Genomic DNA, 144,179 nt, shown 5'->3' with positions numbered 1-144,179 from the left:
GTAATGAGCCATTAATTGTTACAAGTGCTTTATACATGCAAAGGAAAAATAAAAATAAGCTGAAAGTATACAATTAACCCAAGCAACAAGGCTCCAGAATTTAGCTTTTAACTACTCTGCATTATTGGTCACCAGTGTCCCCGGCACATTTATTACTAAAGGGCAATTCTCCTTGACTCACTGGGTAACATTAAGACCAGAAACTAGTAACAGGACAGTAACCCTTCCTCTATCATTTTTAATGCACAGAGCACCAAGGGGTACACATTAAATCAGCCAGGCTACAAAATAAGTGCACCATTAAAAAAGGGCAAGCTTTAAACACATACACACACATGCACACATGTGAGCACAATGGTGGGGGGATACCAGGGAAAGGCAAGTATGCAAGGGGGAAAAAAAGAGGTTTGGGAAGGACAAACTTACTATACCCTTATACGGCATTAAGCAACACATTTATTAATACACATTTACAAATTGAGTTTCCAAAGAATCTTAAAAAGTTCTTGTAATTTTAAAGTTTTGTTCTGTTTTGGCTGATTTGGGGGTGGGAGTGGTGTGTGTTACAGAGAGACAAACCAGCCTGCCAACCAGCTTCTCTTTAGGAAGTCCTAACAACCTATGTCTCAGGGCTCTGTATACATTATAATTTCTAATACCAAATGCTATAAATAAATTATATCAAATAAACTGCAATTTCCTTTTTCAAGTTTGTGAACATTTATTACAACAATCTAAAAGTAACAAAAAATATAAAATTAACAAAGACTTATTCCATTTAAGAATTGTTGTTAGCATGCCTACAAAAAATGAAAAAGTTTGAGTAAAATTTAAAATAACTGATTGTCAGCAGCCATGGTAAAAGGCAGAAAGAATGTGTATTACATAGTTATAAGTTTTCCTACCCAAATTCACTCATCTACCTACCACTAAAATAAAGTCTGACATATTGCTTACTATTTTGTGAAAACTGAAATTTAAACACTTTTATTTTCAGAAAAACAATTGTTTCTTTTCTTTCCCTAGACCTCTTTACAAACTAACCAAAATTTACTAGTTCCACTGCCACTGAAGAACACACCATGTATCACAAAGCCCTAAACAGATTTTGATATGTGTGTGTGTGTGTATATGACTACAAAATGTTGATCAATCATCACTGAAAAAACCACATGATCATCTCAACTGATGCAGAAAAAGCGTAACAAAATTCAACACCCTTTCAATATAAAAACACTCAACAGACTAGTAATCTCAAGGGACCCCAAATAGCCAAAACAATCTTGAAAACAAAGAACAAAAGCAGAGAACTCACACTTCTGATTTCAAAACTTACTACAAAGCCACAATAATCAAAACAGTATGATATGTGCACATAGACTAATGGAATAAAATAGAGCTCAGAAATAAACCTTGGCATATATGGATAAATGATTTTTTTGTTTTTAATTTTTTTTCTTTGATTTTTAGAGAGGGAGAGAGAGATTTACAGAATCAGAACTGATGAGAAAGAACATCGACTGGCCGTCTCTTGCATGCCCCCCCCCCTGGGAATCGGGCCCACAAAACCTGGGCGTGTGCTCTGACCGGGCATCAAATCGGCAACTTCCTGGTGGATTGGTGTCCGATGCTCAACCACTGAGCCACACTGGCCAGGCTGGATAAATGATTTTTGACAAGGATTGTCAAGACCATTCAAGGAGGGGAAAAACATTCTTTTCAACAAATAGTGTTAGGAAAACTGGATATACATATGCAAAAGAATGAAGCTAGACTCTTACATAATATCATATATAAAAATGAATTCAAAATGGAGCAAGGACCTAAATATAATACCTACAAAAACAAAACTCTTAGGAAAGAACACAGGACACAAGCTTCACAACACTGGGTTTGGCAATGACACCAAAAGTACTGGTAACAGCCCTGGCCGGTTTGGCTCAGCGGTTAGAGCGTCGGCCTGCGGTACAGAGAGACCCGGGTTCGGTTCCCGCTGAGGGCATGTGCCTCGGTTGCAGTTTGTCCCCGGCCCTGGTTGGTCGTGCGGGTGGCAGCCACTCGATGTGTCCCTTCACGTTGATGTTTCTCTCTCTCTCCCTTCCTCTCTCTCCCTCCCACTCTATCTGTACAAAAAATGGAAAAATGTCCTCAGGTGAGGATAAAAAAAAAAAAAAAAAAAAAAAGTACTGGTAACAACAAAAAACAGACAAATTAAATTTCATCAAAATTTTGAGTATCAAAAAACTCTCTACCCACAGAGTAAAAAGGCAACCCACAGGATGGGAGAAAATATTTTCAAACCACATATCTAATGAAAGATTAAGATCCAGAATATATACAGAACTCATAAAAACAAACAAGAAATCCAATCTGATTAAAAATGGGCCAAGTACTTGAATAGACATTCCTCCAAAAAAGACGAATAACCAATAAGCGATGAAAAGATGCACATTACTAATCACTATGGAAATGCAAATCAAAACTACAATGAGATACAACCTCACACCCAGGAGGGTGGCTAAAACAAAACAAAAACAAAAACAGAAAAAACTGATGATGAGGATGAAAAAAAACTCTTGTGCACGGTTGGTAGGAATGTAAAACAGTACAATTGCTGTGGGAAACATTATTGAATTTCCTCAAAAAATTAAAAACAGAATTACTAAATGATCCAGCAATTCCACTTCTAGGTATATATCCCCCAAAATTGAAAGCAGGGTCTAGAAGAGGTATTTGTACATCCATGTTCATAAAAGAATTATTCACAACCACCACAATATGGGAGCAACCCAAGTGTCTATCAATGAATGAGTAGATAAGCAAAATATGGTATGTACATAAAATGAAATATTCTCAGCCTTAAAAAGGAAAGAAATTTGCAATATGCTAAAACATAAACCTTGAGGACATTACACTAAGTGAAATAAGCCAGTTACTACTTGATTCCACTTATATGAGGTACCCAACACTAGTCAAAATCATAAAGACAGAAAACATGATGATGGTTGTTAGGGGCTGGGAGGAGGGAAAATAGAAAGTTATTGTTTAATAGGTATTGAGTGTCAGTTCTACAAGATGAAAAGAGTTGTGGGGGTAGATGATGGTAATGACTGAACAAAAATGTGAATGTATTTAACACCACTGAACTATACACTTAAAAATGGTTACAATAGTAAATTTTATGTTAAGCATATTTTACCGCAATAAATTTTTTTTTAAACCTAGTGATTCTTAAAATGAGATTCTCAGATCATTAATATCAACAATTTTAATATCACCTGGTAATTTGTTACAGATGCAAATATTTAGACCAAACCCCAGATTTACAGAATCAGAAACTCTGGGCCCAGCAGCAGAGGATTTTTAAGAAGCCCTCCAGTTAGTTCCACTACACACTAGAATTTGGGAACTGATAAAAATATTGCAAAAAGACTCATTATAAAGCAAAATTAAAGGTAGTAGACATTTTTAACCCACTACGGCAAATACCATTGCATTAATCTCTTAGAATTTCTATGACTTAAAAAACTTTCTGGCCCGGCAGGTTTGGCTCGGTGGTTGAGCACTGACCCATACACCAGGAGGTCGCCGGTTTGATTCCCGGTCAGGGCATATGCCCAGTTTGTAGGCCAAAACCCCAGTGGGGGGGCATGCAGAAGAGCGGCCAATCGACGTTCTCTCTCAACAATATTTCTATCTCTCTCTCCTTCTCCCTTCCTCTCTAAAATCAATAAAGAAAAAAAATTTTTTTAAACTTTCTAGGCTTAGAAATTCATTACTCAAATTGTCCAATTTAGAGAGCCAAATTATCTTTTCATGAACTTACAGTGCCATCTACTGACACCTGCAAAAAGTGCAGCTACAGCCAGTTTTAAATAAGAGGGTGAAACTTTTTTTTTTTTTTTTTTTGGTACATGCCCCTAGCGAGAACCGAACCTGGGACTCTCTGGTCCGCAGGCCGAGGCTCCAACCACTGAGCCAAACCGGCCAGGGCAGGGTAAAACATATTTTTTTTTAATCCTCACCCGAGGTCATTTTTTGCATTTACCTTCAGATAGAGTGGAAGGGAGAGAGGGGGAAAGAGAGAGAAACATCGATGTGAGAAAGACACACTGACTGGTTGCCACCCACACAACCCCAACCAGGGCAGGGGACAAACTGTAACCAAGGTACATGACCTTAGCGGGAACCAAACCCAGACTCTCCAGTCGAAGGCCAATGCTCTAACCACTGAACAACCGGCCAGGGCAGGTGAAACATTTTTTAAGTCAGCTTCATAATAAAACAAAATACAACAAAGCATACTGAAGTTACACATAATTCCTCAACAAAGGAGTATAAACACTACTGAATAGATAAATCTTAAGTTTCAGAACTTCAAAACAAGATTTGACTACAGAAAAATTAAGATAATGGAAAGTACACATGAAATCTCCATAAATAAAAAAATTACAGAGAACACTGGCCTCCCTGGTTCATTAAGCATATTTCTTTTTAATTTTTTATCCTCACCCGAGGACATTTTTCCATATTTTGTTCACATAGAGTGGGAGGGAGAGAGAGAGAAACATCGACGTGAAAGGGACACATTGAGTGGTTGCCACCCACATGACCCAACCAGGGCCGGGGACAAACTGCAACCGAGATACGTGCCCTTAGCGGGAACCGAACCCAGGTCTCTCTGGACCGCAGCCCGACACTCTAACTGCTGAGCCAAACCAGCCAGGGTGAGCATATTTCTTGAATTTAAAAAATGTATAGCCCTGGCCGGTTTGGCTTAGCGGTGAGAGCATCGGCCCACGGACCAGAGAGTCCCGGTTTGGTTCCCGCTAAGGGCACATACCTTGGTTGCAGTTTGTCCCCAACCCCGGTTGGGGTCGTTTTGGTGACAATCACTCGAGGTGTCTCTCTCACATGGATGTTTCTCTCTCTCTCTTCCTCCCTCTCTCCCTCCTGCTCTATCTGAAGATGGATGCAAAAATATCCTCTGGTGAGGATAAAAAAAAAAAAAATGTATAATGCCCTGGCTGGTTTGGCTCAGCGGTTGAACGTCGGCCCACAGAAAGAAAGGTCATGGGTTTGATTCCCAGTCAAGGCCATGTCCCTGGGCTGCAGGTTCCATCCCGGCCCTGGTCAAGGTCGGGCGGGAGGCAACCCATCAATGTGTCTTTCTCACATCAATTTTTCTTTCTCTCCCCCTCCCTCCCTTCCAATCTAAAAAATAAAAAATAAATGAAAAAAATATCGAGTGAGGATTAACAACAAAAAATTTATATCATAGTCACTAACTCAGTAATTAAGTCAACAATTCAATTTTTCAAGTTTGGCTATGAAAGTCTAAGGAGTTTTTTTTTAATTGATTTTAGAGAGAGAGGAAGGGAGAGGAAGAGATAGAAATATCGATGAGAGAGAACATCAATCAGCTGCCTCCTGCATGCCCTCAACTGGGGATCGGGCCCACAACCTGGGTATGTGCCCTGACCAGGAATCAAATCAGCGACCTCTTGGTGCATGGGTTGACGCTCAACCACTGAGCCACACCGGCCGGGCAGTCTAAGGAGTTTTACTAATAAATAAGGACACATATTTTACTACAAGTTTAACTTAACCATTTACATCTCAATTAGAAAGCATATTCAACTCTTTATTATAAAGGTGAATATGTAATAGCTATTCTTGAAAATAATAGTTAGCCACTGCCTTTCAAAATCAAAGTTAGGTATCTAAGACTCCCCCCCCCCCGCCCCCCAAAAGCCTCAAATAGAACAGCTTAAATTATATGGCCAAAAGATTTGGAAGCAGTTCAAGTGCCCATAAGTAGAAGAGTGGATAAAAAAGCTGTAGTAGCCCAGCTGGTGTGGCTCAGCGGTTGACCACAGACCCATGCACCAAGAGGTCGCCAGTTTGATTCCTGGTCAGGGCACATGCTGAGGTTGTAGGCCAAATCACGGGTGGAGGGCATGCAAGAGGCAACCAATTGACGTTCTCTTTTTCTTTTCTTTTTTTTTTTTAGAGGAAGAGAAAGAGAGAAACATCGAAGTGAAAGGGACACATCAAGTGGCTGCCACCCACAAGACCCAACCAGGGCCGGGGACAAACTGCAACCAAGGTACATGCCCTTAGTGGGAACTGAACCTGGGTCTCACCGGACCACAGGCTGATACTCTAACCGCTGAGCCAAACCAGCCAGGGTTTGATGTTCTTTCATCGATGTTTCTCTCTCTCCCTCTCCCTTCCTCTCTCTTTCAAAACAATAAAGGAAAAAAAAAGCTGTGGTAGATTTACACAATGCAATACCACTTGGCCGTAAAAAGGGGGAGGGTCTTCTTACCTTTTGCAACAGCATGGATGGACCTGAAGAGTATTATGCTAAGTGAAAAAAGGCAGTCACAGAAAGACAAATACCATATGATTTCACTTATATGTGGAATCTAATGAACAAAATAAACTAACAAACCAAATAGAAACATGATTCATCTGTAAGAGGATAGGGGTGTTTGAGGGGCTGGGTGAAAAATGGTGAAGGGAATAAGAGAAGGAAAAAAAAAAACCTCACAGACATAGGCAATAATATGATGATTGCCAGACGGGGAGACAGAAGAAGGAAAAGGGGGGATAAATAGTGTTGGAAGGAGACTTGACTTGGGGTGGTAAATACACAATACAATATACAGATGATGTATTATACAACTGTACACCTAAAACGTATATAATTTGATTATTCAATGTTACCCCAATAAATTCAATAAAAAAGTTATATGGCCAAAATTTTCTATGAACTGAAAATATTTTAAGTTCAACTATCTTCTCTTGATTTAAATATTTTCTTCTGATAGTACATTTGATCAGGACTGAAGAAGCTTTATTTTTGCTAACAAAATCTAACCTGGCAAATATTGTTACTACCACAGATAATTTCCTAAACTATGGTCCTTAATCAGCTCCCCCCCCCCCCTTTATTGAGTTTTAGAGAGACAGGAAGGGAGAAGGAGAGAAAGACAGAAACATTGATGAGAGAGAACATCGACTGGCCGCCCCCTGCATGCCCCACACTGAGGATTGGGCCCGCAACCCTGGCATGTGCCCTGACCAGGAATTGAACCAGCAACCTCTCAGTGCATGGGTCAATACTCAACCACCAAGCCACACCAACCGGGCCTTATTCAGCTTTTTTAATGCACAAGTTAAAAGAAGTTTTTATTAACCTTAAAGACAAAGTCCCACGACACCATATATAATACACATTTTTTAAATCCAAATTAGAATACTGAACATAGGAAGTGTTATCAACACGGACAAAATTGCTGGATTAATTTCCAATAAATGTACAAGTAGCAGTGACAATTTTGGTTTCAAAGGACCTAGTTACAGAGATAACTTGTCCAAGAACTATAATACTAAAATAAAATAACTAATTTCTTGTAAAGATGAGGTATGAGGAGTTGGAATGGTGATACAATGACCAGTTCTTGAACATCGTCTCTGAATCATGTACCTTACAAACTTTATCATTTAATTAAAACACACATCACCCAGCCGGTGTGGCTCAGTGGTTGAGTGCGAACCCATGCACCAAGAGGTCGCCGGTTCGATTCCCAGCCAGGGCATATCCCCAGGTTGCGGACCAAATCTCCAGTGTGGGACATGCAGGAGGCGGTCAATCGATGTTCTCTCTCACTGATGTTTCTCTCTCTCTCTCTCTCTCTCTCCCCCCCCCCATCTCCCTCTAAAAAAAAAAAAAAAATCGATAAAGAAAAAAAATTTTTTTTAAACACACACCAACTCTTTAAGTACTATTTCCCCCAACTTCATGATTTGGAATCAGATTCAAGTAGTTGCTCATGCAAATAAGTGATGAAGTCAGGACTACAAGCCAGGCCAAATTCCAAAGCAATGCTCTTTATCAAAAGTAGTCCCAGTATTTCCCAAAGTGTGATGCATATGATGGAATATGCAATGATTATAGTTAATGCACCAACTTAAATTTTTTTAGGATTTTTATTTTATATATTTTATTTTTAAAGAATAAACTAGTGCAAACCCGTGGTTTTCCAAAAAAAGTAAGCAAATTTAGTGAAAAATCAACAATCTATAGGTGTTTCCCAACAACAGCCAAATAATTCCATATAAACATTCCAATGAAGTTTATGATGATTCTCTCTTTTTTCACTGAATAACAAGCCAAGTTTTTTATAATTCTTTGTGTCTACTGTCACCAGTTTCTAAAGGGCACACATATTTCCACACGTTCTTTAACAGAATGAAGATCCTGGAATCTTTCACGCAGGGGCAGATTTAACACAAAAAAGACTTCTGGGAAACAGCCTATCTTACCTTTCTGTGTGTAGATGGCCATATAGTACTGTTTGCTGAGACACCTGATGCTTCATCCATTCAGAGTCTCATCAAGTACTCAATTTCCATGTTGTTTTAAGTTACTCATTTCGGTATACCTGTGCACTGATGTCCAGCTTCACTGGAATCAAATGCACTTATAACACCACACCAAAAATTTTAATGAAGATTCATTGTCTTCACTCAAGAGTCTGATACAGTGAATGGATAAAGAAGAATATTAGGAAGCATTTTTTCTACTACAGGTAAAAATGGAAGTCTAAAATTAATTTGCACCTCTTCTTACAGTCATTTGATGTATTTTACAACACACACACACAATGTAGGCTTTAACCCTGGCAGATGAACTAAAATGAAATAAAAACTGATTTTATTCATTATCTTTCTGTGCAAATATACATCTTACCCTTAGAGAAAACCTATTTTTCTCATTCATTAAATCAGCAAAGGAAAAGACGGAAGTATAAAACACTACAGCATGACTTCCGGTCAAGATGGCAGCATAAACATGGTCTCGCCTCCTCACACAACCACATCAAATTTACAATTACAGAACAACCATCATTCAGAACCATCTGACATCGAGCTGAATGGAAGTCGTACAACTACGGAATTAAAGAAGCCACATCAAGACTGGTAGGAGGAGCGGAGGCATGTGTGGTGGATAAAAATCAGGACACCTCGGCTGGGAAGGTCCTCCCTGAGGAGTAAGGGGATCCCCGTCCCACACCAGGTGCCCAGCTCAGGGTTCCAGTGCCAGGAAGAGAAGTCCCCACAACTTCTGACTGTAAAACCAGCGGGAAATGAGGCTGAGGGAGGCTGAGGCTCAGGCTGCTGGAGCCCCAGGCAGCTTCTCTTAAAGGGCCCACGCACGGACTTACGCAGACTCACTCCTTCTGGGCTCCAGCACTGGCGAGGCAGCTTGAAAGGCACCAGAGACATACGGGGAAGAACTGAGCTGTTTGGCATTGGGGCGAGAGCTGGAGGGGGCAGCTTTCTCCTGGAAAGACCTGCTGGCAGAGGCCACAGTTCCTTTGGTGAGCCCTTCACCCATGGGGCAGGCAGACAACTGCCATATCTGGGACTCCAGCAACCTGGCTCACACTGTTTGCCCCACCCCAGTGATACCCTAAGGCCCCGACCCAACCAACTTTCCAGCCTACCCAAGCTGTTTCCAAAGGCTTTACCAGAGGATTGGCCAGTTTTGATCCTGCTTCATATTTTCCTAAAATCTCTCAAACAGGCAGGATCTGGTCTCAGTGAGCCCCATACCTCTCGTTAGGTGGCCCCAAAGCAGCCAGCCTTGGTTCACAACTTGGCTTTTCCTGGGCACCTCCAAGCCCAGCACAAGCAGCAACCATCTACACATCACTCTGAAGCTTATGCTGGGTGGCCCTGGACAGAACACAGGCAGAGGCTGACCTTGCCCCAGATCCAGCACACCCAGTGGCCAGCTTCAGACCACATCAAAGCACTACCACCCAACCACCTCCACAAGTGACACACTCAATGAGTGGACTCAGTGGGTACCAGAACCCTGCTGAAATAAGTCTTGCTCTGGGTGTTGGGCCCCTACACCACTGATCCTCCAAGGGAGTCAAAGGCCACTGGTCAGTGGGTATAGCCAGTCCTTATAGATGATTAGCCTCAGTAAATCCCTCCCATTGAGGTGCCAACAGCAATCAAGACTCAATTACAACAGAAGGGTGTACAGTCCACACAAGGGGTGTACCTTGAGGGCCATAAAAGGGAATGGAGTACTCATTCATGCTAATACATGGATGAAAATATTATGCCAAGTTAAAGAAACGTAAAGACAGATAAACCAAATTTATAGGCCTTGTTTGAATTCTGATTTGAAGAATTTGAAGGTACAAAGACACAAGATGCAATAGAAGCAATTTGAGACCTAATGGTTGTTTGACACTATTAAGGAAATACTGTTAATATATTTATCAGTAACAAGTGAATTTTTATTGTATTAAATAAAAAGTTCTAAATTTATCGAGAAAAAAAGAAAATAGTACGCTAAGTAAAAAAATGCTAAACTAAAAAAGGCCACCCCCTATGTTCATAGCAGCACTATTTACAACAGCCAAGATCTGGAAAACAACCCAAGTGTCCATCAGTAGAAGAGTGGATTAAAAAGCTGTGGTACATGTACACAATGGAATACTATGCAGCTGTAAGAAAGAAAGATCTCTTATCCTTTGAGATGGCATGGAAGGACCTGGAGAGTATTATGCTAAGCGAAACAAGCCAAGCAAAGAAAGACAAATATCCCATGATCTCACTTATTTGTGGAATATAATGAACTGAACAAAATTAACCCAGAAATATAGAGGTGGGGTACAGACTGACAAGCCTCAGAGGAGGGGGGTTTGTGGGGGAAGAGATAAACCACAGAACTTACATGCATGTATGCACGATCAATGAACATAGACAACAAAGCTGGGGATGGGGTGGGGAGAAAGGGCAGGAGGGTGTCAGTGGGGGAAAAACGAGAAACATCTGTAACAAAAACAAATTAATAAATAAAAAATTAAACAAAAATAAAAAAATTAAAAAAAAAAAACAAAAAAAGGCCACATATTGTATAATTCCATTTGTATAAAATGTAATAGGCAAATCCATAGATAGAAAGTAGACTAGTGGCTGACTAATGCTGAGGACACAGGGTTTCTTTTTGGAGTAATGAAAAATTTCTAAAATTATACTGTGATGACAATTGCAAACCTCTGAATAAACCAAAAATCAATTAACTATACACTTCAAATAGGTAAATGTTATGGTACATGAATTATATCTCAATAAAGCTATTAACAACAAAGAAGCTACTGGGGGCGAGCTACTGACATCTAGTTGGTAGATATCAAGGACACTTGGCAAAGTATCATATAATTAACAGGATAGTCCCCAATAACAAAGAATTACCTAGCCCAATATATATGAATAATGGAATTCTTTGTTGTGGGGGCTGTACTATGCATTGTAGAATGTTTAGAAGCATCCCTGGCCTCTACCTATGAGATCACTAGCACAACCCCAAAATAGTGACAAAAATGTGTGCATACAGTGCAAAATGTCCCCTGAGGGATAAAAATCCCCTCTCTCATCCCATCTTGAGAAGCAACTCTCCAGAAGAGGACTTTCCAAACTGTTTCTAAAACAGCAGATGACATTCCACAATAGAAATAAAGATCAGCAAAAGTAGTTTAACTCCTTTATGTTAAAAAAAAAAATCTCCATAGAAAAGCAAACACGAAAAAAAAAAAAAAAATGCAACAGTACCTAATGTTGGTAAGCGTACAGTGAGCCTTTCTATACACATTGCTAGTGGCAATACAAATTGCTGTTTACAACCTTACCTATTATTGACCTTATTTTCAATAGTTTATTATTCACAAATAATTATAAGTCAAAGCTAAATTTAAAGTGACACAGGTTTAACTAAAAACATTTTAACATTTCTCATAAAATATTTTCCGTATCCACTAGTCACTTCCAAAAACTGACTACAGAAAACTAAATTTTAGAACTTAATCATTAAGAAACAATGCTTGGAAATAGAATTACAACTTGTCTTCTATTAACTTTTAATTTTCCAATTATTTTTCTAATTTAAAACCATGTGCCTCTTTTCTAATTTTAAAAAACAGAAAAGTATTATTCTCTTTATTCAAAAACTAGCTAAATTTATTAAAATATGAGTAGCCTTATGAGTTAAAACTAATAGTACCAAATGGCATTTTACTGTTGCACTAACTCAATTATCCACGCTAACTTTAAAAGCATACATAACAAATTAGAAAGTCCTCATACTATAAAATAAATGATTAATCACAAAATAATTAAATATAGACTTCTGGCGACAATATGTTAAATTTATAGAAAAGTATACCCATTAAAAACAACAACAATCTTTAATCATTTCAATGCTTTTTATAAAGTCTTTGCTTTGTAAATTTCACAGATTGACATTCCCTTTAATAGTGCTTACAGTACATGCATTTATTTCAGTTCAAGTGAATAACATTATTAGAACAGAGAAAATGATTAAATCATAGCATATTATTTACATGGAAATCTTTCTAAAATAATTTAGTAAAAATACTACAGCAAAACTGAATGAAGACCAAATTTTACCTTTTCTGTATTGTAATATAAAGATTTCAAAGTAGTAAACAAGGGTGGGCAGCCTTTACTGAAGTTAACCCTCAGGAACTTATCCATTAGTTCTCTAAATTTTTCACCTAGAAACAAAAGTGTACTTTGTTATAGTATGATTAATGCAAACAATTCTCAAGATGGTTTTATAAATAAAAATCAATTCAGAAACAGTTATCCCCCTCTCCAATTTTTAAACCCCAAAATTCTGTCAGCATGATTTCTTATTTGTCATCACCAAAAAGCCTAACACAAAATATATCAGTTGGCAGCTATAGTTTTCCCTAGATTTAGGTTTAAAATGTCTTCAAGAACACTTCCAAAGATAGATAGATAAAATGACTGTGTTGTTTTGAGTAAATGTAACCTACTCTATCCATTCTAAATATAGTCCCCTTAGCAAATACCTGTCCTAATCTGACAACCAGCACAGTCCTACTGTCAGCAGACACTCATAAAGCACTCTGAAGACTATAAAATGGCTCTACTGTAACCAGTATTATATTCAAGTAGCAGCCAAAACATATTTTTGAAAACTAAAGCAGTATTTACAAATGTTTTCCAAATAAACCAGTGATCTGCTTCACCATTCATTCATTCCACAATCACCTACCAAGCACCTACTATATGTGCCAGGCACTGTTCCCAATATGGGGGATTAAAATTTAAAAATCATGGAACTTAACATTTCAGGGGTGAGAAAGACAACAAATAAAAGAACATACGTTAGATGTTAGACCGAGCACTGGAGCATTCTAACATTAGAATTAAAATAAATATCCTGCCCTGGCCGGTTTGGCTCAGCAGTTGAAGCGTTGGCCTGCAGACCAGAGAGTCCCCGGTTCAGTTCCCACAAGGGGCACATACCAAAATAAATAAATGAATGAATGAATGAATGAAGTCATTTGCAAAAATGGAGCTGTAGTGAAAGAAGAGATGCTGTCGATCTTTACCATCTAGACAGAGAAGACTATTTTAAATAAATAAATAAAGTAAAATAAATATCCTATTTGCAACATCAAGTATATAATTCTATTATTGTTAAACCTTACCAAAAAATTTTGGTATCACTTTTTGAAAGCAGAAAAGTAATTTAAAAACATTTTCCTATTAAATACAAAAGCTCTAACTCAGATATATAAACTTTTAGACAGTACGGATTAATATATAAAGACATGGATTTGTCCACCCATTTTAAAAAAAAAAAAAAAAAAAGAGCCCTGGCCGGTTTGGTTCAGCGGTTAGAGCGTCGGCCTGCGGGTCCAGAGAGACCCGGGTTCGGTTCCCGCTAAGGGCATGTACCTCGGTTGCAGTTTGTCCCCGGCCCTGGTTGGTTGTGCGGGTGGCAGCCACTCGATGTGTCCCTTCACATCGATGTTTCTCTCTCTCTCTGTTCCTCTCTCTCCCTCCCACTCTATCTGAACAAAAAAAATGGAAAAAAATGTCCTCGGGTGAGGATTAAAAAAAATAATAATAAAAAATAAAAAATTAAAAAAAAAAAAAAAAGATACATGTATGTCATGAAGGGTTCAACCCAAAGTAAGATTAAGGAATTGAACTCTTAATATGTTTCTTTTTGAATCACAACACTTTATAAAAAAAACTCAACCCAAAGTGGTTATTTCTATTTGTTATAACCAATTATGCTGAACAAAATATGTATAGTCAATATAATTAGACATCATAAAATTTAAAACAGAAATTTAAATTTTTCTGAGTGGAAAATTTATCAAATATAAAAAGATACAACATTTGTTAATTCAATTTACTATAATAACTGATTTCAGATTATCATTTATCTTTGATTAGAATATATACAAAGTACAGCCTTTTGAAAATCACAGATTAAAAAGATAACACAAGCTCTGGCCAGTTTTGCTCAGCGGTTAGAGCGTTGGCCTGTGGTCCAGAGAGATCAGGTTCAGTTCCCACAAAGGGCACATACCTCAGTTGCGGTTTGTCCCTGGCCCTGGTTGGGTCGTGCAGGAGGCAGCCACTCGATGTGTCCCTTTCACATCAATGTTTCTCTCTCCTTCTCTCTCTCTCCCTCCCACACTATCTGAACAAAAAATGAAAAAATGTCCTCAGATGAGGATAAAAAAAAGGTAACATAAATTTCTCTTTGGGCTAAATATACATCATTATTTCCTTCAAAATCAAAAGTAATTTCAGAGATCAAATCTTTCCAGCACTTCCTCTGATGTAAAGCAAAAGTTAACAACATTGTGGTAGACAGTGAGATGTTGCTGCTTACAGGAATGTAAAAACTTCCACTTATTTTGTATGACCTTGCACAAATGATTTGTCCACTAAAACCCTCACTTTCTCCACTGTAAGATGAGGCTAACACCACCACTAGCTTCAAGAGTACTCTTGTATGGCTCAAACAAGATGATAAGTATATAGCAGTAAGCAGTGTGTATGGCATACAGTAATCATTCAATAAATGTTGCTTATCATTATATGTCTTGATATCTGACAGCTATTGTATTTCTATGGTTAAGAATCTTCCTATTAGCTATCAACTACTTAAAAAACAAGCATTTTAAGAGGGAGGTGATAACATCAAAGGAGGAAGAAGGCAAGGGAAGCAGAGAAATTCGTAGATGATATGCTGCTGAGAAATGGGCCATGAGTCAAATGTAAAGAATATATAATATTTGGGATGCAATATATCATGCAATTAGATATAAAATGATCTAGGTGACGTAATTATAGGAACTCATTTAAAGGGAACTGCTTGCCCTGGCCAGTTTGGCTCAGTGGTTAGAGTGTCTGCCTGTGGACCAGAGAGTCCTGGGTTCGGTTCCCGCTAAGGGCACATACCTCGGCTGCAGTTTGTCCCTGGCCCTGGTTGGTCGTGCGGGTGGCAGCCACTCAATGTGTCCCTTTCACATCGATGTTTCTCTCTCTCTCTCTCTCTCTCTCTTCCTCCCACTCTATCTGAACAAAAAATAGAAAAATGTCCTCGGGTGAGGATAAAAAAAAAAAAATTTGATGTCCCCAAAACCACCGCTAAAATGATTAACATAAACATCAAGATCAAACTTTATCTGATTCATTGAAAATTTATTCTAAATAATGAAGCATGTCCTCACTACAAAACAGAAGTGATAATTACATGACCAGATGGAGGTGTTAGCTAACACTACAGTGGTACCACTGCAATATATAAATATATCAAATCAGTAATTTTACACCTTAAACTTCAACAATGTTATATATCAATTATATCTCTAAGTAAATAAATAAAGAGAGTAAAATTTGGTTAGCATTCTATGTTTAATGCTCTTATCTCCTTCCCTTTCTCTCCCCTTGGCCAGTGAAGACTAACAGAATATTATGAACTAAACTAATTATTTTGAAAAGTAGCTATATCCCTGGATTATTTTCAAAGAACTTAACATTTTAGGCTATTAGAGGATCACCCCAGGAATTCTGCTATGTTCACTACTCTGTAGGTATTAAGCCTTTATATTTAAAAACTGGAAAGCCTTTTTCAAAAGTTTCACCTTGCATTCTTAAGTCCCATCATGTTTTTTGGAAAAGCTCTTATTTGCTTTTGATAATGGTGAGATGCCTTTCTTATTACACATAAAATTCTTTCTAGAAAGGCAAAAAAAACTTAAGTATTCAGCTTTTGCACAGGTACAATTTAGTATTTGAACAATTTTATATATGCTCACCAGAGCTTCGTAAATACATGTATAACCTTACAGTGATGATGACCTTTGAAGCCCATGCCATCAGACCCCTCAACTGAGACCTATCTTGTAAAAATACCCTTTTAGCATTTCAAAAACAATGTCCCAGAGGATACAGGATGATTCCACTTTAACCTAAATAGCACTTCACGATCAACAATTCGTTCCAGCCTATCTTTCAATAAAAAACATTTCCTATCACGTACTGAGAGCTTTTAGAAAACTTTATTGACGATGAAAATAAATCTAGGCAGTATAAATTTGAAGCCCATGTTCCATTAAGGAATAATAGACCCATGAAATCTTGTTTGTAATCTTAAAATTATGTACGTTTTCTTTCTTTTCATAAGAGGCATGAGAATGCAACTGAAAGTTCCAAACTAAGAGAATATACCCACTTGCACTGTGAAACATAAGACCCACCCTGAAACTGATTTAAAAATAAGAAGAATGACGCCTTGGCCAGTTTGGCTCAGCGGGTAGAGCATCAGCCTGCGGTCCAGAGAGACCTGGGTTTGGTTCCTGCTAAGGGCACATATCTCGGTTGCAGTTTGTCCCCGGCCCTGGTTGGGTCATGCAGGTGGCAACCACTTGATGTGTACCTTTCACGTAGATGTTTCTCTCTCTCTCTCCCTCCCACTCTATCTGAACAAAAAATGGAAAATTGTCCTCAGGTGAGAATTTAAAAAAAAAAAATTAAAAATAAGAAGAACGAAAGCCCTGACCAATGTGGCTTGTTGGTTGGGCATCATCCTGTGCACCAAAAGGTTGCTGGTGAGACTCCTGGTCAGGGCATATGCCTGGGTTTCGGGCTTAATCCCTGGTAGGGGGCATGCAGGAGGCAGCCGATCAATTTCACTCACACATCAATGTTTCACTCTCTTTCTCTCTGAGAAACCAATAAAAATATAAAACAGAATTTTTAAAAAGCCAGACAAAACCAGCCACCTATGGTATAGTTTCATTTAAATGAAATGTTCAAAATAAGCAAATACATAAAGAAAGAAAATAGATCAGTGTTTGGCTGGTGCTGGGGGAGATTTGAGAGGGAGGGGGTTAAAGTACAGGGGTTGGGAGTTGGGGTGGGTGGGTAGGTGGGTGGTAGTGACTGTTAATAGGTACATATTTCTTTCTGACATGAAGAAAATTTTCTTGCCCTGGCCGGTCTGGCTCAGTGGATAGAGCATCAGCCGGCGGTCCAGAGAGACCCGGGTTCGGTTCCTGCTAAGGGCACGGACCTCGGTTGCATTTGTCCCCAGCCCTGGTTGGGTCACGCAGGTAGCAACCACTTGATGTGTCCCTTTCACATTGATGTTTCTCTCTCTCTCTCCCCCTCCCACTCTATCTGAACAAAATATGGAAAAATGTCCTCGGGTGAGGATTTAAAAAAAAAAGAAAATTTTCTTAAACCAGATAGTGACAATGGTTGCACAACTCCATGAATATACTAAAACAGAGTTGCACACTTTATTTATTTTTTTATCCTCACTCGAGGACATTTTTGCATTTATCTTCAGATAGAGTGGGAGGGAGAGAGAAAGAGAAAAATCCATGTGAGAGAGACACATCGAGTGGTTGACACCCACACGACCCCAACTGGAGCTGGGGACAAACTGCAACCAAGGTACATGCCCTTAATGGGAACTGAACCCGGGACTCTGGTCCACAGGCCCACACTCTAACCACTGACAAAACCGGCCAGGGCTAGAGTTGCACACTTTAAAAAGTGAATTTTAGCCCAGCCAGTGTGGCTCAGTGGATTGAGCGTCCTCCCGTGGACTGAGAGGTCCCAGTTTGATTCCCAGTCAGGGCACATGCCTGAATTGTGGGCTTGATTCCCAGTTGGGGGCGTGCAGGAGGAAGCCAATCGATGTTTCTCTCTCACATCAATGTTTCTATGTCTCTCCCCCTTCCTCTCTCTCTAAAAAATCAATAAAAAGATACTTAAAAAAATAAAATAAAAATAAAAAGTGAATTTTATGATATGTGAATTCTATTTCAAAAAGCTATTTGTTTTTTAAAGAAGATACAGAAATGTGAGCCCAAGCATCTTCCATAAAACACTTTCATTAGGAAAATGCTGCTCCCTGCATAGTATATCACATCTTGGAAATTCACTACCCATATATTAAAAGTTCTAAGAAGTCCTACACAAACCTGATTGCTGTGTTAACCCAGTTTTCCAAATTCACTTGACTGAAGTACGTCCTAGTACACCAGCACCCTCCCCACCAAGCCTTTTAATATAATCAACTTGGACTTAATGTTCAGAAAACAGAAAAATCTGCTCTCACTATTTCACAAACAGAGAACAAAAAAGAGGATCAGAAGAACATTATTTATCATCTGTGGAACTGAAATGTACTAATGGAAATGTTTTTAATAAATTCATATCTACTGGGGGGAGGGAAGAGATAAACCACAGAACTTATATGCATGTACACATAACCAATGGATATGGACGACGGGGGCGGGGGCGGGGGCGGGGGCGGGGGCAGGGGTGGGGGGAGGGTGTCAATGGGGTAAAAAAGGATAACTATCTGTAACAAAAATAAAATTAAAAAAAAATTCATATCTACTGTCTAAACCAATATATTCCTAAGAAGTATTTCATATATTTTGTAAGTCAGTAACTAAAATGCTTTTAAATTCCATGAATTTTTGGATAAAATTATCGCCCAATTATGTAAACAAATACTTCCACTGTAAAAGAGAATTCATTAGAAAATATATTTGTCCTTACCCCATGCCTAGAATATTTTTTAAAGTTATATTAGCTCCCTGGCCGGTTTGACTCAGCGGTTAGAGCTTCAGCCCCATAGACCAATGAGTTCGGGTTCAATTCCGGTCAAGGGCACATACCTCGTGAGGTTACAGTTATCCTAGGCCCTGGTCAGGATCGTGTGGGAAGAAACCAGTCGATGTGTCTCTTTGACATCTCTGTTTCTCTCTCTTTCCCTCCCTCCCACTCTATCTGAAGATAAATAGAAAAATATCCTCGGGTGAGGATTAAAAAAAAAAAGTTATATTAGCTTCCCAAGACCTGAGTTATAGCAAAAGACACACCAGAAATCCCAATAAATAATTCATAACCTATAACACTTCCAACTAAAACTAAAGATGACTTTAAAATAAGGCAAAATTTTATATAAAATCAACAAAGATATCAACTATCTGAAGAGTTAATATTCTTCTTACCTCCTACATAGCCCCAAAGTGAATGAGTTCAGCTGCATGCAACAACTTGAATCAAGGTTATTAATATACTATTGTTCAATAAACTCAAATCACAGAATACAAACGATAGCACTCTAATTTACAAAAAGTACAAAAGCAGGGGTTTTTTTGTTTTTGTTTCTGGGGATATAAAATATATGGGGCTCTATAAAAACAATGTAATGATAAAAAGCAACTTTCAGGAATGTGGTCAATTCTGATGAGAGAGGGCCTTTGATAGAAATGGTAATATTATTATCTTGAACACGGTGGGCACAAAGAGCTCACAACTCTTTCTTTGAATTTATATTCTAAAATGATCTAAAACTTCAAAATTTCTACCACTTAAATCATAAAATTTGTCATCAACCCCAGGGAATTTAATTAACATTCTAAAATGGCACTTAATTTTTAAAGTCACATTAAAATAATGTTATATAATTTATGATACATAAAACCAACATATAACTATATACTGAACACCTTTATTAACATATGCATAATAAATTCATAACAGACCACTCCCACCCCCAAGAATGGTATAGATGTAAAGTAAACCCTTTACCAGAAACACGTTTTTAAAATGTAAATGGTGCTGAGTAATTTCAACAGTTATTAGTGTTACAAAAGATATCCTAATATTACCTGGGACAAGATTCAAAGGTAATCTTCTAGGTGAAATTGCTCTGGGGTGCTGCTGGCTAATTTCTTCATAAATCTGAAGCCTCTCTTCTAAAGTGCCTATTATCAATAAATGTTTGTGAGACTCAAAGCATCAAAACTTTCATCTATGATAAAATACTAATAAACTTTTAAAATCATAAGAAAAATTGCATTAACAATATTAAATCTGCTCGTCAATTTTTGTAAGAATGACATTAAAAAGTCTGTGGCGGTGAAATAATATAATCAGTAAATAACCATTTTAAACCCAATCTCTGGAGAAATCCAAAAGTTCTTTTATTACAACAGACAATATATCCAACTCAAATCATATACACATATGATGCCAAGACTCATGATATATTGTCTTATATTACTTAGTGCACAACCCATGAAAAAGAAAATGTTCCTTTATAACAGCAATTTTCAACTGGTGTGAGGTAAGAATTTTTAAAACATGCAATACCTAACTACTTAGTCAGGGGCACTAATCTCTTTCCTCTTAAATTATCAAATAGAAAAATGACAACGGCCAACACAACAATAGTCGTCCAGTGTGAATGTATCAAAATTATACCCATTTTCTTTGGTCAGATTGGCAAAAAATATAATCTATACTTTGGTGCACTGCAGAATTTTAATAATTAGTTTATGTGTCATGAAATGAAAAAAAGTTGAAAATCGCTGCTCTATATATCCACAAAGAAATCTCTAATACCCACTGATTAGACTTAGAGAAGCAACAGTTTTAAGATCTTCAATGCAAATGTTTTATATGTAAAACAATGAACTAAATGTCTAAGGTAGCCTTGACACTTAAAATGTTCAATGAAATTCCATTGTAAAGAAACCCATTAGTACAGATTTAAAGTAGTAACCATCTCTCCCAAATACGATGATATAAAATACACTTCAACAGAAAGTGTATCTTCCCTCTCAAGACCAACCTAACTTTATACTACTACATAGAGCAGCAGTTCTCAACCTGTGGGTCGCCACCTCTTTGGGGGTCGAACAACCCTTTCACAGAGGTCACCTAAGACATAACAGTAGCAAAATTACAGATATGAAGTAGCAACAAAAATAATTTTATGGTTGGGGGTCACCACAACATGCGGAACTGTATTAAAGGGTCGGGCATTAGGAAGTTTGAGAACCATTGATATAGAGGCTATACATATAAACTATATATATATGATGTTCTGCAACAACAATTTGCAGATTATAATCTGGATCTGGTTCATTATTCTAAAACAATATCCTGTAGCCCAGCCATTGTGGCTCAGTGGATTGAGCATTGTCCCACGGACTGAATGAAAGGTCCTGGGTCGATTATTGGTCAGGGCACATGCCTGGGTTGCAGGCTCAATTCCCAGTAGGGGGCATGCAGGAGGCAGCCAATCACTGTTTTTCTCTCACATGATGTTTCTATTTCTCTCTTAAAAAAAAAACACATTTTTTAAAAAGTAATAAAAAATAAATAAAACAATATTCTGCATAATTTATAAAGATAGATTGCATGCATTATTTTACATAAGCAATTAGCCAACTTACAGACGTTTCAGGAAAAGCAAACCTGTTTTTAAACTGTAAGACTTAAGGAAATTTTCATTCAGACCACAGAAATACAATTATTTTAAGAATAACTCTTGGTGCTATCCTCGTATCTCCATAATAAATGTAGTATTCACTATCATGATTATAAACACTGTACTTGTTTGATTTTGTTTAAGACTCCTTCCTTCCCCCAATAATATGTTTTGGAGCTCCAATGTGGTTGGATTTTTAGAACTGGGATATGTGAAAAGTAATTTTCATGTTGTTAACGATTTGGAGATTTCATGAAATAATAAGCACCCTTCCACTAAAATTCACATGAAGGCTATTGCATTGGAGTTTTTGGTTTGTTTAAAAAGCAGTTCTCATAGTTAGGCCTAATGTTGGAAAATGACAAGTTGTAAGTATAAAAATTTTTTCTATTACTCTAGATATATCAAGTCTTATAAATGTAGTTATATTAAGACAAAACCAAACCATTTCAATGCCCTATTTCAAGTCACAAGTTGGAGCTCCAGAACTTACCATGGGGGAGAAAAGGTCCTAAGGAACCTAAAAAGATAAAGTAATGTAATTAGTTTTGTAATCAATACATTTTAGATTAAGTATGGGTCCTGACATATGGAATATATTATACTCATTTTACTAAAGCATGTAAATAATCTGTATTATTAACTACATGTCAGTAACTGGTACTTTAAATGAAAATATCATGGTTATCTCACATTTCCAACTTTCAGACATATGCTTTTGTCCTTTTAAAAAACACAAAAACAGACTGATCTAACCAACATTTACATTTTCATCATTTTCTTAAAAACATTTCAGAAAAATACTTTAGTAATTGTGACATTAAATATTAATTACAAACAGGAAGCCTGAATTAATTTATAAGTGATTAGGATACAACAAATAAACTTTCTTCATGGTTCATATTACTATAGATAAATATGGGTAGCTACCTATTTATCATACTTATTAAATTTTAAAATTCTGCTCTTTCAACACCCCTGAGCCAGTTTCATAACTATTTCAGCCATATATTTATCCATAAGTAACATGATTTTAGAAATATTAACTGCTAACATTTAATTATGAAAATATTGGGGAAAATTTGAATTACTACCCTCGATTTCTGAAAAGGGTGAAGGTTATAATACATAATTTCAAAAGGTGTAAAACAATTTACTCCACACAAATTAACCTAGTTTGAAATTGAGAACAATTTTTATGCCAACGTTATATATCACATACTCTCAGCAAAATTTCTTTGGCCCAATTCTTATTTAGAGGTTGAGGATAACAGATCTGTAATTCTTTAAAAATATTAAATAAGCCCTGGCCGGTTTGAATGAGCAGTTAGAGCATTGGCCCGCGGACCAGGGAGTCTTGGGTTCTATTCTGGTCAAGGGCACGTACCTTGGTTGCAGTTCAATCCCTGGCCCTAGTTGGGGTCATGAGGGAGGCAACCAATCGATGTGTCTCTCTCACATCAATTTTTCTCTCTCTCTTATCCCCTCCCTCCCACTCTATCTAAAAATCAATGGGAAAATATCCTTGGGTGAGGATTTTAAAAAATGTGTGTGTGTGTCATATATATATATAATTTTTATATATATATATAAAAATTATGACATTTCCCAGAAAGAGAACACTCGTTTTCTTTCCCATCTCTCTAGTCTAAATAGGTAACATTATAATGGGTCAAGGAACCTAAAATTATCTGTACACATTTATCACTTAAGTATAAATATTTTAATTCATTTTTACTCCAATGTTTAACTTATAATTTTCCTATATGGTAAAATGAATTCTAGTGCTAAAAATATGTCCTCAAATATGATTACAATTTTACATTTTATTATACTTCAAACACTAGTTAAAAGAAGGTAGAGGAGAAAAATCATTACATACTAAGTTGTAGAGCTTTTTCCAAGCCTTCATAATAACACCGATTTTCTGCATTCCGATCAATCAAGTTTTTGAATACTTCACTGGCTTCTTTTAATCTTCCCAATTTCAACAGCATTTCCCCTAAAATTAAGTTTAAAGTCACACTCATTTAACTTAAACATTTAATACGTTTTTGATCCCAGCGATTTCACTAAACATTATTAGTATAATAGACATTTATAAAAGATAGACCTGTAGATGCCACCCTTGGAGGCATATTGCAGTTTATATAACTAAACATCAATTAATTTACATCTTGCCTTCAGAAATGGACCTTCATTTACACATTCTACTACACGAACATTCATTTTTGGCTCCCTCCAACATTTCAAATATACATATAGAATATCAATTTGTTAGTAAAAATATTTGCATTATGCATATTTTTATATACCCTTTAAGATAACATAAGACGCCCTGGTCGGTTTGGCTCAGCAGTTAGAGCGTCAGCCCATGGACCAATGAGTCACAGGTTCAATTCCGGTCAAGGGCACATACCTTAGTTGCAATTTGTCCCTGGCCCTGATCAGGTCGTGCAAGAGGCAACCAGTCAATGTGGCTCTATTACATCGATGTTTCTCTCTGTCTCTCCCTCCCTCCCACACTTTCTGATAATAAGCAGAAAAATATCCTCAGGTGAAGAATAAAAAAAAAAAAGATAGTATAAGACTCCCTACACAGATTGGTAAATAATTCTAATGAAATATACCTACCTTCCTACTGTATGATTTAAATGTACTTTTCCTGATAAATTCATATATTAAACAATTCTCCATTCAATCCTCTTTATTTCCTTCCCAGGTCACTAAAATTGGAATTAACTCAGTAAAGAAAAAAAAACTCTAAACACCACTTCAAAGCACAAAACCACACAAATCATGTTTGCATGTGGGACACCTACAAGGTTTCATTTTTATGTGGTTTTTATGAAGACACACAAATTGAAAGTGTGCATGGGGAATGATGATCAAAATTTCTAATAGAAAGCACACCTAGACTATGATAAATGGGAGATTCTCAAAAAAAGAATATATCTCAACTTTTATCCCTAAGATTTCCCATTCTCCAAAGAATCTATTTCAAACAAATAATCCTCTGAAATGTCTTTAAGTCATACTATTTCAACTTTCATCATCTTGGAGGAGACAGCAAATAACAGTGGTTATATACTATTGTTTTACTATTTATATATTATATATTACATATTATTTAAGCTCTAGAGTAAAACTAACTAGATGTAATTACTAGTTTTACCATTTTCAGGTTTGTGAGCTTATACAAGTTACAAACTTCCAATATCTATTTCTCTACCTCTAAAATATCAACTACTTCAATCTACTTCTGTGATAATCAAGGAGATAATTTACTTAAGATGATTAGCACAATGCTTAAGCACAAAGTGAATACACACACACACACATTTGCTACTTAAAACTATAAACATGCCCCATTCCATCAGAATTAGCTCCCATCAGTCTAATTTTTACCCTGCTTACACTAAGATATAATAGACAACAGCCTATTCTTCAATTCCTAAATCGTTGTTATCTGCTATTACCATAAGATAAAGGTTATTACTAGAGGAATATACAGAACAAATAAGTACACTTGCATATTTACAATATAAAAATCTCTAATTTTAACTGCTTTTAAAAGTATCTTAATATGCTAATGGCTGCAAAAGACATATGTAAATGTATAAATACCAAAGTCTCTTGGCCTGCAAAGTTCACTGAAAAAATAAAAACACTATAATCTGTCTCGATAAACAATACAAAGTATTAGCTTTATATTCAAATTGATGGTCCCAAAATGACCCTCATTACCAATATATGTTGCAACTTGCAGAATTTTTAAACCAAAATTGACCATATTTATCATATCTACCTACTTTTTAATCACTGCATTCCCTATTGATGCTATCAAAGACAGAGAAACAGAAAAAGCAACCTGAAAGTTAAGATTTAACCAGAAATAACAGTAATACATCAGAACATAAAAATAATTGTGTTTTGTTTTTTGCTTGCACCAATTATAGGTAATAGAACAAGACAGAACCAAGAATATTATTTATTCACATTTTACTAATAGTATGAAAAACAGTGTTGTAGTCAAGATTGATATTAGTGCCCTGGCCAATATGGCTCAATTGGCTAGGTATCACTGTGTGCAGAGAAAGGTTGCCAGTTCGATTCCCTGTCAGGGCACATGCCTGAGTTTTGAACTCAATCCCCAGTAGGGGGTGTGCAGGAGGAAGCCGATCGATGTTTCACACTGACACTGATGTCTACCTCTCTCTCTCTCTCTTCCCTCCTCTTTCTCTAAAAATCAATAAAAACCTTTAAAAAATATATTGCTATTTGTACTGTTACAATATAAACTAATCAGTCAGTTGTAATACATTAACAAGTTAGAGTAGAGTATAGCAGTTAAATGTAAGGGCTCATGAAAAAATATGAAGGAAACTTAAATGCATATTATTAAGTGAAAAAAGTCAATCTCAAAAGGCTACAAACTGCATCATTCCAAATACATGACATTCTAGAAAAGGCACAACTATGCAGACAGTAAAAGGATCAGTGGTTGCCAGGGTTGGGGCAAGGAGAAACGAACAGGCAGAGCACAGAGGATTTTCAGGGCAGTGAAACTAGTACTCCGTATGATACTTTAATGGTAGATACATGTCATTAAAACCTGTCAAAACCAAGAGAGTGTATTAACACCAAGAGCTAACAGGAATGTAAACTATAGACCCTGGTTGGTAATGTGTTAATGTAAGTTCATTAATTATAATAAATATACCACTCTGGTGGGGGATACTGATCGTGGAGGACGCTATGCATGAGTAGGGAAATAGAGTATGTGTGAAATCTCTGTACCCTCAACTCGATTTTACTGTTAAATTAAAACTACTCTAAAAAATAAAATCTATTTTGCCCTGGCCAGTTTGGCTCAGTGGTTGGAGCATCGGCCTGCAGACCAGAGAGTCCCAGGTTCAGTTCCCGCTAGGGGCTGTACCAAAATAAAAAATCTATTTAAAAAAATTTTTTTAAATAAGGGCTGTGAAGTCAGAAAGATGTGTTTAGAAATTAACTCTACAACCTAAAAGGTGAGGTGACTTTGGGAAAGTACTTAATATCTCTAAGCCTTAGTTTCCTCAGCTATAAAATGGAGATAGTAAATAGTACCCATGTTAGAAGTGCTAAAAATTTAAGTGAAAAAAAGCAGTTTAAGCAATTATCAAACCCTGAAACACAGAAGAAAATAAATGTTAGCTATTATTTTTATTAAGCTTTAGAATCCTGCAACTATACTAACTTTAGTTTTAAATTAATTATTTTAGTTGGACATTCTATTTAATATAGTATTGCTTATGGAATGGGTAACTGACGAACAAAGCTTTGTTAAGAAAAAATATGCATGCTCTGGTCAGTTTTGCTTAGTGGTTAGAGCATCGGCCCTGGAACCAAAGAGTTGCAGGTTCAATCTGGGTCAAGGGCATATACCTTGGTTGCAGTTTGGTCACTGGCCCTGGTTGGGGTCATGCAGGAGGCAACCAATTAATTTCTCTCTCTCATATTGATGTTTTTCTCTCTCTCTCTCTTTCTCCACCTCCCCCCTCCCCTCCCACTATGTCTAAAGATAAATGGAAACATATCCTTGGGTGAGGATTTTTAAAAAGGAAGAAAAAATGTGCTTGACCCTTTGTTGATGAACACTTTTAACAAACTATCAGGACCCTGCCTTCATAATTAGACAATAATGAATCTTGACTTCTTGATGATCCCAGTATCATTTACTATTCCCATCATTTCACTACACACACACACACACATATGTAGACATATATAGATATATAGGTACATAGATATGGAGGGGTGAAATATAAAGGCAGCATAACATTCTGCTTAAGAAAAGGGAATCCAGAGTCAAAATTCTTGGCCTCAAATCCAGTACTACCCAGCTTATTTAGCTGTGTGACTTTGGATAAGTCATTTAACTTCTCTGTTCTGCAGTCCCCCAACTCTAAAGTGAATATAATTGCATCATAAGATTGTTATAAGGATTATATTAGTTAATAATGGTTTAACAGTGAGTGTTTAGAAGGTTACCTGATACATAATGTCTTATTTAAGTGTTAGGATAGAATAAAATATATACTGTTTATTCATTTCTTTAACTAAGGCCATGAAAAAGAAAAGGCAGGTAAACTAACCTTTAATTTCTTCCACCAAAAGTTTATCACATATTTGTTTCTCATATGTTTCTATATGTTCCAAAGATTCCTGAAACAGATCTGCTTCTCGCATCACTTGATTCTGGTATAATATCAGTTCACTGTATTCATAGTCTATTTTGTTGAGAGGAACCTAAAAAAAGGACCAAATTATCTTATTTATGTAAGTACATAAAAGAGTTTCAGATTTTTAATCTCACTGTTTTCTCACGAAAGTAATTCACACAGACTTAAAAAAGCAACCCAAAAAATTACAAACAGAAGAGTGATTTAACAGCAAAGATTAATACATTCTTTAAATTAATAAAGGTTGGGACTCTCGTATATAGCAAAGTGAACAGATCCTAAAGCCCCCAAAAAGTATACAAATGGTTAAAATTCTAAGGAATCTAGGTTTTAAAATACACTATAATACATCAAGAAGTTAGACAAGTTGACAGAAAACAAAATCAATATACAAAATCAATTATATTTCTATATACTAGCAACAAACAACCTGAAATTAAATTTAAATAACTTCATCCACAATAGCATCAAACAGGACAAGATACTTAAGAATGAAGAGAGGTCTTGGTTCGATTCCTGATCAAGGCACATGCCCAGGTTGCAGGCTCAATCCCCAGTAGGGGCCGTGCGGGAGGCAGCCAATCGATGTATCTTTCTCACATAGATGTTTCTATCTCTCTCCCTTCCTCTCTCTCTAAAAAAAGCAATAAATAAAAACATATTTTTTAAAATAGACATACGCTGAGAGAAATAACAGACCTAAACAAATGGGGAGATAGTACACTCTACAATCATGGATCAGAATACTCATGAATGTTTTGATGGCAATTTCTCCAAATTGATCTGTAAATTCAATGCAATTCCTATCAAACTCTTAGCAAGGCTTTTGCATACATTTATAAGCTAATCCTAAAATTCAAATGGAAATAAAAAGAACCCTTCATGGTCAACAGAATTTGAAAAAGAAGACAAAGTAGGAGGACATACATTTCAAATTTCAAACTAACTATAAAGCTATAGTAATCGCCCTGGCCGGTTTGGTTCAGCAGTTAGTGTCAGCCTGCAGACCAGAGAGACTGGGGTTCTGTTCTCGCTAAGGGCACATACCTTGGTTGCAGTTTGGCCCCGGCCCCGGTTGGGGTCTTGTGGGTGGCAACCAGTCGATGTGTCTCTCTCACATCGATGTTTTTCTCTCTCTTTCTCCCTCCCGCTCTACCTGAAGATAAGTGCAAAAATGTCCTCGGGTGAGGATAGAAAAAAACAAAAAACTAGCACTACATGTATCAACATAGACATACCTCTAGCAAAGTTGAATGAAAAAAATGCATATCATTCATATAGATTTCTTAAGTACACAAAATAATACTTTTATGGACTTATACATAATGTAAATGCACTGGAATGATTTATACCAATTTCAGAATAGTGGCTACCTCTAGGGAGGCACATGAGAGAACTTTATCTATTTCTGTAATTTTATTCCTTTAAAAAACAATAAAATCTGAAGCAATATGGCAAAATGTTAACATCTATTTCTTGTGTATATTTTTGTACTTTTCTATTTTCCATATATATTAAAATGTATTTATTAATGTTTCTATCAAATATAAAGCAACATATATTAGAGAAACATTTCCCACAGTCACAAAACTACTTTCATTTTTGTGCAGTCTTTTCTTGACCTTTTAAATATTATATGTACACAAATTACAGTGTACACAAATTTTTGTATTATTTGTTTTCCAGTAAGAATTCTGTTTTAGCCCTGGATAGGTAGCTCAGCTGATTAGAACATCATCCCAATATGCCAAAGTTGTGGGTTTGATTCCTGGTCAGGGCACATACAACAATCAAGCAAAAGCCCAGTCCCTGTGGCTCAGTGGTTGAGCATCAATCCATGCACCAGGACATCATCGGTTCGATTCCCGGTCAGGGCACATGCCCAGACTGGACCCAATCCCCAGTGGGGAGCATGCAGGAGGTGGCCAATCGATGTTCTCTCTCATCAATGTTTCTCTCTCTCTCCCCCCTCACTTCCTCTTTCTAAAAAATCAATAAAGAACAAAAAAAATTTTTTTTATAGAATCAAGCAATGAATGCATAAATAAGTTGAAAACAAATCAATGTTTCTCTCTCTCTTTCCTCTCTCTAAAAATCAATAAGTAGCCCTGGCCAGTTTGGCTCAGCAGTTAGAGCATCAGCCTGTGGTCCATAGAAACCCAGGTTTGGTTTCTGCTAAGGGCACGTACCTCAATTGCAGTATGTCCTCAGCCCCAGTTGGGGTTGTGTGGGTGGCAACCACTCAAGATGTCTCTCTCACATTGATGTTTCTCTCTCTTCCTCCATCTCTCCCTCTCGCTCTATTTGAAGATGAATGCAAAAGTGTCCTCGGGTGAGGATAAAAATTTTTTTAATTTTTAAAAAACTTAAAAAAATAAATAAATTTTTTAAAGAATTCTGGTTTAGCCTGGCTGGTATGGCTCAGTGGACAGAGCATCGTCCCATGGACTGAGGGGTCCTGGTTTGATTCCTGGTCAGGGCATATGCCCGGGTTGTGGGCTCAATCCCCAGTGGAGGGCATGCAGGAGGCAGCCAATAGATGTATCTCTCTCACGTCAATGTTTCTCTCTCTCTCTAAAACCAATAAAAACATATTTAAAAAAAAAAAAAAGAATTCTGGTTTATTTTTATTTTTCAACCACAGTTTACAATGAATATCCTTCCACACCAGTTTCAGATGTACAGCAAAGTGGCCAGAAAACTCATGTACTACAGAGTGTTCCCCCTTCACCGCCCTGCTGCCTCAAGCATCTACCTGGCCTCATACCCAGTTACCTCGACATCACTGACCATATTCTCCGGGGTGCAATCCGCATCTCTGTGACTACTACATAACTACCAACTTGTACTGCTTAGTCCCCTCACCTTTTTACCCAGCCCCCAATTCCCCTAACTTCTGACAGCTGTCAGTCTTTTCTCTGTATCTATAAATCTGTTTTTATTTTGTTTGTTTATTTGTTCATTAGATTCCACATATAAGTGATATCATATAGTGTTTGTCTGTCTCTGACTGGCATATTTCACTTAGCATAATATAGTAAAACCTCAATAAAATGGAGTAATTTGGGTGAAAGGGTGTCCTTTAAAGCCAAAAGTCTGTTCTATAGTAAAGTAGGTTTGCCGAATGTATATATAAAAAAAATTGACAAATTAGTTTACTTGTTTTTAATTATGTAGATATGTTTTTATAATCAAAAGTATGTACGGAAAGTTTAGTAACTGTGCATTCACCTGTCACCAACAGCAAACAAATGCACAGAGCTGGAGCATGGTTTAGCGTATGTTCGGAACATCAGCCAGCACGTATTAAAAAACTGCTGCAGGAAGTCACACCAGGTGACAACAGAACCAATTATGACTTGAGATGCAGTGTGACCACATGGTAATCATTCAGCAAACATGGTTTATGAGCTGTGACTCTTGGATTTATATACATAGACGACAGTTGTAGATACGTAATATTTATTTATGTTGGTGAAATTACTAGTGTTTTTTCCAACATATGGCCTATTCTCTAAAATTTGTTAAAAATAACAATGAATTAATGACAAAAAATAACCTATTATAAGCAAATCTTGGTTAAAAACATTTTAAAATTAACAGGGTATTAATTTTCATATATGACATACGGACCAGAAATGTTGTTCGGTAAATTGCAAGTCTGTTAAATTGAGGGCCTCAAAATCGAAGTTTACTATACCCTCTAGGTCCATCCATTCTATGGCAAAAATAAGATTTCCTTCTTTTTTTACAGATGAGTAGCATTCCATTATGTAAACGTACCGCTGCTTTCTCTTTTTTTAATATTTTTTTTACTGAATTTTTAGAGAGAGAGGAAGGGAGAGATAGAAACATCAATGTGAAAGACAAATATCAGATGAGCTGTCTCCTGCACATCCCCCACTGGGGATCAAGCCCGAAATCCAGACATGTGCCCTGATTGGGAATCAAACTGAGACCTCTCAGTCCATGAAACGACACTCAATCCACTGAGCCGCACTGGCTTGGCCATACCACTGCTTTTTTCTATCTACTCATCTACTGATGGGCATTTGTGTTGCTTCCAAATCTTGGCTATTGTAAATAATGCTGCAGTCTACATAGGGATATATATATACACACAAACACACACACACACACATATATATACATACATACACTCTTTCCAGTGGAAGAAAGAGAGGGAGAGGGAAAGAGAAATATCAATATGAGAGAGATACATCGATCAGTTGCCTCCCACAAAACCTCGACCAGGGCCAGGGATCAAACCTGCAACCCAGGTACATGCCCGACTGGGAATCAAACCTGTGACCCTTCGGCCCATGGGCCAACACTCTAACTACTGAACCAAACCAGCAAGGGCAGTGTTCAGGTTTCTTTTTTTTTTTTTAATCCTCACCAGAGGACATTTTTGCATTTATCCTCAGATAGAGTGGGAGGGAAAGAGGGAGGAAAAGAGAAACATTGATGTGAGAGAGACACAGCAACTGGCTGCCACCCACACAACCCCAACCGGGGCCGGGGACAAACTGCAACCAAGGTACAAGCCCTTAGCGGGAACCGAACCCGGGACTCTCTGGTCCAAAGGCCAAAGCTCTAACCGCTGAGCCAAATTGGCCAGGGCAAGTGTTCAGATTTCTTAAGTTACATTCCTAGAAGTGGAATCGCTAGGTCATAAGGCAATTCCATTTTTAATTTTTTGAGGAACCTCCAGTTTTCTATAGTGGTTGCACCAAGGAATTCTGTTTTAACTTGTCAAGTTTCAAGTTTTCCATAGGTCTCAGACTTTAATTCACATTTGGGGGTGAGGCCAATATAGAAGTCAACTATTTTGTGAAAGTAGGGGAAAAAATGTTAAAATGAACTTCTTACTTGCTGAGTTTGTCTAAATTCTTCCAATAGTTTCAGTGCCATGTCGTAATCTTTCAGCAAATGGTATGCAATAGCATATCCAATCCAGGAAGCACGCTGTGTTGGGCGCAACTGAAGAAGCTGATACCTTGTCTCCTTAAAAAAATAAATAAATTTGTCTTTTTAACTTTTTTTACTTTTTAACTTTCTGTATTTATATTTCATCAGTTTTCAAAAAATAATTCAATATCTTTAATTCCTCTCCAATGAATTCAATTAATGTAAGTTCCACAACAGAATAGAAAAACTTTTTGTGTGCCTTATGTGAATTACTTAAGTTGTAAAATACTTCATAATACTCACTGTAAGGCTGTCACCAAAATGTGGACCCTAGGGCCCATGCTTTAGGGCTGACTTATAAAATTACCTTTATATAATAGAATTTTTTGGTAATTATACACCTTAGAAGAGAGATTAAGATAGTTTTTTACTGAATTAAATACTGCTGTTTATGAAATTATTACATGCAATTACGATGAATTTACATTGTTATAGTAGGCCCCAGAGACAGAATGGACACAGCCAGGGGAAACTCTCAAACATTTGACAGGGCTTTTCAGCAGAAACACCACTGCTGCCCCTCTTAAGACAGGTCAGTATCTATGACATTAGGAAGAAAACACCAGAAATTCCACTATGTCTGCCCCAGAGAAATCAAGATATCTTCGTTAGCAGAAAATCCAGCCTCCCTACACAGACCTCACTTCTTTATTGCTCGTATTTGCCTCCAAGTTTTAGGCAAGTGCAACTGCTTAGAGGAGCAGGGTCTCATCAAAAACTGCAACAGAATTTTGAAAATGTAGTGTTTAGATTCCATGACTCTGTTATTGGAATAGGTGCCATTCTCACTATATGCCAAAGGAGTAAAATGATCAGATCTTTTTTATTTATTTATTTATTTATTTATTTAATTTGGCTTCAACAACAGACATTTATTTTCTTATAGTTCTGGAGTCTGAAAGTCCAAGACCAAGATGCTGGCAGAGTTGGTGTCCAGTGAAGGCCCTAATGAGGTCCTTCTTGGTGTCTGTGCTCTGAGGGTTGCTTCAGCCTCTCTGAGTTCTTGGATTGTTACAGTGGTGTCTCCTCTATAGATAGTTGCTATTTGGTCTTCTTGTGAGGAAAACTGTTTCTGGGCCTCAGTGTTCTCATCAGTCTCTATGTGGCTTCTTCTTTAATTTCATAGTTGTAGGACTTCCATTCAGCTCAATGTCAGGAGGTTCGGAATGATGGTTGTTCTGTAGTTTAGTGGTAATTTTGATGTGGTTGTGGGAAGAGGCAAGTACCGCATTTACCTACGCCGCCATCTTGACTGAAGTCAGATCTTCATTTTTTTAAAAATAGCATTGACAAAACAACTTAGTATCACTCCTCTATCTTCATGTGTAAGTGTGTTTCCTTTTAGGCATACAGATTAAGCTATTACCACTCTCATTCCTTATTTTCACTGTTGCTTTTGTCACTCCACTCCTTCCTTCATTAAAGTCTGGATCAGTTTTCTTCTTTCTGCCAAATCCTACCATTATCCTGGGCAGATGGAACACTGTAGATTACCCATCCAACAACCTTTCTTCTTAGATCTAAGATGTCCTCACCTTTAATGATATCCTCTAACCTCTCCTTCAGAGACCCACTCCCACAACCACATCCTAGACCAGCAATTTTCAACTGGTGTGCCAAAAGAATTTTTAAAACATGCAATACCTGGCTATTTAGTCAGGGCCACTGACCTCTTTTTCCTTTAGATTGCCAAATAAAGAAATGACAACAGCCAACCAGTGTCAATGCCCTGTCTTGAACTATAAATACAGAGGTCATATAACAGAGTTGTATCTTATTGGCCATGCCACATAATAAGGTCGCATCTGACTGGTTAACCCTTGGTACCAGAAATCCTTATATACAAGTATAGGCACCTGATTTTTTAAAAAGTCACTTTGGAGCAAAAAGGGTAGGTAATTACTTTTTTTTTGGTAAATCAATCAAAATTATATTTTTTTGTCAGATCAGCAAAAAGTATATTTTTGGTGTGCCACAGAATTTTAGTAATTAGTTTATGTGTGCCATGAGATGAAAAAAGTTGAATATCACAGTCCTAGACCTTATTTGCCACCCAGAAATCATAAATTCAAATATCTCTCTCTCGGGGGATGGGAGCAGGGTGGATGGGGTCAAAGGGAAAAAGAGGGGGGACATCTGTAATACTTTCAACAATAAAGATTAAGAGAAATAAAATATATCTCACTCTCTGGCCACAGCACCAATGCTGCAAATATTTTCACTTAGTAATATTGTTACCCTTGTTCTTAAGAGGACACCACCAGTACATCTACTTTCTTGGGTCCTTCACTTCTAACCATTAGCTCTTTTATCTTAATTTATTTCACTATCCCTCTCAGGAACCACTCTCATGCCAGTATTCTTAATATCTTTGCCTTATACCTAAATATAACTAAAACTCTCACCACACCCAGACTGCTAAGTACTGCTGAAGAAAAACCACACAACCTTGAAAAGTGTTTATTTTCAAGATCAGCAAAACTCTTGAAACTTCTGTAAAAATCTAGGAATAGGGTATAAGGACTTATATGGCAGAAGGGCAAAAGTAAAAAGTAAATGAAAGATTTATTTGAGAAGAACTGTTAATAATTGGTAGCCTCTTTCACATAAGAAAATAAGAGAATTACCCTTTGGATATAATGAATTTAGGATATATATGGAGATGCCCAGCAGAGCTGAAGATGCCAGTTTGAAGAGGTCTGGACTACAGAAAGACTGATGTATGGCAATCCTTCTCACATTATTTTATATTTACTAACCCATAATAAAGCTAATTAATCTCTACATTTAGATTTCAATTATAAACATTCTGTTTACCAAATATGTCAATGTCAAACCCACAAAGAATCTAGTACAGCATTTGTACACAAGAGATGGTATAATTTTTTTTAAAGCATTAAATAAATAAAGTTATCCTTTTTTGATGGTGAAGTATGCAGTTCTGCAACAATTATTGGGGGAAGGTCCCAAGTGACTTTTCCCTTCTACAGACTATAATGAACAATCAAATCTACATGACCTTGGCTTATGCTCATCTCATTCTGAAGTCATATGCTCTTAAATTATATCTGTTGTAAAAATGTGTACACTTAAGACTAAAGTACTTACTCGGTAACCTTCAAGATCTCTCATTTGGATCTGCAACAGAGAGAGATCCCTCAAAATTTGCAGATTATCTTTATCTAATTTGAGGGCATTTCGGTAACACTTAATAGCTTCATCATATTTCTTATCAGAACGCTGCAAGAGTCCATATACATGCCAACCTATTAAGTTAAGGAAATACAAACATTCACAGGTACTAGAAAAACTATGCTACACAGTTTATATCTAATATAAAGCTTACTTCAACAAAATGGTATTTTGTCTGAGATTTACTTCAGAATGATCTTGGGTCAGAGGGAAGGGGATAGTGAGCAAGTAGTTAAATTATTGAAGCAGGGTGCTAGGCATGTGAGAATTCATTATTCTATTCTCTTTTTCTGTGTACATGCTTGAAATGTTCCATTTTTAAAGTAACCTTAGAAATTCTTGGTAAAATTCTTCATGTTCCGTACATTCTAGTCCCTCACTCTTCTTCAGTTTCCTACCCCAGCACCTCAACATTCACTTACTGTACTGAAACAGAATACACAAAAAACTGCAATGATCTTTTAAAACAAATTTATATCCAATCAATTCTAAAACATGTAACCATCAGTTAATTCACCAATGATATTTAAAACCATAAAATTAAGTTTTTATTTATTATAAATTAAATTCTTAGCATATCTTGGAGCCAAAAGAATGATCATACTTACATGCCCTCTCTCTTCACTTGGGAGTAAGCACTGGGACAAGGAAATAAGTATTTAGTATTTTGAGAGAACCCTACTGATGTTCAGCCCTGGCCTGTTTTGCTCAACGGTTAGAGCATCAGCCCGCAGACCAATGAGTCGTGGGTTCAATTCCAATCAAGGGCACATACCTGGGTTGCAGTTCATCCCCAGACCTGGTCGGGGTCGTGCGGGAGGCAGCCAGTCTATGTGTCTCTTTCACATCAATGTTTCTCTCACTCTCACCCTCTCCCTCCCTCCCACTCTTTATGAGATAAATGGAAAAATATCCACGGGTGAGGATTTAAAAAAGACTACTGCCCAGCTGGTGTGGCTCACTGGTTAAGCATCGACCCATGCACCAAGAGGTTGCCGGTTCAATTCCCAATCAGGGCACGTGCCCAGGTTGTGGGCCCAATCCCCAGTGAGGGGCGTGCAGGAAGCAGGCCAATCGATGTTCTCTCTCATTGATGTTTCTCACTCTCTCTCTCCTTTCTTCTCTCTAAAATCAATAAAGGAGAAATTTTTTTTTAAAAAAGACTACTGATGTTCAATACTGGCCCATAGATAGATAAATTAAATGTAAACAAAATTAAGAAACAGGACAATACGTGAAAAGGTTGTAAATAAACATACAGATAAACAAAACAGAAATTAAATTTAATTTCAATGATCCAGCCTTAAAAAGAATTTTTTTTTTTTACACGCTGGATACTAGACATAGAAAAATACAATTATGGCCTGGGCAGTGTGGCTCAGTGGTTGAGTGTCAACCCATGCACCAAGAGGTCACTAGTTTGATTCCTGGTAGGAGCACATGCCCAGGTTATGGGCCCGATCCCCAGTGGGGGGCATGCAGGAGGCGGCCAGTCGATGTTCTCATCATTGATTCTATGTCTCTCTCCTTCTCCCTTCCTCTCTCTCTCTAAAATCAATTTAAAAAATAGTTAAAAAGAAAAATACCATTATGAGTATCAGTGAAAATAGCTACGTCCCTATGTGACTGAGATAAGCTGAAGAACCAATATATTATCATACTTAATACCAAATAAAATGTTTTAAAACAAATTTCTTCTGAATTTTTCTCCTAAAATTCTTAAACAAAAGTTTAAATAATACAATTTTACTCTGCAAGTTTACTATACAGGTAAGTTATTTGGAATGATGGAAAAGTATCACTTACTTTATGGATGTATAGGAAAACAGGTTTCAAGTCGCATATAATTACCAAAGTTACAATTCACTTACACTAAGCACAACTGAAATAAATACATACTGCATAGGGATTCTCTTCAAAATACTCCAAAACATAAAAAATGAGGCATAGGGAACAGATTAAATACTACAAAATGTTGATAATTACTGAAGTTGAGTAATCAGTACATAGAATTCATCAAATTCTCTTCTATATAGGTTTGAATTTGTTTACAGTAAAGTTCTTAACTAAATTAGAAAAAAACTAGTAAATGGACAATACATATATAAAATTAAATTAACCACTGCAAAAGGATACAGACATGACTCTTGACATCGTTACGAAGTCCTTTACGAACAAATTCATATGCTTCTTCTTTTTTTCCTAAACAGTTCAATGTTAAGCCTTTCATAGCCAAAGTCTCTGAAAAATATTTTTAACCTCTATTTACACATGAAAGATTCAAATTAGCACTATTTTAACATTTAAGACTTGCCATGTTTAAAAAAAAAAAAAGACTTGCCATGTTTATATCATTCATCTTTTTAATTCCATACTTAGGAGAACTTCTCTCCATTTTAAATATTTGCTTAAAGTTTAGCTCAGGTCCTTTTCTGAAATTTCTTAGGCAGGGAGAGTTGTTAAAATGCTTTCTGCTCCTTAGAAGACTCTCTAAGGGTGGATAAGATTATTCTACTGAGAGAAGGTAACACAGCAGGCACCTGAATCCTATTGAGTTAAATCTACTATGCCTTTCACCTGAGAGCAATTCTAATCAAGAATCAAATCTGATTTACACCCCATAAAGCAATCTACCTTAATAAAAAGAAAAAAATTCACCTTACTCAATACTGGAATGGATTGCATTTTTGGCAAGTTTATTCCAAATAATTCTAATTAGGTTAATTAATATTCTTTTGCATTTCAAAGATGCAACACTGGACTACAGGAGTGGCAACCCAAAAATATGGTTAAGGTAGTTAATGAAAGATGCTTTAGAGTGAAATAACTCTCTGAATAATCCACAAAAAAATAATCTAAAGGGAATTAGACAAGAACAATTATTTTCAAATTGATCTCTGTGGATTCTGGTTTTCAGAACACAGTAATAGAACAGTTTAAGCCCCTATAACCAAACATCTTTTTTCTATTTATACATAAAGAACTTCCGCCCTGGCCGGTTTGGCTCAGCAGTTAAGAGCGTCGGCCTGCGGTCCTGAGAGACCCGGGTTCGGTTTCTGCTAAGGGCATGTACCTCGGTTGCAGTTTGTCCCCGGCCCTGGTCGGTTGTGCGGGTGGCAGCCACTCGATGTGTTCCTTTCACATCGATGTTCCTCTCTCTCTCTCCATTCCTCTCTCTCCCTCCCACTCTACCTGAACAAAAAATGGAAAAATGTCCTCGGGTGAGGATTAATAAAGAAAAAAAAAGAACTTCCCCACAAGCTTCCATTTAGATAATGGTTCCATAGTGAAATGGCTTGAAAATAAGCTTTAAATTTCTAAAATTCTATGAAATGAAGACTTCTTTACATTTCCTAAAAGATTTTCACTATTAGAAAGGTCAGCCAAGCCCTGGCCGGTGTGGCTCAGCAGTTGGAGCGTTGGCCTGCGGTACAGAGAGACCCGGGTTCGGTTCCCGCTAAGGGCACGTACCTGGGTTGCAGTTTGTCCCCGGCCCTGGTTGGTCGTGCAGGTGGCAGCCACTCGATGTGTCCCTTCACATCGATGTTTCTCCCTCTCTTCCTCTCTCATCCCCCTGCTCTATCTGATCAAAAAATGGAAAAATGTCCTCGGGTGAGGATAAAAAAAAAATTAAAAAAAAAAAAAAAAAGGTCAGCCAAGCCAACCTATTTCCTATTTTCCCATAAGATAGTCTCAAGAATTACCCAAGTGTAATATTACAAGACCCCAGTTAGCTTTGCTTTGCTATAGGATCATAATTTGCATATCTAACCTGATCCATCCTTTTAAAAAACACTCGTGACCAGTGAAAAAGGATGAGACAAGCAAATATAGACTTATTAATACCAGTGCTAGAAAAACAACTCAAGATAAACAATCTAATTAGTAGTGTCATATTTATATATAACAATCTCTCACAGGTAAGACAATACCTCCATGTTCAGCAAATTTTGGATTTGAAAGAATCATCTTGCAAAACTTGAGGCCATTTTTGTATTGCTTCTGTTCATAACATTTCTGTAAAGAAATATGAACAAACATTATTTTATAAATACACACAGAGCAACTTTTATATAAATTCTAAATTCAAGATCCAAAATGAGGTCTAAAAACATATGTGATGGAAAGATTTTGAGTCAATTTATATCATTTATAACATGAAGTGTACTTCTGTTACCTACTCCTTGCCCAACTCTTCCAGTGTCTATTTTCATTTTTAAAAAAGATAAAGAAAAAAACACTTCATAAACAGGGAATTTAACTGTCAATCAATACTGCTACAGCTTTTTAAAATTCAAAATCCCAAAGCAAAAATATATGTGATAACAACATAGAAAAATACTAAAAGCCTTTGCTACCTCAAGAATAAAACCAAGAAACACACACAAAATAATGCTACTTATTAAGAAACCTATTATGAGTCTCCACAATACTTGTTATAACTCATATTAATCCCTTAAGATAGGTGTCATTACCTCCACCTAACAGATGTGGAAAATGTTCATAAAATGTGTTTGTAAGTGACTCGGTTTAGTTGCAAATTCTGGTATGACTCCAAAGATCATGGTCTTTCCATCACTAGTCTAATGTAAGTGCAAGCAACCTGTTTATACCTAACCACCACCAGCCAGGCTAAGTAATCAGTAACTTTTCCACAGCCACTGATCGTAAGAACATCGTATCTCTTTTCACTCACATTCTCACTTATAGTATTATAGGTGTTCTTTCTAGTACTTATGCCCAGCTTATCCCCACTGTAGGGGATAGATGTGTTCCTTCTACCTGTGATGTTCTTCCTCAGGTCTTTTTGTGGTTAATTCCTTATGATCTGAGTGTCACATGTCACCTACCTGACCACTCTATCTAATACTGCCAGGATCCTACCTCCCAACACACAAACATTTTCTCTAACACATTATTCTATTTTCTACACAGCATTATCATTTCCTGAAATTCCTATTTATGTGATTACTTATTTAGCATCTTCCCCACTGTAAACTCCTTGAGAACAGGAATCTTGCCTATTTTAAATACTCCTGCATCCTCAGGTTCTAGACAAGTATGTACTGCTCAATAAGTACAGCCTAATAAGTTCAAAGAAAAATGGTACCAGAAAAAGAGGAGGAAGTGATTAATCCTTGCAGCAGGAGTGGGATGTGGATGGGAAAATTTTTTAAAAATGTTCATAGAAAAAATAATGTTTATATTGAGGCTTCCTTTTTTTTTGTTTTGTTTTGTTTTTTATCCTCACCCGAGGATATTTTTCCATTTTTTGTACAGATAGAGTGGGAGGGAGAGAGAGGAAGGGAGAGAGAGAGAGAGAGAGAGAAACATCGACGTGAAGGGACACATGAGTGGCTGCCACCCGCACGACCAACAGGGCCGGGGACAAACTATATTGAGGCTTCTTGATTGCCTCTGGGGAAGGAAACTTAGTGGTTGGGAGACATGGACAGGACAGAAACCTGAATTTTGAATCATTCAAACATATTATCTATTCCAAAAATATTTTAAAGTAAAAAATAATAATAATCTGAGTGTGGCTATAGGAGTTCCCTTGACAAATGACGAGAAAAAAAGCAGAAGGAACTACCAAGAAAGAGGAAAAGAACAGAAACATATTTTTTTCTACTTACCAAGTGATCTCAAAAGTAATAATCATACTACCAATAACAATAATAATAATAGTTAACACTTACTGGAACATTTACTATGTGCCAGGCACCATTCTCATTTAATCTTTACTGAAATGCCAGGAAAGCTTATGAGATGGATGTTATTTCCTTTTTAGATGGAGCAACTGAGGCACACAGTTATTGAGTTTTCACAGCTAGCATCAGAGCCACACTTCAAACAGAGGCAGTCTACTTCCAGTACCCAAGTACTCAAGTTAAAGAAGTCTTAAGTTCAGTAAGGAATATATACTTAGTAGAAAAGATAGATTCTAGTTTCAACTTTGCTACCAACTAAACAGAGAACCTTAGACAGTAAGTCATTTACCATTCCTGGTATTGACTGTTTCATCCATAAAAGAGGGCATGGAGAAGAGCTCCAAAATTTAACAAAATGTAATGCTAAGACCCAGTTAGGGAGGAATAAGATTAGGTAAGCATAAGCCATGCAGACCATGCCATAAGCTGGCTGGTGAATTTGTATGGGTGTGTTTATGTACACTGATAATTAATAAAAATTTACTGTTGGTGACAAAACACTTTGGTCTCCCAACCAAACTTTATAATAATTTTATTGCCCGGCCGGTGTTGCTCAGTGGTTGAGTGTCGATCCATGCACCAAGAGGTTGTTGGTTCGATTCTGGTCAGGGGACATGCCCAGGTTGTGGGCCCGATCCCCAGTGGGGGACATGCAGGAGGCGGCCAGTCGATGTTCTCTCTCATGGACGTTTCTATCTCTCTCCCTCTGCCTCTCTCCCTAAAATCAACAAAAATAAAAACATAATAATCATCATAATAATTTTATTATAGCTCTGGTCAGTTTGTCTCAGCGGTTAGAGCGTCAGCCCGTGGACCAAAGAGTCTTGGGTACAATTTCCAGACAAAGGCACATACCTGGGTTGCAGGTTAGATTCCCACCCCTCCTTGAAGTCGTGCAGGAGGCAACCAATCCATGTCTCTGTCTCTCTCTCTCTCCCTCTCTGTCCCTCCTTCCCTCCCTCTCTCTCTTCCTCCCTCCCACTCTATCTAAAAATCGATGGAAAAAATATCCTCAGGTGAGAATTTAAAAATAGATAATAATTTTATTTTAGAAACTTCAATTTGCCACAGAATTTATTATAGCAAAATTTTACCCACATTATTGGAATTCTGAGATGATTAAATCATTTACCTTTGCAGCACCCTCCTAAATTCATGTAACCTTATAATAAATATTACATACCCAGATAAGAAAATGCTTAGCATTTCCCAATTTATTTGGGAGTAAAGTTAATTCTGTAGCAGCTTTAACTTTTTTATAACTAGAGTATAATAAATCACTGAGTTGTTTTTCGTTATTCTACTGATACCATGGTTTGAACTACAAGTACCCATATATAGAGAAAGCAAGTGTTCTGTCATCTTTTAGAGATACTGCCAAATGTCCTGACATCTAACAATTCATAGATGATTTTTTATTAAGATATTTCAGATCCCCTAGATCCCCAAAAATTCCACCTGAAAGGGGCAAAAAAATTCCCACTTCTCCAATTCCATACTGTGAAAAATATAAATGTATGAGAAAAACGAAAGTAAGGATTTAGTGCGAAGTTCTATTGGTCAGAAACAGAACAGCGACTATGAATTTTTAGCTGCTGTTAATAATACCTAAAACATTCTAAACTTAGTATTTATTGCTAAGTCACATAACACAAGCTCTAAATAATAAATTCACCCTTAAAAATCTAAACGCTTATGTTCAGATGAAAAGACAAAGTAGGAAAAAACGGCTATTCACGACAGGAGTTTAACATCCACGGCCCCGGTGTTCGCCGCGAGAAGCAAAGGCGTCCGTGCCGCCCGTCCCCCGCGGAAGACCGGGAACCTAGAAAACCGCGCAGACACCCAGGGCGCTGGCACACGACACACAGGAAAGACACTTCGCCGGCCCGCGGTCATCGCTACGGGGTCGTTATTCAGGTTCTGCCCAGAAACAAAGTAAATGCTCCTTAAGTGCAAAACCAGCCGGTCCGCAAAGCTTTTCACCACTTTCTCAAGGCAGGTCCTGTGTGAGTTATGGGCGATCAGAGTCGACTTTATAATTTAGAAATGTAGTTCATGTCCCTTTTCACTTCCCAAGGCGGATAATAAGTACCCCCAAACCGGGCACAGTCTCCCCCTTTTTCCCGTAGCCAGTACGCAGGCGAACTCCACCCCACCACAGGAGCGCTCCGGCTTTAGCGTGCAGCAGATCAAACACAAAGCAGGGCAAGAACACCTCGCCGAGGAGAGGCTGGCAAACGAATCCAGCCCGGAGGGACGCCGGAGGTCGCAGTCGGGCCGCAGGGCTCCGCAGAGGGCACGGGCGCCAGCACCTGGCCGACGCGCCCGCGCCCGGCGTGACTGCGGAGGGCGACGCGAAGTTCCTGGGCGGCGCGGAGGCCCAGGCGAGCCGCCGCACAGGCAGGAGGCGCGCGGAGCAGGCCCGGGTGGCCTCGTCTGCTGGCCGGGGACGCGGGCGGCCCGGCGGGGCCGGCGGAGGCGGGGAGTGCGGTCTTGCCGGCTCCGAGGTAAACAAAGAGCAGAGCGGGGTCCCAGTCGGCCCTCGCAGGCGCCGCCGCCAGACCGCTCTCCGCGCGGGGCCCGGGTCTCGCCGGGGAGCGAAGGCGCAGCCTCCCGCCACTTACCAAGATGCGCTTGAAGAGGTTGCTCTCCTTCGGCGGCAGCTGCACGCTCGGCATCGCGGCGGGCGAGGAGGCTGGGTGGCTGGGCGCTCCGTTTCGCGGGGGTGGGCACCGGGACGAGCCGCTGCCAAGAGTCTGGTGCGGGCGGTGGGTCAGTTCATTGGCCTAGAGTGGGAGCTGGGCAGGCTCGGCTGGGTTTTTGCGCAGGGCTGGCAATGGAAAAGGAATGCGGTCTGAGCTAGACACCCCCAGCTCCGGCCCAGGTTTGGGGCGAGCAGCGGCGGCGGCGGCGGCGGCTCCCGCGCGCTGCAAGATGGCAGCCAGGGCCCGCCCCTCTCGAGCCGCGCGGTGTGCGCATGCGCGCGTGGGTTGCAGGGAGCCGGGTAGCGGGCAGGCAGTGTAGGTAAGGCGTTGTCAGGGGTTCACTTTTGTGGCCAGAACCTCGGCGCCCGGGAAAGGGGGTGGGGAGACTCATGCACCGTAGCACCTCCTAAGTCGCTCATATTGTACTCTGATTGTTAGTCTCGTGGCCTAAGATAATGTTAGTTATATCAGAGTCAGATCTTTTGGATTTCTCTCCACTCAAGAACTTAAAACAATACTCAAACCCAAAGTAAATGGACGAACTTGTGCGGACCAGCGACGTATTCACAACGTAGGTGAGGTCATTGGGCAGGCCTTGACATGCCCTGACGTCAAAGCACGTTTGAAATGTCTCAGAAAAAAGTATTCCCAGCGGTTTAGAACACCTAACATTGTCTGTGGGAATTATGGTGGTTTTATGGGGCCACTGATTCTCCAAATCTATCTACCTACTCTTTCTCCTCAGATGGTTCCCCTTTATACAAGACATAATAATGAGAAAAACAAGATTCAAACTCAGGATCTTCCAATGCTGGGACACTTTTTACCATGCATAAAAGGTAGCACATCCCCAAACAAAAGCAAAGCAGAAAAAAATAGTGATAAAACATGTGTGAGCCTAGAAAGATACAGATATGCATGTTGACAAGAATCGCCATACAGACTAGATTTACTATTAAGGAATATGTAAATATTAGGTACAAAACTTATTTATACATGTTCTGGATATTAATTTGTGCATGTTTGTGAGACTACAGGGTAATTGATGCATAATTGCATGTAATGGGCTGTAATCAGAGATGAGTGTGGCTTATTTGATTTTTTTTTTTTCCCCCTCTGGCCTGGGTTTGAGGTGGGAGAAAGTATCCCAGGGATCTTTTGAAATAGGGAAAGGACTGTTATTACAAAGGGGGAGGTCCAGAGGGCCTATGTGTTCTGGTCAGAAACTAGGCTCCCCAAGCTGTTAGAGAAGGAGGTGAGGAGGGAGGGTCTCATAGGAAACTTGGCTGATTTGCACCTAAACTGGTAGTAGCCTAGACAACTGAGCAGGGGCAGAGAATGCAACCCCTCCATAGTCGCTATGCACTGTTTGCTAACTCTAGCAATATTCTGGAAAATTCTTTGGCTCCCAATGTATCTATAGCCTCAGGAATAAAGTGTTAATTGTGGTCAAAATTGAAGCTCCAGTGCTCCAGTCAGGCCATCCCTTGATTCTCATAGAATATGGACTGTTCTGGGATGTACTTCAGCCATCTCAAGCCACTCTGCCTCAAGTCCGATTTCAAAATGACAAATTGAAAAAAGAAAGTAAAAGAGAAGTGAGGGGAGCATAATGCAACTGTAAATATTTGGAGACAAGTAATGTTAATCTTTTATGGAAGTTTCCTGTGGGCCTTATCCAATCTAACTTATTACAAATCAATAACTTGGTGGTAACTGCCAGATCTTCACCATGGCTCTCCCCACCCCTAAATCAGGCTGCTTATGCTGGTTCTTCATTTGCAACTTCCCACCCACTGCCAACATCTCTCTCTTCCACAGCTTTCCCAGCATCTCCCAGCAGCACAAAGGAAATCTGCAATCCCAAACACCAGGAAATAGGTAGTTATAAATATGTACTCATATTTAATATTTTCCTTATTTGTCTTTCATACACCATGATATACAATGCATGCATACCTTGGTTATATACACTAGGATAGGGGTGAGGGAAGGGGTGAACAACCAAAAACAAGGCAAATAGTGTTGCTGGTAGTTGTCAGCCTGAACCTTAGAATACATAAAAGATGTAATGCATGTAGTCAGAAAGCCTGGATTAGCCAGTGGCCGTAATTTTATTACTGACTTCCTGTTTAGTCTGGAGCAAATCTTATTTCCACCTTTCAAGAGAAAATGGGGTTATAATAACATTATTGTAATCTTTCACAGCAGAGTGATGTGAATATAATGATTAGTCACTTCTAAGCCCCTAGTAAAAACCAAATGCATTGTAAACCTGAACTCGCTGTCTCTCAGAAGAATGCTGAAGCCCCACTGGTGGCATGGTGGGCCTTCACACAGACATTCCTTCCCAGTGCTTCAGGCAGGGTGTACCTCCTCAAGAATCATGCACACAGTACAATAACAGCAGTAACATCTGTAAAGACCTTAACAGTTCTCAAAGCACTTTTTACATACATGATCTGGGCTAGTGATTCTCTTGCTAAGCCTAGTAGAGACAAGGAGAAAATAATCTAGAAAAGGCTGTTCTCCAACCCATAAACACAACGTATCTCACAGAGCCAGCTGGCAAGGTAAAATCAAGTAGTTTGCTGCTATTCCCATAACCAATTTAACCATGTAACTAAAGGCTGATGGGAAAAGAACTCATCAGATTGCATAATGCATTATACCTCAGATTCCCTAATGTTTCTGCTCTCTTCTACCTACCTTGCTCTTGTTTCAGAGGAAAAAAGAGCACTTCATTCCTCCCTTGGAGCTCTTTTATTTTATTTTTTTGTCCTCACTTGAGGACATTTTTTCATTTTTTGTTCAGATAGAGTGGGAGGGAGAGAGAGGAAGAGAGAGAGAGAGAGAGAGAGAGAGAGAGAGACATCGACGTGAAAGGGACACATCGAGTGGCTGCCACACACACGACCAACCAGGGCCGGGGACAAACTGCAACTGAGGTACATGCCCTTAGTGGGAACCAAACCCGGGTCTCTCTGGACCACAGGCTGACGCTCCAACCGCTGAGCCAAACCAGCCAGGACAAAGCTATTTTATTTTATTATTTTATTTTATTTTATTTTTATTTTTATTTTTATTTAATTTTATTTTATTTTATTTTTATCTGAGAGAGAAAGAAAGAAACATAAATTCATTGCTCCACCCATCCATGAATTCATTGGTTGATTCTTGTATATGACCAGGGATTGAACCCACAACCTTGGCATATGGGAACAATGCTCTAACCAACTGAGCCACCCAGCCAGGGCTTCCCTTGGAGCTCTTGATCCCATCTCCTTTTGCTTTAACTGAATTTTATTTTTTTTCTTTTATCAATTTTAGAGAGAGAGGAAGGGAAGAGAGAGAGAGAGAGAGAGAGAGAGAGAAAGAAACCTGGACATGTGCCCTGACCAGGAATCGAACTGGCAACCTCTCGGTGTGTGGGTTGACGCTCAACCACTGAGCCACACCAGCCGGGCATTTTTCCTGCACTTTAAATTTAGCAGTTATTCCCCCCAATATTTGCATTTTCTCTCTGCTTACATATCTTATATTCTAATGGGAAGAGACAGACAACAAACACATAAATAAACAAGATAATTCCAGACCTTGGGAAGTGCTAAGAAGGAAATAAAACAAGGTCATCTGAGGACAATAGTGACTGAGGAAAGAAGTACTTTCAACCAGGTACTCAGGTTCCATCTCTGGAGAAGTGGTAACATATGAATACAGACCTAAAGGATGAGAAGGGAATTAACAAGGTGAAAAGCCTGGATAGGGTATTCTAGCTAAAGGGAATCATGTGCAGATGCCCTAATGCAGGAACAAGATCAGCATGATCAAGGCATAAAAGGAACTGGTAGGAACTTAATGTTTAAGAGGGAAAGTGGTATATAGGTCAGTTGAAGCTCTAGGCCAGGTTGTACAAGGTTTGCCATCTCAGGCAATGTGGTGTGGTTTGGTTTTATCCTATGTTCAGTGGGAAGCCAATGAAGCATTTTAAGCAGGAAAAGTGACATAATGTGATTTTTTTTTTTTCCTACATTTATCTTCAGACAGAGCGGGAAGGAGGGGGGGGGAGAGAGAGAAACATCGACGTGAGAGAGACACATCGAGTGGCTGCCACGCACATGACCCCAACCAGGGCCAGGGACAAACTGCAACTGAGGTACATGCCCCCAGTGGGAACCGAACCTGGGACTCTCTGGTCCACAGGCCGACGCTCTAACCGCTGAGCCAAACCGGCTAGTGCTGCTTTTTTTTTTAATCCTCACCCGAGGATTTTTTTTTTTTTTTAGTATCATTGATTTTTAGAGAGAGAGAAACACTAATGTGAGAGAGAAACATCGAGAGAGAAACATTGATAAGCTGCGTCCTGCACGAACCCCGACCTAAACCCAGGTATGTGTCCTGACTGGGAATCGAACCTTTTTGGTGCACAGAACAATGGTCCAACCAACTGAGCCACCTGGCCAGGGCAATGACAGGCAGTCTTTTAACAAACAAAAATATCTTCCCTCATGAAGCTTACATGTTAAGGATTACTCAGTGGCCAAATCCAAAGATTTTTTTCAGTCCACAGTTTCCCTAGCCTCCCTCTAGCATTTCCCACATTGGACCACCTGTCCTTCTTGACTTTTTCTGCCGTAGGTAACCAAGACCCTGTAGAATCCTGTTTTTCCTTCTGTCTCTCTTCCTAGTCATTTCTCTGGACTCTCCATCACCTCCTCTTATTCTAAATGTTGGTTGTCTAGACAATTCTTTCTTTTCAACAACAGCAATAAAAGATGATCATCGAGCACCTACTACTCATCAACAAAGCAGAATTAATAAATTATCCAGCTTCCATTATTAACACCAAGCAGATTTAAAATCTGTCTCCAGTTTCAAGGCCTCTTTTGATCTCCTAGCTTCATTTCTACTTGTTTGTTAAATATCTCCATCTAGTTGTCTTAAACGCATTTTCTACTTGGACAGTAAAAAGCAAACCTATCTTCCCATTAAAGCAGTTCAAGTCCTGACTTCTCTATTTTTGTTGATAACACCACTCTTGTAGTTAAAATTTTCTGGTCAACTTTGACTCCTCTTTATTATTTCCCACATCCAAGTTGCTTAGTCCTTTAGATTCTAGATCTGTCATGTTTCTCCCTTTTTCCCAATGTTTTCCATTCGCATTCCATGTTAAAACTAAATATTGCAAAAACCTCAAACCACATAGTTCATCCCTCTATTTTCAGGCTCCCTCCTCTCCATTACTCTTTGTACATTGCTTCTAGGTATCTTTTCTATCCAAAGCTCTATATGGGTTTCTCAGTGTATCAAAACTTTCAATGGTTCCTTGGTCTAAAACTTCTAAAACTCAGTCTATTTCAGATTTTCCTTTCACTTTACTCCTATAGTTAATTACTTTATGTAGCAGTGGAACCAGTGCCTATGCGAGGTCCAGTTTTACTAAACTCTATACTTTTGCTCCACCTGATAGTTTTTTGGTTTTTTTTTTAATCCTCATGGACATGCTTTTTAAAAATTATTGATTTTAGAGAGAGAGAGGAAAGGAGAGGGAGAGAAAGAGAAACATCGATGTGAGAGTGAAACATCAATCAGTTGCCTCCCACATACAGTCCGACCAACTGGGGATCGAACCTGCAACCTGGGTATGTGCCCTGACTGGGAGTTGAACCCATGACCTTTTGGTATAGGGAATGACACTCCAACTGAGCCGCACTGGCCAGGGCTCAGCCTGATAGTTTTATCAGAAATTGTTCTCCCCCACCTTAATCTTAATATTTTATTTATTTATTTATTTTTTATTTTTTTAATCCTCATCCGAGGACATTTTTCCATTTTTTGTACAGACAGAGTGGGAGGGAGAGAGAGGAAGAGAGAGAGAGGGAAACATCGATGTGAAAGGGACACATCGAGTGGCTGCCACCCGCACGACCAACCAGGGCCGGGGACAAACTGCAACCGAGGTACATGCCCTTAGCGGGAACCGAACCCGGGCCTCTCCGGACCACAGGCTGACGCTCTAACCGCTGAGCCAAACCGGCCAGGGCGATTTTAAAATCCTTTATCTCAAATGGTATGACTTTCATTAAATCTTTCCCAAGTTTCCCAGTAGAGCTGATCTCTATCTGTGAATTCACGTAGCATTTGTCCTTATTTTATGTCTTTGTCTACTCTGCTTTATGTTTTATAATTTGCAAATTGTTCAAAAGCAGTGGTTCTCAATCTTGGTTGCTCTTTTGTATCATCTAAGGAGCTTAAAAACCACTAATACCTGAGTCCTGTCTCCATAAATTCTGATTTAAATTAGCATGTGGAGATTGGGCTTTTAAAAATCTTCCCAGATAATTGTAATGTGCAACCAGAGTTGAGAACCACTGCTTCAGGGTATTTCACCCTAATCCAGGCTTGAACATGCCGCCATTCCTCTTGAGGTTAAATTTAGATAATAAAGCACAAAAACAAACAAAAAAACCCAAATCACCAACATTCAATTTGAACCCTAGGCAAAAGCTACAAATGCTGATGGGACCACAAATAGTGAATGTGGTCAAAAATTGGCACCATTTAAAGTCCCTGGGTCAGCACAGAAACATCTTTATTCTATTTTATTTTTTAAAACATCTTTATTATTATTAATCCGCACCTGAAGATGTTTTCCAGTGATTTTTTTTTAGAGAGTGAGAAATCGCAATATAATTTTTCTAATTATTTTAAAATTATATTTACCAATATTGTTCAACTCCAAGGAAACTTGTTACTGCAGGCATAACATATCTGTTATTGAAGATGAGTTCCCAGCTTGTGGTATTGGTGCCTTGTTGGAGTAACACTGAGAAAAGTCTTTTTGCCATGCACTGAGGCACCAGCATCCTGCATCCAGCATGAAGCCAAGGGCTTTTGCTCTCAGAGGGTTGTGCTATACCCATCTGTAATTTCTGACGATAATGACTTCAACCAGATTCTTTTGGGAACAATCCATATTATAATGACAATCTCCTATCTTTCTTTCAAAAAACATTTGATTTTTTAATAAGCGCCATCCACTTGTCAAGAAGCAGGGTATTGAGGCCAGCTCACTCACTCGTCTATTCTCAATACACCTATTCTTCAACTGCATCTAAATTGCCAGTCTTTGGATCATACCATTTTTGTATTTATTCACTTATACAACCCACATTTGTTAAGCCATCTGTACCCACCATTTTTGTTTTTTCTTTCCCTCAGCAGAAACAGCGCCTTCATTTAATTCCCATTTGTGCTTACGAGGGAATACATTTCTACTTTCTTTGGAGACTTTACTTCTCTCTCTCTCTCTTTTTTTTTTTTTTTTATCCTCACCTGAGGACACTTTCTGCGTTCATCTTCAGACAGAGCAAGAGGGAGAGAGGGAGGAAAAGAGAGAGAGAGAAACATCGATGTGAGAGAGACACATCAACTGGCCGCCACCCACACGACCCCAACCGGAGCTGGGGACAAACTGCAACTGAGGTATGTGCCCCCAGCAGGAACCAAACCCCGGTCTCTCTGGACCACAGGTCGATGCTCCAACTGCTGAGCCAAACCAGCCAGGGCCTCTCCTTTTTTCTCCATTTTCTTCTCAGTTACTATAATCATTTAATAATAACTGTTATTAAGTACTTACTCTATACCAGGCACTATACATAATGTGCTGTTTTTTTATTTAATCCTCATGAAAACTCTATAAAAAAAATAGTATTATTCTCCTTTTACAAATAAGAATTGAAATTTTTAAGAAGTTAATTTTTGCACCGAATTACAAAACTAAAAAATAAGGACCATCCCACCAAATCACATGTATTTAACCACTATGATAAACTGCCTCCCATAGAATATTAATTAGTTTCCATGGATCTTTGGTCAACCTTCTTCAATTCATTTGCAGTATAGCTGCCAAGGGAATCTGTATGATTTTCCTGTTGCTACTGTAACAAATTGTCATGAACTTAGTGGCCTAAAGCAATACACGTTTATTATCCTACAGTTCTGGATATCAGAAGTCTGAAACATGTCTGCAGGACTGCATTAGAGTCTCTAGGAAAGAATTCCTTTCCTTACTTTTTCCAGCTTCTCAAGGCTGTCTACATTCCTGGGCTCCTGGCCATTTCCTCCAACTTCAAAGCCAAAGCATAGCATCTTTCCTCTGACCTCTGCTTTCTCCTCATATCTCTCTGACTCTAACTCTACTGTTTCTCCGTTATAAGGACACTTGTGATTACATTGGGCCCACCAAGATAATGCAGGATAATCTCCCCATCTTAAAATACTTAGTCACATCTGCAAAGTCCCTTTTTGCCGTATAAGGTAACATTCACAGAGTCCAGGGATTAAGATGTGGACCTTTAGAAGGGACCTTTACATGATCTTTGTAAAATAAAAACCTAATGACTCATCACTTAAAATCTTTCCATGGCCCTGACCCATGTGGCTCAATTGGGTGTCATCCCATGCACCAAGGGTCACCTGTTCGATTCCCGATCAGGGCGCAGGCCCAGGTTGTGGGCTCCATTCCCAACAGGGTATGCTGGAGGCAACCAATTGGTGTCCCTCCCCCACCTTCCTCTCTCTCTAAAATCAATAAAAACATTTAAAATAAAATAAAATCTGCCCTGGCTGGTTTGGCTCAGCGGATGAAGCATCAGCCTGTGGACTAGAGAATCCTGGGTTTGGTTCCCACTAGGGCCACATACCAAGGAAGGAAGGAAGGGAGGGAGGGAGGGAGGGAGGGAGGAAGGAAGGAAGGAAGGAAGGAAGGAAGGAAGGAAGGAAGAAAGGAAGGAAGAAAGGAAGAAAGGAAGAAAGAAAAATAAAATACTTCCATGGCTTTGAGGAGAAAGTTGAGCCTCTTCACGCAAGTTTGTGAAGTCCATTATGATTTGGTCTTTATAGCCTCATGTCCCACCACTCAGCCAGGTTGCACTACTTGTAATTTCTCAAATTCTTAGGGTGTGATGCCTAGCTAACTCCTACTTGTCCTTCAAAACTCAGATTAGACATCAGTTTCTCTCAGAAGCCATCTCTGCTTGCTACTCTGATGTGGCTGCCCCTCTTCTCAAAGCACTCAGTGCTCACCTCTCATATAGCACTCACATACTGTGTTGAAGTTGTTAACTTATTTATTTATTTTTTTTTGTCCTCAAGGACATTTTTCCATTTTTTGTTGAGATAGAGTCGGCACAGGGGAGGAAGAGAGAGAGAGAGAAACATCAACGTGAAAGGGACACATCAAGTGGCTGCCTCCCGCACGACCCATCCAGGGCCGGGGACAAACTGCAACCGAGATACGTGCCCTTAGCGGGAACCGAACCCAGGTCCCGGGTCTCTCTGGACCGCAGGCCGACACTCTAACTGATGAGCCAAACTGGCCAGGGCTGAAGTTGTTAACTTATTTGTCCATTTTTTTCATGAGGCTGAAGTTCTTCTGGATGATATTTTAAAAATAAAAATATGTCTTACTTGATCATGTGGTCCCCATGTTTCACAATTGGTGCTTTAAAACACATTAAATTCATCATCTCCTGTAGCACATTATAGCATGTTACATGTAGCAGAGTCAAAAACATATCTGTTTAATTTAACTGCAGTTGTTTTTATAACCTCCTCAAGAATAGAAAGATAGCCTTGACAGGTGTGGCTCAGTTGGTTGGGCATAGTCCCATGCACCAAAAGGTGACTGGTTCAATTCTGAGTCAGGACACATGCTCAGGTTGCGAGCTTGGTCACGGTGTGGAGAGTGCAGAAGGCAAGCAATCGATGTTTCGCTCTCCAATCAATGTTTCTCTGTCTTTCTCTCCCTCTCTCTCTTAAGAATCAATTTTAAAAAAAACAAGACCAGGAAGATAATTTATCATCTTTTGCAAGATACTCAGAATTTGGGATTTGTATCCTGCTCCTCAAACTGTAAAATCTAGTGTGAATAGAAATTGCTATGTTAATACAAGGAAAAATTTAGCAAAATTTTAAGAGATGTAATTGAGACTATATGGGACCTTAAAGGAAGGAAGAACTGTGATTAGGTGGATGAGCTGAACTATAAAAGACAGTGGTAGCTGGAATGGTGTCTGTTTTCCTCACCACTGAACCCCTAGCACTTAGCAAGTGCTTAGCACATCATACCAGTACTTACTTAGATATTCAGTAAGTACTGGTATGATGAAGACAATTTTAATAAGTTGTGCTCCAGAAAGAAGAATTAGTATTGTTAGAAAAATTGTGCCCGTGTGGTTCAGTTGTTTGGAGTGTTGTCCCACGCACAGAAAGGTGGCGGGTTAGGGGAAAAGAAAAAAAAAAAAAGATGGTGGGTTAGATTCCTGGTCAGGGCACATACCCAGGTTTTGGGTTCTAGCCCCAGTCGGGGCATGTGCAGAGGCAACTGATCAGTGTTTTTCTCTCTCTCTCTTTCTCTCTCTCTCTGTAAAAATCAATTTTTTAAAAAGAAAAGAAAAATTGCAATAAACTATAGGATATCTTGTTGAATGAATTATTTTTCATTGCCTTTAAGCTATTTACACCTCTTTTAAGTTGTAGGAAACTGCTAATAATACAGTTGATCTTGTCTATAGAAATGCAAATTCTGTATAATGGAGAAGCAAATGATTATTGCTTTGTGTATATTGACCAGTTCTTCATTATCTTTTAAATAAATTCATTATAGCACTCCTTATCACATATTTATGTTTTCTGTTCAGATTTTTTAGCTAGTTCTAACATCCCTCATTAATTAATAACTAAATAAAAATTTTAATAGGTGTACATTTCATATTTATACAAGGTTTGTACATAATCTTACCTTTAATATATCACTTAACAGCCCTGGCCAGTTTGGCTCAGCGTTTGGCGCATCGGCCTGCGGACCAGAGAGTCCCGGGTTCGGTTCCCACTAGAGGCACGTACCAAAAAATAAACCACTTAACAATATGAACAGAAGACACCTTTGAAAGTGTGTTTTGGGGAAATAAGTAGTTATCTGGTTGAACTGAAACATGAGGTTCTTGGAGGATGTCATGATAAAAGAAAGAGTTTGGAATCAAGTCAGAGCATGGAAAGCTGGAAAACTAATGTGCCATTTGGTGAGACAGAGAATATTTAGGCAGCAGAAACAAGGTCACAGTGCAGCCCAGCCTTCTTGGTTCAAATCCCTTTGGCCATTAGATTGTCTCTTGGGCACAGTTCTTAAGCAAGTCATCTAGCCATGCTGTGCCTCATTTTCCTAAAATGGGCATTGCAATTAAACCTACTTCATAGGGGTGTTGTGAAGACTGAGTGAGTTAGTATGGGGAGCTCAGAGACGCAATATGTCTCCAATAGTAAAGGCATTTGGGAAATGTTGGGCTCTCAGTTTAACCTCCTGTTTAAGTCTCTGTAGCCTCAGGTTTGGCTGACTACCCAGAAAACTGAAATGCCACCCAAAGATAAACATCAGGCCCCAGGAGGGAGGTTAATGAATGTATAGAGTGTGATAACTGCCTGATGTGATCTGTTAACCTACGTTGTTCTTTCTGGTGGTCTACATGACTACTCATCATATGCTTTTACTCTTCACCCCCTATAAAAAAGAGTCCCTATCCTGGGCGGGTGGGCAGGAGGTGGATTTATTCCCTGCCACCACCACTGGGAGCAGCTGCTTTGCCCTGTACGTTTCTCCTATTAAAGGTCTTGTGAATTTGAATAAGACTATTGTCAGTTCTTCAGAATTGATCCTGAATTTAGATTTCTGGGGCTTTCCTCCAACAGTTAATTAAATGTAAAACATTTGTGGTTCTCAACCTTTCTAATGCTGCGACCCTTTAATACAGTTCCTCATGTTATATGGGGGTGTGTCTGCACGTGGGCGGACCCGCCTGGAGACGGATAGAGGACCGGTGTCTAGGTTCCTAGGACCATTGGAAATATGTGTTTTCCGATGGTCCTAGGCAACCCCTGTGAATGGGTGGTTCCACCCTAAAGGGGTTGCGACCCACAGGTTGAGAACCGCTGATTTAGAGCATTACCTGATAAAGTAAAAGTACTCAGTGAATGTTAACTACTGTATTAGTATTACAGTTCACGGTTCTTTATCTGAAATACTTGAGATCAATAATTCAGATAAAGAACTTTTAAGCTTCAGGATATTTTGGATTTAGAAAGGTAAATACATATACTGTACACTGCATAACACTCTCAACAGAATCTGGGGCAGCACCCTGTAATCCAATAGATAAATGTTTCTTCAGTAAAATATACGAATCTTTATTCGAAGGGGGATACATACAGATTAATAGCCTTACATCAGTCCCAGTCAGGTTGGCTTGCCAAACTGGTTTGCATTAGGACAGGTTTGCCTATCAAATAAGTTACCAAAAAAGCCATCAGTTTTCAAATATTTGTTGTAATTGCAAATAAGGTTTTTCAGAGCTTTTGGGAGTTGGGAATTGCAGAGAATTGCTGTATTACTAAAGTAAAAATTAAAAAATATAAGATTGAAATAGAATTTGGAAATCTTGGAAACTTCAGAAAGCAAGTTTTGAATTTGATCACCTCTCCACTTTCACAAAATTTTCATTTTTCCTTTTAAAATTTTCAAAGAGCCCTGGCCGATGTGGCTCAGTTGGTTGAGCAACGTCCCGTGCACCAAAAGGTGTGGGTTCAATTCCCGGTCAGGGCACATGCCAGGGGTTGCTGGCTCCATCCCCAGTGGAGGGCATACAGGCGGCAACCTATCCATGTTTCTCTTTCTCTTTCCCTTCTTCTCTCTCTAAAATCAATAAAAACATTTAAAAATAAAAATTCCAAAGCAAGGGCAGCCACAAATAGTTGATGAGGGAAATTTTCTCTTTACAAAAAATTAGGTTCCAGCTAATAAATGAAGACAGTGATAAAATATCACCATTTTACAACCTCTAATAATATAATGGATCTAGGCACTCTTAAGTCTCCGGTATAATTTTTAAAAGATACAACTAGCGCCCTGACCGGTTTTGCTCAGCGGTTAGAGCATCAGTCCGTGGACTGGAGAGTCCCGGGTTCAGTTCTCACTAAAGGCACGTACCTCAGTTGCAGTTTGTCCCTGGCCCCGGTTGGGGTCATGTGGGTGGCAGCCAGCTGATGTATCTCTCTCTCTCTCTTCCTCCCACTCTATCTGAAGATAAATGCAAAAATGTCCTTGGGTAAGGATAAAAAAAAAAAAAGATAACAACTAGCCTGGCCAGTGTGGCTCAGTGGTTGAGCGTCGACCCATGCACCAAGAGGTCGCCGGTTTGATTCCCAGTCAGGGCACATGCCCAGGTTCTGGGCCCAATCCCCAGTGAGGGGCATGCAGGAGGCAGCCTATTGTTTCTCTCATCGATGTTTTTATCTCTCTCTTCCTCTCCCTTATCAATAAAGAAAAATATATTTTTTTTTAAAGATACAACCATATATCTTGTACCTTCCTTTGGAAGTAGCTAACCCACCTATAAAGTCATTATGCCAAAAAAAAAAAAAAAAATGTAAATCTGAATCTAATCAAGCTTCTAGATTCTTTCATAGGAAATACAGGGGGGGAAAAGGAACATGATAAACACAACACAAGTCTGGAACAATCCAGACCATGTGAAACCTTTCAAGGCAAAAGATCCAATTTCTTCAATAAACATTGCAAAGAACAAACAAAAACAAACAAACAAAAAGAGGAGAGAACCTATAGATTAAAATGTACCAAAAGTATAGCAACAATTGCAATGTATGGGCCTATTTTGAATTCTGTATGAACAAGCAAACTGCCCCCCCCCCCAAATGTGACACAATTAGGGAAAAGTTTGAACACTGACTAAATATTTGATAATATTAAAAAGCTATTTTTAATTTTTAAGGGTGATTATTTTAAATCTTTATCTTCTGGAGCTACATACTAAATATTTACAGATGGGAAAATGATGTTTTATATTTGCTTCAAAATAATACAGTGAAGATAAGGAGTAGGGGGAGGCAGGAGGGCAGGTGAAATACTGAGTTGACAACTGTTGAGAATTTCTGATGGGTGCATGGGGATTCATTACATTATTCTTTTTTTTTTTTGGTACATCCCACTAGCGGGAAACAAACCCAGGTCTCTCTGGTCCGCAGGCCGATGCTCCAACCTCTGAGCCAAACCGGCCAGGGCATGTTCTATTTTTTAACATGTTTGAAATTTTCATAATAAAAAGGGAAAAAATAAGAAGACACACACACACACACACACACACACACACAGAGTATAGATTACATTGTATTCCTCAATTTAGAACACTGGATCTAAGTTGGAAAATACATCAGTACTTACTTGGTATTTGAAAACTACTTTTAAAGAGTATTTGAAGGAGAAAAAGATGGAAAAATAAAATTTATTGAAATAAAGTTTTGAAAATGTACAATTTAAAACGAAAGTAAATGATTTAAGAAAAATATTTAGGATGATAATAGAAGAGAAATTTAGGATGACAAAAGTGATTAAATTACCAAGAAGTTATAATAGACAACACTAAATATCTTGTTAACAAAGCTGACTTCAACCAAGGCTAATACTAGTTTAGAGCGGGGAAAGGGAGTTTCCAGGCTCAGTCTCTGAACAGTCTCTGTTTGTTTTAAGAGTAGAAGGAAGATAGGTTGATCTTTCAAGGCTTCTTAAACACCTTTGACAGAAAATTATTTGAGTGATTTAGTTTCAATAATGCCAGCAGGTGGCACATTTCATTTTTTTTTTTTTCAAGCTAAGAAAAATTTGAGAACCAGTATAAATATAAAAGAAATGCTGCCTTTTCATTCTCTCTTTTTTTTTTTACTGCCTTGACTAGGAATCGAACTGGCAACCTCTTGGTGCATGGGTCGATGCTCAACCAGTGAGCTACACCGGCTGGGCTCCCTTTTTATTCTTTGTATTCTGCTTGTCTCGGAAAATAGAATATAAGGAAAATAATCTTTGATTTGCTACTTCCTTTCCACCTTAGTGAGAGTTTGATTTTTATATTAAATTGCTAAATAATTTGATTTCATTTTTTTCTATAGTAAAATATATCTGATTAAAATCCCAAGCCATTGCTAATATTCCCATTGTGAGATGTCTCAAGATGCAGTCGAGAGCCTAAACTCCAGAGAACCAGAGGTCAAGTGCATCTTCATAGTGTGTGCTATGAGCCAGAGTGTGCTATGGCTTGTGTACTGAGATTTTATGTTGCTTTCACTGCTTCTGAAAATTTCCCAGATAGGACCAAAGGTTTCAACTTAGCCTAGAACAGTCTCTACACCCACTCTGGTCTGGTTCCCAAAAAAATGTCCAGGGCTGAGGAAGTCCTGGTGCTCTGCTTCTCTAAGGGAAAGTCCTGTAGATGAAAGAGGAGTTGAATGGGAGATAACTTCTTGGGATGTTCTGATCATAGAGTCCTAACTGGTCAGGTCACGGTAGGCAGTCATGCCCCAAGCATATAATGTCTTTAGTAAAAGGTTTATGTTTGCCTGAAGTAAGCCACGTCCATTGTTTCTGTGCATCAGGTTAACATGCCTTAGAAATAAATCCTCAAAAAAGCACATAATCTTGTTAACTACCCTTTAATCCATTCCCTGCCTGGCTATCTCCTATCTTCAGGTACTTCCCTCCTTAATTTCAAGTGCATAAAAGAAGCTACAAAACTGTTATTCTTGGGAGCACTTGCGATCTTGCTCCCCAGCATGTCATCAATTTGGCTCAAATAAACTATGAAAATTCTCTGCAGCAGTGATTTTCAACCAGTGTGCTGCAAGGATTTTTAAAACATGCAATACTTGCCCTGGCCAGTTTGGCTCAGCGGTTAGAGCGACGGCCCATGGACTGGAGAGTCCCAGGTTTGGTTCCCGCTAAGGGCATGAACCTCAGTTGCAATTTGTCCCCGGCCCTGGTTGGGGTCCTGTGGGTGGCAACCACTTGATGTGTCTCTCTCACATCAATGTTTCTCTCTCTTCCTCTCTCCCTCCCGCTCTATCTGAAGATAAAATGCAAAATGTCCTCAGGTGAGGATAAAAAAAATAATAATAATAAAATAAAACATGCAATACTTGACTATTTAGTCAAGGGTACTGACCTCTTCTTCCTTAGATTTGCAAATAAAACAATGACAACAGCCCTGGCTAGGTAGCTCAGTTGGTTGGAGGTTCGATCCCTGGTCAGGGCACATAGAAGAATCAACCAGTGGCCCTGGCTAGTTTGGCTCATTAGTTAGAGCATTGGCCTGCGGTCCAAAGAGACCTAGGTTTGGTTCCCGCTAAGGGCATGTACCTCGGTTGCAGTTTGTCCCCGGCCCTAGTTGGGTCATGCGGGTGGCAACCACTCGATGTGTCCCTTTCACATTGATGTTTCTCTCTCTCTCTCTCTATCTCTCTCTCTCCCACCCTCCCTCCCTCCCTCCCAATCTATCTGAACAAAATATCGAAAATGTCCTCGGGTGAGGATTAAAAAAAAAAGAATCAACCAATGAATGCATAAATAAGAGGAACAACAAATCAATGTCTCTCTTCCCCTTCCTCTCTCTTTCTAACAACAAAAAATCAGTTTTTAAAAAGTTTATAGTTTTTTTGTTGAATGGGTACAATTTGGTATTCCTTTGTGAAACTAAATAATCTCTGTCCCCCTCCTCCAACTTGAATCCAGCTAAAACAACAAAATAGATGGAGCCATTTTTCAGATCCATTTAGAGCAAATTCAGCCCAAAACCCAAAGTGGTAGAGAATGGGGATTTTCACTCTCAGACCTCCAGGTCATTTCAAAGATTCCAAGGAAACTCATGTCTACAGTACTAACAGAAGGTGGACTTGTGTCCTTTTGGAGGGATTCCACATCAATAAAGCATCTGCTTAGGGCTGTGGATTTAAGAAATGTCCAAACCTGTAGAGCAGTGACTTATAACCTTTTTCATTTCATGGCACACATGAACTAATTACTAAAATTCTGTGGCAGATCTGACAAAAAAATAGGTATAATTTTGATTTATTCACACCAGATGACTGTTGTGTTGGCTGTTGTCATTTAGCTTTATTTTATTTATGTTCTTCTTTATTGATTAGAGAGAGAGAGGAAGGGAGAGAGATAGAAACATCGATGAGAGAGAACATCAATTAGCCACCTCCTGCATGCTCCCTCCCCACCCCGGAGATTGGGCCAGATTGGGCCCATAACCTCAGCATGTACCCTGACCAGGAATTGAACCAGTAACCTCTTGTGCGTGGGTTGACACTCAGCCACTGAGCCACACCAGCTGGGCACATAAAGCTTTTTCAATCAAACATGAAAGAATAGTCCTGGCTGGTTTAGCTCAGCGTTTGGAGCGTCGGCCTGCGGACCAGAGAGTCCTGGGTTCGGTTCCCGCTAGGGGCACATACAAAAAAAACATGAAAGAATAACTTTTTGGGGGGCTCTGGCCAGGTGGCTCAGTTGGTTGGAGTGTTGACTGATGCACCAAAAAGGTTGTGGGTTTGATTCTGGATCAGGGCACATACCTGTGTTTTGAGTGTGATCCCAGGTCAGGGAGCATTTGGGAGGCATCTGATCAGTGTTTCTCTTTCACATCAATGTTTCTCCATCTCCTGCTTCCTCTTTCTCTAGGGTCAATAAGCATATCCTTGGGTGAGGATTTAAAAAAAAAAACTAATAACGAATAACTTCTTTCCTTTATAGCTTTCTTGTTCACAACAATACTCATCACAAAACCTCAGGAAATCCAGAATACTATAAAGAGGAAAATAAATATTACCTATAATTCAACCAGATCTTTAAGTATATGCATTACATATAGTTTTTAATAATGGAACAGTTTACTGATTTAAAAAAAAAATCCTCTTTCGCCCTGGCCAGTTTGGCTCAGCAGTTAGAGTGTTGGCCCGCAGTCCAGAGAGACCTGGGTTCGTTTTCCACTAAGGGCACGTACCTTGGTTGCAGTTTGTCCTCGGCCCCAGTTGGGGTCATGTGGATGACAGCCATTCAATGTGTGTCTCATATCGACGTTTCTCTCTCTCTCTTCCTCCCTCTCTCCCTCTCACTCTATCTGAAGATGAATGCAAAAAGTGTCCTCAGGTGAGGATTAAAAAAAATTTTTTTTGCCCTGGCCAGTTTGGCTCAGCGGTTAGAGCGTTGGCCTGCAGTCCAGAGAGACCTGGGTTCGGTTCCCGCTAAGGGCACGTACCTCTGTTGCAGTTTGTCCCCGGCCCTGGTCGGTCGTGCGGGTGTCAGCCACTCGATGTGTTCCTTTCACATCGATCTTTCTCTCTCTCTCTCTGTTCCTCTCTCTCCTTCCCACTCTACCTGAACAAAAAAATGGGAAAATGTCCTCTGGTGATAAAAAAAATTTTTTTTTTTTTTAAATATCCTCTTTCACTTAATACTATATTGTGGACATCTTTGCATATTAATAAATATAAATATATTACATTATTTTCTCTCTTATAAAACATGGAAGCAGTATTTACAGTAGCAAACAAAGTAGATTTCTTGAAGTGGTAATAAATGTTGGGACATTTACATTTATGACTAATTATTTTTATATGTACAGTCATAACCTAAGAAAATATCCTGTAAAGTTTGTAATATGGGATTCTTTTTGTCTTTGCGTTTCAGGAAGAAATAGTGAGGCATACAGGTCAAATGATTTGTAAATATGGTTGGTAAAGGCTGTATCCCACTGGTATATTCAAATTAAGGCAATATGCTTGCATTTCCCTGGAAATGTTTATTATTTGGATTTTAAAATTGTTTAAACGTTGGTTTACAAGCTGTGAACCTAAGATGGACCCCTAAATTCTGTATCTGCATGTGACATCTATAAAATCACTAATTTATAGATATCTATAGTCTATCTTTTGGCTCTCATTATGGTTTTTAAAAATAAAAATTTATACTCTCATTTAGTCATTAGGTATTTTCTTAGGCAACAAAAGCAGAGAGTACAGCTATTAACAAGCAGGATACCCAAAATTTTTGAATGATGAAAAGGTGATGCTCATAAAAGAAATGAAGGAAATCACTACTTTAGTTGCTCCATATGTAAGGAAATTCTTGTAACTTTACATTAATATATTGTAAATCTTGATCTCTTAATCTAACCTGTAGAGATTCTCTCTCCTAGATTTGCCTGAACCAGAAAACCAAAGCTCCACCTTTGGCCCAAGGAAGTGGGGGCGGGGCGCCTGTCCGGAGAGAAACTACAACTCCCAGGATCCCTGGGTGGGTGCTACTGGGAGTTGTAGTACATTCTACGCTGCGGGCCCTCGGCCTTGCGCCCCGCCCCTCCTGCCCACTCCGGCCCCCTCGCTAGCAACCCACACCCTGAGCTCCTGCTCGGGGTAAATAACTCGCGTGGTCGCCTCAAGGGCATTTTTCTTGCTTTGTAATTTTTTTCTCTTTTGCACTTTAATTTTTCTCGTTTGTTTCTTCTGCTACCTCAGTGTTCTAACGAACACCTAGACACTACTCCTCTGCACAAGTCGAGACAGAGGAGGAGCCAGGAATCACATGTTAACCCGGAATAAGTGGCCCAGGAAGTGAAAGTGATTCCGTGCCTTCCGGCTGACATGTACCGGGTTAGAGAAGGTTCCGGCCTCAGTAAGGAAAACCGACGTCTTTTTTATTTTAGGTACTCACAACTAATTTCTCTTTTATAATCTTAAAAAGTCTTTTTTTTTTTTTTCCTTTCTCCAGTGTATTTTCTGTGTTCCCTACTAGTGGGATCACTGCATATGCCAAGTTTCACAGTGTGGTTTACACGTGCTGCTCTCGCCCGGGATTAGGGTCACGTCTGATACACCGACGCTGAGAATTGTTCCAGGAGTATCGGAGATACTTGCTGTTGTCAGGTAGAATCCTAGAGAGCAAACGTCTTGTTTTTTTTCCCCCTTTCACATTGAGGTTCATGACCTTTAGAGTTACTCATTCTGCTGCTGTTTCTAAGGTGGAAATTTTAGCCAGAAGTGTTCTAACAGAAATGCTTACATTCCTTTTATTCTGCCCGTTTTCAAATGGACGCACCTCCTCTGATGTGCTTGAGACTCGATGTAAAGACACACAGAAACCTGTGCTGGAGGACAGTAACTTTTGTGGTTACTGAGCATAGATGCATTCTTCCACAGTCCTTTTTAAATGTGAGTCAGTAGGTTCAAGTTCATTAGTAGAACCCTGCAAACTTTGAATATTTTATTTCTTAGTAATGATATATAAGTTGGTAGACATAATGATCAAATGAGCTAATATATGAATGCACCTCCTAGCATAGTAGGAGCACCAGAGACAATAAAGGTTGATTTTGATACATTTTGACCTTTATTTCAACTTTCAACCACAGGATTTTAGAGTCAAAGTGTTCTTAGAACCCTTTCTTACTCAGTAAAACAATTGTGTACTTTTGTTAGCTCTTGATTATCTCTGTTAGAGGGGAGAACAAATGATTATTGTACACAGCCAATTGCACTAACTTGTAATTTTTTAAAATGACTTTTTTCTTGATTGTAAAAGTAATACATGCTATAAGTATAGAAGACTTGTAAAACACTAAAAAGTAGAAAAAAAATAGAAAGTAAGCAAAGGGTATCTATAATCCCACAACTAGAAATCATCTTAACATTATTATATATTTATTTTTTAGTTTTTTTCCCCCAAAGTATTCTATATGTATTTTACATGTATACCATGTATTATGAATAAAATTTTAAAATGTGATTGAGATTATATTGTTTTGTACACTTGATCCTTGAACAGTACAGGGGTTAGGGGCAACAATCCCCTGACCCCCAGTCGAAAATTCATAACTTTTGACTCCTCCAAAACTTAATCACAGTCATCCCTGAGTATACAGGTTAGATTGGTTGTAGAACCCCCCACAGATACCAAAATCCCAGCTACTCAGTGCTTTATAGAAAATGGTGACGGACAATGCATACATTTGATCCTTTTACCTGCACAGATCCCCAACAGTGGCTTGAAAATACTGTTTTCAGTCACCATTGGTTGAATCTTCAGATGGGAAACCAGGGGATACAGAGGGCTGATTATGTATTTATTGAAAATATCAGGGTGTAAGTGGACCCTTGTAGTTCATACCCATGTTGTTCAAGGGTCAACTGTAATTATCACTATGTCCCTTTTTATTTTTTCAATCTGTTAATAGTTGAAGCTTTCTTCCTTAGGATTTAAGCTAAAAGGGAAGCATCTTTGAAGAGTGATTGTAGAATTGAGAATGAAAAGCACTGAGCTCTGAATAAGGAACCTGCATTCAAGATTCAGCTCTGTCTCTGTTTGGCTGAGTAAATAATCATGATTAAATTATTTGACTTCCTTAGATATCTGGATACCTAAAAATGAAAGAATTAAACAAGAAAATAGTTGCTATTTACATCAAACTTTAGAAATCTATAAATATGTGAACCACCTAAAGTTAGCATGATTAGTTTATACCCTTTTTTTTTAATGTTTCTCTTGGTTTTTAGAGAGAAAGGAACGGAGAGGAAGAGATAGATAGAAACCTCAATGAGAGAGAAACACTGATCGACTGACTGTCTCCTGCATGCTGGGGATTAAGCCTGCATCTTGGGCATATGCCCTGACCTGGAATCGAACCAATCTACTGAGCCATACCAGCCAGGCTATTTTATACCTTTTAAGTGCTTATTCATGCATTCAATGATAGATTCTGGATACTTTCTAGAAAATAGATTATTTAACTTATGCTATTGATATATTAACCGATTATACACTTACATTTGCCTTAATTATATATGTCTTGGCTGGGTAGAAAATAGTACTTTTTTTCATTTATTTTAGTGCATTCTTTTCAGAGGTTTGAAGAATATTTTCTTTTTGTGAGTTATGGAATTTGAGGACCATGCTTGGAGCTGGCTCAAACAGGGAACTGAGCAAGATTTCTTGAGGCTCATTCAAACTTTATTATATCTGTAGAGTTGATTTTTCCCCCCCAGATTGTGTTTATTTTTTTTATATTACAGGTGCTGAGATGAATCGTCACCTCTGTGTTTGGCTCTTTAGACATTCATTTCTTCATGGTCACCACCAGGGCCACATCCATCCTCCTTCTCGTCAGTTTACACAGGTACATCTTAATACAAGGCTGTGGGTTTTTAGACAAAACAGGAATCACATTCTCCATCATCTGGCAAATAAGAATTGGCCCAAGAGATACTGTCATCAACACACCAAGATGTTCTGGAAGCATAAAGCAGTGCAGAAATATATGGAGGACCTGAATAAGGAGTACCAAACACTTGATCAGTGCTTACAGCATATCTCTGTGAATCAAGGGGACCAAAGGTCCTTGAATCAAAGACATGCTGAGTTGGCACCGTTTGCAGCGATTTATCAAGAAATTCAGGAGGCTGAACAAGCAATTGAAGAATTAGAATCAATGTGTGAAAGTAAGTAAAAGATATGTGTGTGTACAAGTACAGGATTGATTTTCTAAGTTAAAGTTTTATTGAATTCAGTCTTTTTTTTTTTTTTTATCCTCACCCGAGGACATTTTTCCATTTTTTGTTCAGGTAGAGTGGGAGGGAGAGAGAGGAACAGAGAGAGAGAGAGAGAAACATCGACGAGTGGCTGCCACCCGTACAACCGACCAGGGCCGGGGACAAACTGCAACCAAGGTACGCGCCCTTAGCGGGAAACAAACCTGGGTCTCAGGACCGCAGGCCGACGCTCTAACCACTGAACCAGAGTGTCCAGGGCTGAATTCAGTCTTTAAAAAGCCTACAAGTAATAAGCTCTACACTTGGAAAGGATAGGACTCTGTACTTTGGGTGTGTGAAGTATTTCAGCTACTAAAGATCAACTACTAAGAGACTGAGCGCCTCGTGATGCTTGCCAGGACATTTTTAGGGTCTGGGGAACAGACTTTAATGGGCACTGCCCTACAGTGTTACATACTAGGGACACAAAAATACATTTCCTATCCTATCAAAGGGCTTATTGGTCTAGGTATTATTTCATCACCCTTTAGTCATCTCATCCCAGTCACCCCCTTCCCTAGCAGCCCTAGGCAACCACTAATCCACTTTTTGTCTCTGTAGATTCACTTACTTCAGGCATTTTATATAAATGGAATCATATAATATGATGTCTTTTGTGATTGGCGTTTTTCACTTAGCATAATATTCTTTTTTTTAATTTTTTATCCTTACCCGAGGACATTTTTCTATTTTTTGTACAGATAGAGTGGGAGGGAGAGAGAGGTAGAGAGGGAGAGAGAGAGAGAAACATCGACGCGAAAGGGACACATTGAGTGGCTGCCACCTGCGCGACCAACCAGGGCGGGGGACAAACTGCAACCGAGGTACGCGCCCTTAGCGGGAACTGAACCCAGGTCCCTCTGGACCCACTTAGCATAGTATTCTAAAGGTACATCTATGTTGTAGCCTATATCCATTCTTCATTTTTTTATTGCATAAATTACATTTCGTGGTAAGAGTATATACCACATTTCACTTGTCCATTCATCAGTTGATGGATATTGAGTTTTCACTTTTTGATTTGTGTGTGTGTGTGTGTGAAATGACAGATGACTATATTTGCAGTGCTTATGCCTATATTATTAGATAGATATTTCTTAAATATTTACACATAGATATAAATGTAAAGAAAGCAACATCTATTTTAAAAATATTGTGGTAAAATATGCATAACAAAATTTACTATTAAATGAATGTACTGCAGCATTAACTATATTCACATCGTGCAGCCATCACCACTATCTACAAGCACTTTTTTATATATTAACATTTTCTTTTAAAGATGAAAGAATGTACTAGGAATTTAAGGCCTCAGATTTTATATATGTGAATTTATTTTCATTCTCCTGAAGAAGAAGAAACCCAAATCACTGTGTCTACATAATCCCCATTGTTTTTTAATGTTCCTACTGTGTGGCCATTTCACTTTTTTTTTTTTTTTTTTTTTTTTTATCCTCATCCGAGGACATTTTTCCATTTTTTGTTCAGGTAGAGTGGGAGGGAGAGAGAGGAACAGAGAGAGAGAGAAACATCGATGTGAAAGGAACACATCGAGTGGCTGCCACCTGCATGACCCAACCAGGGCCGGGGACAAACTGCAACCGAGGTACGTGCCCTTAGCGGGAACCGAACCTGGGTCTCTCAGGACCGCAGGCCGACGCTCTAACCGCTGAGCCAAACCGGCCAGGGCCATTTCACTTTTTGATTATTATGAAAAGTGCTGTTATAAACATTTGTGTACAAGTTTCTGTGTGGACAATAGATTGCTGAGTTGTATCATAACTCTGTTTAACCTTTTGAAGAACTGTCAGATTGTTTTCCAAGTGGCTGCACCATTTTCATTCCACCGCCAGTGTATGAGGGTTCTAATTTCTCCACATCCTTGCCAGTACTTGTTATCTGCCTCTTTGATTCTAGGGATCCTAGTGGGTGTGAAGTGGTATCTCCTTGTGATTTTGATTTGAATTTCCCTGATTAATGATGTTGAGTATTTTTTGTGGGTGCCCATTTGTCATGTCATCTTTGGATAAATGACTGTTCAGATCCTTTGCCCACTGAGTTATTTGGTTTTTTTGTTACTGATTTGTAAGAGTTTTTTATATTATAGATACAAGTTCTGTGTTTTTAAAATTTTTTATTTATTGATTTTAGAGAGAAAGAGAAAAACATGTATTTGTTGTTCCACTTATTTATTCATTCATTGGTTGATTCTTGTATGTGCCATGACCAGGGATTGAACCTGCAACCGTGGTATATTGGGATGACTTCTAACCAACTGAGCAGCCTGGCCAGGACCAGACATTTTTTTTTTTAATGTTTTTTCTTTACTGATGTTAAAGAGAGAGGAGAGGAGAGAGAGATAGAAACCTCAATGAGAGAGAACATAGATTGGCCTCCTTCCGCATGCCCCACACTGGGAATCGAGCCCATAAACCGGGCATGTGCCCTGACCGGGAATCGAGCTGGTGACTTCCTGGTGCATGGGTCATCGCTCAACCACTGAGCCACACCAGCCAGGCCAGACATAAGATTTTTATCAGATAAATGATTTCCAGAAAAATTTCTCCCATTCTGTGGATTGTTCTTTGAAACACCACACTTTTAAATTTTGATGATGTCCATTTATGTTTTTATTCTCTTGTTGCTTGTGTTTTTGTTGTCATATCCAAGAAACTATTGTATAATCTGAGGTCACAAAGGTTTATGTATTTTCCTCCAAGAGTGTTATATTTTTAGCTCTTACATTTAGGTCTTTGATCTACTTGAGTTAATTTTATATATTATGTGAGAGGTGTTTATTTTATTTTTATCCTCACCTGAGGACATTTTTTTATGTTTTGTTCAGATAGAGTGGGGGGGAAAGAGAGGAAGAGAGAGAGAGAGAGAAACATCGATGTGAAAGGGACACATTGAGTGGCTGCCTCCTACACGACCCAACCAGGGCCAGGGACAAACCTCAACCAAGGTACATGCCCTTAGTGGGAACCAAACCCAATCTCTCCTGACCGCAGGTCGACACTCTAACCACTGAGCAAAACCAGCCAGGGCGAGAGTGTTTATTTTTAATTTTCGTATTTTTTTAATGCTGTTGCCTAAATATTTTTTCTCTTATGAAAAATTTTCACAATGTGCAAAAATTGAAAGAAAAGCATAATGTACTAACCTGGGATTCAACATTTATCCATATTCTGTTATTGGCTTTTAGTTCCCAAACTTTCTTTTGTGCTCCGTCATGTTTAATTAAGCCTTAGAAATGTTAAGCAATGTCAAGTTTAGTCATAATTATTCCTGTGAAGTCCTGGGTGTCCAAAGCCTTACATTTTCCTGCCTGCCTTCTATTAATGGCACCACATATATCTAACCTACGTTTAATACGATTATTTTTTACTCTTTTGCATAATGCCACTCAAATTTGTAATTAATTAATTTTGAGAAAGTTTCTTGCACATAATAAGAGCTTTCTGAATGCTTTCTAAATTAAATTGACATAACTTCTTTCAGCCATGGTTATATTATGTGTAATATTAGATTGGATTAGATTTTTTCTAAACTCTCTTCTAGGCTTACAGCTCTGCTATTCTATGATAGTGATATCGGCTACATTTACTCTATAAAAATGGAGGCTTTACCGGTGCTAGATTACTCACAGTGTGCTGGGTAATAGGTGCACCTTTAGACAAGAAGTGGCCACCCAGTTTACTCCAAAACATCTTATTTGTGTTTATATTTAATTAGTCCCTTTTTAAATCTGTTTGATTAATCACTGATTTCTGTAATTACTTATAAACTTTTAAATCACAAGCTTTTGGGGCAAGATCATGCTTCTTTTCACACTGGAATTTTTGGACATACTTTATAAATACTTGTTTATTGATATTCTCTAACTGTTCTAACTATTCTTTTGTACAATCCCTTGCCTTCACAACTGAAATAAAACTTAGTAGGCATAGATTAGGTAGATATTTAAAAGCTTCTCTCTAAGTATTTAAAAACTTACCATTATTATTGTTGTTGGTTTGTAGGTCTAAATGAACAAAATGAAAAGCAGTTACAAGAACTTGCACTGGAAGAGAAGCAAACCATTGGTCAAAAAATCAACGTATTATATAGTAAGGTATGTTTTAGGAGGTAAACTAATCTCAATAGTGTTATTATACAGGACAACTGTTCTTGCTAGATTATGCACTAGTGCTCAAAGTACTTTCCAAACACCAGTTATTAAGTCTTCTCTTTGATAAGTGATCAGGCTGGGTTTAGTCCTATAATTTGCTACAGAATGAGATTAAAGAGATTGTGATATATATCAAAGAATAAAACACTCCCCTAACCCCCAGCAGCAATATTCTAAAGTTGAATCTATTAACTTTCCAGGCAAGGGAACACATGCTGATAAATTTATTTCACCAAGGGCTTTTAAGTCTTAGAAGGGGGCAGTAATTTCATGGTGATCGTGTTAATTAAGGGTTGAAAATTTACATTCTGCTGTCCCTGCCTCATTCACTCTTCACAACAGCCCCGAGAGGGAGGCAGGGACAGACCCTTCCTACACATGAAGAGCCTGACCTGGGTAAATTAAGGAAGGAGCCCCAAGGCCGGGCAACACTCTCCCCTTTTTATGTGCTTCTCAGCGGTGACACTGGACAGATTCGCAGGGAGGGCACCTGGGCCATCTTTGGCTCCCTTGTACCTAGAGGAGGGTCCCCCACATGCTGTGTGTCCACAAATGTGAGCCGACATGAACGTGACAATCGTGCTCCGCTCTCTGCCCATCAAACCGACACTGTCGCCATTCCGAAGGAGACGAACCTCATGATTTCCCGTCCTTCTCCCCAGACTGCAAGTCCTTTCATTGCTGAGAGACGGGTTTTTACTTGATTTGTGTGGTGACTACCAAGTGCCTTGTGTGTGCCAGGCCCCAGGCATGCCGTCAGATAAGACCCTGTCCCTCCCTCAGGGGCTCAGGGTGCGCACAGAGAATCTGGCCGGGCCCGGCTGACGGGAGGTCTGCGGACAGTCTGCAGGGCTGTTGTAACTACTCCAATTCCAGGATGCGTGTGCAAGCAACTGTCCCCCACTGTCCCCGGGCCCCTGAGAACACTGTGACTCATCCTCTATCATGGCCTGGACTCCACGGACCACACTGTTTCTCTTGTAATTCACTAAGGCAAATGTAAGGCATTACTGTTTCACAGTAAAATTATTAATCTATATGAAAAAAAAATTACATTCTGGATAGAAGGGAACAAATCCAAGGGCATAGAGACAGTTGGTTAACACAAATCTTTGCTTCTTTCAGCTCAATGGATAATTTGTCTAAAATCACAGAACCATATACCATGTTCGCCTCTGCCATACTTGCCATCCTCCTGCCTTTAGTCTTCCCTACTCTGGGAATCCAGTAGAGGAGCTTTCTGAGAGGTTGAAGTGGGTGAGGTGGAAGTGTAGGTTATTTTTGTCACTGATTTAACCAGATAATCAAAGTAAGATGTCTGACTCTAATATTCTTTCCCATAGACTAGATCATCGTTAGCAGAAATGGAGTATTTTAAAAATTGACAGTAGGGAGTATCATGACACATAGGTACTTTTAGTTTGATTTGAAAGACATTTTAATAATAATAAAAATAAAATTGCTTTCTTTTTCTTCCTAAGGGGAAAGTTGATTACTTTCTTTGTTAGTATACTCTTTTTTTTCTTGTCACAGCTAAGAAACTATTTGAGCCTTATCTCGGGAGTCCTCAGCGTACTCTTTAAACAAAGCAACTCTACTGAGAAGGCGGGCACAGCCTGGTATTCGCTGTCATTTATGGCAAGAGAGAATATGCAGTCATATGTAAAATGGAGACTTTAAAAGCTTTACTTTATTCATTAGATGAAAGAAGTTATTGTTCAGAACTAATAAGGTAAAATTTGAAGACAATTGAATGGAACACTGGACTTTGATCTAAACTTCTGCATTTTAGAAAATTAGGATAACCTGATAGCATTGTAGAGAACATCCTGACAAGTAACTTCATTGTTAACATGAGTTGATCACTTACTTTAGGTCTAATTAGGTCTTCTTATTAAAGCATTTTAGGAGTAGACTTCACTGGGATGCTATATGATTTTGTTAATTACTGATTTTTTTTTTTAATGTTTGGGGTCTTTTAACTAAGTTCAAGTAATAATAGTGTGTATACCCCTATTATATATAACATATGCACACTAATGCTTATAGTTTTTTCCTTTTTTAGCTTTTCCAGAATCTAGTACCAAAGGAGAAGTATGACAAAAATGATGTTATTTTAGAGGTGACATCTGGAAGAACTACTGGAGGTCAGTAAAATAATTTCATTGTAAACAATCTAAAAAAATACCTAAATTTTACTTTGATTTGACACACTGTAACTTTAAAAGTGTGCTCAATTGACTTTGATTTGACACACAATAGTTACTCATTTCTTAAGGAGCCTATAATTAAGGAGGAGGGTGGGATGGGGAGGAGAGGAACAAGGCGGGGATAAAAGGGGGGCATTTTTAATACTCTCAACAATTAAAAAAAAGAATGGTTCTCTTAGAAATTTGTGCTGACTGACTAGTTTTTGTGTTTTCTTTTAGGTGATATTTGCCAACAATTTACCCGAGAAATATTTGACATGTACCAGAATTATTCAGGCTATAAACACTGGAAATTTGAACTTCTGAATTATACACCTGCTGATTATGGTATGTATAGTTGAGGATTCTATCCATAGATGATGCTGAAAATTATTTTTCCTCTGAGTGTCATTAGAATCATGTTGTCCTGTTTTGAAACACTTGAGCTGTATGTACTAAATACTGTGACATATGCTCATCAGTCACGGTGGCTTTTTGTAGTAGAGTTTTTAACTGGGAGAAGAGAGCGGGAGGAAGGGAAATATCCTCCTAGGAAGGAAGGTCTCAATAAGAACATTTCCCTATGGAGTATAGGTATGTACCTTGCCTGGAAAAGCATTGCTTTGTCGTTGAAAGCAAAGATATATTAAGGTTTTAACTCTAAAGAACTTTATTATTGTCCCGGCCAGTTTGGCTCAGTGGTAAGAGCGTCGCCTATGGACCAAGGAGTCCCGGGTTTGATTCTGGCCAAGGGCACGTACCTCGGTTGCAGTTTGTCCTCGGCCCCAGTGGGATTGTGCAGGTAGCAACCAGTCGATGCGTCTCTCTCCCATCGATGTTTCTCTCTCTCTCTCTCTCTTCCTCCCTCTCTCCCTCCATCTTTATCTGAAAATTAATGTAAAAATGTCCTCGGGTGAGGATCAAAAAAAATGAACTTTATTATTTATGTGATATATAATCAGAAGGTTTATTAGTTAGACTAAATGGCTAATGCTATGTTAGATTTTTATGGGAATGCAGAAAAAGCTAGTCATCTATCTTTATTTTCAAAAAGCTGCCATGGCCCTGGCCAGTTTGGTTCAGCAGTTAGAGCATCTGCCTGCGGACCAGAGAGACCCAGGTTTGGTTCCTGCTAAGGGCACATATCAGTTTGCAGTTTGTCCCCGGCCCTGGTTGGGGTCGTGTGGGTGGCAGCCACTCGATGTGTCTCTCATACATCGATGTTTCTCTCTCCCTCCCTCACGCTCTATCTGAACATAAAAATGCAAAAGAACCCCAAAAACTCCATGTAGTTGGGCTGATAAAAAACTTATAAACAACAAACAATGCAAGTCTTTAAACTCGCAAGTATGTTGTCCGGCTGGAGTGGCTCGTTGGTTGAGCATCGACTCATGCACTAAGAGGTCACTGGTTTGATTCCCAGTCAGGACACATGCCCAGGTTGTGGGCCTGATCCCCAATGGGGGGCATGCTGGAGGCAGCCAGTCGATGTGCTGTCTCATCGATGTTTCTCTCTCTCCCTCTCCCTTCCTCTCTATCTAAAATCAATAAAGAAAAAAAAATTGAAATAAACTTGTAAGTATGTTAAGTATATTAAATCAGATCATCTAATAGTAATTTTTCCCCATTCTTTTAATCCACTTAGAAGAAGTTGTCTGCTTGGTTCCACAGTGATACACTATAGTAGACAGGGGGTCATGAATAATAAACCACAAACTGTCAAAGTGGAGACAGGATAAATATAGATTAGACAATCTAGGGAAATGAAAACCAGCATATAGCATAAGTAAGCTGTGTTTGGTACAGATTTTAAATACAGCCAGTGAGAGCAGAGGAAAGGAACAGCCTGAGCAGCGGCACGGTGGTGGGAAGATCTTGGTGTGCGCATGTAGGACAGTGAAGAAGCCTACTCAGCCAGGGCACATTTGTCATGGGAAGTACTAGCGAGTAGGTTTGAGTGGGTAGAGTTTGAACATCCTTGAAAGTGGAACAAGCCTTGATTGTTAGGGAATAGAAAGCTGTCGAGGATTTTATTAATAAGGATATGACTTGAAAAATGCACATTTTAGGAAGATTATTTAGACACAATCTAAACAACGGATTGAACAGGTTATATTTATGGCATACTGCAGAGAGGTTATTAGAGTAATCCAGATATGACTAAGAGAATTTTGAGTAGGGAGACCTGTGAGACACTTTCAGTAGAAGAATGGGCAAAATATGGTAATTGACGATACGAGAGGGGCTATTGCTTGCCTTCTATGTCCCATGTGCATTGTAGGTTGTTTGATCCTTATAATCCTGTGAGATAGATGTTGTTAATCCCACTTTACAGATGAGGATGTAGGCCCAGAGAGTAATTAACTAATTGAAGATCACACAATAAATAATGGCAGTCCCAGGGATAAATTTAAGTCTGTCTGATCCAGAGCCACACTACATCCCACTAGTGTGTTCTGACACAAGATGAGCCACAGGGGTTCTAATCGTTGTAGCTAGCAAGGCTGTGATGTTCATTCATGCCATTGAATGGAATAGAAGTTGAAAGGCAGAGCCAGCCCATTTGGGAAGAATGATGATAAGTAGCTTTTGAATTAAGTGTGTGGTTATACTGAGCATTCATTTAGAAATATCCAGTGAATTATTAAGTTGTGTAACCAGAGCTCTGGTGAGAGAACAGAACTGAGAAAAGATATTTGATAGCTGTTAGCTCAGAGATAATGTCTGATACTGAGAGAGTAAGTGTGGGAGAGTCTATAGAGGGAATGTCTAGGGCACCAAACCTTGGAGAATGGCCACGTTCAGAAATATAGACTAGTTGGCAAAAGAAAAAGAGGAGTCATATAAGCAGGAAAAGGATGAGGACAGTGTAATATGGAAGCAAGAGAGGAGAGAGTTTCAAGGAGAATATAATCAAATAGCAGCATTAAGAAAGAGACTAGTGGGAAATGTCATCAGTGACCTCTGACATGTATATTTTGAATCCAGCTTTCAAGAATTGGAGACGAACTTAACAGGAAAAGATTGTTTCAGTATGTAGAACAGCCTAAACAATGGTTGGGAAACCTTTCTTTTAGATACACTGACTCACTGGCAAAATAAAATAAAGATGTCTTAAAGAAAATGATATTTTAAAAAAAACAAATATTTTAAATATTTTACTCACATACCTTTAAAATCAAAGACTAGGAATAAACATCTATTGAACTTACACATTTTAAAAAATTGGTTTATTGTAATTAGGAGAAGAAAATGATAGAGAAAGGGAGAAAAGCACCTACCTTTAAAATATGTATATTAAATTACATATATATGTGTGTATATATAAATTTAATGTGTAATTAACGCAGAGGAATTCCACACAGATATACACAGCACTAGAAGCTGTGTGAAACGAAGCACTTCCATGAAAAATTTTATATATCAAGTGACTTAAAGTCTTGTAGGTTTTTTTGTCTTGTTTTGTTTTTATTTTAGAGAGAGAAAAAAAACATCAGTTTGTTATTCCACTTATTTATGCATTCATTGGTTGATTCTTGGATGTCCTCTGACCAGGAATTGAGCCTGCAACCTTGGTGTATCAGGACAGCATTCTAACCAACTGAGCTACCCGGCTGGGGTAAAGTCTTGTAGTTTTGTGACTGTATGTACAAATAAAGACAATACTCAACCATATGTAAATATTCCAAACTAAATGATTACCAGATAGTCTTTGTGCAAACAGTGGAAGGTGATGGCTCTTGATATGTAGTGTAGATCTGTATTACTCTCTATACCTGATACCTAGTGAACCGAAACATTTTCCAAGTTAAATGACATGTATCACATTATCTCCTCTCTCCCAATGGATTAATGTTTAAAATTATGTTTTGTTATTGTCTGCTCATTAGTTGAATTCGGGGAGAGGTCCCTTAAAGTAATCTGGTGGTTAATTTTATATAACCAGAAGACCTCCTTTTCACCACAACTGTGAGAAATAAATTTGTGAGGGGAGCCCCAGCATCCTTAAAGACCTTTATGATCACTGTTTTCTGTAGCTAGAATAGGCCTTATGATGGGAACTCTGGGAACTGAATTGGGAAACCTAAATGCAATTGTAGTAGTTGGATCTCAGGGTGGCAGGGGCTAAGTGGTGGCCCTCAGTAGCCAAAGGCAACATGGGCTTGGTTTCTATAATGGACAGCAGAGTCAGAGAGCAGCAACTGACTAGTCTGACCTGTGCAGACATATTGGCTACTTGATTTACCGTGATGTCCCTAGAAGCAAGATAGAATGACAGGGTACTAAATTCTTACTTGATCTGTATGAGAAGTTTTAAGTCAAGTGAATAAAAGTCTAACCTGTATCATAAAAACAGAAGTAATGGCCCCTCAATTAATTCCCAGACTCAAGCCAGGTTACAGACTCGAACTCCTTGAATGGACAGGAGGCTAAGTTCCATTGAAGAACCTGGTGCACTGTCAAAAATTTATATTGTAATCTTTCTTCCAGCCTTCCCCAAAGAGACCTATGTTTTCCCCCAGGGTAACTGTGCCTTGGGGAAAAGGAAATAATCAGAGTATCTAATGGACTACCAGACACTGGATCTGAACTGACACTCATTCCAGGAGACTCAGAATGTCACTGTGGTCCATCAGTCAGAGGAGGGACTTCTGGAGGTCAGGTATCAATGCAGTTTTAGCTCAGGTCTCTCTCACAGTGGGCCTAATGGATCCCAAAATCATCATGAGGTTGTTTCCTCCAGTTCTGGGAATCATAATTGGAACAGATACACTCAGGAGCTGGTGGAATCCCCCCAGTGGTTCCCTGACCTGTGGAATAAGTGTTATGATGGGAAGGCAAGTGGAAACCACTAGAATTGCCCTTCCCTAGGAAAATAATAAGCCAAAAGCAATACCTCTTTCTGGGGGATTGTCAAGATTAGTGCCACCATCAAGAACTTGAAGGGAGCCCTAGCCGGTTTGGCTCAGCGGTTAGAGCGTCGGCTTGCAGTCCCGGGAGACCCGGGTTCGGTTCCCGCTAAGGGCATGTACCTCGGTTGCAGTTTGTCCCCGGCCCTGGTTGGTCGTGCGGGTGGCAGCCACTCGATGTGTCCCTTTCACATCGATGTTTCTCTCTCTCTCTCTTCCTCTCTCCCCCTCCCACTCTACCTGAACAAAAAATAGAAAAATGTCCTCAGGTGAGGATAAAAAAAAAAAAAAAAGAACTTGAAGGATACGGGGTGGTGATTCCCACTACATCACCATTCTGCCTTTTGGCCTGTGCTGAAGGAAGGTGGATCTTGGATGATAACAGTGGATAATTGTAAACTTAAGCCGGTGGTGACTCCAGTTGCAGCCTCTATACTCGATGTGGTTTTGTTGCTTGAGCAAATTAACACCCCCTGGTCCCTGGTATGTAGCTGTTGATCTGGCAAATACTTACTTCTCATACCTGTCAAGGACTACGACAGGCAGTTTGTTTTCAGCTGGCAAGGCCAGCAGTGGACCTTCACTGCCCCATCTCAGAGGTATGTTAACTCTCCAGCCCATCATAAGTTAGTTTGCATCTTTCCCTTCCACAGGATATCCTGCTGGTCCAGGAGAACCAATGGTGTACTTTCAGTTACTACTGATACTCGTCAACAGCTATGTCAGCACTGCTAAATGCTCTTTGAGTATTTATCTTAGTTATTCCTCATAACAGCCCTTGACACAGGGGCTATGTTGTATGCTTACATATACCTTGAAACACTACTCATATAATGTGCAATGTGAATGGCTCCCCCTTTGGGTGTGTAGTGCTGTAGCCCAGGTTATATATTGTTATCATTTATAAATAAGGAAACAGAAGCATGGAAAAGTTAAATAACTTGCTTGTGGACATACAGTTAGGAAGAGGAGGAGCTTGAATTTGAACCTGGACAGCCTAATCTTCAAAGTGAAATTGCAGCGTTCTCCTTTTAGCCTCATATAAATTCAAATATTTCCATTCAACATGATGTAAAGGGGTGGGGAGAATAATTTTTAAAGTACACAATGAATGTGAGATGGGAAGTTAAAATTGTTGTGGCCTCTGTCTCACTTCTTAGGTATCGTTCATAATATGAGCATCTTACTACACTGACTATGAATGACAGTTACATTTTTCATATTATTTGACCCTTGAATGCGTGTTAGCTTCTTTTATCTGGTAGTCAAGAATATAAACAGTAATCTGTTTCATTACTGCAGGAACTCCAGCTGTATTGGACTTACTAAGAGATAGTATGTCCACCTCTGGTAAGTGATTGAAAATCCCAGGGCATTTTCTAGAGTAATTAAAACCTATACCCAGTTTTTGTCTAATATGCCGACTTCAGAAACCAAGTGGGTTCAGTCTGACTTCATAGCACTGAGTCTCCATTAAGAACAGTGGCAGCATAGTTATCCATCCCTCTGAGTGCCCACATAAAGCAGGCAACTACAGCCCTGGCTGGTGTGGCTCAGCGGTTAGAGCGTTGACCACACACTGAAGGGCCTCGGGTTCAGTTCCCACTCAAGGGCACATATCTGGGTTGCTGGTCCCAGCCCCCATCAGGGTCATGCGGGAGGCAACCAATCAATGTGTGTCTCACACTGATGTCCCCACTGTCTCTCCCTCCTTCCCTTCTACTCTATCTAAAACTCAGTGGAAGAATATCCTCTGGTGAGGATTAACAACCACAAAAAATGAGCCAGAGAGCTTCCTTCCCCATCTATGCTTCCATCCATTCATCCATGGAGATAGGAATATGTTAAGAATTTAGAAACCTTGTTTGCAATTGGATTCAAAAGGCAACTACTATGCTTAATACATCCTCCCAAAGCACATCTACAAATTATGAGGTGGTAGTCACCAGAACTAAAAAAAAAATTTTTTTTTTAAATTTTAGAGAATGTGTGTTTTTGTGGTTTTTTTTTTTAATTTTTTTAAAATTGATTTTAGAGAGAGGGAGAATAAGAAACATTGATGAGAGAGAACATCGATTGGCCGCCTCCTGCATGCCCCACACTGAGGATTTGGCCTACAACCTGGGCATGTGCCCTGACTGGGAATCAAACCAGTGACCTCTTGGTGCATGGGTCAGTGCTCAGCCACTGAGCCATACCAGCTGGGCTGGAGGATGTTTATTAAAGATGGAGACAATAATACAAGGAAGGGCAGGGGAAATGATTCGCCTAGGCTGGTCTGCTTTGGCTCACTAAGAAGTCAGAGAAAAGGGGGCCTTGGGGACAGGTTCAGGAAGTTTGCCTGGGATCAGCTCCTGCTGCTCATTGTTGCCAGCCTGGTGGGGTTCCTTAGAGTTTAGGAGATGCATGCCTGTGGGGAAAGAAGGTGAGGGTGGCATGGGCGTGCTCCTGGGGAGAGAGTGCCTTTTTTGTTGTTGCTGTTAATTCTCACCTAAGGATACTTTATTCCGTTGATTTTTATAGAGAGCGGAAAGGAGGATGTTGGGGGAGGGGGGAGAGAGAGAGACATCGATGTGAGTGAGACACATTGACTGGCTGCCTACTGCATGCACCTTGACCAGGGCCAGTCAGAATCTTAAATCAGTCTCCTCATATAGCTGTTGTGAAACAGCTCTCAAGAGCCACTTTAAACCCAGTGAGCTCATGTCAGCTCCAACCTCACCTACTACCTAACGCTAAGCTCTCACTGTGCAAAAGAGCTTTAGGGAGAGCTGGTGAAAAAGATAAGAGCCTTTGGAAAGTATCAAAGTCAAGTTCCATACAAAGTTTTCTAAGAAAGAAAGTTTAATACGAGAAAGAATAAGAAGCAGGGTAAGATCCCAATACACCAGAAAGCTGTGTCCATAAAACAGATCAAAACTATTATCAGCTATTTCAAAACAAGTCAAAATCATTTCAGAAATTAATAACAAATCAGGCCCTGGCCGGTTTGGCTCAGCGGTTAGAGCATCCGCCTGCGGTCCGGAGAGACCCGGGTTCGGTTCCCGCTAAGGGCACGTACCTCGGTTGTAGTTTGTCCCCGGCCCTGGTTGGTCGTGCGGGTGGCAGCCACTCGATGTGTCCCTTCACGTCGATGTTTCTCTCTCTCTCTCTCTTCCTCTCTCTCCCTCCCACTCTGTCTGTCCAAAAAAAATGGAAAAATGTCCTCGGATGAGGATAAAAAAAATTTAAAAAAATTCTAGATTCTGAGCCAGGTAATTTTAAAAAAAAAAAAAAAGAACAAATCAGAAGGAACATATGAGCAGATAAACAGAACAGATAATGCCTTAGAAAACAGTCAAAAAGAAATGTTTCTTAGAATCAATAAGAAATTTAAAATGAAGAGTCAGAAAAAATGACATTAAAGATAAGCCAACAAGGTAGATTATATGATAAAAAGAGTCAGAGCAGATACTGTATCTGTTATCTATTGCTGTGTAACAAATTACCAAAATTTAACAGCTTTAAAGCAACAAGGGTTTTTCGTATCTCACAATTTCTGAAGGTTAGGAATTGGGGATCAGTTTTCCAGAGTGGTTCTGGTGTAGGTTCTCATGAAGTGGTGTTCTAGCTGTTGCCTGGGCCTGTAGTTATCTCAGCACTTGACTAGGGTTTAAGGGTTTGCTTCACAGCTCACTTGGTTGTTGACAGACCTCAGGTTTCACCATGTGGGTCCTCTCCATAGGGCTGCTCACAACACGGCAGCCTGTTTCTCCCCCAGCATGAGTGATACGAGAGAGAGAGCACGAGCGAGCCAGCACCCACTAGGGAAGCCATGGTTCTTTGTAACCTAATCTCTAGAAGGTGTACTGTGAAGTCTGCTGTACGCTGTGGATCATACAGACCAGCTGAGAGGCAACTGTAAGGGTGTGAGTACCAAGAGACGCAGGGATGATGGGGGCCATCTCTGAGACTACCTATCACAACAAATACTGACTTATTTCGACAAAACTTTTCTGAAATAGAAAAAATACATATATTTGAAGCCACATATTTAAAGAGCACATATGAAGATATCCAGCCAGAATGACCAATGCTAAGATATAATCTAATAAAATTATTGGACGTTTCTATTTGAAGAGGAAAAAATCTAGACATAGAGAAAAAAAGAACCTGTGACTTCTAAGGGAAAGAAAATGAGGTTTTCATCAGGCTATTTGGCAACAACACTTTGTGCCAGAAAGAGATGGAGTTCGCTCAAGGAAAGGAATTTGAGTTAATGATTTTATAATCAGCAAAACTGACTTATAAGTATACGTGTACTGTTATCAATATTTAGGAATTCAGGAAATACTCTTCCCATGATCCCTTTATGAGGAATATACTAGAAAAGAAAACTTCAGACAATTAAAATATGAGTTATCAACATAAAGCAGGGGTGGGAAACCTTTTTTCTGCCAAGGGCCATTTGGATATTTATAACATCATTCATGGGCCATGCAAAATTATCAGCTTAAAAATTAGCCTGCCAAATTTGGTCAAACATTTATTTAACTCACCCCTAATATGATGGTTGGAACTACTACTCTTTTTTCTTTTTTTATCCTCACCCGAGGATATTTTTCCATTTTTTGTACAGATAGAGTGGGAGGGAGAGAGAGGAACAGAGAGAGAGAGAGAAACATCGACGTGAAGGGACACATCGAGTGGCTGCCACCCGCACAACCAACCAGGGCCGGGGACAAACTGCAACCGAAGTACGCGCCCCTAGCGGGAACCGAACCTGGGTCTCTCCAGACCGCAGGCCGACGCTCTAACCGCTGAGCCAAACTGGCCAGGGCGGAACTACTACTCTTTAGTGAGGTGTGTGATGTTGTCTAGTATCGATTTCCCAGGCCTTATATAGTCCAGAAGCCAGATGTTCCCCACCCCTGACATAAAGAGTAAGGATGAGCATTAAATATGTGGTACCTGTAGAACTAGGCCCAGTTGCAGACTAAGAAAGAATAGAGTATAAGGATTGTAAGACCTGACAGTACAGAGTACAACCATTTGTAAAAGTGGAGGGTGGAGAATGGGTAGAGCTTATGCAAAAATGTTTCAATGTTTTGAGTAATCATATTGGTGGTAGAACTAGTTGTTATTTTGAGACTGTTGGATGTATATGGGATAAAATAAATGAATAATTGTGAGATATTCTAATTCTAGTATCCTCTCTGTCTTTGAGAACCAAGGTATGGAAGATGAGGTACAAGAGTAGAGAAGAAGCCGTGGCTGGTTTGGCTCAGTGGTTGAAGTGTCGGCCTGCGGACCACAGAGACCCGGGTTCGGTTCCCGCTAGGATTGCATACCTCAGTTTCGGTTTGTACCCCGGCCCCAGTTGGGGTCGTGTGGGTGGTAACCAGTCAATGTTTCTCTCTCTCTCTCTTTCTCTGTCCCTCCCACTCTATCTGAAGATGCGTGTAAAAATGTCCTTGGGTGAGGATAAAAAAATTTTTTAAAGAGTAGTGAAGAAGATGTTGTAATCTTTTTTCTTTTTAATAGAATCGTTTCTTAGTTTTTTATTTATTTTGTTAATCCTCACCTGAGGATATTTTCCCATTGGTTTTTAGATATATTTTCATTGATTTTTATTATTTTATTTATTTATTTTTATCGTCACCAGAGGACATTTTTGCATTTATCTTCAGATAGAGCAGGAGAAAGAGAGGGGGGAAGAGAGAGAGAGAAACATCGACGTGAGAGAGACACATCGAGTGGTGCCACCCACACGACTTCAACTGGGGCCAGGGACAAACCACAACCGAGGTACGTGCCCTTAGCGGGAACCGAACCCTGGACTCTCTAGTCCGCAGGCCCGCTGAGCCAAACCAGCCAGGGCTCATTGATTTTTAGATAGAGTGGAAGGAAGTTGGGGAGGAGGAGAGACACATTTGTTGCCTCCCGCCTGACCCCAACCAGGGCCGGGGATCGAACCTGCAACCCAGATATGTGCCCTTGACCGGGAATCCAACCTGCGACCCTTTGGTCTATAGGCTGATACTCTAACCGCTGAGCCAAACTGGCCAGGGCAAGAGGTTGATATCTTGAATTTACTTTGAAAGTATCGGTTGTCAAGAGCTGTGAACGTTCTAAGATTTTACCATACTTGTAAGCTAACAAGTTAGCGTGCCACAGTTTCATGGGTCAGAGATGCAGGACAGTTTGTTATTCAGACTAGTTGCAGTAGGAATATCAGAATTTTTGTGCTGGTTCTGTGAGCCCCAGATCCCACAAGGCAACTCAAAGAAGCCCAAATGATACCTGCCCACACAGTGGGTTTTGTTACAGGAGGGAAACCCTGAGCTTAGGGATGACAAGTATTTTTTAATGGTTAGTAAGTATGCCTGCCCATTGCTCTAGAAAGAGATACTGTGTCTTCCAAGGCTGTGGGAAAACTTGTCCTTTGCTTTGGAGGGAGACAGAATCTCCAGAGCTGTTCACCATAACCTTAAAAATATTTTCTGGAACAGAAGGACAGGGAGTGCATTTGCAAGATGTGTACAAGCAGAAGAAACTGGTAGAGAATTGTCTCCGAACATCAATATGATCTCATGAGGGATTTCCCATCTCTATCCACTGAAAATGCCTAGAAACAATGACCAACCCAGTAGTAGTAAATATCCCTGGCACCCAAATTGTGGTCTTGAAATATTATTTCTCTTTGAAAGGAATCAGGGCTTCTTGGAGAAATAGCGAATTCCAGTGTGGGGCAAGAAGTGTTCAAGACAATCCTGGAACATCTTGTTATACCGTTACAAGAGCTGTTGAACTCAGAAGTTAGCTTGAAGAGGCTGCCACTGGCCAAAAATGGGACAAGTGGAGTTTCAGTAATAATAATCACAGTTGATTTAAACATGCTGAATGTGTTCATAAGGATATTTTTTAAAATAATTGGTCAACCCTGGCCGGTTTGGTTCAGGTGTTAGAACGTCAGCCCACAGACCAAAGAGGCAGCGCGGGTTTGATGCTGGTCAAGGGCACATACCTTCGTTGCAGTTCAATCCCTGGCCCTGGTTGGGGTCGTGGGGGAGGCAACCAATCGATGTGTCTCCCTCCCTCCCTCCCACTCTATCTGAAGATCAATTGAAAAATATCCTCGGGTGAGGATTAAAAATAATAATAATAATAATTGGTCAGAGGATTAAGGACCCTAATTCATTATATTGTAAAAAACAAAAAATGTATTGCGATATTAATAAAATTTGTAAAGGGACAGGATCAAGCGTGAATTCTGCCTTTCCTATATAACTGTATCAGTGGATAATCAAATAGTAGGCAAGGGGAAATGTCTCTTTATAAATGTATTTTAATTAAAAGTGAGAAATAGCCCTGGCTGGTTTCGCTCAGCGGTTAGAGCGTTGGCCTGCGGTCCAGAGAAACCCAGGTTCAGTTCCCGTTAAGGGCACGTACCTCGGTTGCAGTTTGTCCCCAGCCCTGGATGGGTTCGGCAGCCGCTCAATGTGTACCTTTTGCATCGATGTTTCTCTCTCTCTCTCTCCCTCCCACTCTATCCAAACAAAAAAATGGAAAAATGTCCTCGGATGAGGATAAAAAAAAAAGTGAGAAATAAATGATAGAATTAGAATATCACCATTTTACAACCCCATGATCCATTAAGCATCAAAGGCTGTCAAGACCATAAAAAGATGAGCTTGAGCTGGTTTCTGATCCAGTCTCTGGATCTAGCTGCCCAGTTGCAGCCAGGTTGAATTTAACCAGGAGTATGCAATCAGCAAAACCAGACTGGGAGAAATTCTACAGGTCAACAGCCCAGTTCCTCAAGAGATAATTTGTAAATTTGTAGGAAACAAAAGAGATGGATGATGAACCTATAGATTAAAGGATTTAAAAGACATAATCAAACTTTTAAATGGACAAGACTAAATATAGTGCTTAGGGCAGCATATTTAGGTAATACAGTTATTGTGAAAAGAATAAAAGAATGATGGTTAGTCATGAGAAAGGGAGGAGATTGTAACTGGGGAGGGGTCCTAGGGGAGGGCTTTTGGGGTGACTGACAAAGTTCTTTTTCTTTTTTTTTTTAATCCTCACCTGGGGATACTTTTTCCCATTTTTATCTTCAGATACAGTGGGTGGGGGGAGAGAGAGACAGACAGACAGACAAGACATAAATTGGTTGCCTCCTGCACGACCCCAACCAGGGCAAGGGACCGCACCACAACTGAGAGGTATGTGCCCTTGACTGGTATTGAACCTGTGACTCTTCAGTTTGCGGGCAACGCTCTACCACTGAGCCAAACAGTCCAGGGCAAGTCCTTTTTCTTGATGTGGTAGTTATTAAGCCATACATTTGATTCATGTGGTTGTCTATGTCTGTATATTATTGTATAATAAAATATTTTTTAAAAACACATTTGATAAGAAGCTAGCCTAGGCATTAAGATTATTTTGTGATAATCTTCCCACTCAACAGATAAGCAAGAGCTACATTTCAGTAGATCCTTGAAAACTTGAGAGGACCTGTAGAGTTATTCATCATTATCAAATTATTATGTACGTGAGTGTTCTTTTATATGTAGCATCATATTAGCCTAAGATGGCATAGGGTAGTTCAAGCAGAAGACATCCTAGTATTTTTTTATAAAAGTAAAACTTGCTTATTATAGAAAATTTAGAAACAAAATAAGTATAAAAAGTAAAATAATAATCGGCTGTTATTCTGTTTCCCAGAGATAACCATACATAATAGTTTGGTATATTTCTTTTTATATATTAATATATTTACATTTGGAAAATACAGTTTTGTACGTACTTTATGTTCTCATCTTAGGTGCTGTACTCACATTCAGGCCTTAAATTAAGGATATTTAAGACCTTGATCCCTTTCAAATTAGAATTAATTAATAGTTTCTGGTTACTTTTTTCCTAGGTGGGCTGCATCATGCAGCTGCCCGTATTTCTGGTGACAATGTCTATAAGCATTTGAAGTATGAAGGTGGGATTCACCGAGTTCAGCGAATCCCTGAGGTGGGCCTGTCTTCAAGGATGCAGCGTATTCACACAGGAACAATGTCAGTCATTGTCCTCCCTCAACCAGATGAGGTAACCTCACCAGGAGGCATTGAAAACTTACTCTTTGTAAATGGGTGTTATGCTAAAAACTTTTAGCTTCTAGGAAATTCAGTGATTTTCAGGGTTCTGGATTGAACATTAGTCATTTTTGGGAAATCTTTAACTGTTCCCTAGGTAAAGTTGCTCTTCTTATCCCTGACCAAAATGTTTTGTTTTGTTCCAAACAGAAGTCACTTCTCTATATAAAACAGAATCCGCAAAGCTTTTTGTTTTAATCCTCACCTGAGGATGTTTTTATTGGTTTTTGAAAGAGAGAGAGAGAGAGAAATATTGATGTGAAAGCAAAACTTCAATCAGCTGCCTCTCATACTCGCCCTGACTGGGGATTGATACTGCAACCTAGGTATGTGCCCTGACCGGGAGTCAAACCCCACCGTCTTTTGGTGTATAGAATAACGTTCCAACTAACTGAGCCACCTAGCCAGGGGCACAAAGCTTTTTTTTTTTTTTTTTTTTTTTAAACAAAACATTTAATTTGATGGCAGAAATTCTAAAGGTACAAGAACAACATTTTGCACATGTCAGCTATTATCTACTGTCACCTATTCAGAGTTATGTACAAATCAAAAGAGACATTGTTTTCAATGTAAAGATACAGCACACTGCTATAGTCTGTCAGTGCTGGCTATTCCACCAGACCCCACAAGGGACAAACTTAAAAATGAAACAAAGACAGTGGCAATAACCATCATGTTCCAAAGGCTCCACAACCTCCCCCCCCCCACACACACACACACCCACCCCAGAATGTACTAACAGGGAGCTTCTGTAGTAGCAGAGAAAAAAAACTAATACATAGTGAAAACAGAAGTCGCCTAAGTGAACACATTTGTTTTTAAAAAAAAAAAACTTAAAAAAGTACAACAGATGATTACACGTTAGTATAATCCAATGGTAATTTTTTTCTTTTGTTTAATGAGTAGAGCAGTCAGCGTTGTTCATACGTGATGTACACAAAATTTTTATTTTCCTTTATTGATTTTTATTTTATTTTATTCTTTACCTGAGGATATTTTTCTATTTATCATTAGAATGGGAGGGAGGGAAGGAGGGAGAGAGACAGACAGACAGACAGAGAGAAACATGGATGTGAGAGAGACACATCAACTGGTTGCCACACACACAAAACCTGACCAGGGCCAGGGACGAACTGCAACCCAGGTACGTGCCCTTAGCCAGAATTGAACCCTCGACTCACTGGTCCGCGGGCCGATGCTCTAACCGCTGAATCAAACCGGCCAGGGCCTTTATTGATTTTAGAGAGAGAGGAATGGAGTAGGACAGAGAGATAGAAACATTGATGAGAAAGAACATCCATTGGCTGTCTCTTGCATGCTCCCCACTGGTGATTGGGCCCACAACCTGGGCATGTGCCATGATCAGGAATCGAACCAGTAATCTCTTGGTGCATGGTTCGACACTCAACCACTGAGCCACACCAACTGGGCCACAAAGCTTTTAAAATGTAGTTGCCTATGTTTTTTATCTTAAGAAAAAAATGAATTCTACAGATAATATTTTGAGGTCGGTGATATATCTGTATGGGAGGTCTATATCTTGTAGGTTGAATACATTCATATTCCCCTATTTTTATGTTTCCTAGCCTTTTAAAAAATTTTATATTAAACATATACAACGTTGAAAGAATACCACATTGTATACTTTTATAACCTTCACCTGGAGTCAGTTGTTTACATTTGCCACATTTGCTTTATTCCTCTATGTGTGTGTGTGTATTTATATTTAAAGAACTATAAAGGATATAGTGGACACTATGAGATTAACTCCTCCCCCAAATCTTTAACTTAAATCTTCTAATAGGACATTCTCTTACATAAACTCAATACCATTATCTATGAAAATCAAACATAATTCTGTAATATTATTGTCTAGGAAAAACTGTGTATTCTCTTTATTCACAGAATACTGCTGTACTCCAAATGTAAGTTTTTTCACCCCATCAAACAATTCACCAGTTGTCTGCAGACACCAAGTGGGGTCCTACAGTTTAATTCAGTTCTGCTGCTAGCTAGCTGAAATTAGCGTCAGATCGCACAGGGAAGGGCTCAGCCCACAGGGCGGCCTCCCTTGTCACTTCAGGGGCCAGATCGGAAGGTCCCTACAGCCCTCTCCTTGGGTCTGATGATTCACTCGAGTGGCTCCCAGAACTCAGCTTACTTACTAGATTACTAGTTTACTGCCAAGGATACAACTCAGACATAGCCAGATGGAAGGGATGCGTAGGTGCAGTACGTGGAAGAGCTGCAGAGCTTCCACACCCTGTCCAGGCACCCTCTTTGGTGGCACCTCAACGTGTTTCCCAACCTGAGAGCTCTCTGAATCCGGTGCTTGTGGTATTTTTATGGAGGCATCAATACAGAGTCAACGATTGATTAGATCATTAACTATTGGGGATTAATTCCACCTCCAGCCCCTTTCCCCTCCCTGGAGGTTGAGGGTGGTAAAGCTGATAGTTTAAGCCCTCTAACCACATGTTCAGTTCCCTGGCAATCAGCCCCCATCCTGTGCTTATCTAGGGCAGCGATTTTCAACCTTTTTCATCTCATGGCACAAATAAACTAATTACTAAAATTCTGTAGCATACCAAAAAAAAAAAAAAACAGGTATAATTTTTATTTGTTCACACTGGACAGCTATTGTTGTGTTGGCTGTTGTAATTTTATTTTTTTTAATCTGAAGGAAAAGTAGTGCCCCTGACTAAATACTCAGGTATTGCGTGTTTTAAAAATTCTTGGAGCACACCAGTGTGCCTCATCTGGCACATAGTTTGAAAATTGCTGATCTAGGGGCTTTCCAAAAATCACCTTATTAACATAAACTCAGGTGTGGTTGAAAGGGGCTTGTTATAAATAAAAGATTCCTATATTATTCATTCTTAATTCTTATCAACTAGGAAATTTCAAGGGTTTTAGGAGCTCTTGCCAGGAACTGGAAGATGACCCAATATATATTTCATATTAAAAACCACAATATCACAATTGTCTAATATCTAGACCATATTATAATTTCCCCAAGTCATCTTAAAACTATTTTTGTAGCAATTCTTTTTTTTTTTAATGTGCCCTTAGCGGGAACCGAACCTGGGACTCTCTGGTCTGCAGGCTGATGCTCCAATTGCTGAGCCAAACTGGCCAGGGCTGGAGCTATTTTTTTTAACCAGGATCCTGTCTAGTTTCACACATTGCATTAGTTGATAATTTCTGTAAGTCTAGAACAATCTCTAAGACTTTTTTTTAATGGCATTGACTCTTTGAAGAGTCTCGACCATTTGTCTTTTTTTTTTATCCTCTTCCGAGGACATTTTTGCATTTATCTTCAGATAGAGTGGGAGGGGGAGAGGAAGGAATGGAGAGAGAGAAACATCGATGTGAGAGAGACACATCAAGTGGCTGCCACCCACACAACCCCAACCGGGGCCGGGGACAAACTGCAACCAAGGTACATGCCCTTAATGGGAACCGAACCCGGGACTCTCTGGTCCGAGGGCCAATGCTCTAACCGCTGAGCCAAACCAGCCAGGGTGACCATTTATTTGTTTATGTTTTTTGTTAATATTCACCAAAGTTTGCTTCTTTTTTCCATTGACTTTTTTTTTTTTAGAGATAGTGGAAGGGGGAAAGAGAAAAAAACATTGATGTGGGAGAGAAACATCGACTGGTTGCCTCATGCACATGCCCTGACTGACCAGGGTCCGGGGTCAACCTGCAACCCAGGTACGTGCCCCTGACCTGAAATCCAACCTGAGATCCTTCAGTGCATGGGCTGATGTTCTCACTGCTGAGCCAGATGGGCCAGGGCAAAAATCTTGCTTCTTAATCACTTTAATATGTTTACTTTTTCCTTTATTATACAGTACATATAAAATAGTTTTAAAATTACTCAATTACTAAGTAACATTTAAGACTTCTGTCCTTAGAATATAACCAATCGAGAAAGCATAGTCCGAGCACTATGTTCAAAGACAATCTGAAATAATTTTTCTGTGTGGTTGTGTTATCATTATGGTAAATATTTTGGTTCATTTGTTTTTGTTTATATATAATTTTAGGATTTGATTTCTTATTTTTATCTAATTTTATTTTTGGTGTATGTAAGCATGTGGTTCAGAAAATCAAAAGCAGAGTTGTCTTGTTTCCATCTTTATTCCCTCCACTTCATTTCTACCTATTTGCTTGTCTTCATATTTTTGAAAATTAAACTTATTTAGTGGAGCTTAATTTTTCTAACAAACAAGGTCTTATTCTCTTAATTGACATTAAAATTGTTTATATATTATTAAATCACTGTTTCTATGTTCAAAATTCCCCAAAAGTAGTTTTGGTAGTTTTTATAAGATTTGAGAGACTACCACATATAATATACTTGCTCATATACTATAATCACAAGAAATGGGAAATTTTCTTCATCTCTAGTGTTTTGTTTTGTTTTTCTTTATTGGTTTTTAGGGAGGAAAAGAGAGAGAGAAAGAAATATCAATGAGAGAAAACATAGATTGGCTGCCTCCTGCATGCCCCCCAACAGGGGATGTGCCCTGATCAGAAATCAAACTGGTGTCTTGGTGCATGGGTCAACGCTCAGCCACTGAGCCACACCAGCTGGGCCATCTCTGGTGTTTATATAGGTAGCCAACACTGGCATATTTTAACAACAGCTATATAATCTTTTTCTTTTTTCTTTTTTTTGTTAATCTTCACCTAAGGATATTTTTCAATTGATTTTTCTTTTTTTTCTTTTTTTAGGCAGAATGGAAAGGAGAGAGGGAGAGGCAGAGAGAGAGAGAGAGAAAAAAAACACATCTATGTGAGAGAAATACATCAATTGGTTACTTCCCACTTGAGCCCGGACTAGGGCTGGGGATCAAACCTGGTACATGCTTGTGACTGAGAATTGAACCATAACCCTTTGGTTCTCAGGCTGATGCTCTAACCACTGAGCAAAACTGGCCAGGACTGCATAATCTTTGTCTTCACAATATAGTACTCATTATAGCGGAAACAAAAGAACAACCAACTAAGTTGGGTTTTAGATTCTAACCTTGACCTTCTATTAATGTACTTTTCAAAGAGACAAGTCAGTTTTGGTTGGGTAACTCAGTTGGCTGGAGTGTCATCCCAATACTCCAAGGTTGCGGGTCCGATCCCAAGTCAGGGCACATACAAGAATCAACCAATGAATGCATAAATAAGTGGAACACCAAATCGATGTTTCTCTCACTCCCTCTCTTTCTCTCCCCCTCTGTCTCTCTGCCTCCCTCCCTCTCCTTCTCTCTAAAAAAAATATCAATAAGTAAAAAGAAAGTTAAAAAAAAAAACAATAGAGAAAAGTCATGCTAGCTGTTTGTCATACAAATAAGTGATAAATGTAGAACAGAATGTTTTGTTTTGTTTTAAATCTTTATTGTTGAGCCCTGGCCGGTTTGGCTCAGCGGTTAGAGCGTCAGCCTGCGGTCCAGAGAGACCCGGGTTCGGTTCCCGCTAAGGGCACGTACCTCGGTTGCAGTTTGTCCCCGGCCCTGGTTAGGTCGTGCGGGTGGCAGCCACTCGATGTGTCCCTTTCATGTCGATGTTTCTCTCTCTGTCTCTCTCTCCCTCTCACTCTAACTGAACAAAACAAAAAAATATGTCCTCAGGTGAGGATTAAAAAAAAAAAATCTTTATTGTTACAGATGTTCCTCATTTTTCCCCCATTGACCCCCTCCTCCCCACTCCCACCCCGCTCCTGCCTTTTCCCACACTGTTGTCTCTGTCCATTGGTTATTCATATCAGTTTTTTGGTTTATTTATTCCCACCCCCCAACCTCTTTCCCTTTGAGGTTTGTCAGTCTAGCAATGAATTTGTACTTCTTAATCCCTTCACCTTTTTCACCCATTCCCCCAACCCCGCTCTCCCATCTGGCAACCAACAAAATGTTCTCTCTATCTATGAGAATGTTTCTGTTCTGCCTGTTCATTTTGTTTGTAGATTCCATTGTTGATAGATATGTATTCACTGCCATTTTGTTTGTTCATATGTTTTTATCTTTTTCTTCAAGAAGACCCTTCATCATTTCATATAATAATGGTTTGGTGGTGATGAACTCCTTTAGCGTTTCCTTGTCTGGGAAACTCTTTCTATGGCCATCGTTTCTAAATGACAGCTTTGCAGGACAGAGTAATCTTGATTGCAGGTTCTTGCTTTTCATCACTCTGAATATTTCTTGCCACTCCCTTCTGGCCTGCAAAGTTTCTTTTGAGAAATCAGCTGACAACCTTATGGGAACTCCCTTGTAGGTAATTATCTGCTTTTCTCTTGCTGCTCTTAATATTCTCTTTGTCTTGAACCTTTTGCATTTTGATGATGATGATATGTCTTGGTGTGGGCCTCTTGGGGTTCATCTTGTTTGGGACTCTATGTGCTTCCTGGACTTGTATGTCTGTTTCCTTCACCAAGTTAGGGAAGTTTTCTGCCATTATTGTTTCAAACAGGTTTTCCATTTCTTGTTCTCGCTCTTCTCCTTCTGGCACCCCCAAGATGCGAATGTTGGCACGCTTGAAGTTGTCCCAGAGGCTCCTTACACTATCCTCATTTTTTTTGGATTCTTTTTTCTTTTTGCTGTTCTGATTGGGCATTTTTTGCTTCCTTATATTCCAAATCAATGGTTTGCTTCTTGGATTTATGTACTCTACTATTGAATCTGTGTAAATTATTTTTTATTTCAGTTAATGTCTCCTTCATTTCTGACTGTGCATCCATCATTTCTGACTGGTCCTTTTTAATGCTCTTGAGCCCTCACTAAGTTCACTGAGCATCCTTATAAGCAGTATTTTGAACTCAGCATCTGTTAGGTTGCTTATCTCCATTTCACTTAGTTCTTTTCTTGGGGTTTTGTTCTGTTCTTTCATTTGGGACCTGTTTCCTTGTCTCCTCATTTTGGCTGCCTCCCTGTGTTTGTTTCTGTGTATTACTTAACGAGAGGTATGGAGCTAGCTGAGACCAGATGCTGCTTGTTTGAAAGAATTTAGGAAAACCTGAAGCAGGATCCAAGACAGGCCAATCCTATGGTTAAGCAACTGGCAGCAGCTTGGGTGGGCCTGAAAGTTGGGTGGGACAGGAGGGCCTCAGGGAATCACCAGGGCGGAGCTACCAGTGAGAGCCAGGTTGCTGGAGTCCCAGATATGGAGACTGTCTGCCGCCCCAGGGAAGGGCTCACGAAAGGAACGAAGGCCTCTGACAGCACGTCTGTCCAGGAGAAAGCCCCCTCTCCAGCCCTCGCTCCAGTGCCAAACAGCTCAGTTCTTCCCTGTATGTCTCTGGCGCCCCTCGAGCTGCCTCCCCTCCAAGCTCAGAGGGAGAGAGTCCGATAAGTCCATGCGCGGGCCCTTTAAGGTGCTGCCTGGGGCTCCGGCCGCCTCAGTCTCCCTGAGCCTCAGTTCCCGCTGGTTTTTCCAGCCAGAAGTTATGGGGATTCTCTTCCTGGCACTGGAACCCTGAGTGGGGTGCCTGGTGTGGGACAGGGACCTCCCAGTCCTCAAAGAGGACCTTCCCAGCCTAGGTGTCCTCCTGATTTTTATGCGCCACACATGGGTGTGGGACCAGCCCGTCCACCTCCGCCCCTCCTACCAGTCTGGATGTGGCTGCTGCTTTAATTCCGTAGTTGTAGGACTTCCATTCAGCTTGATTTCAAGCGGTTTTGAATGATGGTTGTTCTGTAGTTTAGTTGTAACTTTGATGTGGTTGTGGGAGGACGCGATACCGCGTTTACCTACACCGCCATCTTGACCAGAAGTCTCTAGAACAGAATGTTGAATCTCCCCTGAAAAACAACATATATTGTAACTATTTGTATATATGGACATATATATACAGAAATCCAAACTCAAGCTATTGGTAGGGCCTTGCCCCTCCAAAGTTATTAGGGGAGAATCCTTCCTTGCATCTCCTAGCTGTGTCTCCAGGTGTTCCTTGGCTTGAAGCTGTACTACTCCAATCTCTGTTTCTGAATTCTTTCCTTTGGGTGTCTCTTCTAAGGATATGTCATTGAATTTAGTGACTATCCAAATAATCCAGGATGGTCTTATCTTAATTACGCCTGCAAAGACCCTTTTTCCAAATATGGTTCCAGTGGTTAGAATATGAATGTATCTTTTGGGGTTCCTCCTTTCAGCCCAGTAATAAGTGTATGTGCACACACAAATAGTTGATTCTCATTCATAGTAATGTTCTATCAAGTTGCGGTGAACACTGGATTTAGCAAATACTGAACCATTTCTCCTAGGGGAAATATATATAATCTCACATAGATTATAATCTTAAATCCCCAAAACAACCCATCCTGGTAGATTCTATTTGTGTAATTTTGTAAAAGAGAAAATGAGGTTCAGAAGTGTTAAGTGACCTGCCTGAGGCCATCTCACTAATAAGTGCGAGAGTTGGGATTCAACCCTGTTCAACTGACCCGAGCTGGAACTTCTTACACCACACTACCCTGGCCTCTTCCTGTCTTCATCCTCTGGTCATACTGAAACAGGAACGCAGAGCCCTGGCCTACTGGCTCAGTTGGTTGGAGCGTTGTCCCATACATCAAATAAAAGTTGCAGGTTTATTTATTTTTTTATCCTCACCCGAGGACATTTTTCCATTTTTTGTTCAGATAGAGTGGGAGGGAGAGAGAGGAAGAGGGAGAGAGACAGAAACATCGACGTGAAAGGGACACATCAAGTGGTTGCCACACCTGCACGACCAACCAGGGCCGGGGACAAACTGCAACCAAGGTACATGCCCTTAGCGGGAACCGAACCCAGGTGTCTCTGTACCGCAGGCCGACGCTCCAGCCGTTCAGCCAAACCGGCCAGGGCACAGGTTCATTTCTTGGTCAGGGCACATACTTAGGTTGCCCGTTTGATCCCTAGTCTGGGCTCATACTAGAGACAACCAAGCAATGTTTCTCTCTCACATCAATGTTTCTCTGTCTCTCTGTCTCTCTCTGCCTTCCTTGCTCTAAACATATCCTTGTATGAGGATTTAAAAAAAGAAAAAAAGGAAGTTAAGTGCCACCTTGTTCGTCCTTAGATGGGAATATGCACGTTTATTTATTTGTTTGTTTGTTTATTTTTATTAATCCTCACTTGAGGATATTTTTCCATTGATTTTTAGATAGAGTGGAAGGAATTCATGTTCTCTCTCATTGATGTTCTATCTCTCCCTCTCCCTTCCTCTCTAAAAAAATCAATAAAGAAAAAAAATAAAAAAATAAAAAAGAATGATTTTCCGGCCGGTGTGGCTCAGTGGTTGAGTGTCAACCCATGCACCGAGAGGTCGCTGGTTCAATTCCCTCTCAGGACACATGTCCAGGTTATGAGCCTGATCCCCAGTGGGGGGCATGCAGGAGGCAGCCAATCGATGTTCTCCATTCTCTCTTCCTCTCCCTTCCTTTCTCTCTAAAAAAATCAATGTAGAAAAAAATTTAGCCCTGGCTGGTTTTGCTCAGCACTTATGGTCTGCGGACCAATGAGTCATGGGTTCGATTTCAGTCAAGGGCACATACCTGAGTTGCAATTTGTCCCCAGCCCTGGTTGGGGTCGTGCAGGAGGCAGCCACTCAATGTGTCCCTCTCATGTCGATGTTTCTCTCTCTCTCTCTCTCTCTTTCCCTCCCTCCCACTCTGTCTGAACAAAAATGGAAAAATGTCCTCCAGTGAGGATTTAAAAAAAAAATGGATAGAGTGGGAGGGAGGGTGGGAGGGAAGGAGGGAGAGAGAGAGAGAGAGAGAGAGAGAGAGAGAGAGAGAAAGAGAAACACATCAATGTGAAAAAGACACATTGAGCTCTGACCGGTTTGGCTCAGCAGTTAGAGCGTCAGCCTGCGGTCCCGAGAGACCCGGGTTCGGTTCCTGCTAAGGGCACGAACCTCAGTTGCAGTTTGTCCCTGGCCCTGGTTGGGTTGTGTGGGTGGCAACTACTCAATGTGTCCCTTTCACGTCGATGTTTCTCTCTCTCTCTCTCCCTCCCACTCTATCTGAACAAAATATCAAAAAAGAAAAAGAAAAGGCACATTGATTGGTTGCTTCCCACACGACTCTGCCTGGGGCCAAGATCAAAACTGCAACCCAGGCACATGCCCTTGACCAGAAAATAACTCTGAGACCCTTAGGCCAGTGCTTTAACCACTGAGCCAAACTGGCCAGGGTAGAATATTCACATTTATAGGAACTTGAATTTTTTGCTGCTCTCTGCATGTCTTCCAATGACTGTGAAAGTGCTGTTAATAATTGATTTTGGGTAATAAATTTTAGTGAGTAGGTGAATTTGCAAATACAGAGTCAGGGAATAATGAAGGTTAACTTTATTTTATTTTTATTTGTAGTTATTTTTATTATCACCCGAGGACATTTTTGCATTTATCTTCAGATAGAGCGGGAGGGAGAGAGGGAGGAAGAGACAGAGAGAAACATCGATGTGAGAGAGACACATCGAGTGGCTGCCATCCACATGACCCCAACCAGGGCCGGGGACGAACTGCAGCCGAGGTATGTGCCCTTAGCAGGAACCGAACCCGGGACTCTGTTCCACAGGCCGACGCTCTAACCGCTGAGTCAAATTGGCCAGGGCTGGTTAACTTTATATATAAATGCATATATACATATATTCAGTAAATGCATATATACATATATTCAATATGCTTTCTATCTAGTGTAGAAGAATGGGATGATGGATGATGAAATTTGAAAGACTGCATAGCTTAGTGATCTCATAGCATCCTGAGTCAGTGTTAAAAAACAGTATCCATGCCCTGGCCGGTTTGGCTCAGCAGTTAGAGCGTCGGCCTGCGGTTCAGAGAGACCCGGGTTCGGTTTCCGCTAAGGGCACGTACTTCGGTTGCAGTTTGTCCCCGGCCCTGGTTGGTCGTGCGGGTGGCAGCCACTCGATGTGTCCCTTTCACGTCGATGTTTCTCTCTCTCTCTCTGTTCCTCTCTCTCCCTCCCACTCTACCTGAACAAAAAAATGGAAAAATGTCCTCAGGTGAGGATGAAAAAAAAAACAGTATCCATGCCCTAGTCGGTTTGGCTCAGCGGTTAGAGCATTGGCCTGTGGTCCAGAGAGACCCGGGTTCGGTTCCCGCTAAGGGCACGTACCTCGGTTGCAGTCTGTCCCCAGCCCTGGTTGGTTGTGCGGGTGGCAGCCACTCAATGTGTCCCTTTCATGTCAATGTTTCTCTCTCTCTCTCCCTCCCACTCTACCTGAACAAAAAAAGGAAAAATGTCCTCGGGTGAAGATAAAAAACAAAACAAAAAACAGTATGCATTGAAATAGGGAGCTTATTTCACCTATTAGTCTAATTGCTGTAGTTTATGACACAAAGCAGTACAGTTTATTTGAAAATTTTTGGAATAGATTTAGTATTAAAGTATTCATTGGGTATAGAAGTTACTTATGTTATACTTTTCGTTCTAGGTAGATGTTAAAGTGGACCCCAAGGATTTACGAATAGATACATTTCGAGCCAAAGGAGCTGGAGGCCAGCATGTTAATACAACTGATAGTGCTGTCAGACTTGTCCATGTCCCCACAGGTAAGCAAGTCCCTTTACTTTTGTACTTTTAACCTTTTTTCATGTCTTCTGAAACTATTTAGGGTTTAGAAGAAAATAGTCCTATGTTAGTTTTTGGTTCCTTACACAGACTCTTTTTTTTAAATATGTTTTTATTGATTTTTCAGAAAGGAAGAGATAGATAGAAACATCAATTTGAGAGAGAAACATCAATCGGCTGCCTCCTGCAACCCCCCTACTGGAGATCGAGCCCACAACCCAGGCTTTTGCCCTGACCTGGAATCCAACTGGGAACTCACAGTCCATGGGTCGATGCTCAATCCACTGAGCCACACCAGCCGAGTGTTTACACAAACTCTTTAAAGGTGACATTGGGTCATAAGTCTGAGGTCCCTAATGGGTTTATATTTCCCTTCTATTTGAAAAAGATACCTCTCTCAAAGGAGACAGACAGTGAGTGGATATATTCAGAGAAGTTGTCCAGGTATGCTGCACAGGAGTAAGCAACCAGAGGTGCCCCAGCCTAAACACAAATTTGAAAGTAGTATTAGACATGCCACTGCAATGGATCAGAAGTCACATGTAGATCGACTACTAGATCCATTAGGCTCTGCTGCATGAACGTGATTATTTTGAATACTGGTAATTTTGGTATACTACAAGTTTTGTAGTCCTTAATGTGATTGAAAATATTTCTATCATTTTTCTGATTTCTAAACTTTTTAGAAACTTTAGAATTTTTTTTCTTTTTAAATTCATTTTTATGTTATATGTATATTGTTTTAAAATCCAACGGTTTAAAAAAAAAAAGAAAAATCCAATGGTAGCCCTTGCTGGTTTTGCTCAATGGTTAGAGCGTCGGCCTGCTCTGGTTTGCTAGTATTTTGTTGAGGATTTTAGCATCTGTGTTCATCAGGGATATTGGCCTGTAATTTTCTTTCTTTTTAGTGTCTTTATCTGGTTTTAGAATTAGGATATTACTAATAAGCCTCATAAAATGAGCTTGGGAGTCTTCCCTCCTCTTGAATTTTTTGGAATAGTTTGAGAAGGATAGGTGTTCTTCTTTGAATGTTTGCTAAAATTTACCTGTGAAACCATCCAATCCAGGACTTTTACGTGTTGGGGATGTTTTGATTATTGCTTCCATTTCAGTAGTTGTAATCTGTCTATTCAGATTCTCTGATTGTTCCTGATTCAGTTTTGGAAGATTGTATGTTTCTAGAAATTTATCCATTTCTTCCACATTCTCCAATTTGTTGGCATATAGTTGTTTATAATATTTTCTTACAATCCTTTGTATTTCTGTAGTGTCTGTTGTTATTTTTCTTCTTTAATTTCTGATTTATTTGGGTCCTCTTTTTTTCTTGATGAGTCTGGTTAAAGGTTTGTCCATCTTGTTCATCTTTTCAAAGAACCATCTCTTGGTTTCATTAACCTATTGTATTGTATTTTTAGACTCTTTTGTTTATTTCTGCTCTGATCTTTCTTATTTGCTTTCTTCTACTCACTTTGGGCTTTGTTCTTTTTCTAGTTTTTTTTGTTGTAGGGTTAGATTGTTTATTTGTGATTTTTCTTCTTGACATGGGCCTGTAGTTCTATGAACTTCTCTTTAAGGACTGTGTTTGCTGTGCCCATAGATTTTGGGTTATTGTGTTCTCATTTTTATTTGTATAAAAGTGTCTTGTGATTTCTTCCTTTATCCTAGTGTTAACCCATTCATTGTTTAGTAACATGTTATCTAGCCTCTATGACTTTGTGGGTTTTTTTTTTTCCTCTTGTGATTGATTTCTAGTTTCATACCATCATGGTCAGAGAAGATGCTTAATATGATTTCAGTCTTCTTAAATTTATTGAGACTTATTTTGTGTCCTAACACGTGATCCTTGAAAATGTTCCATGTGCACTTGAAAAGAATGTATATTCTACTGCTTTGGGGTTAAATACTCTGAAGATATCAATTAAATCCATCTGATCTAGTGTGTCATTTAAGGCCATCGTTTCCTTGTTGATTTTCTGTCTGGAAGATCTATCCATTTATGTCAATGGGGTATTAAAATCCCCTACTATGACTATTGCTGTCTGACTCTCTCTGTATGTCCATCAAGATTTTCTTTACATAATTAGTTGCTCCTATGTTGGGTGCATAAATGTTTCCAAGAGTTATATATTCTTATTGAATTGCTCCTTTTATCATTATGTAGTATCTTTTTTTGTCTCTTATTATAGTCTTTAAAGACTATTAGTCAGATTTTTGCTATCACAGCTTTTTTTGTTTTTTTCAATTTACATGAAATATCTTTTTCCATTTTTAGTGTTTGTGTATCTTTCATTCTGAGGTGGGTTTTTTGTAGATAACATATATATGGGTCTTGCTTTCTTTCTTTTTTTTTTTTTTTTATCCTTACCCGAGGACATTTTTCCATTTTTTGCTCAGATAGAGGGAGAGAGAGAGAGAGGAAGAGAGAGGAAGAGAAACATCAACGTGAAAGGGACACATCGAGTGGCTGCCACCCGCACAACCCAACCAGGGCCGGGGCAAACTGCAACCAAGGTACGTGCCCTTAGCGGGAACCGAACCCAGGTCTCTCTGAACCACAGGCCAACGCTCTAACCGCTGAGCCAAACTGGCCAGGGCTATTCTTTTTTTCTTTTAGCTGCTCTGATTGCATTATTTTTTTCTACTTTGTCTTCCATATTGCTTATTTGATCCTCTTCTTCATCCAACATACTTTTTATTCTTTCCAGTGTATTCTTTTTTTTTTTTTTTTTATCCTCACCCGAGGACATTTTTTCCATTTTTTGTTCAGGTAGAGCGGGAGGGAGAGAGAGAGAGAAAGAGAGAGCGAAACATCGACGTGAAGGGACACATCGAGTGGCTGCCACCCGCATGACCAACCAGGGCCGGGGACAAACTGCGACCGAGGTACATGCCCTTAGCGGGAACCGAACCCGGGTCTCTCTGTACTGCAGGCCGACGCTCCAACCGCTGAGCCAAACCGGCCAGGGCTCCAGTGTATTCTTAATGTCAGGTATGGTATTCTTTACTTCTGACTGTTGTTTTTTTTTATGATTTCTTTGTTCTTTTTCATTATATTATAGTTCTAAGTTTCTTGAGCATCCTTATAACTATTACTTTGAACTCTTTTTAAAAAAAATATGTTTTTGATATTTTAGAGAGAGGAAGGGAGGGAGAGATAGAGACATCAATGTGAAAGAGATATATCAATCAGCTGCCTCCTGCATGCCCCCTACTGGGGATCGAGCCTACAACCTGGGCATATGCCCTGACTGGGAATCAAACTGGGACCTCTTACCCCATGGGACAATGCTTAGTCCACTGAGCCACATTGGCCAGGCTACTTCAACTTTTTATCTTATAAATTGCTTGCCTCCGTTTCAATTAACTCTTTTCCTTGAGAGTTCTTTTGTTCTTTCAGGTGGGGCCTGTTTCCTTGTCTTCCCAGTTTGGCTACTTATTTGTATTTGTTTCTATGTATTAGATCTGCTATGACTCCCATTGTTCAGGGTGTGGCTTTATGTAATAGGTATCCTATGAGTCCCAGTGACTCCGTCTTCTTGGTCTCCTGAACTGAGTGCTCTAGGAATGTTCCTTGTATGGGTTATGTGGGTCCTTCTTTTGTAATTGAATCTTAGTTGCCATTGGCTTATTTATGCATGGGATCGAACCTTACGCTAACTGACTGTGAGGCTTAGCCCTGACCACAGCATGTGAGCTGCTGTCCAGGTGCTTGTCGAAAAAAGAAAAACAAAACAAAACAAAAAAGCAGAATTTAACACATCTGGGTTTAGTGCCTGCTGTAATCTCCCTTTGATTATGCTGTAGTGAAGTTTATTGGATTCTGCACTGATACTGTCTGAGCTGGCTACTTGGTGTGTTGGTTCTGGGCCTATTGGGAGGGACTCTGGTGCAAGCCAATGTCTTACGCTGTCTGTGCCTGTCTCTTGGGAGCCTGCTTGGAGCTACAAGCAATCCACAGTTTGTGGCTGCATCTGCTGGGCTTGGATGCATACTGGCAAGACTGAAGTGTGCTCCAAGTCCAGCTTTTACCAGCACTGGGTCTCGGGGCAGGTCTGCCAAAGTTCCAAGGCCCCCCAAGATCAGCCTTTACCTGCCTCCACCTGCCTGGCTACCTATTAGGCTCTGTCACTGAAAGAGTCTCTGGTGGAGTTGGGAGGATGGCGCTAGAAGATCTCCCATATTGGGGAGATGCTGTTCATGCTTCAGGGAAGGTAGTTCGTGTGGTCTCCACCCCAGAGCTACAGGATTCAGTCTTTCCTGGATTTTGCCCTGACCTCAGCGGTGCAGAGCCCCTAGGCATCAGGCAGGTGGAATCTCCAGAACCCAGAAGTTGAGTCTACTAGAAGCTGGGAGGGTGGTTCTATCAGATAGTTTGTGAGGGGGAAGCATCAGTTAGGTTCGTGGGAAAGTAGGGGAATGGGCCACCAACCCAAAGCCAGACCACTCAATCACTGACACCCTCTGGGTCCACCTAGACTTCTATACCCGGACAAAGCAGCTAACTCCTCAGCAGGGCCTAAGCACCTCAGGGTAGGGCAAGAGGTATTCCAGAGTGAGGCAATTGCTTTCCCCCAGGCTGATGCCTCTCAGAGGGAAGTGCTCCACCTAAGAAAGATGGAAATTATGGTACTGGAAAATGATTTAACACAGGAATCCTGGTGGTTGTCCTCCAAGCCCCCATCCCCAGAACCACAAACCCATACTCTCTTCAGGCGACTCTAGTCTGCTCCACCCTCCCTCCACTGGAGCCCAGGGTGAATAGCTGTGAACAAAACGTTTTGCATTGGCCCTTTAAGAGGGTGCTTATGTCTCCAGCAGATTTCATCTCTCCTTGGCGAAACAAAACCCGTGTTTTTCACAGCCAGATGTTATGTGGGTACCTCTTTTCGGCTCTGGTACTCTGGGCTTGGGAGCCTGGCCTGGGGTTGAGGCCCACACTTCTCAGAGGAAGCCCCCCGTCAGCCTCCACCCATGGGAGCTAGACCAGCCCTTCCCACATCTCTGCCCTTCCTGTCAGTGTCAATGTGGCTTCTCCTGTAAACCCTCGATTATAAGACTTCTCTTCAGCTAGTCTTCAGTTGTTTATTCAGGATGATTTTTCTTTAGTTAGTTGAATTTCCAGTTTAGTCTTGGGAGGAGGTGATTATAGCTTCCACCTACTCTGCTTCCATCTTAAAAATCTATATTCACCATTTTGTTGTTGTTCCTCAAATGTTTATTAGTCAGATGTTAGATCTCTTGTATTTAATGTTTAAATTTTTTCTCACCATGTATCACTTTGTGTTTTAGTTTTGTCCAGCACTAATTCTCAGAATTTTCTCTTTTTCATAGCATCCTTTTGTTATCTTGTTGATACATTTTTCTTATTTTACTACCCAAATATATTAATTTTAATTTCCCTGAAGATTTCTTCTGCTTCTTGCAGTGTCTGCATTTCCACTGAATTAAATGTGTTGATTAACTGGATTTAGAACCAAGACAACTGAGAAACTTTTACTATAAATTCTTCCTTTGAAAGAGTTGAGTAGTTCCTTTTCATTGGTTTCTATATATAAAGTATTTTTAAAACATCAGCTCTGTGTATACTTGTGATTTAGAGGGAAAAACTGACTTCTGGAGTAGGACAGAGAATGGAGCAGCACTACATATGAGTAACAGTATTTTGCTCTTGGCTACAAAATTCTCTGGATGAGCTGGATGGAGAGGCAGAGCTCTGGGAATGGAAGTATGTGTAGCCATCTGCGAGTGCTACTACTCCTCAGTCTTCTCATCTGATACAATCCATTTAGGTGTCAGAATCTAGCCATGTACCACTATTATCATCATAACCCAGGCATAATTTTTGAAGTATACTAAATCTAAAATGTATTTAATCCTTTGTGATCTTTTCCTGATTAACCTTTTCCCCTTTTGAAATATTTCTCAAGTCTGTCTCGTTTTCCTTCCAGTTTTATTGAACTAAAAGTGACACCTCACATCTGTCTTAATTTGACTTGTGGAGGCTACAGTTTATCTATGATCCCTATTATTTTTCAGGGCTTGTCGTAGAATGCCAACAAGAACGATCACAAATAAAAAATAAAGAAATAGCTTTGCGTGTGTTGAGAGCTAGACTCTACCAGCAGATTATTGAGAAAGACAAGTGTCAACAACAAAGTGCTAGAAAACTGCAGGTAAGACATATTTGGTTTAATAATGTAATGCCTCTGTACAGTCATTTTACATAGGAAATGTATTTGTTATTTATTTATTTATTTATTTATTTATTTATTTATTTATATTTTTTTATCCTTAACCCGAGGACTTTTTGCATTTATCTTCAGATAGCATGGGAAGGAAAGGGGGAGGAAGAGAGGGAGAAACATCCATGTGAGAAAGACATATCAACTGATTGCCACCCACACGACCCCAATAGGGGCCGGGGGCAAACTGTAACTGAGGTACATGCCCTTATCAGGAACCGAACCCGGGACTCTCTGGTCCGCGTGCCGACGCTCTAACTGCTGATCCAAACCAGCCAGGGCTGAAAATGTATTTGTTTTTGATTGAATGGAAATATCTTAGAGCATAGGGAAACATTATGACCAAAATTGGACATGCCTGCTTACAAATGAGTAGATGATATGTGCGCAAACTAAAAATTATTTCCCAGTTGTTTCTCTCTAGTGTTTATATCATAACTGTCTTGAGAGGAGATTAGTGTAAAAGACAAAGCAATTCTCTGGAAATTAAGAGATTTTTAGATTTTTTTCATAAAAACCTATGCTTTATTATAACTCTTTGTGAGATCAAAAATAAGTGGCACCAAAAGGAGAAAATGGGAGTCTGGCTGGTGTGGCTCAGTGGTTGAGCATCGACCACTGCACCGAGAGGTTGCCAGTTAGATTTCCGGTCAGGGCACATGCCCAGGTTGTGGGCCAAATCCGCAGTGGGGGGCATGCAGGAGGCAGCCAATCAATGTTCTCTCTCATCAATGTTTCTATCTCTCTCTCCCTTTCACTTTCTTTCTCTCTAAAATCAATAAAGGAAAGAAAAAATAATAAAAAAAGGATAAAGTGGGAGACATCTCTAATACTGTCAACAATAAAAATAAATAAATAAAATGGCACAGCAAAAAAACTGGTAACTGATTGCTAGATGGAGTCTAGGTACAAGGAGTAGAAGATTTATTTTTCATTATATGCTCTTTTGTACTTTTAAAATGTTGTACTGTGTATATATACAGTATTATTTATTCAAATAGATAAATTCTAAGCAAAATGAATAAATGTCATTATTTTAGGTAAACAAAGTGTTGTATGATTTTAAATTCTAAAAAAAGTAGTTTGTGTTTGAGAGAGGTTGGAAGAGAAAGTGGAATCCAGAAATAACTGTGCTGCTCTGGCAGGTTTGGCTCATCGGTTAGAGCATCGCCCCAAGAACCAGAGTCTCGGGTTCAATTCCAGTCAAGGGCACATACCTCAGTTGTAGTTCAATCCCTGGCCCTGGTTGGGGTCATGTGGGAGACAACCAGTCAGTGTGTCTCTCTCATAATGATGATTCTCTCTCTGTTTCTTCATTCCTCCCTGCCTCATGAAAATCAATGGAAAAATATCCTCAGGTAGGAATTAAAAAAGAAGAAGAAGAAGAAACTGAGCTTAGATCAGTATGCAACAGTAAATTTGGAAGAATTTATAGCTTTGTAGGATAATCAGTTGCATAAAACTAAATATTATTCTTTTTGTCTAGATATCTGAGTCTTTTCACACTTTTGTCCTTCTAGTTTCCCTTATCCACATTCTAATTTTCAAGTAGTTAAAGCAATAGGATAAATAATATATTAATCTTCTATTGGTGGTAATCCCAGATTGTGGCATAGCATCAGTGTATACATTGATAGGAATGCTCATTTATAAACTATTACTTCTTGGCAAGTAAGTGATAACATACATACTGTGAAATCTGCCACATTTGATTTAATAAAAGATACTGAGATTTACTTGCCACTTGACATTTTGGCACTAGTGATTTCACATAGTAATTTAAAAAATAAGTATTCAGGATTGGCCTTAGCGAATTATCTATCTTCTTCAGTCGTCTGGTTTGAGAAGCCAGAAAAGACCTCCATGCTTCCCAGTTAACTTATCCATCTATTTGAAATTTCTTAGTAGGTATCTTTAATGCTTAGAAATTTTTCTTCAGCTCACATATAGGAAGGCAATATGCTGGGTTCTCAATCCTGGTTCCACTTATCACCTAAAGAGCTTTGTAGATGCCTAGGCCTGTCTCTCAGAGATTCTATGTAATTGATCTGGGTTGGGTCCTGGGCATTGATACAGTGTTTTGAGATAGTAGTTTCCGAACCTGGATGGTTACGGAACAGATGGCCTAGGGAACGTTTTAAAAACGCACCATCCCTGATTTAGTATATGTGAACTTGGGCTTTGGAATCTTTAACTTAAAAAAACTCTCCGCTATATTTGGGAGTTTAGTTTCATATTATTTGCTTTAGAAAATAAGTTATAGAAATGTCTTTTTTATCTTAAAAAGTGAGAGAGAGGGTATAATGTGTATCATATGCTGGGGAGGTAAGGGAGATGCACAGACTAAGAATACAGATAACCATAGCATAAACAAACTCGGTGTGTTGTCAAGATCCCAAGTGTGCGGAATTTCAGAGGAGGCAGATAGCATATTTCAGTTGTTTGGACCAGGACTGGCAGAGATGGTAGTAGAGTGTTAGGGAAGGGCATCCCCGGAGATGATGTTTTAGCAGAGTTCACAGGCACACATAATAATGATGTGGTATAATAAATAGCATTATAGAGGTACACATTATTTTCAGAAGTAACATTGGGAAAATTGGCCACATGATGAAGTGCCTTGAATTCTGAGTTGAGTTGTGTCTGCTTACTAGATAAGGAACCAAAGAAGAAAATTGATCAAGAAACTACTTGAGGAAGACTAAGCAGGGTAGCACAATGTAAACAGAGAAATGGAAGGTTAATCAGAAGATTTTATAGGAAGTAATGAGCCCTTGAATGATAGATAGTAGAAAAAGAAAGAGCAAGATGTACTACGAGACCCTTGAAACCATTGGATGTAGGCAATTAGAGAATGGGATGAGTTGAAGGTGGTTTCAGTGTCTGTGTCTAAGCCTGGCAGATAGTAATCTCCCATGAAATGTTTGTTCCATTGTAGGATGTCAGAATTTTCTACTTGGATTAAAGGGAACATTGTGGTATCATTTATAGAAACTAGGAGGGAGAACTGATTGAGGTGGAAAGATAATTTGGTTTTTTATACATGGAGTTTGAAGTACCAAAGAAACATAAATTCTTATCCCATAACTAAGCTTTAAAACCTGTTGTTCTAAACATTAAGTTCTGCCCAATCTTGCTCTTTGCCACTTTGTATATATAACTTTAGAAAATAGCCCTGGCTGGTTTGGCTCAGCGGTTAGAGCGTTGGCCTGCGGTCCGGTGAGACCCCGGTTCGGTTCCCACTAAGGGCATGTACCTCGGTTGCAGTTTGTCCCCGGCCCTGGTTGGGTTGTGCGGTGGCAGCCACTCAATGTGTCCCTTTCACATCAATGTTTCCCTCTCTCTCTCTCCCTCCCACTCCATCTGAACAAAAAAAATGGAAAAATGTCCTTGGGTGAGGATAAAAAGAAAAAAGAGGATAAAATATTTAAGCTGTTAAAATAGGAAAGTAATTTACAAGTACCTTTTTTCATTGTAATAAAGGTAATTATAAAGTTAAAATATGATTTTCTTTTTATCATGGCATAGGTGGGAACAAGAGCCCAGTCAGAGAGAATTCGGACATATAATTTCACCCAGGACAGAGTCACTGACCACAGGATAGCATATGAAGTTCGTGATATTAAGGTAACATCACTGAGTATGCTTCATGTGCCTTCAACTTCTGCAGAAAGTTTAAATTCTAGAGAGTAATGTCTAAAACATCAGCACATAATTTAAAACCATTAAGTCAGTTTATGTTAGTACCCTAAAATTTGCAAACATTTTTATTTGTTGCTAAGAAACATGGTCTTTATGCCACTTTGGAACAGTTATCTTGTAAATGCTAATTTCTTTGTTTTACAGCCACAGTATATTAACACAGTTATAGCCATGCACTGCTTTACCATGGGGATATGTTGTGAGAAATGCATCATTATGCAATTTAATCATTGTGCAAACATCACAGAGTACACTTATACAAACCTAGATGGAATAGCCTACTGCCCACCTACTTATATGGTATAGCCTATTGCTCTGAGGCTATAAGCCTCTTCAGCACATTACTGTACAAAACAACAGGAGATAAAATCAAGCACAAAAGAAAATGCGCAATTAAGAGACATGGTAAACACAAGATGCGTGAGGCTGTTGCCAGTGTAACCAGGCATACTTTTTTATAGCAAACATTTTTTTAAATAAATAAAAGGAGTACATTCTAGTCTGGCCAGTGTGGCTCAGTGGTTAAGTGTCGACCCATGCACCAAGAGGTCACCAGTTTGATTCCCAGTCAGGACACATGCCCAGGTTGTGGGCCAGATCCCCACTGGGGGGCATGCAGGAGGCGGCAGCCAATGTTCTTTCTCATCGATGTTTCTATCTCTCTCTTCGTCCCACTTCCTCTCTAAAAAGTACACTCTAAAAATAATAATTATAGTATAGTAAATATATAAACCACTAATAGAGTTTATTATTATCAAGCATTACATACTGCACATGATTGTATGTGCCACATTTATATGACTGGCAGTGCAGTAGGTATGTTTACAGGAGCATCACCACAAACGTGAGTAATTTGTTGCGCTGTGACCTCACAAGGGATCCAACATTATGATGTCACTAGATGATGAGAATTTTATAGCTCCATTATAATCTTATAGGACCACTGCTGAATATGCAGTTCGCTGTTGACTGAAACAATGTTATGCAGCATGTGACTATACACACGTATACATGAGTATCAGTTTTCTATTGCTGCGTAACAGATCACCACGAACTTAGTGGTAGGTCAGAGATCTGGGCACAACAGAGCTGAGTTCACTGCTCCACATCTCACAAGGCTGAAATCAAGATGTTGGCCAAGCTGTATGCCTTTCTAGAGCTTAGAGACCTCTTCCAGGCTCATGTGGTTGTTGGCAGAATTTAATTTCCTTGAGTTGTAGGAGAGAGGCCCCCATTTTCTTGTTGGCCAAAGCTGGATGATGCTGCTCTCAGCTCCTAAAGACCCACAGTTTCGTGCTACAAGGCCCCCTCTCCCACTTTGAATCTCTTGGTGAAATGGCTCAGGCCTGTTTAAGGGCTCCCATGTTTAGGTCAGGCCCACCTGGATAATACTCCTTTTTTAAAAATAATTTTTCTTTATTGATTTTAGAGAGAGAGAGAGAGAAAAACATCTATGAGAGAGAACATTGATTGGCTGCATGGATCCATGCTCAACCACTGAGCAACACCAGCCGGGCTGGATAATACTCCCTTTTTTAAATTAATTAATTTATTTATTTATTTATTTCTCACCCGAGGACATTTTTTGCATTTTATCTTCAGATAGAGCGGGAGGGAGAGAGGGATTAAAAGAGAGAGAGAAACATCGATGTGAGAGAGACACATCAACTGGTTGCCACCCATACAACCCCAACTAGGGCTGGGGACAAACTGCAACCGAGGTACATGCCCTTATCGAGAACCGAACCGAGGACTCTCTGGTCCACAGGCCGACGCTCTGACCGGCCAGGGATAATACTCTTTTTTTTTGGTACATTCCCCTAGCGGGAACCAAACCTGGGACTCTCTGGTCCGCAGGCTGACGCTCCAACCTGAGCCAAACCGGCCAGGGCATAATATTCCTTTTTAACTGAAAGTTAGTCTAATCTCTGGAATGGTATTCTGTCACATTCACAGTTTATCCCTGCCCCTTAGGGAATTATGCAAGGTGTGTACACTAGAGGGCATCTTACATATATGCAGACCACAATGTGTATTTGTTAGAATGAGGTGTTACAATTATACTGTTGGGGAAAAAACCTTGTCAGTTTGGTTTGAACATCAACCTAACTAAATCCCACCTAGCCAGGACCACTGACATGAATACATTAATGACGAAGCACAGAAAAATTTCTCTCTTGCTTCCACTAATGGGAGAAGTGAACTACTAGTTCCCCTATAGGACTATGTGGAAAAAGCAAGAGACAGAAGTTTTTGTCCTTTTCCTTGGTGCCATGTGATACCTAGGGCTTCTTTCACTTGATTCTGTTCCAATTTGTACTCAAAATTAAAGTCCTAATTTTACAAAGGAAATGTCTACTTATTTACTGATTAATTGATTTTTAGAGAGAGAGAAAGGGAGAGAGAGAGAGAGAGAGAGACATCAATTTGTTGTTCCACTTATTTATGCATTCGTTGGTTGGTTCTTGTATGTACCCTGACCGGGGATCAAACCTGCAACCTTGGCCTATTGGGACGATGCTCTAACCAACTGAGCTATCCAGCTGGGGCTATATTTTTTAGTATTTAGACATTTCTGGGTATCTTATGCTATTTCCTCTGTTTTCTCAGCAATTTAAGGCTGTCTTGCATAGGAACATAATTGCCTTGTTGAAAAGGAGAAAATATTTGCTAACTTCCCTTTCCTCAGGAAACGCACAGTAATAACCAAACGCATTTGACTATATTGTTCTAATTACACCATAATCTTTCCGTTATTTTTCTAGTGGTGGTGATGATTTTCTATGAGACATTGACATTCTTATGACCAGTAATATTTTTAGAAGGGCACATAGGTGCTCGGTAGAGTCGTGAAACAGAAGCAGGTTACTGGCTTTTATAGTTGTAAAATATCTGACTGTGGCCTAAACAGTAACATGTTATTACTAACCAAATAAGCATGTCAGACTCAGAAATGATAAGGAAAATCATATTGGTATACTCTAATAATCACTAACCAACTTACTGGAAAAAGAGAAAGCATTCCATATTAGGGAAAGGAAAAAGTGTGAAAATGGCATTAAAAAAATGTAGTAAAATACTAAAATCTGCATGCAGGAAAGACACTAGCTTAGGAACTGAATAGTTAAGTAACTGAATAGTTGTAGATGAGGCAAAAAAAGTGACAAGGACCTTAACCTCGGGGCAACTGCCAGAAGACAGAAGGGAAGGAGTGGAGAGGAAAGTGGACACCCACGGGACTCTGCTCTCCTTATTATCCTAGACCCTGACCTTGTCCCCACTACCCCCACTTAGTTCCTGATGGAACTGCTATGTTCTTACATGATCATGTTCCTGAACCAAGACAGTACTTGATTTGTTTGGGGAGGAAGTCTGAACAAGTCTCAGGCAATGAGTTTCTTTCCGGGATTTTTAAACTGGAAACACAAGAGGGTCATCCTCCTCCTTGGTGGCTAAAGCTGAAATACATAAAGTTTACAAGAGGTTAGAAGCCACATTTCCAGTCGTGGGGAGAAAGCAATCTTCAGTGAGAGAAGAATGAAGCAGACATATTGAAAGGAGCAAAATTGAGAACTAGATGGAAAATATCCCCATGACAAGAATTCCCATACTCATTTATTTCTGAGGCCCAGCTTCATTGCCAGGGTGGTGGCAGCAGCCCTGTACATTTCTATCCTTGGGATCTATAAGGTCACCCAATATTCTTATGAATTCCCTTATAGGTATTTTATTTTTATTTATGAGCACAGACTACCATGTAATATATTGTTTTGTATTTTTATTGTTCCTCAAAGTCCTTGTGCAGATTTCTTAGCATCAGCCTATCTTCTGCTGTATATTCAGTTTACACTGGAAATTTCCCCTTGCCCTGGGCTTTTTTTTTCTTTTTTTTTTTTTTATCCTCACCCGAGGACATTTTTCGATATTTTGTTCAGATAGAGTGGGAGGGAGAGAGAGAGAGACATCGACGTGAAAGGGACACATCGAGTGGTTGCCACCCACACGACCCAATCAGGGCCGGGGACAAACTGCAACTGAGGTACATGCCCTTAGCGGGAACCAAACCCAGGTCTCTCCAGACTGCAAGCCGACGTTCTAACCACTGAGCCAAACTGGACAGGGCTACACTGGAAATTTCCCCTTGCCCTGGGCTTTAAATGTACAGTTGAGCCCAGCCAGTGTGGCTCATTGGTTGAACGTCAACCCATGCACCAAGAGGTTGCCAGTTCGATTCCCAGTCAGGGCACATGCCCAGGTTGTGGGCCCAATTCTCAGTGGGGGGCATGCAGGAGGAGGCCAGTAGATGTTCTCTCTCAATGATGTTTCTATCTCTCTTTCCCTCTCCCTTCCTCTCTCAATAAAATCAATAAAGGAAAAATAATATTTTTTTAAATGTACACTTGACATTTGAAAAACACACGGGTTAGGAATGCTGACCCCTCGTGCAGTCTAAAAATCCATGTATAGCCCTGGCCGGTTTGGCTCAGCGGTTAGAGCATCGGCCTGCAGTCCAGAGAGACCAGGGTTCAGTACCCGCTAAAGGCATGTACCTCGGTTGCAGTTTGTCCCTGGCCCTGGTTGGGTCGTGCGGGTGGCGACCACTCAATGTGTCCCTTTCACGTCGATGTTTCTCTCTCTCTCTCTCTCTCTCTCTCCCTCCCACTCTATCTGAACAAAAAATGGAAAAATGTCCTCGGGTGAGGATTAAAAACAAAACAAACAAACAAACAAACAAAAAATAAAATAAAAATCCATGGACTCCCCAAAGCTTTACTAATAGCCTGCTGTTGACTGGAAGCCTTACCATTAACATAAACAATCAATTAGCACATAATACATTATATGTAATGTATACCAAGTTCTTGTAATAATGTAAGCTAGAGAAAAGAAAATGCTATTAAGAAAATTATAAGGTTCATCTGTGAGTTTTTTCAAATTGTAGCAAATCTCCAAAGAATTTGCCAATATTTTTATTGAAAAATATCTGCATATAAGTGGACCCATTCTGTTTAAACCCGTATTGTTCCTCCCACTTCCCTGGCATAGTTGTGGATGTGGGGTCAAAATGGTGTAAATCTTTTTTTTTTTTTAATCCTCACCTGAGGACATTTTTGCATTTATCTTTAGATAGAGCTGGAAGGAGAGAGGGAGATAAAGAGATAGAAACAGTGGTGTGAGAGAGAGACATCGACTGGCTGCCTCCCACACAACCCCAACTGGGGCCGGGGACAAATCCTACAAGATTGATTTTTAAACAAAATGCTAATTTAAACAATTTAAGATAGAATATAATTCCATTTACTGTTTTGCATTCATTTTTTACATAAAAAGCCATACTAACCAGAATTTATGTGGTATAGGACAATTCACTTGTTCTCTTTATATACTTTTTTTTTGGTACGTGTCCCTAGCAGGAACCGAACCTGGGACTCTCTGGTCCACAGGCCGATGCTCCAACCATTGAGCCAAACCAGCCAGGGCCCTTTTTAAAACCATCTATAAATCAATTTAAACACATTTTTCATCTATTAATTCAGAACTTTATAACATGGTATAATTTAGTAATATAAGATTTATAAACTTCTTTCTAAAACCCCATTTAGAGACAAAGTATTGTTAACTATGTTACATTAGGGCTTAAACTGCTAGTTTTCAATAAAAATAAATAAAAGTTGTGAAGAATGTGAGTCAGTAACAATGAGCATCCTCCCAAGTTAGCAGTTGTATTCATTATATTCTAGATTAGTAATTCTTTGTTGCTATTAAACAATAACTGTAAAGAAATGAAATAAATACACATTTAATTCTTTGCTTCATTTCTTTCTTACTTCTGGTAATCAGATTTTCATAATGACTCTCTCTTTCACCAGAAATTTTTATGTGGGGAGAAGTGCCTGGATCAGCTAATTCAGAGACTACTTCAGTCAGCAGATGAAGAAGCCATTATTGAATTTTTAGATGAAAACTTTAAATCAACAAAATGCTGATTTATTATTTATTACTACATAACTGAAATGGACCTTTGCCAGTGGAAGTCTTCGAGAATGTTCACAAAGTACAACTAAATATACACAATACTTACAAATGGTTTTGTTTTTAATCCTCACCTGAGGATATGTTTTATTGATTTTAGAGAGAGTGAAAGAGGGGAAAGCGAGAGAGACAAACATTGAAGTGAGAGAGAACATCAGTCGGTTGTCTCCTGCATGTGTGCTGACCAGGGATTGAAGCTGAAACCTTTCAGTGTATGTCCCAGTGCTCAACCAACTGAGCCACCCAGCCAGGGCCTTACCAATGTATTTTGTAATGAATTAAGTCACATTTCTTTTTTTTTTTTTAATCCTCACCCGAGGACATTTTTCCATTTTTTGTTCAGACAGAGCAGGAGGGAGAGAGAGAGAGAAACATCGACATGAAACGACACATCGAGTGGCTGCCACCCGCACGACCAACCAGGGCCGGGGACAAACTGCAACCGAAGCACATGCCTTTAGCGGGAACCGAACCCGGGTCTCTCTGTACCGCAGGCCGACGCTCCAACTGCTGAGCCAAACCGGCCAGGGCAAGTCACATTTCTTGACCTAAGAGTTTATTTTAGGTTTCCTGTAAAGTACACTCCAACTGTTCAAGTAGAAAACAGGCATGCGTCCGGCTGGTGTGGCTCAGTGGTTGAGTGTAGACCCATGCACCAAGAGGTCACCAGTTCGATTCCCGGTCAGGACACATGCCCAGCTTGTGGAGAGCATACAGGAGGCAGCCAATCGATGTTCTCTCTCACCAATGTTTCTATCTCTTCCTCTCCCTTCCTCTCTCTAAAATCAGTAAAGAAAAAAAAATCCCTGGCCCTGGTCAGGGTCATGGTGGAGGCAACCAATCAATATGTGTCTCTCACATCAATGTTTCTCTCTCTCTCTCCTTCCCTTCCACTCTATCTAAAAATCAATGGAAAAATATCCTCAGGTGAGGATTAACAACAATAACAAAAAAGAAGCAAAGAATCTAAAATGTTTCTATAGGACAAACACATGAAATACTTTGTACATTGCAGTGGTTGGAATAAAAACTGAGATGAATGGGTTTCAGAGTACTCAGACACATGGAAACCAATCTACACAAACAGAACTTCAAGAAGTCACTCAGAAGCAATATTCAGAGAAGATAAGGGGGCTGCCCTAAGAAAGACAATACCTGATCTACAAGAAAAAAGTGCTGGAGTCACCCAGAAATGGGAATGGTGAGGGTACCAGTGAGATACCTCAGCCGCCTCAGAAGAAACGGGCCCATGTAGACCCTGTTGTTGGAAAGATTCTTGAAGAACTAAAATCATGGTTATTGATGACTGAGACTTACTTACCAGGTAAAAACAGCTCTTATCTTTCTGCCAAGAAGAATGTAGATTCCAAAGGGGGGTAAAAGATAAAGAAAGAAAAACTAAAATAAATAAATATATAAAATAAAACCAAAGGGGGGGATGTAGATTCCATTGTAGAGGATTATGCAAATTACAAGAAATCTTGAGGACACACAGGTAAGTAGTATGCTGTTAATGAAGTTGTTTTAAAAATAAAAGAATACTGGAATGTAATGTTGGGCACTCAGCTAACTACAAATTTGAAAGATTGTATGCTGAAAGATTGTGCTGAGGTACCCATCCCAGGTGTATGGAGCACCAGCCACATCTACTGAGAATTGGAGTGTTGTTGCCTGTTCACGTCTTCTTGAGATGAGTCTTAGTTTATGACTGAACTATCTTTACAGTTTCCTGGCAACAAATTCTGCAGCTTTATTTAGTGACAGCAATTATGAAATGGTCCCTCCTAAAAGGAGGTATAATTTACAGTAAATTGAATGCACAGATCTTCAGAGACAGCTCATTGAACTTGGTGATTGCATATACCCATAACCATCAGCCCTGATTAGAAGAGAACATTTCCATCACCCCTGAAAGTTTGCTTGTGTTTCTTTCCAGTCAATCCAGAAGTCCACCTACTCCCACTCCCCCAACAGTGGCACCCTCTATTATGATTTTTTTTTTAAATCCTCACCAGAGGACATTTTTGCATTTATCTTCAGATAGAGTGGGAGGGAGAGAGAGAGAAACATTGACGTGAGAGAGACACATCGAGTGGCTGCCACCCACACAACCCCAACCTGGGTTGAGGACAAACTGCAACCAAGGTATGTGCCTTTAGTGGGAACCAAACCCAGGACTCTGGTCTGTGGGCCGACACTCTTTTTTTTTTATTTTTTTATCCTCACCCGAGGACATTATTCCATTTTTTGCACAGATAGAGTGGGAGGGAGAGAGAGGAAGAGAGAGAGAGAGAGAGAAACATCGACGTGAAAGAGACACATCAAGTGGCTGCCACCCACACAACCAACCAGGGCCCGGGACAAACTGCAACCGAAGTACGTGCCCTTAGCAGGAACCAAACCCAGGTCTCTCCGGACCGCAGGCCGATGCTCTAACCGCTGAGCCAAACCGGCCAGGGCAAGGGGCCAACACTCTTAACTGCTGAGCCAAACCAGCCAGGGCTCTATTATGATTTTTATTCAGCATAGCTTATTTTCACTATTCTAAGTCTTCACAAGATGGTCAGACAGTATGTACTTTTGTATATCTGATTTCTTTTGTTTAACGTAAAAATTTTGAATTTCAGTGACATTATTGCATATATCAAAGGTTGTTTCTTTTTGCCCAGCCAGTGTGTCCCAGTGGATTGAGCATCATCCCATGGACTAAGAGGTCCTGGTTTGATTCCCCGTCAGGACACATTCCTGGGTTTTGGCTCAATTCCCAGTAGGGAGCGTGCAAGAGGCAGCCAGTCGATGTTTCTCTCCTAAAAAAAAAAAAAAAAAAAAAATCAATAAAAACATTTTTTTAAAAAAGATTCTTTTTTATTTCTGAGTAATATTACATGGTATGAATATACCACAACTAATTGTTTTCATTCTTCTATTGATGTACATACAGATTGTTTCCAGTTTGGGGCTATTCTGGATAAAAGCTACTAGCAACATTCTTGTACAAGTCTTTCTGTGGACATATGTTTTAATTTCCCTTGGACAAATGCCTAGGAGTGAAAATGTTGGGTATTTAACATTAAAAGAAACTACTAAACAGTTTTTGAAAGGGACATACCAATTTACATTCCTTTTATTAATATATGAACGTTCCAATGGCTCCCTAGCATCACAAACATTTGGTATTGATTTCTAAGTTTAGCCATTCTAGTGGTGAGCAGTGTTTTGTTATGAACTGAATTTATATTCATCTGGTGAGCCCGGCTGGTGTGGCTCAGTGGTTAACCCATGTTGACCCATGCACCGAAAGGTCACTAGTTCGATTCCTAGTCTGGGCACATGCCCAGGGTGTGAGCCCAATCTTGAGTTGGGGGGCATGCAGGAGGCGGCCAATCGATGTTCTCATCAATGTTTCTGTCTCTCCCTCTCCCTCTCTAAAATCAATAAAGAAAAAAATTTATATTCATCTGGTGATGAATGATATTGAGCAGGTTTTCTTTTTTTCTTTATTGATTATTTTAGAGAGGAAGGGAGAGGGAGAGCTGGGAACATCCATGAGAGAGAACATCAATTGGCCGCCTCCTGCACGGGGCCACTGGGGATTGGGCCCATAACCTGGGCATGTGACCTGACCAGGAATTGAACTGGTGACTTGGTACATGGGTTGATACTCAACCACTGAGCCACACTGGCCAGGCTTGAGAAGGTTTTCGTATGTTTTTTGGCTGTTGCCTATATGTATTACGAATATTTTTGCCAGTCTATGGTTTGTCTTTTAATTCTGTTTTCACTGCTTTTTTAATGGGCAAAGATTGTTCTTTTTATCAATTTTTTTTAACATTAGCATTTTTTGTGTCGAAAGTAATCTTTGCCTACCTCAAAGTCACAGAGCTAGTCTTCTATGTTTTCTTTTAGAAGTGAGACAGGCTGTCCCCAGCTTTAATAAACATCCTCTAAAATTCACCTGGACTCACATTGTAAAATTTCCCCAGCACAATGTCAAAACCCACACATAATAACCCAGGACAAGTAGCATAGGAAAACTGAGACAATTAAACAGCACTTTACAGCCATCTAGAAAATCTAGATGCCGAGCAGTTTGAAGCCATTTAGTAAATCCTGTCTTCCCTAAATCCAAGGCACTTAAGAATGAATGATTTGTACTTCTCCTCCCCAACCAGAGGGTAAAGAGCTTAAATCACTCTACTCAGGAGACAGATAGCAGAAATCTAATTAGTGCTACCACACCCAAGGACAAATTAAGACAATCTCATTTTGGTACATCAGCATAAAGTTGATGAATATTCTGTTAATCCTAAAACCTCTCCTAAATGGCCATTAAAACTCCTCTGCCTCCCAGGAGCACACCCCTGCCTCCCCACCCTTCTTTCCCCACACCCAATGCGTCTCCTAAACAGGGGCCCTAGGAGGCTTGCAACTAGGTCAGAGTGGGCAAGTGGCAGTTCATCCCAGGCAGACCCCCGAACCTGTCCCCAAGGCCCCCTTTTCTCTGACTTCTTAGTGAGCCAAAGCAGACCAGCCTAGACTCTTTTCCCCCAGCCCTTTCTTGTTTCACTGTCCCCAGCTTTAATAAATATCCTCTAAAATTCACCTGGACTCACATTGTGAAAAATTTTCTGCATGAAATCAAGAACCCACACAAGACTGGCTGGCCCTGGGCAGACCCACCAAGGGCCAGTTTTCACTCTTTGTATTATTAAAATCTATTTCAAGTTACTTTTTGTTTATGGTATAAGGTAGGGGTTCAGATAATATTTTTTTCAATTGTGATGCAGTTGTTACAACAATATTTGTTTAAAAGACTTTTCTTGGGTTGTAGGTACGATCCCAGGATGTGTGTCTCTCACATGGATGTCTCTCTCCCCTCCCCTCCCCCTTCCACAAGTCAATGGAAAAATATCCTCAGGTAAGGATTAGCAAAAATAAACACCCAGAAGAATTTTTTCATCACTGAATTGCATTGATAGCAATGTTGTGTTTCTAAAATTTAAAACTCAGTTGCACTAGCCACATTCCAAGTGCTTCTAGCTACCGAATCAGTCAGGGTAGACATAAAATATTCGCCCATCATAGAAAGTTTTGTGATAGCAAAGAGCCTACTAAACAGTTTAGATTCTGGAAGTTAAAAATCACTGAATTTATACGAGGTACTAGAAAGGTAGTAGAAGTCAGCCAGCTGGGCTGCATAAGCTCAGGAAACAAGTTAACCAAAAGAAGAGCTCTGGAGCTGAGGAGAGAGAGGGAAAGGCAAAGGCAAAGGTATGGTATCTGGGGAAAAGGATGGGGTAGGGCCCTGGCTCAGCTGTAGAGCAACAGCCCTTGGACAGAAGGGTTTCAAGTTAGATTCCTGGTCAAGGGCATGTACCTGAGTTATAGATTTGATCCCCAGCCCTGGCCCTGGTTGGGGTCATGCAGGAGGCCACCAATTGATGTGACTCTGACATGGCCATGTTTCTCTTTCTCTCTCCCTCTCCTTCTCCCTCCCTTCCTTTCCCCAACTGGTGTTTAGTGCAGATGAGAAAGCAATCAGTGTTACCAATGACTTAATCTGATGTATCAGGATACTCAACCGAGATACAGAGGAGGTATTGGAACCCAGAGATCCACTTAGTTTAATGTCTCTTTCCTGGGGTATCTACCGAAAATACCCCACTTCAGCTAATGGGAGAAGAGAGAAAAACAATTAGAGAATTACTCTCCTGTTATGAGTCATCCCCCTATTCGTGTAATACCAAAGATTCCATCAGGTAAGGTAACACATGGCAAATTAGCAGCAGGAGCAGTCTGGTTTTTTTTTTTTATCCTCACCCGAGGACATTTTTCCACTTTTTGTTCAGATAGAGCGGGAGGGAGAGAGAGGAAGAGAGAGAGAGAGAAACATCGATATGAAAGGGACACATCGAGTGGCTGCCACCCACACGACCAACCAGGGCCGGGGGAAAACTGCAACCGAGGTGCGTGCCCTTATCGGGAACTGAACCCGGGTCTCTCTGGACCGCAGGCAGATGCTCTAACCGCTGAGCCAGACTGGCCAGGGCGAGCAGTCTGGTTTTTAAATAAAAATTCCCTAACTGAAAAAAAACCTCTAAGCATTTGATTTGGAAAATTCATATATATACTTTGTAAAGCATCAACTCTATATAAACTTAAGGTCGTATGCTCTTGTACAATACAAGGTCTGTTTGTTAAAATATTCTGATTTACAACTCTTGTTAAAACTTCTTAATAAAAAACAATTCCAGCATCTTCAGCTGATTTGTAGGAACGAAAGGAATTCGTATTAGACAACTTGAAAACACTCATATTAAGACGCTATGAAAATAATGTTGCTCCCTAGGAGATGATGTGTTCATTTGGTGAGATACTGGCCCATCTATTTATATTCTGAATTTGCATATTTGAGAACATCTATAAATGCTGTTCTCTAGGACCTCATTTTTGTCTGAGACATCTTAATGAACCTATGCATATCGTGTAGTATTGAAAATATTGTAATAGCCTTCACAACCTTTCAAAAGTAGCAACATGAAAAGTTTCCTTTTCAAAATTGCTCGTTTTCAAATTAGGGGATTTCTCATTTTTCATAAATTCTAAAAGGAAAGCTAACAATGTTTAAATCTTTATACCCTGGTCACGGTGGAAGCACTTAACTGTTCTAATCAACAAACATTTATTGAAGCTTCTTATATCCTATGGGATTTATCTCATTCCACGCAAACACACTCCTATGAATGTTATCCCTGTTTCACAAAGAGGTGAAAGTTCTCTGAGAGAAATCACATAATGCATCCTAAAATGGGGCTTCTATTCTCGGTTTCTAAGCCAACACTTCAAACCACCCTATCCAGCAGAATTAACGCTTTTCTAATTAGCCAAAGCAGGCTGACCCCAGAAACCTCGCGATACGGCCCAAACTACTATTCCCAGCATGCAAAGCGGCCGCGACGTCCGCCTATGCCTGTGGGTCTGGAGGGCCGGCGTGCTCCAGGCCGAAAGGACCGCTGGGAGTCGCAGTTCCGGGCGTCTGCCGGTGTTGCCAGCGCGGCGGCTGCGGCTCTCTCGGTTCCGCCAGCGGGTTCAGCGAGGGCGAGCCAGACGGCGAAGGGCGTGGAGCTGGACCGGGTGAGTCAGGCACTCCCTGCGCGATAAAGGGAGGCGGCGCCGTCGCCCTCGCCCTCTCGTCGGGCTGCGCGGAGTCGGGCGGCCCCGGCCGGGCGCGCACTCAGGGACTCCGTTATCGTTGCGACAGCGATAGCAGGGCACAGAGGAGAAGCCAGAGCCCGGCCCTAGCACCTGTTCTCGCCCTCAGCACCCGCCACCGGCCCCACCATGCAGTCCCGGGAAGATGCGCCGCGCTCTCGCCGCCTCGCCAGTCCCCGCGATGGGAGGAGGCCTAAGAGGATTTCCAAACCCTCCGTTTCGGCTTTTTTCACGGGCCCGGAGGAGCTGAAGGACACGGCCCATTCTGCAGCGCTGCTGGCACAGCTCAAGTCCTTCTACGACTCTCGGCTGCTATGTGATGTGACCATCGAGGTGGTGACGCCTGGCAGTGGGCCTGGCACAGGCCGCCTTTTTTCCTGCAACCGTAACGTGCTGGCTGCCGCATGTCCCTACTTCAAGAGCATGTTCACCGGCGGCATGTACGAGAGCCAGCAGGCGAATGTGACCATGCATGATGTGGATGCCGAGTCCTTTGAGGTGTTGGTCGAATACTGCTACACGGGTCGCGTGTCGCTAAGTGAGGCCAACGTGCAGCGCCTTTACGCCGCCTCCGACATGCTGCAGCTGGAGTACGTGCGGGAAGCCTGTGCCTCCTTCCTAGCCCGCCGCCTTGACCTGGCTAACTGCACCGCCATCCTCAAGTTTGCTGATGCCTTCGACCATCACAAGCTGCGATCACAGGCCCAGTCCTTCATAGCCCACAACTTCAAACAGCTCAGCCGCATGGGTTCAGTACAGGAGGAGACTCTGGCAGATCTGACCCTGGCCCAGCTGCTGGCCGTCCTGCGTCTGGATAGTCTAGACATTGAGAGTGAGAGGACAGTGTGTCACGTTGCCATGCAGTGGTTGGAGGCGGCCCCCAAGGAGCGGGGTCCCAGTGCTGCAGAAGTCTTCAAGTGTGTCCGCTGGACACATTTCACTGATGAAGATCAGGATTACCTAGAAGGGCTGTTGACCAAGCCCATTGTGAAGAAGTACTGTCTCGACCTTATTGAAGGGGCTCTGCAGATGCGATTTGGTGACATGTTGTACAAGTCTGTGGTGCCAGAGCCAGACAGCAGTAGTAGCTCTGTTGTATCCGCAGCAGAAAATCCACCCCAGAGGCTAGGTATGTGTGCCAAGGAGATGGTGATCTTCTTTGGACATCCCAGAGATCCCTTTCTCTGCTATGATCCGTACTCGGGGGACATTTACACAATGCCATCACCTTTGGCCAGCTTGGCTCACACTAAAACTATCACCTCCTCAGCTGTGTGTGTCTCTCCAGATCATGACATCTATCTGGCTGCCCAGCCCAGGAAACATCTCTGGGTGTATAAACCAGCCCAGAATACTTGGCAGCAACTTGCAGATCGCTTGCTCTGTCGTGAGGGCATGGATGTGGCCTACCTCAATGGCTACATTTATATCTTGGGTGGGCGAGACCCTATTACTGGAATTAAATTGAAGGAAGTGGAATGTTACAGTGTTCAGAGGAACCAGTGGGCACTGGTGGCTCCTGTACCCCATTCCTTCTATTCCTTTGAACTAATAGTGGTTCAGAACTACCTTTATGCTGTGAACAGTAAGCGCATGCTCTGCTATGATCCTAGCCACAATATGTGGTTGAACTGTGCTTCTCTTAAACGTAGTGACTTTCAGGAAGCCTGTGTATTCAATGATGAGATCTATTGTATCTGTGACATCCCAGTCATGAAGGTCTATAACCCAGCCAGGGGAGAATGGCGGAGGATTAGTAATATTCCTTTGTTCTCAGAGATCCACAATTATCAGATTGTCAGTCATGGCCAAAAGTTGCTACTCATCACTTCTACCACGCCACAGTGGAAAAAAAACCGGGTGACTGTGTATGAATATGATACTAGGGAAGACCAGTGGATTAATATAGGTACCATGTTAGGTCTTTTGCAGTTTGACTCTGGCTTTATTTGTCTTTGTGCTCGTGTTTATCCTTCTTGCCTTGAACCTGGTCAGAGTTTCATCACTGAGGAAGATGATGCACGGAGTGAGTCTAGTAATGATTGGGACTTAGACGGATTCAGTGAGCTGGACTCTGAGTCAGGAAGTTCAAGTTCTTTTTCTGATGATGAAGTCTGGGTGCAGGTTTCACCTCAGCGAAATGCACAGGATCAGCAGGGTTCTTTGTAAATATTTTGAAACACTAAGATGTTTCTACTGCTATGTAATGTATCTTTTAAAAATATTCTTTTCCTGAAAACAAAAAATTGATTAAGACTGCAGATTTGGTTTAGAAAGGCTAATGTTTGAATTACTAATGTTACAGAATTTAAAAAGTCCACAAAATCAACCTATATTAGAATTTACTATGTTAAACGTCAAGATTAAAATATGCAAAAAACGAACTATATAATTCGTTAGAGTGCTTGGTGGTTTTTTTCATTGTTTGAGTATTCATTGCGCCAGTGGATTGTATTAATTAGTTGCACTGTTTATATTTTGGTTATCTAATATAGCTTTCTGTTAACTTTTTAATTCTATTTAGTGCCTGCTGCAAGGAATTTAACTTTTTCACTTTTAGAATAGAAAACTGGACTAGAAACTGTTGATAGGGTTTTGAAGGTTTATATTTTTCCTTCAGAATAATGAAAGTAATAGATTTACCAAAATTTAAAGTAGTCTTTTGTATTATAAGTTAATATAGTTCATTAAAATTTGGTTTGGTTTTCTTCTATTTTGCAAAGGAAAAAAATGAACATAAAAGTTTTATTAAATAGTGGTTTCATTTTGATAGAGTGCAGAATGGAGGAGCTCACAGAAAGTTTTTTTTAAAAAAAGGATTTCATGGTTTTAAAAGAAATTTAGCTTCTAATTTTGAAATGGAAAATGTATTTTTGCTAAATGTGACCATTTTTCTATCTTAAAAGACATTCATTCTAGTAGTGTCACCAACTATTTAAACACCCTTCTAAACCAAAAACAAAAAAATAGGTGATTTGTAAGTTCATATTTTTCATATATAACCTGATATATGCTTCATTGAATCAGAAAAACAATCCTTTTCACTGGACAAATCATTGGGTAATGTAAATTTTATCCATTGGTCATGCCTTGTCTTAACAAGTTTATATGCTCTCTCCTAAAATATTTTAGCTGTATACTTTTGGTGTTTGTTTTAGAGGATTCTTTGGCAGGAAGTGATTTATTCTTTACTGTTTTGTGAGGTAATACTGATTTTGAAAATATGTATAAGCTAAAAACAGTATTTATTGAGATCAGTAGCTACTGTGTCCATCAACTATAAAATCAAGGGCCAGCAGAGAACTTTAGAACTGTAAGCTGTGTTTAGAACTGTTTTGTGTAGCGTTGAAATATTCTGTCAGTTTTGTAAGTTACTATAAATGATGATCAGCTTGAAGGTATTTTTGTATGAAAAGTTGACAGTTAAAGAACATTAAATGGATGATAGCATTTGGGATCAATAGTGAAAGCATATTTCCTCTAAAATATTTCCCTAAGCAGTGATATACATGGTTATTTTATTAGGGTATTTATGTCTGTTCTGTATTTCTCTGTGAACCAACACTCTAGTCTTTGGTTTTATTTTTATTTATTTATTTTTTTGTATCACCATGATGTAAGGGAAAGTCCAGAAATAGAAACTAAATTGCACAAAATTCACATTTTTAAATATAAGAACATATAGGTGCTCACCTTTTAAGATGATCTGTAAATACATACAGTTTTCATAATACCTATACATGATAAATGGTGTACATATAGAGATGCTTATGGTCTATAAATTTTTTTATATCCACTTAGAATTATCTTGAATCTTTGTCCAATAACATCTAATTCCTTTTCTCTGTTAATTCTCTAGTGACCAAAAGATAACATTTCTTATACCCTGGCAGAGTACTGAGGGGTGTGCTCTGGGTTGGGGAATTGAATTTTCAATTTAAAAAAGAGAGGGAGAGAGAAAAGAATTAAAACAAAACAACACATGATGTTGTTTTCCTAGCCGTTTTGATTGGCCATTTGAAGAGTCCACAGACATTCCTGCTTAATATTATTTCTAGTGAAATAAAGCAAACATGCTTTAGTGGTCCAAGGCTAACTTTCGTTCCATTGATAATAGGGATGGGATAAGTACTGCTTTTAACATAGAAAGCAACTTCTCTATAGTGTTATTTTTTGGGCCAACTTTTTCTCCCCTTCTTGTTGATAGCTTTTTGTTTTGTAAGGTTGAAATAGGACAGTGCTTATCTCAACTATATTATCCATCTGCAGAATTAAGGTATACAACCGATTGATAAAAGACAAATTCTCTAAGTTATTATTCTCAACCTTTAAGTATAAGCTAATTAGTAGTAATATCTTGGTTTACAAAGAGGTTTTCTTGGGAAGGATTTGGTTTTGTGATATATTTGTGAATTAAGGAAGAGATGTTAATCATTATTTTAAAGATAGTGATTTGTACATGGTTAGTTATAAATAAAACTGGCACTAGAACCCAGGCCATCTGATCTCTTAATTTAGTGTTTCTGCTAAATGTATGAAACCTTACTTATGCATTGAGTGACACAACTAGCAGTGTTGAAATCCCTTCCTGACAGGAAAGCACCTTTATCTCAGTTTTATAATTAATTGGCACATTTTTAGACAAATGTTCAATATAATGTCATTTTTCAGGACTACTATCTGTAAGATTTAGAATGATCTTAATTATTTTTTGTATCTGTGTGCTTCTAATCTGAAAACCTTAGAGAATCCAAATTATTACAATACTTTAAAAATTCAAATGATAAGTGGGTTTGGTATTTTCAAAAGGATAAAAGGATAATTTTATCAAATAACTTGTTCAACTTGGGTTTAGGATTAAATTTAAGTTATAGTTTGCTACTCACTGCTCATTAAATTAGGGACCAGTGTTTGCCTGAAATTATTTAATTATAATTTTAGTTTATAATTCATTCAGTGTGTTTTATAGATTTTCTTCATTTCAGTATAAATTGGTTTTAATGTTCATAAATTAGAAATGTAAAAAGTGCCCTGGCTGGTTTGGCTCAGCGGTTAGAGCATCCACCTGCGGTCCTGAGAGACCCGGGTTCGGTTCCCGCTAAGGGCACGTACTTCGGTTGCAGTTTGTCCCCGGCCCTGGTTGGTCGTGCGGGTGGCAGCCACTCGATGTGTCCCTTTCACATCGATGTTTCCCTCTCTCTCTCTTCCTCTCTCTCCCTCTCACTCTATCTGTACAAAAAATGGAAAAATGTCCTCGGATGAGGATTAAAAAGAAAAAAAAAAAAAAAAGAAATGTAAAAAGTTAGCAGCAATATGTCAGTCCCCTAAGCTTTAAAAGTGTACTTGTCATTGTTCTTTTTAAAAAATATATATTTTTATTGATTTGGAGAGAGAGAGAGAGAGAAACATCAGTCAAATTGCCTCCTGTACACACCCCAACCAGGGATTAAAACCAAAATCTGGGCATGTGCTCTGACCAGGAATTGACCTGGCAACCTTTTGGTGCATGGGACGATGCTCAACCAACTATGCCACACTGGCCAGGGCTAAAGTTTACTTGTATTTGAAATCCTAAAGTGTGATATGTAGACCTCTACTTTATTTTTTTAATTTATTTTTTATCCTCACCCGAGGACATTTTTCCATTTTTTTGTTCAGGTAGAGTGGGAGGGGGAGAGAGGAAGAGAGAGAGAGAGAAACATCAATGTGAAAGGGACACATTGAGTGGCTGCCACCCACACTACCAACCAGGGCCGGGGACAAACTGCAACAGAGGTACGTGCCCTTAGCAGGAACCGAACCCAGGTCTCTCTGGACCGCAGGCTGACGCTCTAACCGCTGAGCCAAACCAGCCAGGGCTCTACAGTCTACTTTAGATTGGAACTCCTGGAATCATTTTATGTTGCATGCTTCTTTATCTGTTTTACTTTGCCTCTGTATTCTCATCAGATATTTCCCATAGCTTTTTTCTTTTTTTAAAATTTGAATACCTATTTTATTTAACCCAATCTATCAAAAATATCATTTCAACAAGTAATACTGTGTTAAAAGAGATATTTTTCATACTAAGTCTGAAAGTGTGTATTTCACACATACTATAACACACCTCATTTTGCATGAGCTATCTGTAGCTACTGTATTAGACAGCGTAGACATTGATTTTTTTTTTTTTTTTTTTTTTTACTTTCCCCTAAAACAAATTATTTCAGTGCCGGGACCCTGAGGTCCTGGACCCTAGCGATCTCTCATAACCTCTCAAAAACTTCTACACCTTTTTACATCATTACAACTTTAAAACAAGCATGAAAGTATTAGGAGGCAAAATTACTTATAGAAAATGTGACTACCAATCTTAAGAGAATTAATTGATCAGCTATTTTTAGAACTATCTAGATGGTTAAATATACAGATGAGTTGTATTTTAATGAAAAGAAAAAATAGTGTGCACAGAAGCTGCCAAGTCTTCGAGTAGCAGATAGGCAGCAGGTTTTGTGCCCTCTCCTTGACTCTGGGCCATTTGGTCACTTGGATCTATTCCATCAGTTCCTGTTCCTCATTTCTTTAACCTTGTGGAATAAACATGGTCTGAGACACAGTGTTGGAAACAGATATTGTTGCATACAATTTTCTTCATTTTTGAGACATTTTCTCAGAAACCATCCTACTCTGGGCATTACCTCTCTCCAGTGGAATCAACTTTTTATATTCTCACTTCCAAAGCAATTTTAGCTGCGTGTAACCATATCTTTAAAAATTTTTTTTGCTCAGTACGAAAGGATTTAATAAGTACCACATCAGTACAGAAAATACATAGCCTATAGTCAGTTCATCCTTTAAAACCAGAACAGCTGCCTCGGTGGGTTTGGCTCAGCAGTTAGAACATTGGAACTGTGGACCAAAGAATCGCGGGTTCGATTCTGGTCAAGGGCACTTACCTCAGTTGCGGTTCAGTCCCAGGCCCTGGTCAGGGTCGTGTGGGAGGCAGCCGATGGATGTGTGTCTCTCACATAGATGTTTCTCTCTCTCTCTCCCTCCCACTCTGTCTAAAAATGGAAAAGTATCCTCGGGTGAGGATTAATAAATAAATAAGTAAATAAATATAAAATAAAACCAGAACAGCTAAATGAAAAGTCAGTACAGATTTCTATGTTTACTTAAAAAAAAAAAAATCTAAGGCCCGGCCAGTATGGCTTAGTGGTTGAGGGTCCACCCATGCACCACAAGGTCACCAGTTTGATTTCCGGTCAGGACACATGCCCAGGTTGTGGGCCTGATCCCCACTGGGGGGCATGCAGGAGGCAACTAGTTGATGTTCTCTCTTATTGATGTTTCTATCTCCCTCTCCATTCCTCTCTCTCTAAAAATTAAGGAAAAAAAAGTTTTTTTTAAATCTAAGGAATACATTGGGAATTAAATTACTATGTTTTTTCTCTCTAGAGATGTGATATCCATGTTATTTGGTCAGTAATGTTCTATCCAACATTGTGCTAAGCCAGCGATTTTCAGCCTTTTTCATATTATGGCACACATAAACTAATTACTAAAATTCTGCAGCACACCAAGATATATATTTTTAATATATATTTTTTGCTGATCTGACAAAAATAGGTGTAACTTTGTAATTTGTTCACACTGGGTGGCTATTGTGTTGAGTTTTGTTTTGTTTTTGTTTGTTTTTTTGATTTGACAATCTGAGGGAAAAGAGGTCAGTGTCCCTGACTAAATAGTCAGGTATTGCAAGTTTTAGAAATTCTTGTGACACACTGGTTAAAAATCGCTGTCCTAAGCCAATGTACTAAATCAAAGCAGACAGATGAGCAGTAAAGTTGTTTGCTGTCTTCTGTTCCTGCTGAGCTAGACCAGTAGAACACCATCCTGGTAGGAAGATTTTGACAGGAAGAAGAATTGCAGAGCTCCTACCCCAACAGAAAACCTAAACAAACTGATTTATACAGAACGAGTTTTAAGCAAACCCACACAAATACTTAAGATGCTATAAGTAAAGGAGAAAAGGACCTTTAGTCTACTTCCAGCAGGAGCACGCATTCACTGGTGCCCATAAAAGAGTGCCAACATGGAAAGCATTTCGCTTTCATAGCACTAACAAAAACACAGCATATAATACTTGGATATCTCAGTGGGTAATCGTGGAAGTTCCACTATTATATCTACTTAGGTTAGACTGAGTATTCATCTCTAAAAATATTTTTTCAAAAATGCATAAAGGAGAGTTCTAAAAACAGTGGGACTATCCAGACCAGCGGAAGACATGGAGATACAGGGACTGAAAATGTAAGACTAGGAATTAATTTTTACATGTAGCTTTTAGGTAAAGGACATCTTTTAGTTGATTCCTACAGCAAAGACTCTCTGACAATAGGAGCTCCAGAAATCTCAAGATAGGCTACTAGCTTGAGTAACAAATACCCTAGATAAACACTCCCAGACAATAAAAACCCCCTTGAGGCTGGAGGACAGAAACTTAGATGCAGGGAAAAAGCTGCGAGTGCACAAGATTTATGCAGAGCCTGTTGGGACAAGGAGGGCTGCTGCTGGTGGGTGCTGACACACCAACATGTATGCTGGGGAAGGCCCCTCCCCAGGTGGACTGCTGGATATGGACTTGCTCCAGATCACCCTGACTCAGAAGCCCCTGAAAGAGGAATCTACTTGGGGAGGAGTGCCAGGGTTACTGAACACAAGGTTTCTCTGGAGAAACCGGTTCCAGGAGGTTAGGTAATTTTTTTTTGACCCATCAACACTTGACGTCAATGAAGAGTTTCAGAACAGAGCCGTCTTTCCAACTTCTATTTTGTGTGTGTATGTGTGTGTCATTGGCTGAAGCCTCTCCCAGTACACTGGGCTGCTGATGTCCAGAACAATTTTATTACCTGGAGGTGGGCCCTAGCACCACAGATGGTTCTGCAAAGCTGGCAGAGGAGATAATTTACACAAGGAAGTCACCACCAAACCACTGCTTAAGTCCAGTGCCCTGTATTCTGCTCTGTAGTCCAGAAATATTTCTTTAAAAGCCAGAAAATTGGTAAGTGTGAGCAGTATGTTGAATATGTCACCAACCACTTCATCTTTATCGTGCTGTGACATTGTTGTGAAAGTGCCATATCAAATCCCGGAATCTGCTCCCGCCACTGTCCTTCAATATACTTTTCTACCAAAGAAATACATTCATTAAAAATAGGTATGTAGCCCTGGCTTGTCCGGCTCAGTGGTTAGAGCGTCAGTCCACAGACCAAAGAGCCACAGGTTTGATTCCAGTCAAGGGCACGTACCTTGGTTGCAGTTTGGTCCCCGGCCCTGGCCAGGGTCATTCGGGAGGCAGCCGATTGATCTGTCTCTCTCATGTCGATGTTTCTCCCTCTCTCTCTCTCTCTCTCTCTCTCTCTCTCTCTCTCTCTCTCTCTCTCCTCTCGCATACACACACACTCTGTCTGAAGATAAATGGGAAAAATGTCCTCAGGTGAGGATTTAAAAAAAATAGGTGTGTGAGTTTATTCTCTTCTCTGTCAGCAAAATCCTAGTAGTACTTGCCTATGAAATTTCTCTGTAAAAACTGGAATTTGTTATCCATAATAATGTCGTCTAAATATCTAACCACAGCATCAAACTGCATCAGAGAGATGAAAAAGACAGACGAAGAAGCTCTTTTCCCCCTGGGGCAGCGAGTTTCCACCAGTGTGCCACAGTACCTGACTGTTTAGTCAGGGGCACTGACTTCTTTTCCCTTAGATGTCAAATGAAAAAATGACAACAGCCAACACAACAATAGCTGTCCAGTGTGAATGCCCTGTCTTGAACCATAAATGATCATGTTAATGGAGTTGCATCTTATTGGTCACATGGTATGATAAGGTTGCATCTGTTTGGTTAACTCTTGGTATCAGAAATTCTTATATACAAGTATAGGTACCTGATTTTTAATTTTTAAATGTTATTTATTTTTGTTAATCCTCACCCGAGGATACTTTTCCATTGATACTTTTCTTTCTTTTTTTTTTTTTTTTAGATAGAGTGGAAGGGAGGGAAGGGGGGCGAGAGAAACATTGATGTGAGACACATCGATTAGTTGCCTCTTCCACAACCCAACTGGGGCTGGGAATCCAACCTGCAACCCAGGTACAGCTTGATGGAGAATCGAGCCTGAGACCCTTTGGTCCACAGGCCGATGTTCTAACCACTGAGCAAAATTAGAGTGGATAATTACTATTATTAATATTTTGTAAATCAGTAAAAATTATACCTTTTTTGTCAGACTGGCAAAAAATACATTTTTCTCTAACTTTTTTTTTTTGTTATAATCCTCACTGGAGGACATTTTTGCATTTATCTTCAGATAGAGTGGGAGGAGAGAGGGAGGAGAGAGGGAGGAAGAGAGAGAGAAACATTGATGTGAAAGAGACACATCAACTGGATGCCACCCACTTGACCCCAACCGGGGCCGGGCGGGGCCAAACTGCAACTGAGGTACCTGCCCTTAGCAGGAACTAAACCTGGAACTCTCTGGTCTGCAAGCCAATGCTCTAACTGTTAAGCCAAACCAGCCAGGGCCAAAATATATATTTTTTAATATACTAAAGAATTTTAGTAATTAATTTATGTGTACCATGAGATGAAAAAGGTTGAAAATCACTGCTTTAGGGCATCCATCACCTACACCACCACATCCATCTGCACAGGCACACAGGCCTGTTGGCCTCTACTGGCCTTTGGGAGGGCCCCAACCTCTGTTCTGCTTCACAGGGCCCCAACTGGCAAAGGGGAGGCCTGGCCACCAAGGCCACGGCAGGGGCAGGCTCACAGCTCAGCCGGGTCAGGGCCTGCGTGCCAGGCCCTGTCCTCATGCTTCCTGGCTGCAGCCACTCCCCAGCCAGCCAGGTCTGTATGCTGGGCAAGCTGGGGCTACATCGCAGCAGTTCTTACTGGTATTAACCATATCTTAATCAGGAACATATGGGGCAGGGGGCAAATGTTCCTTAATTCTAGGGAAACTAGCAATGGTCCAGAGTCTCGATGACCTTATGGCTTTCTTTGTAGAGAAAAGATATCATGGGGCAAAATTGTCCTCTCACTTTATGCATTAGTTAGGATGCAGATGTGGTTGTGCAAAGGGAAGTTGTGGACATTGCTTCCCAGCCCCATGGCATTGGCAAGATCTGAACTACATGGCCACACCTTGCTGCAAGGGTGCTTGGGAGAGGCAGTCTTTATTCTGGGTTAGTATGTATCTAGTAAAAATTCAGGAGTTCCTTCTTGTAGAATGCTGAAGAAGGATAGTGTGGTATAAAAAGCAATCTAGGCCCTGGCCGGTTTGGCTCAGCGGTTAGAGCGTTGGCCTGCGGTCTGGAGAGACCCGGGTTCGGTTCCCGCTAAAGGGCACATACCTCGGTTGCAGTTTGTCCCCGGCCCTGGTTGGGTCGTGTGGGTGGCGACCACTCGATGTGTCCCTTTCACGTCGATGTTTCTCTCTCTCTCTCTCTCTCTCTCCCTCCCTCCCTCCCTCCCACTCTATCTGAACAAAATATCAAAAAATGTCCTCGGGTGAGGATAAAAAAAAAAGCAATCTAGGCTACACTATCTGTCTGGCTTAATTGTATCATACGGTAGCCAAAATGATTTTGCCAGGACTCCAAAGACCCACATTCTACCAGTCTAGAAATCCCAGAAAAAGGCAATATTTTCTGATATCTCTGGTAAATAATTCTGGAGGAGCCCAGGACTCTGAATAGCCGAGTAGAGTTCCAAAGGTGGGAATGTTGAGGCTATAGCATGTATTTTGACCTAATGCTGGGATGTGTAGAGAAGCATGGGATGGTAGCAAGCTGGCAAAATTGGTAAACATCAGATCTTGAAGACTTTGTATGCCATGCCAAGGAGTTGACATATTTTAGATACAGTGTGAATACATTGAGATTTTTTTTTTTATCCTCACCTGAGGACATTTTTCTATTTTTTGTTCAGGTAGAATGGGAGGGAGAGAGGGTAGGAGGGAGGGAGGGAGGGAGAGAGAGAGAGAGAGAGAGAGAGAGAGAGAGAGAGAGAGAGAGAAACAATGATATGAAAGGGATACATTGAGTGGCTGCCACCCGCACGACCAACCAGGGCCGGGGACAAACTGCAACCGAGGTACGTGCCTTTAGTGGGAACTGATTCTGGGTCTCTCTGGACCACAGGCCGACTCTCTAACCACTGAGCCAAACCGGCCAGGGCCATTGAGAATTTTTAATTGAATATGTTTCATTGAGACTCTTCACCTAGATATATTGACAGTGCAAGATTATGAGGGCAAGAACAGATAAAGGAATGCTGTTGTATTCCAGACAGTGAGATGATGTGGTACTCAACAGGGGCAGTTGTGGGCTTGCTGAGGAAGGAAGACATAAGAGAGGTTAAAGAGACTAAGCTGGACATACAGATGCATGTTTGGGGACAAGGGAGCTGTAGGGTGTGTAAGAAGGACTACAAGTGATTTCCCAAATTACTTGCTTGGATATTATGTTAAGGTGTAGGCCAAATTTTTATATCAAAGAGGTCCTGCCCTGGCCGGTTTGGCTCAGCGGTTGGAACATCGGCCTGCGGTTTAGAGAGACCGGGTTCGGTTCCCGCTAAGGGCACGTACCTTGGTTGCAGTTTGTCCCCAGCCCTGGTTGGTTGTGCGGGTGGCAGCCACTCGATGTGTCCCTTTCACGTCGATGTTTCTCTCTTTCTCTCTCTCTCTCTCTCTTCCTCTCTCTCCCTCCCACTCTATCTGTACAAGAAATGGAAAAATGTCCTCGGGTGAGGATAAAAAAAAAAAAGAGGTCCTAAAACCATAAGAAAGCTGTTGTTTCCATTCAATCCAGAAGTGAGTAGTCAGCTGCTGGCAGGGTGGTTCTGCCTGATGAGGTTGTTCATAAACCCAGGTTCCTTCTTTATCCCCCCGCCCCAACTCCCAGTGGGTTGTCCGCATCCTCGTGGGCAAAGCATACTCACCAAAGTTATATCTATGTTTCAGCCTGAAGGAAAAGGGAAAGAGAGGACATGGAGGACAAAAATTTTTGAGAAGACTTTTATATCAGTAGTGCCATTTTTCCACTGGGGAGAACTTAATCATATCACCACATCCAGCTGCAAGGTCGACTGGGAACTACTGTTCGTAGATGGATAGCGATGTGTCCAGCCAAAACTCGGGGGGTTCTATTACTAAATCGATGAATAAACTAATATATTTTAATATGAAAGTGTCCCGGGTTTATGTGTTCAAGTGCAGACAATTTGCAACAACATGGAGGCTTTATTGCTATGTGGTCATTTCAAATCTCTCTAATCCTCTTTCCACAATAAATTCACAGCTAAGAGTTAAATTCCATATAATGCTAGAAAATGATTTTCCACAACAAATGTGCCCCCTGAGGGCCTTTAAAACACACACATGAACACTCATAACATTCTTGCCATTAAGTCCTGTCTCAGTCCAAGTATTTCTAGAAATGGTGGAAATTAAGCCTCCAGAGTAACAAGGTTCTTTCTCTAAACACCTAAGTTCTTTTTCGATCCGTTCTCCTCTTCTGCGAACCTACCAGCCTAGCCCTCTCATTCATCACACACTCCAACAGCTCTCACTATTGCTAAAAAGGAAAAGAGGAGAATGAACTGGGACACTTAGAGTAGTGTCTCTCACAGCTGACCAAATGGATAGTGCTGTTACTCAGTGGGTCTGAGAATATAGGTGTCAGATCGGAATTGGAGACACTAGTTGATGTGTGGGGTGTCATATGCCACGCCATGTTGGCCAACCTCTGTTTCAGCTACAGCTATAGTGCACACTTCCAGACCATGGTAATAGGCAATTGCTTGTCTAACGCAGTGCTTTCTCGGAAGGATCATTATCTTGGGCAGTGCTTCTGCAACTACAGCACAGGAGTTCAAGGGGAAGTTAATGTTCACCCCCCCCACCCCTGCGGCAGTCCTTAAGCAATGGAGAGTGGGTATTGGTAAATACATGCCTCAGCATCAAAACGTTTTTAAAGCTACATTTCTGAAATGCATTCTGTGTGGATCTGCAGAGGGTTCCTGCTGGATTGAACCCTAGTCTCCCACAACAGTAATCAACTCATTAACATACCTTCACTGTATCACTTTCAGGGTATGGCCAACCATGTAACATCACAGAAATTTCATTTGGCAGTAAGGTTATTGGTGATATCTTCTGAAGAAAATTGAATCTGAACATTTGCGTGGGGTGAGAAAGCTCATGAGAATGAATTAGAATGAGATGAAGCTTTAGTTAACCATGTACCAAATATGGTTTAGCCAACCTCTAAAGGGCCAGGTAAATCCAAGTCTCGTAGCCCTTCACCTGACATGACAACAACAAAAATTCATGTATTTATAAAAAATATGTTGCCAGAAATGTTGAACCTGAATTTAATAAAGCCATTAGAATAAAATTCCAGTTTACAGAAAAGACAGTGACCAGAAGGACCAATTAAAAACACTATGAAGCCCTGGCCAGTTTGGGTCAGCAGTTAGAGTGTTGGCCTGCGGTCTGGAGAGACCAGGGTTTGGTTCCCACTAAGGGCATGTACCTCGGTTGCAGTTTGTCCCTGGCCCTGGTTGGGTCGTGTGGGTGGCAACCACTCAATGTGTCCCTTTCACGTCGATGTCTCTCTCTCTCTCTCTCTCTCTCTCTCTCTCTCTTCCCCCCCGTCCCACTCTGTCTGAACAAAATATCAAAAATATCCTTGGATGAGGATAAAAAAAAACACTGTGAAGGCCCGGCCAGTGTGGCTCAGTGGTTGAGTGTTGACCCATGCACCAAGAATCGCCGGTTTGATTCCCAATGAAGGTACATGCCCACGTTGTGGGCCTGATCCCCAGGTGGCCAATTGATGTTTTTGCTCATCAATGTTTCTGTTTCTCTATCCCTCTTCCTTCCTCTCTCTCTAAAAATCAATGAAGAAAAAAAATTTAAAAAGAAAAATATAGAATGATCCCAAAATGGCGGCAGAGTGAATGAAAGCTACCCAGACCATCTCCCAAGACCAAACTAGAATTACAACGAAAATAAAGACAAATCATCGTGAAAAACCAACAGTAAAGCAGCTTGAGATAACCCATATAGCCACGGTCAAAAAGAGGACACAAAATCAAGCCTGGTAGGAACTGTGGAGGTGCAAGAGGGCAGGCTGGGAGCCCACAGACTGCAGCTGTTTTAGCTGTGAGCAGCTCCCTCAGGGTTAAAATCTCAAGCCAGCTCCACAGTGCAGAGGGCTGGGACAGAGAACTAAATTAGCTACAGCCACTCACCTTGGGCTCTGGCAGAGGGAGGGCAGACTGGACTGGAACTGTGTGGAGAGACTCAGGAGCTTGGAGAGCTGGGAGAGCTGGGGTAGCAGTGGGAGTTTATTTTTGCTGAGTCACTCTCTCATAGGACAGTAGCCATCTTGCTCGAAGAGCACCTTCTCAGAGCCCCAGAAAGAAGCAACTTCCCTTAACATCACCTAGCCAGGTGAGAGAAATACAAACTGAGGCTCATTAACAGCCAGCAAGCATCTGCCCCACCCTCTGGAAATCCTCTTACGCTGAACACCTGAGGGATTTTTTTTTTTCATTCAGCTAAGGGCTACAACCCAAGGCTCATCAAGTAGCTGAGACTAATAGCCTCCAGGCAAAAAGCTAGAGGATAACTGAACCTTTCCTGGGCTTGCAAATCTACCCAAGAAAGTAAGACTTGACAATGGTGTTTAATGTAGGTCCTGCCACACTCATCCAAACCCAGTATAGGAATCTACAACCAGCGGAACACCAACACCCACAGGGAAAATTTGGCAAGGTCCAAAACCCACTGAGACAGCCAAAATGATGAAACAAAGAAACAAATTCCAAATGAAAGAACAAGATAATTGGACAGAAGATGAAATAAATGAAAGGGAATTGAGCAAGATATCAGAGGGCAAGTTCAGAGTAATAATCATGAGGATGCTCAACAGCATGAGTAAAGATATAAAAGCATTGAAAACCAACAAATTGGAAATGAAGAATGACATAGGAGAAATAAAGAACACATTGGAAGAACCAGCAGAGTAGAGGAAGCCAAGGATCAGATCAGTGAATTAGAAGACAGGGTAGAAAAAAAATCACCCAATCGGAGAATCAAAAAAAAAAAAAAAGAATTAATAAATAGGAAGACAGCCTAAGAAAACTGTGGGACAATATGAAGTGTAACAACATACACATCATAGGAGTTCCAGAAGAAGAAGAAAATGAGCAAGGGTTAGAGAATATATTTGAAGAAATAGTGACAGAAAACTTTCCTAACTTGGCAAAGGAAAAAGGTATACAAGTACAAGAAGCACAGAGATCCCCAAGTAAGAAGAACCCAAAAGGCCCACACCAAGACACATAATAATTAAAATGCCAAAAATTAAAGACAAAAAGAGAATCCTAAAGGCAGCAAGAGATAAGCAACAGGTTACCTACAAAGGAACTTCCATAAGGCTATCAGTGGACTTCTCAACAGAAACACTACAAGCCAGAAGGGAATGGCATGAAATAATCAAGGTAGTGAAAAACAAGGATCTGAATCCAAGACTACCCTATCCGGCAAGACTATCATTCAAAATAGAAGGCCAAATAAAGTGTTTCCCAGACAAAAAAGCTGAGGGACTATATTAGCACCAAACCAGCACTGCAGGAAATATTAAAAGGACTTCTGTAATCAGTAAGAGAAATAGGAAGAAAAATATAACCACAATAAACACAAATGGCAATAAATAAGTACATATCAACAATAACCTTAAAGGAAATAGATTGCCCTGGCTGGTTTTGCTCAGTGGTTAGAGTGTCAGCCTGCAGACCAAAGAGTCCCAGGTTTGGTTCTCACTAAGGGCATGTGCCTCAGTTGTGGTTTCTCCCCAGTCCGGATTGGGGTCGTGTAGATGGCGACCACTGATATGTCTCTCTCACATCAAAATTTTTAATTGACTGTCTAACATCACAACTTAAAGAACTGGAAAGCAAACAAAAAGAAAAACCCAGAGCACGTAGAAGGAAAGAAATAGTAAAGATCAGAGCAGAAATAAATGACATAGTGACTTGAAAAAAAAAAAAAAAATTCAAAAGATCAGTGAAACAAAGAACTGGTTCTTTGAAAATATAAACAAGATTGATAGACCCTTAGCTAGACTTACCAAGAAACAAAGAGAGAGGACCCAAATAAACAAAATCAGAGCCCTGGCCGGTTTGGCTCAGCAGTTAGATCCTCGGCCTGCGGTCCAGAGAGACCCGGGTTCGGTTCCCGCTAAGGGCACGTACCTCGGTTGCGGTTTGTCCCCGGCCCTGGTTGGACTGTGTGGGTGGCAGCCACTCAATGTGTCCCTTTCACATAGATGTTTCTCTCTCGCTCTCTTCCTTTCACTCTATCTCAACAAAATATTTAAAAATGTCCTCCGGTGAGGATTTAAATAAATAAATAAATAAACAAACAAACAAAATAAGAAATGAAAGAGGAGAAGTAACAACTGATACCACAGGAATACAAAGGATTTTTAATGAATACTATGAACAATTATACGCCAACAAATTGGACAATCTAGGTGAAATGGATAAATTTCTAGAAACACATCATCTCCGAAAACTGAACCGAGAAGAGATAGAAAACTTGAACAGACCAATAACAAGGAAATTGAAAATGCAATCAAGAATCTCTCAGGTTTGCCCCAGCCTGGATGGCTTCATGGGAGAGTTTTACCAAACATTCAAAGAAGCACTAACAACCATTCTCCTCAAACTATTTCAAAAAATTGAAGAAGAAGGAAGACTTCCAAAATTATTTTATGAGGCCAGCATAATTCTAATTCCAAAACCAGATAAAGACACCACAAAGAAAGAAAACTACAGGTCAATATCCCTGATGAATATACATGCCAAAATCCTTAACAAAATATTAGCAAATCGGATCCAGCAATACATCAAGAAAATTATTCACCATGATCAAGTGGGATTCATCCCAGGGATGCAAGGCTGATACAATATTTGCAAACCAATAAATGTGATACACCACATAAACAAAATGAAAAATAAAAACCAGATGATTTTATCAATAGATGCTGAAAAAAGCATTTGAAAAAACCCAGCAGCCATTTCTGATGAAGACACTCAGCAATATGGGAATAGAGGGATCATATCTCAACATAATAAAGGCCATATATGAAAAACCTACAGCCAACATCATACTCAATGGGCAAAAACTTAAAGCATTTCCCTTAAGAACAGGAACAAGACAGGGATGCCCAGTTTTGCCACTCTTATTTAACATAGTACTGGAAGTCTTGGCCACAGCAGTTAGACAAGAAGAAAAAATAAAAAGGATCCAAATTGAAAAGGAGGAAGTGAAACTGTCATTATTGGCAGATGACACAATATTGTACATAAAAAACCCTAAAGACTCCACCAAAAATCTACTAGATTTAGCACTGGCCAGTTTGGCTCAGCGGTTAGAGCATCAGCCTGCGGTCCAGAGAGACCCAGGTTCAATTCCTGCTAAGGGCACGTACCTTGGTTGCAATTTGTCTCCCGCCCTGGTAGGGTCATGGGGGAGGCAGCCACTCTATGTGTCCCTTTCACATCAATGTTTCTCTCTCTCTTTCCATCCCACTCTATCTGAACAAAAAATGAAAAAATGTCCTCTGGTGAGGATAAAAAGAAAAGAAATCTACTAGATTCAATAAACAAATTTGGCAAGGTAGCAGGATACAAAATTAACATAAACAAATCGACAGCATTTTTATACACCAATAATGAACTCAGAAAGAGAAACTAAAAATAAAAAAACAATCCCATTTAACATGGCAGCAAAAAAATTAAGATACCTAGGAATAAACGTAACCAAAGAGGTAAAGGACCTGTTCACAGAAAACTATAGGACATTGAAAAAAGAAATAGAGGAAGATATTAAAAAATGGAAGCATACACCTTGTTCATGGATTGGAAGAATTATCATCATTAAAATGTCTATACTACCCAAAGTCATCTATAGATTCAATGCAGTCCCCATTAAAATACCAACGACATACTTCACAGAACTAGAACAAATACTTCAAAAGTTCATATGGAACCAAAAAAGACCCCGAATAGCCACAGCAATCTTGAAAAAGAAGAACAAAGTAGGAGGGATCACAATACCAGATGTCAAGTTATACTACAAAGCCACTGTAATCAAAACAGCCTGGTACTGGCACAAGAACAGACATATAGATCAATGGAACAAAACAGAGAATCCAGAAATAGACTCAAGACATTATGCTCAATTAATATTTGACAAAGGTGGCAAGAGCATACAATGGAGTAAAGACAGCCTCTTTAATAAATGGTGTTGGGAAAATTGGACAGCTCCATGCAAAAAAATTAAACTAGACCACCAACTTATATCATACACAAGAATAAACTCAAAATGGATAAAAGACTTAAATGTGACCTGTGAATCCATTAACATCCTAGAAGAAAATGTAGGCAACAAAATTTCAGACATCACACAGCAGAATTTTTACTGTTACAACACCTAAGGCAAGAGAAACAAAGGAAAAATTAATACATGAGACTACATCAAATTCAAAAGCATCTTCACAGCAAAAGAAACAACCATCAAAATGGAAAGGGAACTCACTATATGGGAGAACATAATTGCCAACAATACATCAGACAAGGGATTAATATCCAAAATGTATAGAGTTCACATACAAATCAACATAAGGAAGACAAAGAACCCAATTAAAAAATGGGCAGAGAGCCCTGACTGGTTTGGCTCAGCGGTTAGTGTGTTGGCCTGCGGTCCAGAGAGACCCGGGTTCTGATCCCACTAAGGGCGCGTACCTCAGTTTCAGGTTGTCCCCGGCCTGGGTTGGTGGTGCGGGTGGCAGCCACTCGATGTGTCCCTTTCACGTCGATGTCTGTCTGTCTGTCTGTCTGTCTGTCTGTCTCTCTCTTCCTCTCTCTCCCTCCCACTCCATCTGAACAAAAACTAGAAAAATGTCCTCGGGTGAGGATAACAAGAAAAAAAAGGGCAGAGGACCTAAACAGACACCTCTCCAAATAGGACATACAAATGGCCAAGAAACATATGAAAAAATTCTCAATGTCACTAATTATCAGAGAGATGCAAATTAAAATGACTACAATGTATCACCTCACACCTGCTAGAATGGCTTCCATCAACAAATCATCAAACAACAAGTGCTGGTGAGGGTGTGGAACAAAGGGGACTCTAGTACACTGCTGGTGGGAATGCAGACTGGTGCAGCCACTATGGAAAACAATATGGTGCTACCTCAAAAAATTAAAAATTGAACTGCCATTTGACCCAGTGATCCCACTTCTAGGAATATATACTAAGAAGCCTGAAACACCAATCAGAAAGAATATATGTACCCCCATGTTCATAGCAGCACTATTTACAATTGCCAAGATCTGGAAACAGCCCAAGTGTCCATCAATAGATGAGAGGATAAAAAAGCTGTGGTACATATACACAATGAAGTACTATGCAGCTGTAAGAAAGAAAGATCTCTTATCCTTTGAGAAAACATGGAGGGACCTGGAGAGTACCATGCTAAGCGAAATAAGCCAATCAGAGAAAGGCAAATACTGCATGATCTCACTTATTTGTGGAATATAATAAACAAACAAAGCTGATGAACAAAACAGACCCAGAGACATAGAAAAGACTGTGGTTCAGACTGACAAATCTCAGAGGAGAGGGGCAAGGGGGAGGGATGAGATAAAACAAGGAAGGTATATGCATGTATGTGTAACCAATGGACATAGACAACAGTGCTTGGCGGAGGGCAGGATAGGGAGGAGGGTGTCTTCAGGGAAAAAAGAGAAACATCTGTAACAAAAATTAATTAACAAAAAAAATAAAAATAAATTAAATTAAATTAAAATCAAAACACTAGGAAGAAGCAATTAGCCAAATCCAGAATGGAGGACTTTCAATAGGACAACTGGCACTATGTCAACCGTAATGTACCTTCCCTCACATGGTGAGATGTGAGGAAGTGGAGACAAGCATGGGCTATTCTTTGGAGGGGAATGGGCAGTACCTAGTGAGGGAGAGAATAACTAGGTTGTGTTCTTGGTTGTGATGAGTCTTAAATACTTTACTAGGCTCAGGCAGAAAGCCCTTCATTAAGAGAAGAATGAGGGGCCTGGGCCTCAAATTCCAGGGGGAATGAAGAGATGGACCAAAGCACAAGTGGCAGAATTATACTTGAACAGGAGCCAGGACCCTTCTTTTTCCAAACCTGGAGCAAGAAGGGAGGGTCCTATGGATGGAGATGAGTTCATAGGTATGGTTTTGGACTTCAGGTAGCTGATATCTCTAAACTTTATCTTTATTTGAATTAGGTTGCAAGGTTATCTGCTGAAAAAAAAGGAGCAGCGTGGGGAAGGATGCTTGAGAGGGTGAACCTGCTAACTGGTAAGCTTTGTGAGAGCAGGAGGGATAAGGTCTACTTCATGTTTCTATCTCTCGACAACAATCAAAGTGTTTGAAAAGAGTTGAAAACATTTGACTGGCAGTCTTACTGTAAAATAGAACTGCACGTATTCTAGATCTCAACAATGAAAGATATATATATATATATATAATGTCATGATATATATATATATCATGACAACAAAAATGTGTGTGTGTGTGTATATAATTAAAATTTCTAATTTTTAAATAATCCTTCTTAAATGGACTGAATTTCTGTATATTGTTCTTGATTAAAAAAATTCTTGCCCGGCCCGTGTGGTTCACTGGCTGAGCATTGACACCTGTACCAGGCGGTTGCTGGTTCAATTCCCAGTCAGGGCACATGCCCAGGTTGTGGGCCCAATCCCCAGTGGGGGGGGGGGCATGCAGGAAGTGGACAGTTAATGTTCTCTCTCATCAGTGTTTCTCTTCCCCTCTTCCTTTCTCTCTCTCTAAAAGTTAATGAAGGAAAAAAAATTTTTTTTAATTCTTGATTTTTTTGTTAATAATAATAATAGAATATTAG

General features: G+C 39.9%; 3 protein-coding genes and 1 pseudogene across 8 annotated transcripts in view; 3 read left to right on the top strand and 1 right to left on the bottom strand.

Moving 5' to 3' along the window:
- Positions 1 to 44,726, bottom strand: part of NAA16 (N-alpha-acetyltransferase 16, NatA auxiliary subunit) — a 66,374-nt gene extending 21,648 nt beyond the window's left edge. Inside the window, exons 1-10 of one of the 4 annotated variants that reach the window (XM_036250029.1) lie at positions 44,420 to 44,488; positions 40,014 to 40,098; positions 38,218 to 38,322; positions 35,998 to 36,155; positions 32,791 to 32,925; positions 27,832 to 27,985; positions 23,577 to 23,696; positions 22,188 to 22,214; positions 20,088 to 20,183; positions 12,502 to 12,608 (exon numbers count right to left, since the gene is read on the bottom strand). In XM_036250029.1, coding sequence (XP_036105922.1) covers positions 12,502 to 12,608; positions 20,088 to 20,183; positions 22,188 to 22,214; positions 23,577 to 23,696; positions 27,832 to 27,985; positions 32,791 to 32,925; positions 35,998 to 36,155; positions 38,218 to 38,322; positions 40,014 to 40,098; positions 44,420 to 44,473 — 1,041 coding nt within the window. In that variant the 5' untranslated portion in view covers positions 44,474 to 44,488. Of the gene's footprint in view, positions 1 to 12,501; positions 12,609 to 20,087; positions 20,184 to 22,187; positions 22,215 to 23,576; positions 23,697 to 27,831; positions 27,986 to 32,790; positions 32,926 to 35,997; positions 36,156 to 38,217; positions 38,323 to 40,013; positions 40,099 to 44,419 lie in introns of those variants that run through there. The other 3 variants (XM_036250030.1, XM_036250031.1, XM_036250032.1) reach the window with 3 other exon arrangements.
- A 19,424-nt stretch (positions 44,727 to 64,150) lies between these two features.
- On the top strand, positions 64,151 to 114,984 carry MTRF1 (mitochondrial translation release factor 1). 3 transcript variants are annotated; one of them, XM_036250050.1, is made up of 11 exons: positions 64,151 to 64,324; positions 66,467 to 66,892; positions 71,005 to 71,096; positions 73,219 to 73,300; positions 73,583 to 73,690; positions 79,555 to 79,602; positions 87,164 to 87,336; positions 98,817 to 98,934; positions 104,990 to 105,126; positions 108,724 to 108,822; positions 114,768 to 114,982. In XM_036250050.1, the coding sequence occupies exons 2-11, from the start codon at positions 66,475 to 66,477 to the stop codon at positions 114,882 to 114,884; spliced, it is 1,392 nt and encodes a 463-aa protein (XP_036105943.1). In that variant the 5' UTR covers positions 64,151 to 64,324; positions 66,467 to 66,474; the 3' UTR covers positions 114,885 to 114,982. The 3 variants fall into 3 exon arrangements, with proteins under 3 accessions (XP_036105943.1, XP_036105945.1, XP_036105944.1); XM_036250051.1 differs by lacking the exon at positions 64,151 to 64,324 and adding an exon at positions 65,671 to 65,767; XM_036250052.1 differs by lacking the exon at positions 79,555 to 79,602 and having other exon boundaries at positions 64,311 to 64,324; positions 114,768 to 114,984.
- A 965-nt stretch (positions 114,985 to 115,949) lies between these two features.
- LOC118622432 lies at positions 115,950 to 116,952 on the top strand (annotated as a pseudogene).
- Positions 116,953 to 121,960: 5,008 nt separating this feature from the next.
- On the top strand, positions 121,961 to 124,727 carry KBTBD7 (kelch repeat and BTB domain containing 7). The gene has a single exon (XM_036250049.1). The coding sequence runs from the start codon at positions 122,272 to 122,274 to the stop codon at positions 124,309 to 124,311; it is 2,040 nt and encodes a 679-aa protein (XP_036105942.1). The 5' UTR covers positions 121,961 to 122,271; the 3' UTR covers positions 124,312 to 124,727.
- Positions 124,728 to 144,179: the final 19,452 nt, after the last annotated feature.

Source organism: Molossus molossus, unplaced genomic scaffold, assembly GCF_014108415.1.
Source record: "Molossus molossus isolate mMolMol1 unplaced genomic scaffold, mMolMol1.p scaffold_m16_p_9, whole genome shotgun sequence".
Lineage (NCBI taxonomy): Eukaryota > Metazoa > Chordata > Mammalia > Chiroptera > Molossidae > Molossus > Molossus molossus.
This window is presented reverse-complemented; position numbering and strand designations above follow the sequence as displayed.

Bases quoted from the DNA above. Each gene is read 5' to 3' on its own strand.
- MTRF1 (XM_036250050.1), top strand. From the start codon at position 66,475: ATGAATCGTCACCTCTGTGTTTGGCTCTTTAGACATTCATTTCTTCAT. The intron at 73,301-73,582 runs GTCAGTAAAATA...GTTTTCTTTTAG, and splicing joins ATCTGGAAGAACTACTGGAG to GTGATATTTGCCAACAATTT. The intron at 73,691-79,554 runs GTATGTATAGTT...TCATTACTGCAG, and splicing joins TTATACACCTGCTGATTATG to GAACTCCAGCTGTATTGGAC.
- KBTBD7 (XM_036250049.1), top strand. From the start codon at position 122,272: ATGCAGTCCCGGGAAGATGCGCCGCGCTCTCGCCGCCTCGCCAGTCCC.